The sequence below is a fragment of the Stenella coeruleoalba genome (genome assembly GCF_951394435.1).
Source record: "Stenella coeruleoalba genome assembly, chromosome: 20".
Classification (NCBI taxonomy): Eukaryota; Metazoa; Chordata; class Mammalia; order Artiodactyla; family Delphinidae; genus Stenella; species Stenella coeruleoalba.
Window position 1 is genome coordinate 7,146,319 of NC_137166.1, and position 144,179 is coordinate 7,290,497.

Genomic DNA, 144,179 nt, shown 5'->3' on the forward strand with positions numbered 1-144,179 from the left:
AATGAACTTCCAGTACATAAAACAAAATTACTTTACCATAGACAAATTTCAGATCAAAATACAACACTCTGTTTCTGTTTTCTTACAGTTATAAAATCCAGTCAATACAAACTACATAAAAAAGATAAAACACTTTCACTGATCCTTGGTACAAGAGAACAGCACGAATGCAGTTATGTTCCCAAAGCACAAATCCTGTGCTCGTGAAACGGGGTGACCCCGTAGTTACCCCACAATAAACCAAGCTTGTAAACAAAGTGCGTGCTACTTAATTTTAAGAAAGTTAACATAGCCTGTTTGCATCAGTATTACTTGTAAACCATAAAGCAACTTTGTAAGAAAGGTCACTAATTCAAAATTACTTCAACTTCACTAAAATTTCGTACCAGCAACGGAATAGACAACTACTCCACAGAAGAAACGAATACGCTTGTACCACAGGATGTTTGAGACGTGATGTTTCAATGAAATCACATTAGCACAATTTCTCTGCTATCCTACTGAATTCGGGGAGGATAACTCTACAAGTTGCAACTTCCCAGTACTTGAAATATTTTGAACTTTCCATAGCATGTCTTTTGTCTAGCTTATGTCTATTTCATTGCAAATCTCTGTTTTTTTCAGTAGTAGGTCTTTCTTTAAAGATCGAGATACCTCATCTGAACACAAGTAACCTCATCGGAATACACGTCTAAGTAGACTGCTCAACTTGGAATCTTACCAGATAATAAAAGCTGCAGGATTTAAATTAAAAACTCTTCTGTATGTACCATGTCAGAAAATATAGATATGTTAATTAAACAAAGACTTGCGTTTAAGAGGATGAGTTTTGATACGGTATTTTGGGAATCTGGTATTCATGGACTTTGCTTTATGGTATTAAAAGCATTGAAAATGACAAAACAAGAGTGTGCTGAAAACTGGTTCTTGACAAGGGCAACTGTCACATATGGCGGCTGGTGCCGCACAGGCAACCAGGCAACAGGAGTGTCGCTGTTTGTTCTGCCGGACCAGGGCCCACTGTGAAGATCAGCCCTGAGTCTGGGAAAGTCAAACTGAATTTATGGCCCTGTTTCAAGGAGTTCCCTTGGTAGTCTTCTCTCACAGCGGAAGACTGGGATCGGTGAGAGAAAACCAATGAATGAATCTACACGTTTTAGAATGAGTGATGGATGGACCCCATTCACAGACAGGTACGAGCGTCTCTGTCACCAGGAACATACGGTGTGAAAATGAAGTCTGCCAGAGCCTGCTTGCGTACTTCTACAATAGTTTCTGATGAGGATGGGAGGGAAGGGGTGGAGGAGGGAGGTGCTTTTGTTAAATCCACTGATCACTCCAAGCTCTGCTGATGCAATTGCAGAACGGGCCGCGACAGGTGTTCAAAATGTTCTGCCGAAAACACGATTATTTTTTCATGGTCCTCACAGTTCACAAGTGGTATGATCGAACACAAAACAAGTACCGCTATATCACTGGCGACTTGAAGGGGTACAGGAATGAGGAACCAAACAGAGGCTGTGTCACAGATGCGTCAAAATGAAAGGAATCCCATCAGCAGAAAAAGCCACTGATATTTAATGAAGCAAGTGTTGCTAAAGCGCCTGTGCTTTTCTCAATAAAGGCCACTTGAGACATTTCCCATCATAACATCATCTACCCCATGCAACCCGGCTGATTTGCTTGCACGGAGCACTTCAATTTTGAGGTCCCCTATAGGAAAACAATGCTGTAAACCCACCGACACTGAAGGTTTGTTTTTAAGCTGATGATACATACCCTTTTGCCCCACGTACCAGATCCTACGTAATTTTATACAAAGCATAGAGTCCAATTCAGTGAGCATATGCTTAGATTAACAAGAATACATTTACTTTCTAGAGTTTTTTCTGAAGCAAAAATTCCTTTTGAAAAAAATACATAAAGATGGTCTCTCTCTTACTGTAAATGAGGAATTCTAATTTCCGATCCTAGTCACAATTTGGAGTGCAGTGTGTTTTTAATCAGAGCTAAATAAGAGGAAAGGACGAGGTGGAGCCCACGCGGCGCCTGGCAGCTGGGTGCTGATGTGGTATGTCTGGCATCTGGGGCCCCTGCTTCTGGCTCAGAGAGGAGCCCTAAGAACCTCCGGGGCAGGTGTCTAAGGTGAGGCCGCCTGGGGCCCTGGGGAGGCTGTTCCAGTCTAGCTGCTTAAGGAGCCGCAGAGATGCACCTGGCCATGCCTGGGGTGGGAGGCTCTGGGCCCCGGGTTCTCACGTGGGAGGAGCAGAGCAGTGCAGACTCTGGGAGCTGCCCGGCCTGGGCCACCGCTCTGGCTCTCTGGCGGCGGAAAGTGCTGGTCACAGAGGCCAGGTGAGGGATCCTGGAAGAATGCTTTTTCAACACGTGTTTTAGGCTAAATGTCTGGGGAACTAGAAGAGCGCCCCCCACTCTTTTGGTTACATAATTCAAGCAGTTAAAAAACCAGACTGGGAGAGGCCACGGGATAAGAACAGAGGGCAGGCGAGGATGCGATTGCCAAGAAAAGTAGGTAAATAAGCGTACACTTCAGAACGCAACCGAAATACCTCCCCCATCTTGACTAAAGTTCCTCAACCGTCCAGAAAGAAGTGTCAACTGCAGGAAGGGCCCATGTCCTCGGAGATCCCACCCACAGTCTGTGCAGGCACAACGGGACATGGGGAGGAAAGTGAGCACTGGTTCAAACAGAGGGTTAGCAGTGAGTGAAGACAGCCGAGGGGATGGGCAGAAGGCACACGCCCGGAAAACAACGCGGACAGCTCCCTCCCTTGGACCTGGACCTGGACCTGGACTTGAGTGCCTGTCCCAGCCTCTGCTCAGTCCCTGGGCTTTGGGGCAGGTGGGGTCGGGAGGAGACACAGAGGGGGAGTGGCGCCCCTGCAGCCCCGTCAACTGGGAGGAAGACTGCAGGGGCTTTCACAGAAGCGGGAGGGACAGAACCTGAGAAGAAGCAGGTCCTCTGGAAACGCTTCTCCAGGGATGACAAAGTAACCCATCAGCGAGGTGCCCATTCCTGGAGCTGGGAGGGGCTGGAAGAGGTCAGCCGACCCAACTCCCGCCAGTGCACGGTCCCCTCGACGGCATCCCAGGCCCTGCTTAAAAGAGTCCGATTTTTACTTACCAGCTTTCTTACGCCTGCAGAGGCACTAAGGGATTTAGAACAAAGAGTATATAAACAGCAAGAATCACTGTCTAGTTAACATGGCTTTAGGGAAATCGCTAGAAGTACGTCTATTTCTGAAGGTTCTGCTGAAGCTGGCTGTAGCCGTGGGCCAGTGGCTGCAATCAGGAGGCGGTGAGCGAGCAGAGAGGACGGAGCGGAGGGAGGCGGGGAGAGAGCACACGTCCGGAGGAACAGAGGCCCTTCTCCTCAAAAACAATGTGAAAGCTAAAGTACAAACGTTATCCCCCCACACACACTTTTTTACTAAACTGTTCACAGAACCTCATCTGCAAGAAGCTTTGGAGCCTGTGACAACATCCTGTCACCGTGCAAGACCCCCATGGTTGACACTGTCACACCCACTAGTCACAGCTGCACGGGGCATCCTTGGGGTTATTCTCAGAGCTGAGCGCTCAGAACCACAGGAGGCACCCATTTCATCACGAGGCAATTCTAGAAAGTTCTAAGAGCGACAGAAACATTCTGCCTCTACCGTTTCTGCCTCTCGGCTTGAGCAAGGCGCTCTGGGGCACGCCCATCTGCTCCTTCTAAAGCCCCCCCAGCAGGCCAGAGCCTGGGGCCTCCAGAGAGCCCACCACCCCGGCTGTCATCCTCCAGGTGGCCTCCCAGGTGCTGGTGCCCAGAGTCGGCAGCTCAGTGCAGTTCCCAGGGCCCATCAATGCAGCATGTGGATGGAACAGACTTCCTCTTCGGGCTACCAGCCCCCAACACAGACAAGGGCACTATTTTTTTAAACAGTTGGCTTATATTCAAATTATCAATGATTTCCCCGCCCCCAACCCGCCACACACAATTTTTTCTTTCCCTTTCAATTGGGAACTATCTTCTCTGAACCTAGACATAAGACTATATTTAGCCATGTTATTAGACTGTAAAAAAAGCACTGCAGACCCTAACACCCAACACTTTCCTCTGCCGTCTATAGTTTTATACAAGTTAGTAGTGAAAACGTCAAAAACGCATACTGCTAGATTACTCCATCCGTGCTGACACAAGAGCCCGTTCCTATCAACACTGCCTGGGTATTTCTCAGCCCTTTTAAACCTATTTCTACTCCCTTTCCTCAATCACAAAAATATCAAGAATGACTTTATCAAATGCCTTATTGAAGTCAAGATAAGCTGGGTATGTCACCTACCACTAAATTCACCAGTCTGTAATCTGAACTGGAAAGGAAGTGATTTTATAAAAGGATTAAGTAGCTCACTTTTGGTATCACTTTGTTAAATAACCCTTCTTTACCTGAAGGTACAGAAGTTCTACACACACACACACACACACACACACACACACACACACACACACGTAACACCAAGTTTCTTTGTTTGTTTTTAGGTTCCACATAACATCCAAGTTCAGAAAGCATAGTTCAGGTATACTGATCTCAAACAGAGATCTAGAAATCATCCAGTTTATTGGACTAATATAGACTACTACCTTTAATATTTTAGGGAAAAAAGAAAAATTCAACTTCAGAAAAGAGTTTTAAATATTACTAGAGTACTTCATTAGGCAAACCCTGAAATAAGGGATATTTATAACCACTCTAAGTATTCTAAACACATATTTTGGGGTGTTTCCGCTGTCTAGAGTTACCTTGAATTGAGGTCTTAGAGAAGTAGGAGGAGAACGGTGTCATGGATCCAGAAAATAATTTTGGAAGTGCAAATATGCATTTACTTGTGTATTGTGGTGGCAGACGTGAGAATGAAGAAAGCACTAAGGGTGGGGACACTCAGCGAAGGGCGAGAGCTAAGACCATGAGTGACTAGAGGCTGAGTCGGGCGGCAACGGCAGCTGAGATCCCAACCACCCCATCTGTGTGCAAGACACCAAGTTCTCACCGTCCTTACTCCACTGATTCCTCACAGCAACCCCAGCAGGTAAACACCCATCATCTCTTTCTACGGGGTAAAGAGCTTTGAAGCTCACAAAGCAGCCAGCGGCCAGCATCTCCAAACCCATGTGCACCCGGCCCTGAAGCCCACGCGTGCTCACAACCATTGGGTTCACGTGGGACAGTACAGAGAATGTTTACAGATATTTTCCTCAAAACAATTACAATACAAAAGCTTGGGGCTTTAGAGGGGTGAACCTTGGTTCTCTTGGCAACCACCTAAGGGAACGCCTCATGGCCGACGGCTAGAAGCCCCCGAGGACTTTGTCAGCAGCAAGCCCTTTAGTCTACAAAGCACAAGCACATCCATTAAATCTTAATGCACAAGGACAGTTAAGGTTTTAGATCTCACCTGGTATGTAAGTTATTCCTAGTATGCTAGGTTTTTAGGAATGGGCATAACTCTTTTTGGCCATGAAGGGTACTGGGTAATTCCTATAAGAAGTCACCCCCGGAAGGGAAGGTCTGTCTACGAGAAGTGATGGGCCCCGCAGCTCCCCCTCACTCACCAGCCAGGTAGGCGGACAGATGCTGGCGAGGACAGCACCCACACGTGCCCTGTGCAGATGGTGCGTACGGGAGGAAGCTGGGGAAGTTCCACTGACACACAAAACAAACCCGATCACTCGTGATTTTAAGCGTAATGCAGTTCTATGTTGTTTGGTCAACTCAGCCCTGCCCTTTCAGAGTTTCATTTTAAAACCCCAGGTTATCAGAACTAAAAGAGAAGAGGAACTTCTTGATGAGCCCTCCACTTTCACCAAAATTAAGATTCTTGGGAAACAAATTCATGAAACTACACCTAACAGACCCTTAAACTGCTCCCAATAGCACCTTATAGAATAGGAAAAACAGTAGCCCCAAGCATCTAAATCCCAAACACTGGGTCAAATTACAGATAGACAAGATTTCCTGTCTGATCTGAATGACGATGGCAATGAAGCCCTCTATTTTACACAGCAGTGGTGTTTAAATATACTACTTTTCTACGTTATGAAAACATAGCCTTGTAAAGACTCTTTAAAGTTCAAGTTGAGTTTCAAGTAATCACTTTGCAGCAGCTCTAGGAGAATTATTGTTCCTCCTGATTAAAAGTGCCTATTTTTTTTAAAAAAAGTAGTAAAATGGAAACTACGCCTTAGAGAATTGTATTCCTCAAGGCCACTTACTGCTTGTTTCCAGGCTTTTGTTAAAGGACAGAATGTGTTGAATTCTTCTAAACTGGCAGGGGATCAAGCACAACACTACATAATGAGGTAGCCGAGAACAGCGTCTTTCCTATAAACACGAAGAACAAGGGAATACGCGCATGTGTAATTCTCATCCGATTAAACAGGAAACATGATAAAGCAAACTGTGAACCAAATTCCTCGGTTTAACTTGAAAAAATTTAACCCAAGGTTCTAAGGTACACCTTGTGTGTGATTGATGAGTGAGAGGAATAAAAATAAGGTACTTAAAAAGCTGTACTGATATGCTAAAAATAAAGTTCTAACAAATGTAATTCACCAACCAGAAAGAAAGATGAACCCACAGCCACTCGGGATTTGAAGTGGCCATTCATTTACTAGGGTCACAGGAAGTGGCTAAGCTTTCTCCGCGTCATCTTACGCAATGTGTACCCAGACTTCGTGGGCTGTCACCCCCTCCTACCTGCACCTTCTCTAATTCAGATCACAGTGATTTAAGAGTCTACAACAACTTTGTTGGGCCATGAAGACGTCAATATCAAAAAATTATAATTAGCCTAAATTTCAGGTGAGTAGCAATTTTAAAAGATGAGTTTTTATCTCAACATGAAAAAGAGAAGGCAACAGACATTTCTCACTAGATCATTATGCAACGTTATTAGATATTTGATTTCATAAGAAAGGGAAGGAGTTTAAAAATCCATTCGTTTAGAGAACTTCAATGATAGAATTGAAAAGAACTAACTTTCCTAAGCAGTATGCATCAGTCCAAAGAATATAGAGCTACATCTGAGCTTCTCACACGTCGCATACTGCAGAGACCAAGTCGAGATATGTTTAAAATTAAAATAATAGAATTACCTCTGAAACAAAATTACAAAAAATTTAGAATTTTTACTAGCTGGTTTGCCAAAAAATAGAGGAAGTCTCCAGTTCAAGACCAGGAGGACTCCGCTGCCAGCAGGCAGGATTAACTCACCTAAGTTCACACTCCCCTCAAATGTGGGCAAGTGGGGCATTCCTCACCCTTGTACCATAAACTTCTATCAACCAGCTCTAGGGAATACTTCAGGGATTACTAGAAAGCTAGCAAAATGCTTCCCTCAACATTCTAAGACACAGTATCTTTTCCCTTACTGGTTAGATGTGGTAAGAAAGGGAAGGATAAATGAAGCTTCAGCTTTTAAAAGTAGAAACAGCTTCTCTCTCAAACACAAACGCTTATGATTTCTGTTCTTACAACTTTAGTAAATTCTTAAATTTCCCACAGCTAAATGACAAAGAAAACCAAAGATCTTTTAGTTTATATTTGTGCAACTTGCAAAGGATACGTTTGGGGGTTTAAGTTATACCATAAATGATTATCATATGATTAAAAATACTTGTATGCCTAAAAAATTAAGTGATATTCTAATACACTGAACAGTGAAACTGATAATCCAAAGACCAGATTCCACTTTTTGGCTTCTACTCACATCTGAAGCGGGGAATGAAGCTGTATCTACTGGGCCTCAAAGGCTGCTTTCTGTCCAATGGAGAGCACTGCACCCATCACAGAGATGTGAGGATCAAAGCAGTACGTTCTGGAAAAGATTTTGAGCCCCATAGAAAAAGCAGTGAACAAAACCCAACATTAGATGCCGTAAACATTATTGGGTGTGCTGAGTTCAGAGTCTCAAAAATCCTCCAGAACATATGGAGACCACAGAGCTGTGCGTCACATATAAGTCAGGCACTTTGCGTTTTTTATTCTGTACTGGTTTCCCACTCTGTATTATGAGGCCGGCCTATCTGTGTGCAAAGTTTCTCACTTAAAAGTAAGTCCCTTTCAATCCTGTGTAGAACGTCACCGGGATCACAAGGACACTGTATTTGTTGGTCATTTATTGACTACCTACTGTGTGCCAAGCACTAGGATTAGCAGAAGACTAAAGTAGGGTTCCTGCCCACAAGGAGTTTACAGTCTGGAGGGAGGGCAGGATTTCATCTGCCTCACTGTGAAGCTCCCCAGAAACCCAAGCAGAATTCTGAGTAGGTGCTCAATCAACACTGTTGATTAAACCCAGGGCGGGCTTTTCTGTGCCGGTTGGAGTCTCTTCTCTCACGGCTCCAGGGGCAGCTACTGAACCAGAGCAGCCTCACCTTTCCCTTCCCTTCCACTGGGTGCTCTGTACGGGGGTTCCAGCACCTTCAAAACTGATGTGGTGAAAGTGCTGCCTCATTCTTTCCCCGGATAATCACATGTCTTCACCTGATCACAGGCAGCCTCCTCTTGAATCAAGAAAAACAACATTCCGGAAGGTAATACCGCAGTGTTTTTAATGCTCCTTGGAAAACTTCTGGAGATCCCTGGTTTGGCGTAATGAAGCAGGAACACACCAAACGGAACCCCAAAGGACCTAAGCAGCTAACACATTTCTCTAAAAACCTAACTTGCTACCCTGAGTAACTGCAGCGCCACAGCAAAGGAGCCCTGTCTTTACCACATCGATATAAAGGATGTATCTCCCAGGCATTGCCTAGGGGACTCCTCACTCATAAATGACAAAATGGCACTTCCACAGCATCACCGAAGAAAGCGCCGTCATTAAAGTGGTCGTGCAGGATAACAGAACACTTCAAGGCAAGCAACACGCCGTCCAGCATCCCCCAGATACTCTCTTCTGCTGGTTGCACAGTTTGAAAAAAGCCTACTGTCAGCTATCAACTCCTCATAGCAGTAAAAGACACGAGGAATTTAGAAATTTCTTAGGCCAATTCTTTATAACATACCAACTATGAGTTGGTAAACACTAACACTGTTTTTAATATGCTAAAGAAAAGAAATGCAAACGCCAAGTAAAACTTACTACAAACTACAAATACATCAATATATACACTCAACATGAGTTAACACAGTAGTATAAACTGAAGGACCACAGGCTCAAGAATTTATCTGAAGCACCAGGAGACAATAATATATGTAGTTTGGAACGACAATTCCAAAGCTAAACATATACAAACAGACTTAGCTAGTCACATCACACACATACACACACTCACACACACACTCTCTCTCACACTTTTACTCTCACAGGATATAAGCACGATCACAAAAAAATTTAAAACTTCATTTTAAATTAAACACTTAAATCTTTGAAAAAAAATCTGTATTTGGATGTGTTAAACAAAGAAACAAACAAACCTACTTTAGACCGTAGCCTAGAAGAAATACTTTAAATTACTCTGAGCTGAGACAACTTTCCTTCTGTTGGTGGATAATGAAAATAAATTGCACTTCCCCCAAAGATACTGTATTTAAAATTTTAAGATCTATCTTCTGCTGCCAATTCCAATATACACCTGATAAAAGTGCCTAATGGAAAAAGAAGTATCAAAAATTTACCAAGAAAGGGTATTTCAAGGCATAAGTGGATGGTTAAAACACAAACCTGTGTGAAATTAGTTAAAAATTTTTTCACGATACTAAAGTAACTGTAATTTACAAAAAAGTCATGATTAATTTTGGAATATAATAAAACTAAATACATGCCTACATTTCAATGTAATATTTTTATATTATTATATAGTAAAATAACAGTTTGGCACTTAGCAGCTTTTCTTGTTTATTGCATCCCATATTATGCAGCAAATTTAATTTTTAAAAAGTTACCTAATTTCTGCAGCTACAGTGTCAATGAACTAAATTAAAAAAAAAAAACAAAAAACTACTTTTATAAAATGAATTGACCAAGTCATGCAGGCACTGGTAATACTGCAACAGGGACCCATTCACTCCTAAACAATGAACTGTCTCCTTGGAGAGGCCTGGCGTAGCCTGGGAAGGACTTTAAATTTCAGAAATTAAAGAAAAGAGAATTGCTGACTGTCATGGCTTTAATAGGACATCAGTTACCACTTTAACATACCTCAGCTGTGGCTTCTGAAGGCCAAGGTTCTGTTCTGTATGGGACATTTTATCAAAGAAAATCCACTTTTTCAGAAATTTATTTCCTCTAAAACTAACATCTAGTTGTACAAAGAAAGTTTTCTTTCTTTGCAGTGGCCATGCAGTTTGCTTTGATTAGAAGACACCCAAGGTATCCTGGGGAAAGCATGCAGACAACTGCTGACTGGTACACGGCACAAAGCAAAGAGGCTGGCTTTGACTTACGCGTCAAATCTGACTGTTACGTGAATGGCCGGCAAATCTGGCCCAGTGCCTCTGACAGAGAAGAGGAAAACCCTGTACCTCCTCTTACCCATGTCTCTGCCAGGATGGAGAGTTAATGCGCACACACAACATTCTTTAGAATTCCCACAGACAAGGCTGCTCAGTGACTTTTCTAGCGCTGGATTGACTTCTACTGTTCCTGGGTGGGAAAAGACAAGTGATGTTTCACATGCATGGGTAAAGCATACAGACATTCCAGGTAGGAAGTTTCTAGGAGAAATTCCTATTCTCAAATTTATAACCAAAGGATACACTTATACATCTATTAATCATTAAGACTAAATGCTGCTTCTTATAGCCATATACTGGGGGGGGGGGGAAGCTGTAGAAAACAATTAGAAATGAAGAGCTCTATATTAAATTGATTAGAAATCTGATATTGCATACAATTCAAATGATGAAGTCATCAAGCACTTTGAACTCCTTGGTTTCACACTAAGGTGGTATAATTCGAATGGAAAACAAAATATCTTACAAGGTAAGTACCACTAATGACAGACTTTTTCCCCTTTGAGGAGTGGGGTTGAGTGGGTCGACATGGGAGTGAGAGGGAGGGAAGGAGGAAAGGATTAATTTGCTCTACAGGAACAGAATGAAATTAAGTTGAGGTAGTTTATTCTACCAGCCAACCTTTACTTGTAATGTAGTTTGTCTGAAACTCGTACTAGTGAACGGCATTGAGAAAATTCTGCTACAAAGACTAGATTCTTAACGTGGATTTGCATTCCAAGACACGTTTTCAAATCCTAGACAGTAGTAAACAAGACTCTGTGTGCTTTCAGACAGATTACTTTTAGAAGTTTTTGATCCCTATATATTTCCTCTGGACTTTTTTTTTTTTTGGTCATAGCAGACCTTTATTATTTGTCCGGCTCAGGTCCTTCTTTTACAAGATCTCCTACTCACTAATATCCTCATATTTATAAAACAGTTCTGGTTAGTTGGAAAGGAAGACTGGCACTGCATGAGATCCTTCGCAACCCCAGAAATGACGGCATGACACATCTTCATCTGAATTAACACAGAAGTCAGCAACTTCCTTTAAATTCATGGGAGGGCTGCCACCTGACTCCTTAATTTATTGACTCCTTTGGATTACTAAGATAGAATGTCATAAAAGAGAAATTTTATCTTAGTTTCAATTCATCATAATTTAGTTTAAAAAAGTTTCTTAGGACGGACAACTAGTAGTAAGTGGAGACTAACTGGCATTGAGTCCAATCTAACATTTTAGGCACAAACCTTAAATTGCTGGGCAGAGTTAGGCATAATATCTCCTTCCAAGTGCAGTGGAAAAGCAACCCCGGTATGTTTGGATATGTTGATATATGCATGTTTGCTCGTTTGTTAACCAAAGCCAGGTACTCGAACAGAGCGGTCAGGCAGACGTGAGTTCCCCGCGGGGAACATGCACCTTGGTGCTATAACTTCCTGATTTTACATGACACGGATTCCCACTTCCCTTTTCCTCTGACGCTGACTAGCCCGGTTGGTCTAGGGACACATCTCCTGGAGGAACTGACTCCTCCTCGTTTTTTTTCAGCAGTTACGTGTTCTCCCGAACAAGAGCTGGAAGCCCAGGCTTCTAAGCGTTAGAAAACCACTCGTGTTACCGCACAGAGGCCGGCGCAGAGCAAGGGTCGCCTGCCATCTCTGTCCCCTCGCAGAGCGCCGCGTCCCGGCGCGCTTGGTCAGGAGCTCCGCTTCCGCGCCGCGGCCCCGTCAAGGTGAGTGAACGCGGATGCGGAACAAGCCCTGCTGAAGCTGCAGGCGGAAAAGCTTGCAATTCGCAATACGTAAGGCTGCACACCCGGTGCGGCGGAGGTCGGAGGGGAGGAGGGGCTTGGTGTGGTGCCAGGTTCCCGTGCTCCTTTTGAACTCGCGCACGTAGTCGTAATTGGTACCTGCGCCGTGAGAATAAGCAGAGGTGACACACCGTGCCTCGGAATCACCGGGAAACGGTTCCGACAAGATCACTGTAACATTCTGACCTGTATCAAGATCTCCGATGACATAGATACTGGCTCCTATGGGGACAGCTCCGTACACAAAAGAGGAACTGGCGGGGATGCATAAATTCTGGTCATTAAGATAGATCCACCTGAGAACAAACAGAGGGACAGAATGAAGGAGGTCAAAGGGTGTCCACGACATCTCAGCAGACTGAGATGACAAAACTCTGAGCCACCTACAGTACAAGGCACGACACCGACACCCCTCTTCCGCGGACACACTCATTTCCTTCCTGTCACTGAAGACTTAGTTGTGTCTGTTCCAGAACGTCGCATATAATGCATCATAGAGTGCACTATCCAGTCCGCTTCCTTCACTCAGCACAGTGTGAAGGAGGTTCACCCATGCTGTGGCTTCATCGTTACCTCATTTCTTGTAATCTTAAGCAGGATTCCATTACATGGTACAGCAGAATTTGTTACCCATTCACCTGTTCAGGTTCATCTGGGCAGCCTCCAGTGTCTGGCTATTGTGAGTGAAGCTATTTTGGACTTGAGAGGGCAAAGCTCTTTTGTGGGAATTGCTTGGTTATACGGTTATACGGTTATGGAATTGCTTGGTTATACGGTTATACGGTTATACGGTTATGGAATTGCTTGGTTATACAGTTAAAGGTGTATTTTCTTTGATAGGAAAACACCACACTGTTTTCCAAGGTGTTGTGCCATTTTGCATTCCAATGAGCAACATGTGAAAACTCCAACTGCCCGCCATTACTGCCAGCTCGGGTACCGTCGGTCTTTGTCATTTTAGCCATATGAGTGGTGTGCTTTTCCCTGAAGACCAAGGGTGCTAAGCATCTCTGCATGTGCTTACTGGACACTTTACGTATCTACTTTTGTGAAATTTCTGCTCAAAGATCTGCTCATTTTTCAAATTGGCTTTTCTGTCTTCTTATTAACTTTTAAGATTCTTTTTATTTCATGGATACAAGTTCTTTGTTGGATACGTGTATCACAAATCTTTTTCCCAGCATGTAGACTGTCTTTTCATTATCTTAATGGGGACTTTGAGAACAGAGATTTTTAATTTTGATGAATTCCAGTTTATCATTTTTTTCTTTTTATAGTTCATGCTTTCTTTCCTCCTAGGAAATCTTTGCCTACTCCAAGGTTGCAAAGGTTTTTTAAATTAAAATTTCTGGAAATTTTATTGTTTCAGTTTTTACACTTAGGTCTTATGATACATTTCAAGTTTACTTTTGTGTATGATATGAGGTATAAGAGTCAAGTCCTTTTTCTCCCCCATACGGATACCTAGGTGTTCCAGCATCACTTGCTGAAAAGACATTTCTGTCCCCACTAAATTGCTTGGTACTTCTGTTGAAAATCAATTTAATAGCCACTAAAAGGAGCCAGGGCTCCGTGAAGAAGTGGCTGACTCCACAGAAGAGGCCGAAAATTCAAGATGAGCCTGGATCATCTTGCGCTGCCACATAGGAAGAGCTTAAAACGGGATGAGCTGTGTCAGAAGGACACCGGAGCTGATATGCAGTAGCTCCCAATGGCCATGGTGGGAACAACTGGAGCAACACAATGAATAATGATAGTCCTGGACAGATAACTCACAGAATAAATATCCATAAGTCCATACTGATAAAAACAAATGACTGAATACATTAAAAAAAAATTAGGGAGAAGGGGCAGGTCTTCTTTACAGAATTCCAGCTGACAAAGGTAGGAGGAATGAGGGAAGCAGAAAAATCACCAACAGGCAAGCAGCACAGTGATAACTACTGCAAGGCCAGTCCACCAAGGATGCTAAATTAGTGGTGAAAGTTTAAGGAGAAACAGTATATTCCCATATTCTCAAATTCTCTCTTCCAAGATACTCATTAATTACAAAGGGAGAAGTAGTGACTTTACAATGGGGAAACCCAAAAGATGCCACCTTAACCAAGTCATCAAGATTAGCATCACCAGTAACGAGACATTATCGACATTCATGCTCCCCCTGATGCCGGGCAGAGAAGGGCCCAGCAGCACTTCTGTGGGATTCCCGGCCCAAACGCGCAACCTCAGCCTCATCGCGAGACGTCATGAGACAAACCCACATGAAGAGACATCCTAGTAAAAAACTGACCAATAACCTTCAAGGGTGTCAAGGTCATGAAGGACGAGGAAAGACTGAGGAACCGTCACAGATTAAAGGAGACCGAAGAAACTCAACAACTGAAAGCCATGTCAGGTCCTGGATCGGATCCCGGAGCAGCGAGAAAAAGATATTGGTGGGCAAGCTGGTGAAATTTGAATAAAGTCTGTAGTTTACTTAATAATACTGTACCTATGTGAGTATCCTGGTTTTGATATCTGTACTACGGTACGTAAGATGTTAACATTAGGAGAAGCTGGGTGAAGCTGGGAGAAGCTTTTGGGAACTCTTACTATTTTTGCCACTTTTCTACAAGTCTAAAATTATTCCAAAATAAAAGGGTTTTTTTGCTTTAAAACGAAAACAAATGACTCTGCTATGTAATAATATTTACTTAAGGTAGTCTGACCAAACAATTTCCCTGTAATAGCTAAAGGCATAGCCAGGTCAGAGCAGACCTCAGTCAGATCTTAGAAATGTATCTAAACCCTTCAGAACTACCAGTGTCTGGGCCTCCACTCACCATCAGAGCACGAAGATGCCCTGGCACTGTTCCCGTGTGTCTAACTCTGCCATCAAGTGTCCAAGAAGCCACTGGCTAAGGTCTACAGCATCTTGATGTTAAATACAAATGTAAAATTATTTCACTAAGAACAGCACTCTTATTTCAATGAGCACTCTTCCCAGACTGTTATATAAAGTAGTAGCTTCCATATTTTTAATCCCAAGAAACCCAGAAGCAGAATGATTTGCCCAAGATCGTGGAACCACTCAGAAGCAAAGCTGCTGTAAAGCTGTCATACCCCTGAGTACCTTTACCTAACATCCGATTCCTCGAACATCTAAAAGTTGATTGGAATCAAGCAGTTTGCTGGGACTGGGAGTTCAGTTGGGCCCCTGCCTCCGAGATGCCTCTAATAAATAGGGAAAGGGAAACGTCTAAGAGCTCTCAATGCAAAGCGAAAACGGGGACCTGAACAGGCCTTTGAAAGAAAAAGTTGGGAAAATGTCAAATACAACAACTGGTTTGTTCATATTTTATGTCTTCAAGGCTAAATAAACATAAATAACTAAACCTCGACATTTCAATTCTTCCCAGGTCCTGAATCAAACAAAGCCAATGAGTACCCCCCTGCCCTGCCTGCAGCTGAGCCACTCCCAGGATGACCCTGTTGGGGAGGCATACAACCCTTCCAGCAAGTTCAGCGACAGGGCCGCAGGCACGCCCACGAGGCAGCTGGTACTTCTTCTGAACTAAGACATACGCGACGAGATCATCTACCGAAAGAACGCGTCAGAATACAAGGGCATTCCTCAGTAATTCTGTAGAGGTGAGAATTCAACATAATTCCTCCCTGGAATAAATCCACAAAGCTGAAGACATTGGTCTATGTGGACTGTCTACCAAATTTGGTCCAAAGCAGATCAGTGATTCAGAGTTCCTGGGTTTCAGAAAAATAATCCTGTGTGATCTATTTTATATAATGCTGAGGCTTCAAAGTACATAAAATATGAGAATTTAATTGGATCATATATTTAGCTGCTGCTTTTAAAAATGGTATAAATGGCATGTACTTCTGCATTTCTTTCTCTACCATTTTTCACCTCGTTGACCTTGGATGACTGAGCTAACCCAGTCTCTCTTTCGTCATTTGTAAGGTGGGGACGCCATCACCAAGCTCAGGTGTCTGCTGTGAGGATGACATGGAACAGCCAACGTAAAGTACTTTGCACAGTGTCTAGTACATAGCAGGCATCGTGAAGTAGCAGTAATTTTTGTAATGGACAAGGCAATATTATGCCTTTATTACACTGTTCTCAAACGTGGGCTCCTCGGGACTTGCAGGCTACAATGATGTGTCCTCTGGTAACTCAGAATTAAGAATCCCCCCTCCCTCAAAGGAAACTTTAAAATGGGGCAAGCTTCAGAGAGAGCAGAGAGGGAGGGGTAAGACAGGCAAGGAGAGAAGGTGGGAAGGAGAGAAGGTGGGAAGGGGAGAGGGAGGGGAGAGGGAGGGGAGGGGAGGGGAGGGGAGGGGGAGGAGAGGGGGAGGAGAGGGGGAGGGGAGGGGAGGGGGAGGGGAGGGGAGGGGAGGGGGAGGGGAGGGGAGGGGAGGGGAGGGGGAGGGGAGGGGGAGGGGAGAGGGAGCTTCAGGGAGGGCTAGGCTGAGCCTCCCACAGAGAAGCAACTACAAACTCCAGACAAAATACAAAAGACAGACTGCCTGAGGGCTCTGGAGACCGGGCAGAAGCAGGCAGATTTGGGAAAGAAGTTGAAAGCTGAACAAGCACCCACATGGAATGAGTTTCCAGTTCCTTGGTAGCTCCGTCTGAAGGCAGCCTGGGGCTGGCAGCTCTGGGGAACAAAAGCCCTAGAGAAAACCCTGCCGTCTTTCTGGCCACCGGAATCAGGGGAGAGCATCTTGGGGCAACAAGGATCACTGACGCGTGCGGGGGGTCTCAGAAAGATGGAAGGTGCAGAACTAAACTGACGGACATCCACCCGAGTCACGTCTGACAGACACTGGAGCCACGAATGCTTGCACCTGAGGCTCCATGAGTCTAACCAAGTCCACTGTCTGCTAAATGCCCGGAGCAAGTCTCTGAAGCAGCAGCAAGAGACCTCGGGGCCTCAACAATGTCATGTTCGCAACGCCCCGGACACAACCCAGAATTACTCAACAAAAGAGCCAGAAAAATGAAAACCCCTTTGCAAGGAAATAAACAATCAACAGACGCCAACTCTGAGATGACTCAGATGCTGGGATTATCTGCCAGACAGGGACCTGCACGCAGCTACCATAACGATGCTCAGTGAGGGAAAGGAAAACACGCTTATGATAAAAAGATAGGAGAAATTTAAAAAATCTAATATGCTACCTGAAGAAGCTAGAAAAGGAAGAACAAAATAAACCCAAAGTAAGTAAAAGGAAGGAAATAATATAGACGAGGGGAGAAACCAATGAAACAGAAAACACAGTGGAGAAAATGAACATGGATGCGTGGCTGGTTCTTTGAGAAGATAAGCGCAGCACAGAGAGCGCTGGCGGGACTGCAAGGCTGGGGAGAGGAAAGGGCTTCTTCCCTGGTGTCGGTGGCCTTTTCCTTCCTCCATCTGCTCTGCCGCCTCCTGTGTGCCAGGGGACCAGACTGGCTCTCCCTCAGGGTGGTCCTTTGCCAGCCAGCAGGCAGCTTCCATGCACCAGCTCTGGCCCTGGCACCCCAGGGCTCTGCCACGTCTGGGGCCACTGCACACCCTCCTCCACGGAGGTAAATCCAGCCTTGCGGGGCAGGGAGGGCTCTTCCCAGTTTGCTCCTTCCTGGGGCACTTTCCCTCAGCCCTACAGGCTGTAGTCGCGCTTCCTTCATCGGCTGTTTCTGCATTCTCTCACCTGTTAGCAGCTAACTACTCTTCCTAGTTAATAATTACGTACATTAAATCTCCCCTGCAGATGACGAGGTGGTTTCTGTCTCCGGGCTGGACCATGACCGAAGCGGATTTGGTTAGGAGCAGCGTTCATCTCCCATCCTCTTGCTCACGTGTCTTACGAAGGCATCTGTAGTATGTGCTACTTCCCAAGCCTCAGACCCAAACAGCATAACATGGTCAACGGGGCAGACCAATACAGTACGGCACACCAAGGTGATCAAAATCTCTGGGGGCTAATAATATACTGCACACGGCAAAACTGACACAGTCCTGAGGCAACACTGTACAGGGGTACCGCTGGTCCTGCCAGGTACAAGAAACAGCTGCTGGTGGTCACTGCAGACTGGTGTGAAGAGAAGGCATCAGCTAAGGCAACAGCGGCACCAAGGCCAGGGACTGTGCTGCATAAAGACCCCACCCGCGGGACTGAGTCTGTGATCAGCTTAATCACCTGCTTAAGTTTATGAAAGCTCACGGTTATTTTCCAAAATCCACTTGACTTTTCTACGTTTTCTAAGTGAATTAAGTGGGCATATGATACGTAGCACGACTCTTGCATTTTCAAGTCTTTGACGGTGGCACAAATGTCTGCACATTCCTCAGGATGCAGTACTGCTTCTGGTTTTCTATCTCGGCAGGGAAGGAAAGTTCCAGTGACTTCCACTTAACCCTTGCTACCATAATGGTCCCTTACCCACAAGTCAGAGAACCACAGGGGATTCAGCCAGTGGTCAAAGATGTCTGTCCAAGTATACATTCAGGCATCAAAAGATGAAACTGACAGATGTAGGCTTCAAAGAATAGTTAACATGATTTACCTACAATATAAAAATGAGAGGGGGAGGGCATCTCGGCTGAGCAAATGCACAGAGACAATAAAACACAGGATGGCTATAAGAAGTGAGCTGGAGTACGGAACATGTGAAAAGGAGAAAGCGAAAAAGGCTCAACATTTTTCTCAACCTCAGATCGTGGAGGGCCCCGAGTAGGAGGCTAAATACTATTACCTTTACTTGGTAAGCAATGGGGAAACAGGAAGAATTTCCATCACAATGAAATGACCAACGTCAGATTAATCTTTCAAAAGCACAAGTAGGTGAAATGTATTAGAGAGACTGGTTAGAAGACTTTGCACATATAAAAGAGTGAGCTCACTGGAGTCAGGGCAGAAAAATAAAGGGGTGGGGGGGATGTGTGAAAAATACTACAGAGTTTAAAAAAAAAAAGAAAAAAGAAAAAACTTGGCAACTCATGAGATGTGAAGCATAAGAGAGAATCAAAGATGACCTTATTTTGAATATGGACCACTGGGAGGATGGTAGTACGAGTAAAAGAACAGGGATTCAAGGAACAGAAATAGAGGTACTGTCTTTCTGGATATATGAAGTTGTTGCCATGACTTGGTAGAAATAATGGCAATTTTTTTTTGCTTTCCTTCACATAGTTTTGTTTTTAGTCAGAAACACAGAAAATAGTAAGATATGGCATTTTTCCAGGAAAGTTTTAACCTAAAAATAGGGAACAAAGACAGGAAAGACAAGAGATTACTTAAAAACAGTAAATGGTCTCCAATCTAATGCAGGTTGTTCATCTGGCAACAGTCTCCAGAGTATGCAAATATCACACACTTGGAAACATCTGATCTTTAAAGAAATAAACTACTTATAGATTTTTTTTCCTTCTATAGATATTTATGGGAAAGCCTATATTTTTAAGGCAATATTGTGTGGTGGCTGAAAATGTGGACTCTGGGGCCTGAGTTCAAATTCCAGCTCTGCCACCTGCTACCTGTGTGTTTTGGGGCACATTACTTAACCTCTCTGTGTTTTGGTTTCCTCGTATGCAAGATAGGAATAAAAAGAGTAACTATATCTCAGAGGGTTGTTTTGAAGATTAAATGAGTTAATACACGGCACTTAGTGTTATATGCATGTTTAGTGTTATCTAAACAAGAATCCTATACATCAACAGAAGTTAAGCTTTCTTCGTTCTGTTTGTGAATCAACACTGGAAAGCTTGAATATAAGCAAACTAAAGATAATACAAACTTTATCTGGAAGTGCTTTTAAACAGCAAGGAAGAAGCAATACTCACGTTTAACAATTATGAACTGAAAGCAAGTAATATACTCATATCTGAAGCTTCTCAACTATATTAATATGAGACAACCTGACAGAAATCTAAAGGTTCTAATAATTGCTAGCATATCAAGGGCAGATAAAAAACTTTACAGCCAGATTTAAGTCCTACACAATCAAAATAGGGACAGAAAATGGTAAAACCATAAGCAACCCTGATTACTTCAGCAAGAGAGTTTATAGCTCTCTAGCTCACACTGTCCAAACAGTAATTCAGTCATTATGACAAAGGCTTATAACAATATTTTATCAGAAACCAAACGTACTGACCACTGCTTGTTAATGAGGTTGGGCACACTGTTTTGGGATTCATTTGGGCAAGAAATTAATAAACTACTTCATACCTTGAACAGTCAGCCCTTGCAGTAACATATTATGGAAGAGAAGTGTAGCAAAGTCCTTGAAATTCTGCCCCCCACCGCTACCAGAGCAAGCATTCTCAAACTGCTCTCACACGTTGTCTAGTAAATTTTCCTAAGACTGTTTGCTCCCTGTAATTGAAGGAAAGAGGGGGGAAAAAGGCTATGCAAATATCCTAACTTTAAAATACACTAATAGTTAGGTAACATTTATACATATTTCTAAAATCTTGGCAACCGCTCATTGTTTGCCCTTATCTAAAATAGTATGAACTTGAACATTATATTCTGGCGCCCCCTTCTGGTAACACAGTTGAAATGCTACCACAAGATTAACTTCAGCAGGGCAGTTTCCCTGTAGGATTTGAACATATTACTGCAATAACAATACTGTTTGGTGGCTACAACAATATAACGTGTCAGAGGAGGGAAGTGAGGGGGTTGGAAGGATGCTGCCTACTTTACAAGACATATGGCGGCCTGTCAGATGTTTTAAGAATCTCTGACATCACGTTTACTGAGTGTCTGACACTGGCCAGGTATGATGCCAGAAGCTAGGACCCAAAGCTGAGCTGGAACTTGTCCTGAAGGAGCTTCCGTTACCTCTATCACATCCAAGAGAGAGATGTATAGGATCCCAGACTGAGGAGCCTGACTCAGACTGCGAGGTGTGAGAAGGCTTTCTCTGGGCAGTGATGATTAAGCAGAGTTTTGGAAGAGGCCAAATTAACTGGATAAACATGGGAAGGGAAATATTAGGCAAAGAGAATAGTACAAAAGCACAGAGCTTTCTCACAGCTTACCCTTCCCCCTCCCCATATCCTCAAGTCCATTCTCTAGTAGGTCTGTGTCTTTATTCCTGTCTTGTCCCTAGGTTCTTCACGACCTTTTTTTTTTTTTCCTTAGATTCCATATATATGCATTAGCATACGGTATTTGTTTTTCTCTTTCTGACTTACTTCACTCTGTATGACAGACTCTAGGCAAAGTTAGAGAGTGGCATGGACATATATACACTACCAAACGTAAAACAGATAGCTAGTGGGAAGCAGCCGCATAGCACAGGGAGATCAGCTCGGTGCTTTGTGACCGCCTGGAGGGGTGGGATAGTGGGGGTGGGATGGGGAGGGTGGGAGGGAGACGCAAGAGTGAGGGGATATGGGGATATATGTATACATACAGCTGATTCACTGTTATACAGCAGAAAGTAACACACCATTGTAAAGCAATTATACTCCAATAAAGATGTTAAAAAAAAAAAGCACAGAGCTGAGACAATCATACCATGTTTTGGAGGAAAAAAGTCACTCAGTGGGACTCAAGTGACGCATCTGGGTTGAACAGTAGCAGAAACAGTAGACATAGGCCAAATCACAAAAGGCCATATCTGCTAAGTTAAGGAGTTTAAACTTTCTCCTAAAAGCTATCAGAAGTGTCAAGGTCTGATCTACATTTCAGAAACATTCTTCTATGGCTTTCCTATGAGTTACCAAGATTTCCGAAGTCACTGAATAAATATCTACTATGCATTAGACATAAATAGATAAATTCAATGAAATAATTTGAAAACAAAACTAAACAAAGCAAAACATGCCTTTGAAAGCATAAAGAAAAAGTTGCAGAAGCCGCATGAAACCATTCATAAATACCTTTTAAACTCATCGTGGTAGAATTCCGACTTGCAGGTTACCATCTCGCCCCCCTGGATGTCCTCACGACTTCTGACTCCCCCAAATACATACAGTTCCATGGCGACTCCACAGGCTACAGCTCCAAACCTGAAAGGCCACATAGGGCAGACTAGGTATTAGATTTACAACCCATGACCCGATTCCATAATTCCTCTTACGCTTGTTTCAGCTCTGCGCCATTCAACGTTTCACAAATACATGGGTCTTCCTTTTTCAGGAAATGGCTTATTAATTTAATGTTATATCAACCAAATGCCAAGTCAAATAAAAGATTAGCCGGAAAGAAGGGAAAAACAAAAGCCAGGTGAAGGGGGCTCTGCACAGTCCTTATCCAAGTTCTCTCACCTTCTCTCTTTCAGTGGACAGATAGCGGTCCACTGCTGGGTCCGTGTGTCATAACATTCCACAGACTCGAAGAGTTTTCCATACGATCCTCCACCCATGGCATAGATTTTCTTTTTCATAGCTGCATAGCAGCCAATCTGAAAGGAGAAAGCAACAGTGGAGGAGGCAACATTTATTATTAAAGTTGGGCGAGTAAATACCAGCTTGGCTAGAGAGCACTGGCAAATATCTGGAAAAGGATCTGACTTCTAATAGTAAGACTATGTATGGTGCCTTCCAATATTACAACAGAGGCTTTTAAAAATGAGAAGAGCAAGGTAATACACACACTGTTAATCCTCAGAAAAGGATTAACTCCATCTAATACTATTCCGCTAAGTGAGTAAATAATCCTAACTTTTAAAGAGGCTTCCCAGGCTCTCTGTTCTCACCACGATTTCAAGAGTCCCAGATGTGGACTCCTTGGAGCAAGACATCATTCAGTTCCTGCCCCAAGTAAGTCAGTCGAAAGGGCACAGACGGTGAGAGATCATATTATGAGTAAATCCCGGTACCCACGGTGTAAAATACCTAGGGCGCTGGACAAGGCTTTGGCCTGATGATGAAACTCCAGCCTCCACCAGGGAAAAGAAATACAGACGGAGCTGTAAACAGCTAACACGAGCCACTTGTTTTCATCCTACTCAGCAATGGCAGTTCTCTACCTATGGATTAATGTTTCTCCCCAGTCCTGCACAATGATTAAGAAAACAGGTTTGGGAGACCTGGTTCCTTCCTAGGTTAGTGCAGCCACAAAGCATTTATCAGGTGTGGGCCTCGGACACAGCAGCGCTGCCCAGAGCCCACTGCCAAGGTAAACGCTCTCACACACCGTTTCCTAGCTTGGTGTGTGGCTGGTAATAGTGAAGGCAAGCTACCCACAAAGACAGAATTCTATCATGTTAATTCTTTTAACACTATCAATTGTGTTAAAAGGCATACGTAGGAAATGAAGAAACATAACTTTAAAATCCAATTTGTGAATTAGTTATCACAAGATATCGTTCTCACCTTTCTAACCATGGTTAAAGCGGGTTGCTTTGTCCAGGTTTTAGAATAAATATCATAACATTCCATGGAAATCAGCTCTTTTTCACCATCTTCTCCTCCTAAAACGTACAGCATCCCATCTATCTCCACAATTCCAAAGTTATGTCTTGCCTGAAAAGACATCAAAGATCTTTGTAGACAAAAGGCCAACTATCAGATTGAAAGCTGATATTCATACATTTAATAAATATTACAGACATTATTATATTCCAGCGTTCCAGCAAAGAAATACCAGGCTCAAAACCATCTCTCTCAAATATTTCTGATTTCCCTAGCAGCTCATTCTTCTATCACAATAGACAGAGAACCCAAGTCCAGGAATTTCCCGGAACAAGGGAACTACACACGTGGTGAATTCACTGGCAGAATCCTTACTTTTTACTCACAACAGCTCACGACAAGAAAGAGAACTATTACCGTGTGGCTCTGTAAAATGATCTTTGTACAGCAGTGGGCAGCAAGTGGTTCCCAGCTGACGTGTGAAGTCAAGTAAGATCCACGTCAACAGCACTGCCTGCGGCTGGAGAGGTGGGGGTGGGAGGGCGAGAGGCCCGGGCTAAGGCTGCCTGGAGCAACAGAACCTGATGTGTTTCACACTCATCCACTCACAGCACTTCCTGGGCGCCCAGCCCCACTCCAGCGCTGAAGGGAGAGCGCTGACCACACAAACGAAATGCGCTGCCATCATCAAAAAGCTTGTGCGAACCGTTGAGAAAGATCTAGTGTGTGAGGAGGTTCTACGTGGTATGAAGAGAAGGAAAGCAGGGGAGGGGGCAGGAGCGCTGAGAGGCCGGGGGAGGCCTCGCTGAGAAGGAGCCATAAGGACAAACACTGAAGGAAGCCAGCGGCGAGCCACGTGGGTACCTGGCAAAGGTCCCAAAGCAAGTGCACTCCTAGGAGGCTTCAGAAGGGGGAGCGAGGGAAGGCACAGGGAGCAGAGCCGGGAGGGGGGCACGAGCGTACCAGGCAGGGGGGCTTGGCGAGGCTGCTACCTCTTTCCTTATACTCAAACGCAAAGCAAACAGAAGTGCTAAAGGGAAAAAAGAAACATCAGACAAATTACAAAAGCAGTATTTTACCTCGTTCATTGGTGGCAGTGCGGTCCATGTGTTTGCATCTGGGTCATACTTTTCTCCTGAGCTCAGGGTCTGCTTATTTTCGTCTTGGCCCCCAAATACAAACAAAAATCCTTCTGCAAAAAATCGAAGAAGACATGCAAGGAAGTTGAAATGTAAGTTTTCAACACCTATCTCTAGTCAAATACAAATGCCGTAAGGGCAGAGATAGGATGTGGAGATACCTTCTCTGACAACAACGGGTTCGAGATCTTACCAAGCCTGGGTGACAGAGCCAAATCTGTGAGTCACTCTGACCATTTCGCTTGCCTCGGGATCTCTGAGTGGATTCCCACTACCCTGCACCTTAAGAGGAAAACTGACACCACCCACCCGGTCAGCAAGTGACTTCGAGTTATCTCAGTTCATCTGTTCTGTTCCCCAGACTCTATTTAAAATAGTCTTCTTAAAGGAGAAGAAGCCAACAAGACACTATGGTAAAACTGAAGGGAACTGTGGGCCCTAGAGAGGTTACCATGCATGGAAACCATTTTGCTGTGAGGGCGTTTAGCAATCTGGGAAAAATGCAACCTTTCTCTTAATGGCTTTGAGGGGATGAAGAAGATAGAAATCTAAATCCCAGGCCCACAGACGGCGTGGCTTCTGGCAGGAAAGCCTCGCTGAAGTTCTAACCATCAGGATGAAGGCCAACCAGAATTAGAAGCCAGATTTAAATCTCCTTGCTTATCTAGGAAATCTCAAAATTGGAATTCGATTTACAGTAATTACAAATTAGTAGTGTTTTCAGGCAACTGGCAGAAAAAAACACAAAAGTTCTATGGAAGAAAGTATGTTTATCTAAGTTTTAGATTCTAACGTTCTAAGATTTTAAAACATCACATTATCCCTACAAATAATTATTATTATTATTTTTTTTTGCGGTACGTGGGCCTCTCACTGTTGTGGCCTCTCCCGTTGCGGAGCACAGGCTCCAGACGCGCAGGCTCAGCGGCCATGGCTCACGGGCCCAGGCTCACGCTCCACGGCATATGGGTTCCTCACGGACCGGGGCACAAACCCATGTCCCCTGCATCGGCAGGCGGACTCTCAACCACTGCGCCACCAGGGAAGCCCCCTACAAATAATTTTTAATAAAACAATCTTTGGCACTCAGCCAAAGATACTCAGGTATACAAAGAAACCAGACTCTATTAAGAAGAAACAGCAGAAGCAGACAATAGGGAGTAGTCTTGCAAAGATTCCAAATATTGGAGTAATCAGAAAGACAATAAAACAACAATGCTCACTATGTTTTAAAAAAGACAAATGTGAAGGTAACTCTAGAAGAAGGGACAAGAGAAGTGACATAGTAGATTTGAAAAAAAATTACAGAGAATTTCTAGGGAAAAAAAGATAAAAACAGATTAAATAAAAAATTCAATGGATGGATTTAAAGGCAGATCCATCACAGTTAAAGAGAGAATTCATTAAGTGCAAGATAAATCAAAAGAAATCACAGAGCAACATGGAGAAGCAAAAAGATGAAAAAGAAAACAAAAAGAAGGTAGAAGGCAGGGGCTGGAGCAGAAAGGTCTAGCCATGTTTGATCTGACTTCCAAAAGCAGAGAGACAGAGGAGAAGGAGCAAGGATGACATATGAAGACAAAACAAACAAGAAGTTTCCAGATTTGATGAAAGGCCAAGCGACAGAGTCAAGATGCCCAACAGTCTCCAAATATGGTAAAATTTCAAATAAAATGTTGCCTAAGCACACTACAGTGAAATGGCAGAAAAATCAAGACAAAAAGAAAATCTTAAATACAGCCCAGAGAAAAGGCAGAACTTTAGATCTGACAACTGACTTAACAACAGGAATGACAGAAGTCAGTGGAAAAACATCTTCAATAATAGATGCCAACCTAAAATTCTATACCCAGCAAAAATATCCTTTAAGGATGAAGGCAAAATAATGACATCTTTAGACAAACAAATCTAAGAGTTTGCTACCACTAGACCCACATTAAAGGAAATTCAAAAGGATGAACTTCAGAGAGAAGGAAAATGGTCCTAGATGGAAAGTTTGACGAGTAAGAGGGAAAAACAAAGAAAGCGGTAAATATGTGGATACATCTAAATGAACACTATCTACAGATATGTGTATAAAACAGATAAACATATATATGTAGATAGTTACTTATAAATAACTATGTGTTTTAATACTGTAAGACTATGGAATATGAAAAATAAGAGTATAAATGTACTATTTATACTACTAGACTTTGTTAACAGTACAGGCTGTGGATTCAAAAGTGACCTTCAGGGGACTTCCCTGGTGGAGCAGTGGTTAAGACTCCGCACTCCCAATGCAGGGGGCCCGGGTTCGATCCCTGGTCAGGGAACTAGATCTCACATGTGTGCCACGACTAAGGAGCTGGCGAGCGGCAACTAAGGAGCCTGTGAGCAGCAACCAAGAAACCTACCTGCCACAACTAAGACCCAACGCAACCAAATAAATAAATAAGTAAATATTAAAAAAACAAAACAAAACAAACATAAAGTGACCTTCAAAGGAATGTAGACATAGAATATAACTTCTAACCTGGTAGAGAGGGAAAAAAACCGAATGACAAAAAAGTCAATCAATTTTTTGAAAAAAGGCAAGAAAAGAAGAAACACAGAATGAGCTGGACAAATAGGAACTACTCAGTCATTTCACAACTTCAATGAATACAACTGGGCACAATTCCTCTCCTCATTGTTTCAAGTTTCTGAAACAACAACCTCTCTAGGAAATCTGAAAATCAGTGATATAGGAACCTTTGTGGTAGGTGTGCATGTGTGAAAATTATGCACATGTATACACATTATGGTAGGACAACTTAAGGAAGCTAATTTTAAGAAGGAACAGAGAAATCAGACCCACATCCTGTTACCTACACCACTCCATCCAGCTGATTATCACTGACAAAAACTTCAATAATTGTGGAACCTACGATTCCATTTCTATTCCATAGCTTTAGGTATATCTAAAATATGGTACACTGTGGCATAGCTTAAAACTTTTAAGGTAATGTTTGTGGGCAAGCAGAGACTATAAACGAAGAGCTGCTAACAATAGTTAGAATGAAGTGAAATGGCACTTGCAGGATGAAGCCAGCAAGGCAAATCCAAGGTGAAGAGAAAGGCAGCAAGGACAGCCTTCCCCATCACCTCCTGGAGAGAAAGCTTTGAGTAACGTTCCAAATTTGTAAACGTCAACCGAAACATACTTCCTGTCATAAAACAACTTGAAGCCAGAGCTAAGTTAAGCAGTATTTTCTCGAGTTGCATCTGAAATGCCTGCTTTTATGTGACGCTCTTATTTTGAATATAGTTACATGTTGCGATTCTACACTGCACAACTTTCCAAGATGAGAGGCTCTCACGGCTCAAGGAAGTGCCGCGCCTCAGGTGTGATCATCCAGCTAACGGGTGGTAAGAGTCACTGAGTTTTGCTCTTCTATCAGCTAAGTCATCCAATAAAATGCTCCTCAAGTGACGTCTTAAAAACAGCTACGTATTTAAGATTTGGGAACGATAAGGACTGACGGAAGACACTCTTCTTACCATAGTCTTGGAAGCTAGAGCCACCCTAAGAGGGATAATAAAATTATTTCTTTAAAAGGTTTTGAGTCATTCTGCACAACTCTGAAATGACATTGCTTGATCCTGTGTTTAGGTAAACTTGGTGACAGCACGGTACCTGCTGAGAGGACTCCGTGGTTGATTCTCGGCATGCTTAAAGGGGCCAGTTCAATCCACAGCTGCCGATTAGGGTCATAAAGGGGGCACATACATCGCATCGCTGCTGTTGGCTTCCGCGAACTAAGGAGAGAGATAACTGATTAGTAGTTAGTATGTTTTATGTACTTCTGCTTATAATAACTAGGACTAGTTTTACTACGCTAAAGAATGTTTCAGACATTTAAAAAAATCTATTGCTATTAGGCTTTAGATACTGAAAAGTGTTATACATTTCTGTTTCCGTGGAAATCTCTCTTCCCTTACACCACCACCCATCAAACGGCTCACAGCCATGCTTACACTCTTTCCTCTCCGCCGACGGTCACGATGCACTCCGAGTAGCCCCGGGGCTTGAAGCTGGCGAGCATGGCCTCACCCTGCTGCGGCTGGCTGAGAGGGATGTTGCTGCACTCTTTGACAATCTCTCGGACTAACGGCTCATTCAGCATCTGCTCCCGTAAATAGCTCGAGTCCAACCCTGAAACCCACAGCGCTGACATGACATCCTTCATGTGGACCTGGAGGGCGGAAAGCACGGGGAGGAAAAATGGAGAATACGTTGTACATTTAGAATATACGTTTTCCCACTCCTGGAAGACTAAAATTGTTGACAGTCAGATTATCAACAGGCAAGTGGTAAGGGTCAGTACTGCTTGAATGTGTTTACGGCCCCTTTTCTTTCTACTTCCCTTGGCCTTGATAAATAAAAGTTTAACTTAAAAAAAACCATCACTTCAGATTTGTATTTGATGTATCCCTGCGAAGTTTTAAGCAACTTTCTTTAATGCCCTACAGGGTTCCCACAGCAGCAGGAAAACTTAGAAGAACCCTGCTATGATTTGCCTTATTTCACATGCTTGGATGTGCTGTGAGTTACATCACATTTATAGAAACGTCATGTACAGGAATAGCTTGATACAATATGGTCAGCTAGATAAGGAACATGTATCAACATTAACATTACAAGAAAAATCTGAAAAAGCCAAATTTCAAAAAAAAAATCCTGAGTACTATATAATCATTTCTTCAGTAATTACTGTTAAAAATTATCTAACATGTATAATGTGAATGATATACTTTAAAAAAAATATTCATGCATTTTACTTGTTTATTTTCCTTATTTATTTATTTATTTTTTGGCTGCGTCGGGTCATATTTGCAGCACGTGGGCTCTTTGTTGAGGCATGAGGGATCTTTTCATTATGGTATACAGTCTGCTAGGGTTTCTCTCTAGTTGCGGCATGTGGGCTTCTCTCCAGTTGTGGCGTGAGGGTTTTCTCTCTGTAGTTTGTGGCACGCGGGCTCTCTCATTGAGGTACGCGAGCTCACTACTTGTGGTGTGCGGACTTAGTTGCCCCGCGGCATGTGGGATCGTAGTTCTCCGACCAGGGATCGAACCCACGTCCCCTGCAGTGGAAGGCAGATTCTTTACCACTGGACCACCAGGGAAGTCCCTGAATGATATACTTTTCATACTCAATCATCAGATTTGAACCAACTGACTATAGCACTCTACGTACATAAGGTGACTAGTTTTTCTGGGCTTTGAAATTGCCATTGTAAGGTACACTCTTTTATACCCTGAGTAATAAAAGCCAACAGTCCTTACAGCACCAAGTTCAGGTTAACCACAGGATGAGGAACTGCCTCTTGTTTCCCAGCAGCCGTTCCATCTTATATGCCCTCATCACTTTAAGGCAAGAAGAGGGTCAGAGAGAAGATACTTCAGTGGTGGCAGCAAGGTGGAAACTCTTCTATCCCCTTTCCCAATCTACCCCACCAATGGGGAAAACAGAACACTAATTGTACTAAGGAGCTGAAGCTACGAATGTGGTTTCTAAGTGGACATGCTCATGGGCCTGCAGAATTTAAAAATTACAAGATAATCATTAAAATGTAAGCCAAGAGTTACTAAGAACAATTAACAATGCAATTATGCATTCTGAAAGCCACTCTGAAACCTAATATATTTCTTTATTTTGATATAGTAACTGGAGCCTCTAGTATATAAACATTAGACTTAAAGCCTTGTGATTTAAATGTGAGAGCTCCCTCCCCCAATGTATTAACAATGTGGATCTCAAGCCTGATATTCTCTAAGACCCTTCCTTCCTAGGCTGTCACTCCTAGAACCTTCCTATTTGGAACCTCATTGCCATGACAGCTCCGGAATGCTCTCCCACTTTCTCCTCCAGTGGTGCCAGTCACTCCAGGGAAAGCTCAGTGCCAGAATTCAGCCCTCTCCCAGAATTCCATTCTTTTCTCACCCCACTTCCTGCATCAGAGTCCCTGTAGGGGTTAGCCCACCATTGCAGAGGGAAGGATGCTGAAAGCTAGGATGAGGAGTATAGGGTGCATTTCTATACTCTTCAGCTTAACCTGAAATCCCTTTCCCCTGAATAACAACATTCAAAGGATATCATGTGACTTGTAAGTATTACTATTTTCATTGCTATATGATGAGTTACATGGACTTTGGTAGACTGGTCTGAACAACAAACTGCTTTAGTGAGGCTATAGGAAGATGTTTTCCAGGTTATGGTTTAGATCACAATCTTGTCAGTTTTTCAAGTTGGAGGAGAAAAATAAAACATCTAGAATTTGGATTAAAAATAAACAAACGAATAAATAAGTGAAAAGGCAAAGTCAGAGCACGCTATAAAGTACGAGTACCTTTCTTATTTCTGTATCATGTGCTATCCATCGGATGACTGCTTCAAATACATATCGTTCATTGCCAACGTTTAACTTCTCAAGAGAAATCACTTCTTTAAGCTTTTGAGGACTCAGTTCTAGGAATTCCTCTGTGCTGCTGACATCTCGGAAGTGAGTCTCCAGGTATTCTGTGGCCAGGTAATGGACGTGGTGCAGGCAGTAGTGGAGTGCAAAGTCTCGGATTCCGATGCAGTTCTCGGCGGCAATGCAGCCTTCTAAGAACTCACAGCAGAGAGTTTTAAGATCCGTCAGCAGGAGCAGGTCTGCTGCCTGCACAACATCTTGGATGGTCTCTTCGCTCAGCCGGATCTGTAAGAATGATCATAGATAGTCTATGTTTGAATGTATATATTTAGAACGCAACCACTAATCTATCAGGCTGGACCATATGAAAGCTCCATTTGTAGAGGTCAAAGATGATTGAAAACTAGCAATTTCATACGGTGCAGCTTTGTTTTCAAGAATAGTCCGAGGGCACCAAGGCACCTGCGGACAACATAGGCAGCGCGTGGCTGATTAACTTTTCCCAGCTCTTCCCTTCCTTTACCGAGATGAACCACCAATATCCCTGCCAAGGTGAACTGTCCATGGGGCTCGCTTCTATACTTAGAGAAAAACCTCAAATGACTGAAATGCTTAGGAAATGGCAAGTTCCGCATGCTATGGCAAACTGAAGGCGATTTCTTTAAATGCTAGCACCTGAACTAATGAAAATCCTGCCTCCAAATACATTAAGTTCACTTCTTTGCCAAATGGTACGTGGAAGATACCACACGGACCCTTGAAGAGAGGGAGAGCCACACTGCCCAAGGGGCCTCATTCTGAACACCAAACATTGCACTTGGTGCAAAAGATACAATTTGGTCTCAAAGCTACTTTCTGGAATAAATCCCTAAGAAGATTTTTTTTTTTTTTTTTTTTTTGTGGTACGCGGGCCTCTCACTGTTGTGGCCTCTCCCGTTGTGGAGCACAGGCTTCGGACGCACAGGCTCAGCGGCCATGGCTCACGGGCCCAGCCGCTCCGCGGCATGTGGGATCTTCCCGGACCGGGGCATGAACCCGTGTCCCCTGCATCGGCAGGCGGACTCTCAACCACTGCACCACCAGGGAAGCCCGATTTTTTTTTTTTTTTTTTTAATCATTGTGAACATTTACTTCCCCTTAATTTTCTTCAATTTCTTGACTGATGCTTCTTCCTCCAACCACTTCACAGTTTTTCTACGCAACAGTAAGGCAACATCAAGAAACAGGCCCCTAAAATACTGTCGCAATCACGAACGGTCCAGACTCTCCAAAAGAATGGGTATTTATCCTCCATCAGGAAGTGTTAAGGAGAGATTTCACAGTGAAGTGCAGCAAGAAACATTTTACCACAATTTGCACATTCTGTACCATAGTTTCCAATGCAAGCCTGAACATGAATACACTCCTCTAACTTGTTATAACTGCCACTGAACTGATTTTACAAGTTAGATAAGAGTTTGGACCTAAGCCTGGTTTTGAGCATTGCCAGTATTTTAAGGGCTGTCCCCAAATTGGTTTAAATTCATTTATTTTTAATAATCATACACATAACCTTATTTCCACACACCCACCACCCAGTGTTCAGAGAAAAGAGAAAGTGATAACATCATGAAATGAAATAAAAAAACTTCAAAGAGGATGACGATCACCGAGTTTGACTCTGGACAGAATGAACATATTTAGAGAAAGTAAGCAGTACACTCAGAATACTTATGTAGGAGACAGAGCCTTTACAAAAGGAAAATTAGAAGAAGAATGAGGAAGAAGGAATAAAGGAGAGAGCAGGACGTGAGCCCTCAAAAGGAGTAAAGATAAAACGTACTCTTGCGTAATGAGATGTGAGGCACATGAACTTCTTCCTAATTCACACCCAAGGTTATCCTTAAGAGTCCTCATGCTATACACTTTAAATCACATCAACAGGGGAGTAGTGGGGTGGAGGAGGGCAAAGAAAGGGAAAGGACCCCTAGCCACTGATCACTTTCTTCCTTGGCTTTCATGAAATCCCCAGAAATATAAATGGGTACAGAGACTAAAGGGAAATCAGAAAGAAAGAATGTGGGGGAACAGGGATGTTGGTCCTCCTGAGGCAACAGGACGGAGGCGTCATGAGTATGATGCACGTGCCTGTCCCTGGTGTGAATCTCGAAGTCTTTATTTCTACAAAATAATCCCCACCGCCCAAGGAGGCTCCCAAGTCCATGCTGTGGAGACAGAACGAGTTCCCCGATAGTGTGGGTACAAAGCAAGGCTGGAATGAAGATTTAAAAAACAAAAAGACAGCAGTGAAGGGAGCATCCCATGTTCCTCATGTCTCAGACTGGAAGGTGGAGCTCAGGACGGTAGAAACAAAACTTGGGATTTGGGTAAGATCTTACTTAGTCTGCTTTTCCTTCAAGGGCAGAGCCCCGAAAGAACACCCTTGGGTGCCATGTCCAGGAGGAGACCCAAGTCAAGCACACAGTGACAGAAGATGGAGATGGCGGTGTTGCTCAGTCACAGAGTGGATGAAGGAGACCCTCACCCTGAGCTTGAGGAGCCTCTACTCAGTCCTCCTTCCTCTGTGTCTCATCATACCTGCCCACTGAAGATGTAATCCAGGATCTCTCTCATAACCATTACCGATATCCCTTCAAGTTCAATCTTATAGGTTGATCCATCATCTTTTGGAGGATTATAGTTTAACTTTGTCCTAAGAAAGGGAAAAAACATGTAAAATTTCTATGAAAGAACAGAAATAGCTGGAAATATTTATGCACTAAATACTCTATAAAGTATATGATACGTATCCATATATGAATCACACCTAAAACATTTCGTTTGTTAACTTTAGAGCAACATATTTTTTATGACTTTTAACTACAAAGCATTTGTTCCAGGATTCAGAGTGCTACCTCTTAAAAAAAACAAACGAAACAGACAACCAAACCACTAAGGTCCATGTGAGCAAGGATCTCTACTTCACCTTGGGAACCCTAGGCCCTTTAGGCTTATTTTTTTCCCTGTATTTAATTATCCAATTATTTTCAGTAATGTAACAAGGACCCCACAAACCTACCACCCAAAACAAAAGCTAGGACCCTGACGATAACCTGCTTCTAACCAAATGGTCCTCGCCACCAATTCATTCCTCTGCTTCCCCATCTGAAGTAACTATTATCCTAAATCCCACCTATATTCAATTTTCTCTTGCTTTCTTTTTTATTTTTGTATCCATGAAATATATGTAACCTATAACATATATAGATTTATTGATAATCAATGTATACATATAATTTTAAGTTTTTAATTTTATAAAAGTGTTTCATGCTGTCTGTAATCTTCTGGGGCTAACTTTTTTCATTTGATATTATATTGCTGAGTCATTCCTCTTGCTGCATATCACACGCGTTCTTTTGCTCTTTCTGCTGTATAGTATGCCACGTTCCTGTTGATGAGCCCCTGGGCTGGGGCTCCAGGTTTTTGGTATTGTGAACAGTACTGCTATGACTATCCTTGTATATGTCTCCTTTTGTGATACGCAAAAGAATTTCTCTTGGGTGTATCCCTGGGAGTAGAATTAAGCTACTTTCTTCTCCAAAGTATGAGCTAATACTCAATTATTCTCCAAAGTAGCTGGAGCAGTTTTTAGCCTCATCTGGTATATGTAAGGGGATGTGTGGACCCACAAAGTCTATGACATTTATCTCTGTCCCACTTCCTAATCCTCCAATGCACGATCCAGTGAGAGAAGTATGGTCTCCGGTGGTGGTTGTGACCTGCCTTCCCCTCATTACCCAGGTGCTAAACAGCTCTTCAAAGGTCTGTAGCCCCGTGTTTCCTCTTCTGTGAAACACATGTCCAGTTCAAGTCTCTCTCTTTTTTATTCATTCATTCATTCATTTATTTATGGCTGCGTTGGGTCTTGCTGCACGCGGGCTTTCTCTAGTTGCAGCGAGCAGGGGCTATTCTTTGTTGCAGTGTGCAGGCTTCTCATCGTGGTGGCTTCTCTTGTTGCAGAGCAGGGGCTCTAGGTGCGCGGGCTTCAGTAGTTGTGGCACAAGGGCTCAGCAGTTGTGGCTCGCGGACTCTAGGGTGCAGGCTCAGTAGTTGTGGTGCACAGGCTTAGTAGCTCCGCCGCATGTGGGATCTTCCCGGACCAGAGCTCGAACCCGTGTCCTCTGCATTGGCAGGCAGATTCTTAACCACTGTGCCACCAGGGAAGTCCCTCAAGTCTCATTTTTAATTGAGCTAATCACTCTCCTCATATTGAGGTGTAGGCGTTTTTTGTTATCTTCTTGATATCAAACCTTTGGCAGACTTGACACTTTTTTTTTAAGGTGATGAACAATGTGAAGAATAATTTTTCACAGTCAACACTTTTTGTGCCTTGTTTAAGAACAGGTACTTTACCCAAGTTCTAAAAGATATTCCTAATTTAGCAGCGAGGGAAGCTCAGACACAACCTAAGTTGCATTTAATTACCCCAAGGCTCGGAATTGGTAGGATGAGGAAGCTGTGGAAGGAGGGGTGAAGGATGAGCTAGTTACAGAAGAAGAGACTGACAAAGTCTTAGGAAATAGGTGAGTTCCCAGATCCTTGCTCCACATAGATACACGACTCCTCTGCCCTGTTTAGTAAGGCTCCCCAGCTCCAGTGGAAGATAAGTGACGTGCTCTGGAGAGTGTGAGATGGAGCGGGGGTCTCTGGACAGGCGGGTAGCAGGCACATCTGAGGGTAGGTGCACTGCACCAAAAACTGAGAGAGTCAAGAGAGTGTCTACATATTGAATGCTGAGATCAGCAGTCTTTTTTCTCAATTTTGCTCCTAAAATTACTGAAAGCCAGGCCTACATCCTCCAGGTGAGAACCTGATGACTCTTCTGGAGGATTTGATCAGCCCCAAAGGAAAGGTCTAAAGACATGGGCACAGATCTGCCTCAAGAAAATGACCCAGGTGGACCATGCAACAATGAAATCCACTGTCACTAAGCCAACCTATGGGCTCTGAGCTTCCCACGCACTGTGGGGAGCACTTCTGAAACTTCTTCACTTCGCACCACACGCAGAAAATGTAATATGACCCTGGGGTAAACAGATGAGGCTGTGTGCAGGGCCAGGGGGATTCAGCCTCCCCAGATGCTGCCCTGCCACTTGGAGGGCTGACACCATCATTATCTTCACACATTATAACATCTTTTTTGGGGGGGGCACATGGGTTAAGAAACTCTGCTTTAGAGCCCCACTCTTAAAACTGAGCAACTCAACAGATGCCTAACAAAGAAGAAAGACAGAAACCAAAACCAGCAGAAAAAAAGTCAACTTGTAGGAAGTACAGATCTCACGCAAGATGAAAAGTCAAGGAAAAAAGAAAACCTCTCATTAACATTCCCAGAGAGAAAAAAGAGGATGTTGTGCTTGTGAAACAAGAATAGGATGCTCTAAAAGGGAACATTCAGAGAACAACAACAACATTTTAAAGACTACAAAAAAAAATTTTTTTTAATGTAATGTCAAAATTAAAATTTGTAGAAGTCATAGACTTGTAGGCTTCAAGTCGTAGAACTTGTAGACCTCAAGTCTGCCAAGAAAGCAAAAAAGACAAAGGTAGAAAATAGGAGACACAAGGTAAGAAGACTGGAAGATCAGTCCGGAAGGTTGAACATCTGAAAAACAGGAATGCCCGTGCCCAAAAAAAAAAAAAAACAAAAAGAGAATATTATCAAGTAAATGCTCAAAACAAGGGATAAAAATATGTCTTTCCAAGGCATGTCATCATAATACTTCAGAATACTGGAAACAGAAAAATTTGTAAAAGCTTCCAGAAAGAAAAACAGGTTACACAGAAAGGAATGGGTATCAGAACGGCTTCGTACTTCCAAATGGAACTTTAATAGCAGTGTGGAAATGACTTCAAAATTCTGAAGGAAAATTATTTTCAACCTAGATTTTTATAGCCAGCCAAACTACTCATCAAATATCAGGACAGAATAGACATTTTCAGCTATACAAACTCTCAAAATAATTGATCTTCCATGCAGCCCTTCTCAGAATGCTGTTGGAAAAAACTGACCCAACAAAGAGGAAGATTCTGGACTAAAAAAAGACATGATCCAACACAGAAAAGCAGGGAAAGGAATGGTGAAGAATGACCCTAAGGTAACAGCTCTGCACCAGCAGAAGGAAAGCTGGTTCATTCTGGTACAGCAGGATGCCTCAGCAGGCCTTAGGAGAGCAAAACTGATGGAATATATAACATATGTTTCAGACAACTTTGTTTCCCCCCTATATTCTGTATCTGCTATTCCTACCTCTACAGTTTCTATAGAACTAATAATTTTACTCAAAAGGCATTTCTTTTCTGCTTGCTGCACCCTAGGTGTACCTATATGACTGACACTTTGACTAAAAGTGAAGGAAAAAACTTCAGTCAGTTCTCAGTCAAGAGAGAAAAATAACGTAAGTAGTAAGAATAACACCTAAATCATTAATATTTGGCTCTGAAATCTATCGTATGCAGACACATCCTCCAGGAATGTTTCACTCAGGATGTCATGACTATTTGTATTTCTTAGTCACCGCGCTGGTTATCAACATATTGCCTCTGAGCTCCAAGTCCACCCTTTTTGCATGCTCTGTGAAAATGGCTCTGAGCCTTTCCAACAGTTTTTCTGCGTTAACTGGTATGATGTTAAGCTTCTCAGTGGAGGGTGCTGGAAAGGCACTGAAGGAGGAGAGAGTTTTGCTGCCAGGCTCTGGTTCTGCAGCTGGATAGGCTCCCGCAGTGCACAGCTGCCAGCAGCACCCTGCAGCTTTCCCTGGAACTCCCAGAGGCAGTTTTGCAGTCGACTGTTTCTGGGGAGACACCTCCCTGTGAACAGCTTTCCCAGACACCTTAAAGGACAGATTTCTGGCAAGTTCCAGAGGGCTGATTTCAAGCAAATTCTACCAGTGTGGCTTCTCTGCCATGAGGTGAGCTGTGGCTGTGTGCTGTCCAATAAAGTCTGGATCTCAGCCCTGGGTACACCAGCTATTCCTTTAATTTTTAGAGTTTACTTCTTAGTAGCCAATCCCTTATTACTCTAATCTCTTGCTGCAGTTAAAAATTCTTTATATTAAACTCTCCTTGTTCAAATTACTATGTGGTTTCTTTCTCCTGACTAGATACAGACGAGTCTTGCACCTATTTAAAGGCAGTAGCTCTAAAACGTGTTCAGAGAGAGGGGCACCACCTAGAATTCAAGTTGTTCAAACGAGAGCTGGCTGTGCCTGCCCATGGGCTGTGGACAGTGCAGGAGGAGGGGGACCAGGCTGACGGGGAAAGGGGTTACAAAGAGACCGTGCAGTGTGTCCCCTTTTTATTTTTCAACCATGCGACTGGATTTTTTTTTAAAAGATGACTATACAGTCATCTCTTGGTATCCTCGAGGGACTGATTCCAGGACCCACACGGATACCAAAGTCTGCAGATGCGCAAGTCCAGTAGTCCACCCCCCGTATCCTCACCCACAGACTCAACCAACCATAGATCGTGTACAGCTGACCCTTGAAAAACATGGATTTGAACTGTATGGGTCCACTTATACGTGGATTTTTTCCCCAATTAATCTGTGTATAAGTAAACCCGTGCAATATTGAAAAACACCTGTGCATATGTGGATCTGTGCAGTTCAAACCCATGCTGTTCATGGATCAACTGTACTATCTCATGTTTTCACCATGAAAAATGTTTCCTTTTAAAGAGTATGGTTTTCTTTCAGCAGATGGCAGGGTACAGACAATGGCTAAGAGGACAGAAAAAAAGACTCCTTTAAATATGAGCATTCACCATTTCAGATCCATAAAGTCTGACCCTTTTTAAAGCCCATGAAAAATGAATCATTGTACTCTTGAAGTCTCTAAATGTCTTGAGGGTTAAATTATAAAACCTTATTTTCATTACGGTTTAAATTCAGATCCCAAGCTTCCCATCTTTCGGTCCCACTTCTGATCTCTCCCTCATGCCGTCTGCACATGTCCAATTCCTGCCATCTTCTTAGGAGCTGTTCGAATGCCGGCCTGGCAGTGGCTCCCCTTCACCTGCCCTACCCCAGGCTCCATCTCCGCCCTCACTGCCCTGCGGGTGAAAAGAATTCCTCATGTTATCAATTTCCCCAGCACTTGATATTGTGGGATCATCAGGTCCTGTCTTGTATGATGGTATTTATGTACAAAGCCCCTTTCCTCTCTCCTTTATTAACCTCAAGTTCCTTGGGGTCAGAGTCCTCTTTATCACTATAACCCTACAATGTAGCCTGTCAGTTTACGAAGAATAGATGTTCAATAATGATTTGTAAAATAAGTTTTTGAATTAACAGCAGTCTTTAAATATCTGAAGAGCTGTCACAGGAGATGTTTTTCCTGCAGGATCTCAGGTACAGTGAAGCAGAGCTAGAATCAATACAAGGAAGAACTTCCTAATAGTTTCATGCATTCAATGTTGAAAGGTCTGAAGCACAGAGCTTCTCAAGCTTTCAGAAGGTCCGTGGTGGGAGCTGAGTTTCTGCATTGGTAACACTCTCAGTGACGCAGACCCCTCCAGACCTCTCTGAGTAGCAAGGGGTTAAGTGATGCTTCTCAAAGTATCCATGTGTGTTTTTGTATTTCTAACCCATCTCAGATGAATCTTTTGTAAAATACGATAAAAATGTAATGGGGATGAAGTGTACAGCACGGTGCCTAGTTAATAATACTGTACTGAATACCTGAAAGTTGCTAAGAGAGCAGATCTTCAAAGTTCTCACCATAAGAAAAAAAATTTTGTAACTACGTGTGGTGACAGATGTTAACTAGACTTACTGTGGTGACTCTTCTGTAATATACACAAATATTAAATCATTATGTTGTACACCCTGAAACTAATATAATGTTCTATGTCAATTATACCTTAATAAAAAAGGAATGAGTTATTAAAAAACAAAATTTAAAAGACATAAAATACAGGCCCCAATTCTTTTTTTTTTTTGCGGTACGCGGGCCCCTCACTGTTGTGGCCTCTCCCGTTGCGGAGCACAGGCTCTGGATGCGCAGGCTCAGCGGCCATGGCTCACGGGCCCAGCCGCTCCGCGGCATGTTGGATCTTCCCAGACCGGGGCACGAACCCACATCCCCCTGCATCGGCAGGCGGACTCCCAATCACTGCGCCACCAGGGAAGCCCCCCAATTCTTTTTTAAATTTTTTTTTTTTTTTTTGGTTGCGCTGACCAGGGATTGAACCTGGGCCACGGCAATGAAAGCACAGAGTCCCAACCACTGGACCGCCAGGGAATTCCTGTGGCCCCAACTCTTTTATTATTAGATTCAACGGACATAAAATTATTCTGTCAAACTGCTACAAGAGTTTCTAACTTTTACTCTCCGTGTGTACTTATATTATCATGGCCAAGTGACAATTCACAGACCATCACCAGCCTGCAGGTGACGTCTCAGGAGGCTGATATCCATCCGTCTGTCAGGAACATAGTGAAAGTTGGCCGTTAGCCCTTATCTGTCTTAGACAGGAAGAGTCACTCAGACCTGCTGTGAAACTGTCTTGCTTCACAGCCTGCTGTCATTTGCAGTTACTTCCTTCTTTCACTTCTTTCTATTTTTTAAAATTTTTTATTCGAAGTATAGTCGATTTATAGTGATCCAATATTTTTATAAGACTTTTTTTTTTTTTTGGCCTTGCCGTGGGGCATGCAGGATCTTAGTTCCCTGACCAGGGATCTTACCCCCACTCCCTGCATTGGAAGCACGGAGTCGTAACCACTGGACCACCAGGGAAGTTCCTCCTGCTTTCACTGCCTGGATACTTGCCATCCCTTTCTCATTTACAAACCTGGACTTGTTTTCCCTCTTCTTGTCTTCACTTCCCCCTCCCCCATTCCCCAATTAAATCTCTATATCCCTTCAGTTTTTGTTGCATTCTGTTTCACATTTCTTTCCTCCAGTAAATACCCTGATTTTCCCAATATCTACCAACACATTTTCTCTGTATTTTCCCTTTTTTAATCTAGAATTTTCTCACCTTGAACATCATTTCTATCTTCTCTGCCACATATAACTGAGAATTCAATGAACTGGACTGAATGAGTTAATGAATTAAAAAAAAAAACTAAGCCAAAGGGTTAATAACCAATAGTTTTGTTTCTAAAGTTAGTCCATATATATCAGGAAGTAAATCAACTCTTCTGTTTCCTTTCTTATTTTAATTGAAGTATAGTTGATGTACAATGCTATATAAGTTCCAGGTATACGATATAGTGACTCACAATTTTTAAAGGTTATACTCCATTTATAATTACTATAGAATACTGGCTATATTCCCCGTGTTGTACAATATATCCTTGCAGCTTATTTTATGCATAACAGTTTGTACCTCTTAATCTCCTACCCTAATATTGCCCCTCTCCCTCTTCTTTTCTGTTTTGTATCTCCACCCCAGGAAGATATAGAGTCATATATAAATTTATTGGAAGTCACAAAATCCTTGTTTTTATTATTATTATGTGATGTCAATTTACAAACTCTCTCCTAGAAACTGCCGTAGACTTAAAACATCACTTTGAGAATTTCATAACGCTCTTTGAAAAAACTAGAAATAATGGGGAATATTGTAAGATTGGGCCTCCAGCGTTCAGATATAAATATCCATGCCTATCACATTCTTCCCCAGTTTTCTGTTTCTAGGGCAAAACATTCCCCCCGCCTCTGCCCCTGTTCTCTCATTTGTAAAAAGAAGAGGTTAAATAAGGTGATCTGAGGGCTTCCCTACCCCTGAGCACTTCTGGGCTAAACTGCTGAAACACACCAAAAAGTTAGGCAGAGACTCAGCTCTGGAGACACACATTCTGTTGAGTCCTAGAGGATAAAGTCCAGCCAACTCAATCAGTTTCATAGGATTTACAATATGCCTTCTGTGGGTGATGCAGTGCAAGTTCATTTTCCCTCCTATCACCTACCCTCTGGGCAAGCATTTATTTTCTGTTCTATTAAACTTAAACACAAGTGAAACAAAATCACTTTTTCTTTCTCTTGACAACACTGGAAAGACGTTTTATAAGAAAAAAGCTGTTGGCTAATAAAGAAGCTGGCATGATTCAAAGTTTTACATCCATGAAAGAGGTCTACGACTTTTAAAAAAGTGTAACAGAGCAAAGTCCTCTGCTGGTTGTATACTATCCTCTTCTAACTGGCTTCCCATTGCTGGAAAAGTCCGGTGTGTCTAAACGTCATAACAAACACCCCAGGTAATCAGTCCTGGTCCTCCTCCTCACGGGAGACGTTACTGAACGGGATCTGATATAACAGTGACACAGAAGACATCTAAGTGACTTTTCCTCCCCCGGGACGCAAAAGCTTGTCTCCAATAAAAGCAAGGAAACCTCCTCAAATAGGATGCAAGAGAATGTAATGCTCAAGGAGTCAAGCTTTACAGAAGCTCCAGGGAAATTCAGGGGCATTACTCACATGGTTTCAAATGATTCATGTCACCTCAACCTGGGTAGCTCTCAAGAGCAGAGGGGCGTGGGCTCAGCACTGCATTTGCCCACTGAGGCCCAACTAATGATGTCTGCTCCTGTGGGGAGCCTGTTTTACAAATGCCCCCTCCTCCGTTTTTTGTCTTCGTGAGCTCCTAAAAACCACACCAAAAAAGGATCTTTAGGGCACAGGAATTTCAGGGCAGTGACACTAGTCAGTATGTTACTACGACGGTGGATACATGTCATTATGCATCTGTCCAAACCCACAAAATATACACCAAGAGTGAACCCCAACGTAAACTATGGACCCTGGGGGATGGTGTTATCAATGGAGCATCATCAGCTGTAACAAAGGCTCCCCTCTGGTGGGCGATGCTGAGCATGGAGGAGGCTACACGTGTTCTGTTTGGCGTTTTGTTGACTATTTAAAAATATATATTTATTAAAATATATTTCTTTTTAAGTTCTCAAAGCTTCAGACCATCTTTCATCTAGCCCACGAGGTACTTGAGTGTAGACATTACAGCGTACAGCAGTGACTTTTCTCTCCGCGGGTCTATTCTTCCCTTTTCTTGAAAGTGACAAGGTTCACGTATCTGAAGAGCCCCGCCTAACTCTACCCGTGTAATGCGTTGGTTTGGCTGCTTATTGCATCTTCAGTCATTACCCCCTGTGGCTTACTCAGTATTTTAAATGGATGAGTCGTGTTTCCCTACCAGATCATTATGGGTGAGCAGTAAGTAATAAATAAAGAACATCTGTATTGAATAGTACTCAATGCAGTTCTTGGTTTTGCACAGAAGGAGGATCAGAATAAGAGGGGGGCATTAAGGCCATGAAGAGCTCCCTGACACCTAAAGCCATTAAAGTATCATCTTCCTGCAGGCAGCGCTGTCTGATGGGAGAAGCTCACTCTATTTGGAGGATAGGTCAAAGCCTTGCTAACAGTCCTGCTTCTCTGCCTTTAGTCGCTATCACTCTTCCCCCAAGAAAGGGAAACAGGTCCCAGCATATGCTGCCATCATCATGAAACCTGCCCCCCGGGTTCTGGTCTCTCCATCCACCCTCTGGTCACAGCAGCCTTCTTAAGGCACAGAAAGACTATGCCTGGGCCCTCTGCAGCCTGGCTGAGGAGCTGCAGTGGCCTCTGAACTCCAGGGAGCAAATGCTGGCTTCAGCTCAAAGTTTCCAGGAGCTGGGAATGCCATGAGAACAGCCAACAGAAGAAAAAGCTGGAAGTTCAATGTCTGGAAAGAGGGGCCCCAGCTCTCTCCAGCTCCCAGAGCCTGCACAGCTGTCACCAGCTAAGTCATGCTGAGATGTGGATAGGCTAGGTAGTAGCCCGCACCTGAGCCCAGGACCACGCCAAAGAAAATCCAGGTGTTGTAGGACATAATAGCCAGCATCATGAAGTAGCCGATGACCACCTGAGCAACATGAAGTAGAGACTGGCCGAAGGGACACAAGAACCACCTGAGGTGGGTTCTGCTGACTGCAGGGGACTCTGAGCTTGAAGAACTCTGGTCTGTCTCTTCGATGAGCTGCTGGCTGGTGGAGATGGACAGGCTCATCAGGGCCTGGTGGAGCAGCCTGGCTTTGCCAACCTTGATGCCTTCATACAACACAGCCAGGAGCAAGACGACCAACACCGAAAGGGCCATGCCTGCAGGACTGTGGACACTCCAGAAATCAAAGAGAAGCGGAAGTAGGCAGGAGGTATATGGGGAACCTCTATCTTCCTCTCAATTTTGCTGTGAACCTTAAACTGCTCTAAAAAAGACAATCTCTTTTTAAAATGTAACTTTTTAGTCCCAGTCAACTTTATGAAATATAAATGTGCAGGTAATATTTCCATCAACAGATGGATCCTCTCACGACAAGGCCTGCTTTTTGGTGGATGGGAATGCAGGAACCCATCTATCTCCCAGTTCCTGCCACCTAAGAATTCCACCTACACAGGAGAAAAGCATTTACACAGATGTCTGACACGTGACCAGGTGTCCCAGAGGGAGGTCCAAGGAGATCCCGAGGCACACGGCGGGATATGAGCTAGGTGCCACCGGCCAACCTCTAGGTAAGCTCCCCTTGCACAGCACCTCAGCCTACATAGGCTAACTAATCCTTGCAATGCTCCTCCCACAAGACCGAGCAAAGTCAGGAAGCAGTGAGCAGAGGAAACCACGAGAAAACACAGGCATGGTGCTGTGTGGCCCGTCTGGGAACTGCCACCAGCAGGACATTGGTTCACTCAGAGCAGGAGGTGCCAAAGAAAAAGTAGAAATGCGGACCAGAGCCGCAGTCCTCTATTATTCTAAGAGTCAAACTTTAGTATAAGAATAGCATTCTCATTAAGGTTCAAGACTGTTTCTTTCCCTTCATTATTTCCTTTAATTTCCTCTATTCATTTCTCTTTGCCTCCAATTCTTTTTTTTTTTTTGCGGTACGCAGGCCTCTCACTGTTGCGGTCTCTCCCGTTGCGGAGCACAGGTTCTGGACGCGCAGGCTCAGCAGCCATGGCTCACGGGCCCAGCCACTCCGCGGCATGTGGGATCTTCCCGGACCGGGGCACGAACCCGCACCCCCTGCATCGGCAGGCGGACTCTCAACCACTGCGCCACCAGGGAAGCCCTGCCTCCAATTCTTTTTACCCAGAGGGATTATGGTTTTTACTTATTTACCATCAACACTGTTTTCCTCATATAGATCCTGGAATGACTCATACTTTTACTGGATTTTAAGAGTAGCTCTGCTTCCCAGAAGCTTCTGAAGAGCTTTTATAGAAAAGCAGGTCCTAGACCAATTATGTCAGGTCCAAGACAACGTATATTTTAAACGTTTCCCAGCTTATTCTGATGTATTCCCTCCTGCCTGGAATATTCTCTCCACCTCCCACTTCCTTGATTAGTGGAAGGAAGACTTAATCCTTCACTGACTTCAGGTCTGGAATATTCTCTCCTGCCTGGAATATTCTCTCCACCTCCCACTTCCTTGATTAGTGGAAGGAAGACTTAATCCTTCACTGACTTCAGGTCTCTACTCCAGGAACACCTCCAAAGAGCGGCCCGGTACCTTGTTATCTAAAATAACAGCCCCTGGGCTTCCCTGGTGGCGCAGTGGTTAAGAATCTGCCTGCCAACACAGGGGACACGGGTTCGAGTCCTGGTCTGGGAAGATTCCACATGCAGTGGAACAACTAAGCCCGTGCACCACAACTACTGAGCCTGCGCTCTAGAGCCCACGAGCCCCAACTACTGAGCCCACATGCCACAACTACTGAAGTCCGCACGCCTAGAGCCCGTGCTCCGCAACAAGAGAAGCCACCGCAATGAGAAGCCCCTGCACCACAACGAAGAGTAGCCCCCGCTCGCCGCAACTAAAGCCTGTGCGTAGCAACTAAGACCCAAAGCAGCCAAAAACAAATTTTAAAAATAAATAAATTAATTAATTAAATAAAATAACATCCCCACTCCCCTCCCTGCTTTATTTTATTCCTAGAATTTACCACCATCTAATAGAAGGCATTTGTTTAATGTTTACATCCATGAAAACAGGGACTTTGTTTTGTTCACTGCTCTACCTCCATACCCCATAAAGTGTCCAATACTGAATGGGCACTTGAAAAATATCATGCACTTGATAACAGCACACAGCCAGGCGGGGGAACCAATGGATTTTAACGCTGCAATGATCAGTTACTGTTTCCATTTGGCTCCGAAACAAAATGAGCACAAGTGTTCAGAAGGGGCATCGTTCACCAGCTAAGCATCTGTACGCTCCCCTGTACAGCATCCGCTGGTTGGTCTGCACTGCTTTCCCCCAGCATCCGAGCCAGGGTGTGCTGTAGTCAGCATTCAAGAATTGAATGTTCAAATGTTCCACTATCCAGAGGCCCCTGACGCAATCATCTGCCTTTGTGCTGAGGCCCGAATGTAAACTGGCTGTAGGGGAGGCCTGTCGTCTGTGAATGTGTCTAACTGCCTGGCGCTCCATCCTGCCCTGCTTAGCTGCCTTCCCCTCACCATAACTGGGGCACTGCATGGGAAACTAGGAGCTACAGAGTGATGGAGAAGTGCAAAGGTTAGGAAAGGTTTCCAGAAAAGGAAAGGCTTGCTGTCCAGCTGTCAGCCCACCAAACCAGCCCCTGGTAATGAAGCCGAAGCAGAGCCACTTCACCATAGAGGATGCAGAGGCCACCGTCCTATCTGTCCCTGACCACCTCCCCGCTCCCTGATCACACAACACGTGAGGATTCACAAAAATGTTTTCCATCTTCCTCCTCTTATCACATCATCCACTCTGAAGATGAAGTACAGCGTTTCATATTTAGATCTGCTCTGAGTAACCACATCCTATGACATCACTATCTGGAAGAGATACGAAAACACAAAGTATATGCCTTCCAGTCATGTGATTTGAACAAAATAGAAATTTACCTCAGGGAAGGTGATGTTTTCTGAAAAGAGAACGTGGAAAGTGTGAATTACACCTCAAACAGGGACAGCTCAAGGAAACTGTGTAGACTGTGAGCCAGTGTTGGGGCGGGGTGGGGAGCGGACAGGGAGGGAGGGAGGGAGGTGGTATCCACGAAATATCACAGGGACAGTGGGTGTACACGACCACGGGTGACCTTAATTACTCCTGGCAGAAACGCAGCGATTGCCAGAGGGAAAGCTGTAAAGTGAGACCAAACCCATAAAAATGGTGACTCTGTTTTGCACAGCGAGTCCCTTCACTGCCGGGCACAGCATCCGGCACTGGGCACGGATTTAGAAACTGGATCTCAACCAGCCGGTGGTCCCCACCCTTGAGGAACTGACCAACTGTCACTTCTAACCATGGTCTTAATGTTAGTAAAATGAAATGTTACCAGTCATTTCTAGGAATTGGGGTTTTAACCCCCTCATCTGAAGCCTCTAGATAAAGTACCCTGTATGTTCCACAATAAGTCTTTGTCCCGACCTGCTGAAAGCCTGTTCCTCCCTCTACTGTCCCCATCGTGGTAAACGGTGCGATTTCCTACCCAGCTGCTTAAGCCTAAAATTTAGGAGCCCGACTAATACATACAGAAGGAATGATAGTTACAGAGCATAAGCGGATGCTAAAACTAGAAGGTTGATGGGGAATGCAATATTTACATAATCTCAAAGTCTCGCCCCATTAATTACATGTTAAGTACAAAGAGAAAAGGAGTGGATTAACCTGGCGGACATCATCTCTAACCATGTGATCAAATCAACACTACTGATGTTGGGACAAGCTGCCAACACGGACCCCTGATCAATGCACCAAGGAGGGTGCAGCATCGCTCATGTGCTGTTCTTGCCAAAAACGAGTAACCTCAATCGAATTGTAAAAAATCAAACAAACCCAAGTCGAGGGACCATGCAAAAGAATGTGGACTTCACCTTGAGGGAAATGGAGACACTCAGGAGGAGTTTCTTAAAAGTCTTTTCATTTTGAAATAATTTTAAACTCACAAAAAAGTTTTTAAGAATTGTAGGGTTCCTGTATACCCTTCATGAAGCATATCTACTGTTAATAAATCACATAGTCCTTAAAAAAATTTTTTTATTTTTAAAATAAAAAAATTTTTAATTAAAAAATTTTTATTAAAGTATAGTTGATTTACAATGCTGTGTTAGCTTCAGGTATACAGCAAAGTGTTTCAGTTATATATACATCTATTTTTTTTCAGATTCTTTTCCCTTACATGTCATTGCAAAATATTGAGTAGAGTTCCCTGTGTACTACATTAGGTCCTTGCTGGTTATCTATTTTATATATAGTAGTGTGGATATGTTAATCCCAAACTCCTAATATATCCCCCCTCCTTTCCCCTTTGGTAACCATAAGTTTGTTTTCTATGCCTGTGGGTCTATTTCTGTTTTGTAAATAAGTTCACTTGTATCTTTTTTTTTTTTTAAGATTCCACATATAAGCAACATCATTTGATCTTTGTCTTTCTCTGGTTACTTCACTTGGTATGTAATCTATATAATCTTAGTACAATGATCAAAACTAAGAAATAAAGACTGGTCAGTACTATTCAATAAACTATAGACTTTATTCAAATTTAACCAGTTTTCCCCCTAATGTCCTTTCTCCATTCTGGGACCCAATCCAGGGTTCCAAACTGCATTTAGTTGTTATGTCCCTAACCTGTGACAGTTCCTCAGTCTTTCTTCATCTTTAAAGACCTGACACTTTGGTGAGCACTGGTCAATTATTTTGTACAATGTCCCTGAACTTGGGTTTAATTTCTTATGATTAGACTGAGGCTGAGCATTTCTGGCAGGGATACTACCAAAGTGATGCTGTGCCCATCACATTGGGGAAAACATGATGTCAATATGCTATTAACCTTGGGCATGTTATTAACCATGTGTCAATGTGCTGACCTTAACCTTGGCCACTTGGTTAGGTGCTGTTAGGTTTCTCCACTCTAAGATACTATTTTTCCCTTTGTAATTAATAAATATATCAGAAGAGGTAATGTGAGAATATGCAAATATTCCTTTTCTCTTCAAACTCTTGTCCACTAATTTTAGTCTCCATTATTACTGTGGTGTTCAATGGATGATTTCCTATTCTCTTATTCCTTCTTCTACATTTATTAATTGAAATTCTTCTGTAAGAAAGAACTGTTTCTTCTCCACCATTAATTTATTTATCCATCCAACCATTTATTCATCCATAGACACATAGGTATTTCTTTATTCTACGGATTATAATCCAATGTTGTTGGTATTCATTTTCTTGCTCAAATCATTCCAGCTTTGGCCGTTGGGACTTCTTTCAGGCCAAGTCTGTGCTCTTTCTAAAAGCCTCTATCTTCTTTTGAGCACCTCTTTACCTTACTTTCTGGCACAAATGCTCCAGGCACATAGTATATTCTTCCTGCCCCAGCGCCTGAATCAGCCACATCCCCAAAGACACTGAAGTTTCGAACATTAACTAATTACATTCTAGAAACATCACTCTGGTGGCAGCTCTGGGAGACTGATGAACCAGCAGAGATCCTGCCACAACTCAGGAATTATGGAAGCTAGAGCACGAGTGCCGGCGATGGTAACGAAGAGACAGCTTCCAGGAGGGTAACAGAGAGGGTGGCGCCCTGAGGACTCCCCCGTTTCTCCTGGAGAGTCTGGTAATGAAGGACAACCTGCCTGGGGGCAGAGGGAGCTGGACCTGACTGGGTGAGGGGTGGCCGTGTAGCTGGCCATCGGATGTCCAGGCCTGGGGCTCAGAAGAGAGGGGGCAGCAGCACCTTTGGTGCTGATTTGATGAGATTGTTGTGGGGAGAGTACAGAGAGAAGACAGAACCTTGTGCCACATCACGTTTAGGGACAGATGAGGAAAGAACCAGAAAAGGAGACTGTGGGGGAAATGGGACAAAGGTGTCACAGAGGCCTGGAGAGCCTGAGCATCAAGAAAATGCCCTAGAGTGATAAACACAGCAGACAGGTCAAGTGCGAGAAGCACTTAAAAGTTTGAACTTGAGTCAGAAAGAGAAAGACAAATACTATATGATATGACTTATATGTGGAATCTAAAATATGACACAAATGAACTTCTCTATGAAACAGAAACAGACTCACAGACATAGAGAACAGACTTGTGGTTGCCAAGGGGGAGGGGACTGGGGGAGAGATGGATTGGGAATTTGGGGTTAGCAGATGTTAGCTTTTATATATAGAATGAATAACAACAACGTCCTACTGTACAGCACAGGGACTATACTTAATATCCTATGATAAACCATAACGGAAAAGAATATTTAAAAAAAGAATGTATATATATATATGTATAACTGAATCACTTTGCTGTATAGCAGAAATTAACACAAAATTGTAAATCCACTCTACTTCAATAAAAAAAAAGTTTTCACTTGATTTGGCCATTATATTTAGCAATTTTCGAAAGAACAGTTTTAATGGAGTGAGAAGTCACGAGCCTATGGGCAGAGTGAAGCAGGAGGTGAGACCAAGGACGAGATACACAGACTCTTCCTTCAAGAATCACTGGAGAAAAGTCAAGGAAATCGTGCACTTGTTAGAAGAGGAGGCAGAGTATGTTTGCTTTTAACAGACGTATTCATTCAACATTTGCACATCTCCTAAGTGCCGGTTGCTGGAAAGGACTTAACCATACTTTCATGCTCGGGAAAAGGAGCCAGAAAGGAAGGAAAAAAAAAAATTCTTTTTTAAGGAGAAGGAAGAGGATACACAACAGACCACCCAAGAAGAAAGAGATGAATACGGGGGGCGGAGGGGAGAGCAGGTGAGGGAGCCAGGGAGAATCAGCCTTGATGGCCAGCCTCTGCTCTCTGGAAGACCAGCATGCAAATCATGACCTGACATTTAAACTGCATTAAAGATGATCACCAGCGTTAGAGGTTTTATGTCCAAATTTTAAATACTCTAGATCACGGTTGACACACTACAACCGACAGCCTGTTTTTGTATGGCCCTTGAGCTAAAAATGGTTTTTATGTTTTAAAAGGTTGTTGTTAAAAATAAGAACAAAGAAGAGTATGTGACAGAGACCACATCTGGACTGGAAAGCCTAAAATATTTCTGACCCTTTAGAGAAAAAGTTTGCCAAACCCTCTGCTCTACATATTTTTACCATGGCAAACACACGACATTTCGAAATCCAGCCTAACGAAAGAGTAATAATATGCAAAATAGTAACAACTTTGAGAAACCACTTGCAAAAGGGACCAGGCAATGGTAATAAACCTGAGGGGAAAAAAAATAATCAGATACACACTGCCAGGGTCTTGATATGATAATCCAGTCTTCCTGGATAGTAATCTGGTTTCATATAATAAGAACAAATTTGTTTCTATCTTCAGAAACAGATATGCCTGGGACATAGTCCCCACAGTGGGTTTACCCACAAAAAATACAAAGAAAAAACAACCAAGAGTCTTTTTTTCCCCCCAATTTGTTTATAGTGGCTATTCAGAAGAAAAAAATAACTGCAAATTAAAATGTCAAAGAGGAATGATGAAGCAAATTATATGGTGCAGCAATATGACGTCATAACAAATAGCTATTAAAAGTGATTATGGGCATTACACTGAGATATAAGAGGGACACAACTTGACTTCAAATGAAAAGATGAACCAGAAATAATATGTACATATAGAATACAACTGTAACAATATATTATGTACCCTGGTCAGAACCAGAACTTAGGGTGACATAAATAATTGAACCCTCATGGGGTTTTCCATAAAACTTTTTGTATAAAAAATTCTTAAAATTTAAATCCAGTTCTTGTACATCTCAAAGTAAAGCAGTCAATAAAATTTACCTTTTAAAAGACAAGGTTTGAAAATGCATATTAAAATTTTAGGGTGAGTTCAAAGACGGGATCATGAGGCAGCAACTTGCGAAGCCAAAAATTCTTCTAGGATGAAACAAGCCTGATTCCTTGTTCTGGTCACACCCTGACTTTTTGGAAATAAAAGAAAGACATTCATGCCTCAACGTGTCAAATAGTTCCAGATGTTCTCCTCAGGTATGATTTTTCAGATGCTGTTTAAAAGAGGCTCCTCCTCTAACCTTAAGAGCCCATGGAGGGCTTCCCTGGTGGTGCAGTGGTTAAGAATCTGCCTGCCAATGCAGGGGACACGGGTTTGAGCCCTGGCCTGGGAAGATCCCACATGCCGCGGAGCAACTAAGCCTGTGCGTCACAACTACTGAGCCTGCGCTCTAGAGCCCACGAGCCACAACTACTGAGCTCGCGTGCTACAACTACGGAAGCCTGCGCACCTAGAAACCGTGCTCCGCAACGAGAAGCACCGCAATGAGAAGCCCAGGCACCGCAACGAAGAGTAGCCCCTGCTCGCCACAACCAGAGAAAGCCCATGTGCAGCAACGAAGACCCAACACAGCCAAAAATAAATAAGTAAGTAAATTTATATATATATTAAAAAAAGAGTCCATGGAAATATATAACCATCTCAAGAGTAAGCCCCTTTGATCTGGGGGGCATTCTTACAAGTCTTCTCTAATTAAAAACTGGTGGACCTGGGTCTTCTTTGCTGCAGTACACCCATGGCACTGAACACTACAGAAATTTCATACTGCAGAAGTAGGTCCATATTTCTACTCACTTTCTGTTCCCTCTTCCCAATGTAAAGAGTCAGAAGGAAGGTTTATGTCTTTTCAAAGGCAAAGTGGAACTCCTGAATAAATTCAAAAGAGAAGTAAGAATTTATTCTTGTCTTTGTATTCATCCTTTCTTTTCCTTTTCTTTTTTTTTTTTTTTGCGGTACGCAGGCCTCACGCTGTTGTGGCCTCTCCCGTTGCGGAGCACAGGCTCCGGACGCGCAGGCTCAGCGGCCATGGCTCACGGGCCCAGCCGCTCCGCGGCATGCGGGATCCTCCCGGACCGGGGCACAAACCCGCGTCCCCTGCATCGGCAGGCGGACCCTCAACCACTGCGCCACCAGGGAAGCCCTGTATTCATCCTTTCAAAGGAGTTCAAACCAAAGTGTTAAGTGATGGTTAAGAAGCTCTTTTTTTCTTTTTAAAAAAGGATAGTGGGACTAGGAAAACAAAACCAAAAATCAACTACAGCCTGAAACACACCCCCTTTCAGTTTTCTTTAATAAATGAGAGGCAGCTCAGGATGAGTTGCACTTCAGCATCTCACAATGATCTTTCTGCTTCTGGCGCCTTTTTAGTTTATAATCTACTGTTATAAACTTCTCTAAACAACCTGAAGCTGAAAATGCCTTCCAAAATGTTGTCAAGGGAATGAAAGCTTCTCTATTAATTCTTTAGTCATGTTGTGACAAAAGCTCTCTCACTGGAGCTACTACTTTTGAATAAAGAATTTGGACCCTTCTCCCAGGTCTCTTGGCACCAGAAGTGGACTTTGTTGAGCTTGACTGTGCCATGTGAAACAGGACAAAACTAAAGACTCTCTTCTGGTTAAAATCTGCTCTAAGATGGTTTCTTCTGCCCCTCTCCCCCAGTCCCCAGTACATATTCAGCTATACAGTAAAACGCCACAGCCAAAAGTTTCATCTTATTTGGAAGCAGTGTATACAGCATCCTGAACTCTGATCTTCTACTTCTTCATCAGTACTTAGACTGCAGCCAACTCAAGTCTCTTACCTACAGACTTTCCACTAATGGATTTAGTGCCTCTGACCCTAGAGATAAAGGACGCTTTGAAAGCACCCAGTCCATCTGTCTGTTCTATTTCTCCCCACTGAATAAAAGTCAGCGGGGCACTGACACGTGGTACACTGAAGGTACACGCCACACACTACAGAGAAGCCTGTAGGACAGAGGGATTATTTGGTAGAATTGGGAAAATGTTACAAAGGAAGGGATACCGGGTCCTGAAGGATGAACAGGAATTCCTCTGCCAGTAAAAAGCAGGAAGTCAAGAGAGGCAGAGGTGAGAAACACACACATTCGCAGGTAAGTGTCACACTCCATAGAACGTAATTAAGGGGTTTATAGGGCGATGCTACCTTGAATAGGACACATTGAAGACAGATGTTACCTTCACCACTTTTCTTAAGCAGCTGGCCTCAAAACCTCTTAGCTCTTCCCTCTCCCTCAGCCTAATTCCCACATCCATTAGCAGTCAATTGCTACTTCCTCTAATCCCGACCTCGGTCATTACTACTGACACGGTGCGGGACAGCACCACGGGGTGCTGACCTGAATCCGTAAGCAACTCTGGTCCCCGTCTCGGTCCTGTGAACAAACCACCTCCAAGTCACCTTCTTAAAGCAGAGCTCTGTTTCTATCACTAGTACTACTGGTGAAAGACTGAATAAAAATCTAAGAGATATGGGAACATATGTATATGTATAACTGATTCACTTTGTTATAAAGCAGAAACTAGCACACCACTGTAAAGCAATTATACTCTAGTAAAGACGTTAAAAAAAAAAAAAAGAAAAATCTAAGCGAACTAGCCTGGCACTCGGGAATGCCGTCCTGACCTGCCCGTCCACCAGCACTTGCCCCCATCCTTAGCCAAGGCTCCAGTCCAGCCCGGGGAAGTATACTTACTACCCTGGGTGCATACAAGCCCCCGCACTCAAACCTTTGTTCACCTGAACCCTTCTCCTTGCCCCCCTCTTCCCCTACCCGCCCACCCACCCACCTCCAACTCCTCCCCGAGGCCGTGTTCAATTCTGTTTACAAAACCTTACGGGATCACGCAAGGGGTCCTTCCTCCTCGGAACTCCTATGGCTAGAAGTGTCTGTGCAATTAAAAGAGCCTTGGTTCTGCATTTTGTGCCTCCACAACTAAGCTGTAAACTCTGAGGACAGATCCTGTACTCCAGAGTCTTTTACAGCTGTCCTTATACCCACAGTAAGTGATGATAAGCACTGGTCACTGGGGATACTGAGGAAGTGACCCTGGGCTCTCCTGGGTCTTTCCCTTTTCTCACCAACAAGTCTTATTGCTAATCTCCCTACTACAGCCACTTCACTCCAAGTCCACGGACCCACCCTAGCCCAGGGCACCCTCATTTCCTGTCAGAACCATTGCAGTGCCCTCCTAAATGACTCCCATCAATGCCTAACCTAAAGCCTTATAATAAAACCTAAACTCTCTTGCATGGAATAACCCATGTCAGAAAAAATTCTGAGGTCCCTTTCCCACACCCGCCACCTCCCCAGCTGGCTCCCCACACACAGCCCCTCTGGGAGACGTTCCCGCGAAAGTTTAATCTTGCTGGGGAGCAAGCAGTGCACGTGCCAACCTGAACTCAGGACTACGAGGCCCTGCTACCCCTCTAGTCTGGCTTCCTGCCACACTACCTGCCGCTCATCATCTCCTCACGCTGCTGTTCTCCGCCCCCCTGGCTGTGCCAGTCTGATTCTGTCTCCAGAGCGCAGCACTTCTGCTCCCGGTGCCCTGCCCCTCCGCCCCCAGCTCTGCTCACACTGAAGCTCTCCTCCAGATCTCAGGTGAAGCGGCACTTCCTCAGAGCAGTGTTCCTCTCACCCATCCACGGCGGCAACCACGTCCATCCCTCACGTCTCTCTGTAATGAGGCCTCTTCATTGTCTGCCTCCCCAGCTGGAGTCCGCAGATGCCGGAGCCTTGAAAGCCCAGAGCACGGCAGCACCACACATAAACGCTCAAGAAAAGTTTAATGAATGAACGAGCATTTAGGAAACCTTGGCCAAGGATCTATGCTCGCTACTTAAAAACAGCTGTTTCTGGAATCCGCCTGCCAATGCAGGGGACATGTGTTCGAGCCCTGGTCTGGGAAGATACCACATGTTGCGGAGCAGCTTAGCCCGTGCGCCACAACTACTGAGCCTGCACTCTAGAGCCCGTGCGCCACAACTACTGAGCCTGCACTCTAGAGCCCGTGAGCCACAACTACTGAAGCCTGCGCGCCTAGAGCCTGTGCTCCACAAGAGAAGCCAGCGCAATGAGAAGCCCTCACACTGCAACGAAGAGTAGCCTCCGCTCACCGCAACTAGAGAAAGCCCACGCATAGCAACGAAGACCCAAGCAGCCAAAAATAAATAAATAATTCTATTTTAAAAAGTTGTTTCTGTACATGTGATTAATTGTAGTTACTAACATAGTAGCGAATGATCAGATGAGTCATTTAAGTATACTCTTTTTTTTTTTTTTTTTTTTGCGGTACGCGGGCCTCTCACTGTTGTGGCCTCTCCCGTTGCGGAGCACAGGCTCTGGACGCGCCGGCTCAGCGGCCATGGCTCACGGGCGCAGCCGCTCCACGGCATGTGGGATCTTCCCAGACCTGGGCACAAACCCGTGTCCCCTACATCGGCAGGCAGACTCTCAACCACTGCACCGCCAGGGAAGCCCTAAGTATACTCTTTATTTTATTTTAACATGTTTACTGGAGTATAATTGCTTTACAATGTTGTGTTAGTTTCTGCTGTATAACAAAGTGAATCAGCTATACATATATCCCCATATCCCCTCCCTCTTGAGCCTCCCTCCCACCCATCTAGGTGGTCACAAAGCACCGAGCTGACCTCCCTGTGCTATGCGGCTGCTTCCCACTAGCTCTCTATTTTACGTTTGGTAGTGTATATATGTCCATGACACTCTCTCTTTGTCCCAGCTTACCCTTCCCCCTCCCCGTGTCCTCAAGTCCATTCTCTACGTCTGCAACTTTATGCCTGTCCTGCCACTAGGTTCATCAGAACCATTTTTTTTAGATTCCATATATATGTGGTAGCATACTGTATTTGTTTTTCTCTTTCTGACTTACTTCACTCTGTATGACAGACTCTAGGTCCACCTCACTGCAAATAACTCAATTTCGTTTCTTCTTAAGGCTGAGTAATATTCCGTTGTATGTATGTGCCACATCTTAATTATACTTTTTAGAGCAGACTTTCAGAAGTGACTACTCCAAAAATGAAGTCAATCTCTTCTTTTCCCATTCTTTTTTTTTTTTTTTTTTTGTGGTTCGCAGGCCTCTCACTGTTGTGGCCTCTCCCGTTGCGGGACACAGGCTCCAGACGTGCAGGCTCAGTGGCCATGGCTCACGGGCCCAGCTGCTCTGCGGCATGTGGGTTCTTCCTGGACCGGGGCACGAACCCATGTCCCCTGCATCGGCAGGCGGACTCTCAACCACTGCGCCACCAGGGAAGCCCTCTTTTCCCATTCTTAAAATTCTGGTACTACCACACTACACAGTACAGTAGTGAAAAATTAAGTGAACGTCAAAGATAATTTAAAAACTGTTAGCTTTATGTTTCTTTCCTTTACTGGCCACACAGGTGGAAAAAATAAGTTGAGTGATTTTGATCTCCACGTGCTCAGTCTTAGTTTTGACAGTGTTTGTGCGAGATCATTGAATATACACTCAAATGGCAGCCAGCACACAAGAAAGACAATGGAGCCTGGGAAGGTGTAACACTCCGCAAACCATGAAATACAAACTCCTGCCCGTCTCCCCCCAGCACCCAGCTGTTGCTGATACCCAGTGTCTCCTGTGTATTTGTTGAAGGAATGATTAATCCTAATTAGTCAACACTAGTTATGTAAGGTCCCTTGACAGGGAACTCCGTCATGAATTAATACATGACACATTTCAACATTATGACAATGCTAATTCTTGAACTGTACTTTATTATTGGTGAGCACAATCCCACAAGCATATGGGTTAAGGTGGTGATGACATTTCTAAAGAATGTACCAGCAGCGTGACAATAGTGCACATTTTTCATAGTTCCCTTTCCTATCAATAGGAAAACAGACAGTAAGGAAAGGGAACAGAGCACCTATTCTTCTCCTGTTCCATTGCAGGAGGTGAGAGAAATGAGAATTTTGCTCCCTCTCGGCCAGCAACAGGGATTCTCCCTTTTGGGCAAGGAACAAAGTTGGTAGCTCTGCTCATACAAGCAGCAGTGTTAAGAAGTCAGGCAGGAAAATAAACAAACCAACCAACCAACAACACCTGAAAGAAGTCTCTAATCTGCGAGGTAAATCTGAACTTCCCATACCAGCTTTAGCACAGGAGGAAAAGCTGGACGGAGGTGGGAAACTCTTCCCTTGACTAACCAAATGGAATATTCAAGAAAACCCTGGGTTCTGCTGGCCTCCAATTCTATCCCTGAAGCAGAAGTGGGCTCCAGCGAGGAAAGAATAGAAATCAGTGATCAATGACCTTTCTTTCTAAGGATTCCCATGGCTTTTCTCAATTCCACCTTTCTCACACTGCCGGCCACTCCCAGTGAATGTGATCTAAGTGTCAGAAGAGACTCATCCCAACCTCAAACCCTAAATATGCAGTTTCCTCCAATTCAGGGACGGACTCACATAAACAATTTCAGTGACAAAAGTCTGAAAATATTTTGAACTCAACAGTACTAGACAATTTACAATTATTCAGAGGCATAGGCAACTGGTTAATGATGAATGCGAATATGACTATCAAACTATGTTTTACAATATTTCTACTCATCTTACCGTGTTAACATAAAAATCACAAGTGTCAAATGGTCTTTAAAAATGCTCCTAAAAAGATAACAAAATACTTCGTAGTTGAGAGAATCACAAAATACCTATGAACAAAGATGTACATTTAAGGTTCTGTATCCATTAGCACATTAACTCTAAACAGAAAAATGAAGGACACTGTATTGGTCTATATCCCATTATAACAGTCTGTTTTTAAAAACCAGTCTTCCCCCCTTCCACCTGATATGTGCTGCCTCCCAAAGCTTTACTGCCTGAAGGCTAACTGTTTTATCTAACAAAATACTTCACCAAGATCTCATTTTTCCCTAAGCATTCTATTTTTCTAAAACTCTCTGAAAAGAAGAAAATAATTATAATTTACTCCCACAGAGAAATGGAAGCAGCAAACACGAGACATTAGATCATTGTGTGGTGAAGATATTCTTTGGCAACACTTAGGAAAACGACTTCAGTCTCTGCTCTTCTGAGCATGGGGGTCAAGAACTCCACCTGAGTGACAGAGGACGTTTAGATGGACACACGACCTTTACCCTCCATAGAGCTACAGCTGCCATCTTTGATCTCCTTCCTTCTTTGGACTCATCGGGTCTTAGGAGGCAGAGGACCCATGGGAAGCACTCAAATTCAAGGCTGCAGCCCTAACCTGCCAACTGTCACACCCACACCCCCGCACCTCCACCCTTAACCTAGGATTCCCACTTTAAAATTATGCATTTATATTATAGCTCTAGTGCACAAAATGATAGATTTGTATCCTTCTGAAGGATGAATCCAAACAACTCCTTATTTGTCCTAATTATGTTTTCTTTATGGATTATAGATTTTAAGCCTCACTTTGATATCATGAGACAGACCGACTAACAGTGTAAACAACGGATAAGGCGGTTTTGTAATCTGGATGCTCAGTCTCTATTACCCAAATGTAAATCCAAGGAACCAACCTTTCTATGTGGAAAAGCACTTTGCTTGACTCTCTAAATTATATAATGAAAATTACTTTAAGAACACTGAAGAGGACTTGCAGAGGAAAATACACACTGCAAGAAGAGGTAAAAGTCAGAGGGCACAGGTAAAAGGGGAGAACTGACCAGCTGGTGCTCAGTGGAGCTAGGATTTACTTCTATCACATTACTATCACTCAAAATGACAACCCTCAGGAAAGTTCTACAATAAATCTAAACATTCAACACTTCACTTTATGTTAGATTCACTAGTCTAACAAGAATTTTATTGATTTGTTTCATTGTTTGAAACCTTCCGAGAACCTGTCCAGAATTAGAGCATTCACTGCTACTAAGAGTGGCAACCGCCGCCTTGTACAAATAAACACATATATTTCACCTGAAATAAGTAATCTATGTTAAACTTAGAGCTCCAATTCACAAGCTCTTAGTTTCCTTAAGAAGCCCAGAGAAAATACTTCTTTGATCTTCTGAAAGAGAACATACTTTAATATTGGTTTTGAAAAACTCACGTTAAGAAAAGGGTTTAATCAAATATGACTGCAAGTACTAAAGAGAAGGAGGGGGAGGGGGAGGGGGAAAGGGAAGGGAAGCAGGGGGAGGGGAGGGAAAGGGGGAAAGGGAAGGGGAGGAGGGGGAGGGGAGGGAAAGGGGAAAGGGAAGGGGAGGAGGGGGAGGGGAGGGAAAGGGGGAAAGGGAAGGGGAGGAGGCGGGCAGGAAGAGGAGGAGAAAGATGGAGTCGATCATTTTGAACCATGGGACTGTAAGCCCTTCAGGACAGATTTCATCTTTTTAAGCAGTTGTAAGGGATGCCTTATAGTAGGTGGATAAAAACAAACAAGCCTAGATCCATCAAAAGATATTCAGGCCTAATGTATTTCCCATCACCATCAGAGGATAGCAAGCGGTAGGTACGGCTGATTTGATTTAAAGACTGCTCAGGATTCAGCAACAGTCTCAGACCGGGAGCTTCTAGCTGAACCCTTGAGAACTAAGAAACTTAACAGGTTACAATCGCTATACAAAACCCTTATGACAATCACTCATGAGCTGCTATATACACAGGTGACTATGAACTCAGAGCATAAGTGAAAGAAAAGGGGCTTGGGGGCTGACAGCTTGCTCTGCACATAGCAGACAACACTAGTGGACTTTACTGCTCATAAATACAGGGCAGATTTCAAGTACCTAAAGAAAGGATGATAATTTCTGCATCACCATGAAACTTGGACTCCTACAGAGATCACAACCATCTCCTTAAGAAGTTTCATCAGCATCATCTATGAGTCAAATTTTAGATTTAAATGGCAAAACAGGCTCATCAATAACTAGGCCTTGGAAAGCATCCAGATTAACAGCATAAAATAAATGCTTGTTACAAAACAACTCTACAGGGTTGGATTTATACCCAACCACGTCCTGTGTGACAGGGCAAAGGAAAGGCTTCAACATCAATGGGCAACAAAACTTTACATGATACAGTAAAGCCGTAAGAACAGAGACAGACCCCCTCCCCACAACACAGACACGACAAGAGGACCGAAAACAGCACGGAGCCCAATCAACCTCACTTCACAGATGAGCAGACTAAGGCCCAGAAAAGTTGTCCAAGATGATCCAGGCTGGATTCTAGGCCCAATGCCTCCACTCCACCCCCACTAGACCAGCTTTCTCTCAAAAAACAAGGGCAAAAACTGCCATTCTTATTGTTGGCTAACTCATCAAAGGATCCCAAAATCCTGGGAATCTCTCTTTCCTTTACTCTCCAGGACTAAAAGCTAAACGAACTCACGTTCCAACAGATTCCCTAGAAAAAACAAAATTCCCAAAAGTGGATACGGGACTGGAACCTGTACAGAGCCACTATAATGCCACTGCAGAATCACACAGCAATTCATTGCCAAATCCTTTCACATACATTACCCCCGAAGAACCACAGCTCACGAAAGAGAGGAGTCTGAACTCCACATCAGATCAAGGGAATTGTGCCAGAATGAGAAGAGCCTCAGACATGAAGCAAAGCAAACTTTGCAATATTCAAGAGAAAAGGAAATTTCCTATAAGCCTCAGGGAACCTTTCCCAGAAGGTCTCAGGGTTGCTGAGAAAGGAAAGGGTTGCTGTGGGTCGTTGTTATAAGCTATGAATTCAATGTCATCATTCTTAAAGGTCGTCAGCTACATTTAGATTTTGTTTTCCCAACAAACCAAAGGAAAAATGTCATTCAGGATCATGAGAAAATGCTGGGCAGACGGCATGCTGGGAAAGTAGCTTCCCACTTACTGGGGTGAGTGATGAACTATGGAAGCTCCTGCCTGTCCTCCCTGCAGCATTTGAATCTTAGGCTGCGTGACACATACCCTACATAATCTTCTTTCAGGTTATCACTGGGGTTTTGTGGCCGAACTTGGGTTTTTTCTGGCTTTTTCCTTTTATACTGAAAGTGTTTCTAAGGCAGTATGATTGCTAAGACGACCCGGAGGAAAAACAAATGTTAAACCAAAGATAAAGCACAGGAAAAGAGTAAACCAGTAAGGCTAAAAGACTTCTATATTTAGTAGAAAGTATGCCAAATGAGTTGTTTTAATTCCTAGTGCAACAGTGCTGGATTGGTTCCCTTGGTTGATGATACAGAAGCAATATATAACATTGTTTCTAAACTGCACAACTTCAGACCCCTATGACAGTTACTAAAACCAGGCTGACTGAAGACATTAAACAAAACTCAGAGTTTTATAAAACTTCAGAGACTACCAAACTTTTGAACTCCCAATCCCTATATTAATGATATCACAGACCTAAATGCTTCAGCTTCCCAAGGGAAAATGAGAAACATCAAGTTCTAGAACATACAGACTCATTTTGTTTCAACAGAATTCTTTAAGTTCCATTCAAACAAAACAAAGATGTTATAAAAGCCCAACATCATTGGTGTCAAAAATTAAAGTTTGTTTCTAAGCAGTAACACAAATTAGTCACATTACTTTGAAGTAGCCTTGAGATTGATAATTTTAAAAGAAACCCAAGAACAAATATACCACTTCAACAGTCAAATAAAGTTACAGCAATTAGTCACTGAAAAAACACATATTGACTAATTCATATTTATCTGTAAAATGTCAAAAATATCTGCCCTGCCTACTGGACAAGATGGTTGAAAATGAAAATCAAAGTGAGACAGCATGTGAAAGTACTTAATAAGCACGTAAATCATAACATATTCTGTAAACTCTACCGCTTACTGACTTGTAAAGAATAGTTACATGTGAGTAATGCTGTAGCTTGGTATGGTAAACGAGTAGGAGACTAGGTGTCATTAACCTACGGTCTAATCCTAGTTCAACCATTAAGTGCTAATAACCTCACTGTAATACAGATCGCTAATGCCCACCGAGCACCACTTCTTCATCTGGAAAGTAACAGAATTGGATTAGAGGGGTCTGAAGTCCCTTTAGGCTCTGCTACTACGATTAGTAATATTTCACATCTAAATTACTGCTAGCGGGACTTCCCTGGTGGTCCAGAGGTAAAGAATCCGCCTTACAATGCAGGGGACACGGGTTCGAGCCCTGGTCGGGGGAACTAAGATCCCACATGCCGCAGGGCAACCAAGCCCGCGCGCCAGCCAAGCCCACACGCCACAACTACTGAGCTCGCGCGTCTCAACTAGAGAGCCCACATGCCCTGGAGGCTGCACGCCACTAGGGAGAGAAAAACCCGCAGGCCACAACTAGAGAGAAGCCCGTGCACCGCAACGAAGAGCCCACACCGCAACAAAGAGCCCACGCCGCAACGAAAGATCCCACGTGCCAAAATGAAAGATCCCGTGTACCCCAACAAAGATCCCGCGTGCCGCAATTAAGACCCACGCAGCCAAGAATAAAATAAATAAATAAATAATAAATCTTAAAAAAAAACTAAAAATAGATAAAAAAAATACTGCTAGTCTAAATAACATTTCACATTACTAAATATTCTCGTACGTGCCACCACGTCACAAGCGGATGCCCCACCTTTCCTAATTCAGCAGATATAGCAGTGATACCACTACCTTTGGAAACCTGTGTGCAGACCTGTGAGCGGCTCAAAGCACTATTACCTGCTTCTTCACAGTGTGGGTCAAAGATTAAATGAGATGAAGACGCATTTTATCCCTCATTTATCAGACTAGTGAGCTGAAGCCAAGATGAAGTCATCTATGGACAACTCGCAGAAGAGTGAAAGCTGGGAGCAGAAAGCAGGTGCAGGGCTCTTCTCAATCAGGGACAACTGAGCATCTGAAATGGAAACGCACCAGGGCCGGTCGTCTCATGTCCAGTCTTCTGTGGCATAAAGGAAGGCAGTCCCTGCTTCAGCCCATCTGCTAACCACTAGGCACTGGTCTTTCTGTGTGCCAGGGATACGGTAATGAACGAAAGGAAAGTCCCTGGCCTCTTGGAGCTTACACTGTGGGTGGGGAAGATCCACAAAGTAAATGAATAAAATATAGGGTATATTATAGTGGCAAGTGCTATGGAGAAAAATGAACCACGGAAAGGGAATAGAGAGCATGTATTTGGTGATTTGCAATTTTCTTTTAAGCCAGCTGGATGTCACTTACAAAACTACACTAATACATCTAAAGTAGTTTTCCTAACCATTTCCCCAAACAGGGAATACTTTGGATACAGGGAAGACGCTGGCTTGCTGATGCCAATTTTATATTGACTGCTCAAAGCTCTGAACTGCCAGCTATGAGATATCTGTCATGTTGGCAATCTAAATCCACACTAATGACAACTCACCCCAACCGCACCTTTAAATCCACAAAGAAAGAGTGCAAGTGGATTTAAGAGAGCCAGGAGGAGCCAGAAGTTACCAGAGCGCTTGAACTGCTTCTGACTTAGCACAAATGTCTGCCAATGCAAAGGTTAAAATGCAGTTTGTGTGCCGAGTTCTGCTAGGACAATGCACTAAGAATGCAGCGCACATCATTTTGCCTTTTCTGACCTGTCAATTATAGTGACATTCTCTACTATTAGTCTATATTTAACCAGCTTACTAGGCAGTTTCTCCAGCTTCTAGCATTTTTTTTTTTTTTATTGAAAGAGTAACCCAGTTTGCAAGAAAGTTGCTGTAACATAACAGCCCTCTCAAGATGTGACACACTTGTATGAGCACTGTCCTATCAACCTTTAATTCACCTCGTTAGCTGAGCTGGCAAACCAGGTTAAGCTTTGTTTTAAATGCTTTCTGTAAGTCGCTAAAATCTCATGGTCCTCGGGCTGTAACAGCATCCTGAGAATTACAGTAAGTCTTTTAAAATGTGCTACAGCTTACTTTAACGTCTATAACGCACTACCCTCTCTTTAAAAGGAGTTCCCACAAAGGGTGGAAAGTCACTTTTGCGAAGAACTTGGGGCTGGGGGGGAGGGGGTGTCGGATCGTCCATCCTAAGAAAAAGATCCGACAGGGTTTTCCCTCTGCCAACACCCGGAGAGGAGGTATTTGTTTGGCTTCTCCGCGGGAGGGACGCTCCCTGGCCGCTTTCGCGGCGCTGGGCCCGGCCCACTATGTGTCGATTTGGAGGCGAACGGCCGGCAAACTTCACCAGGGATCCGCGGGCTGGGCCGGGGCGAGGAGGCAGCTCTTCCCGGGCGCCGCCCAAGCCCTGCTCGCGGTCGCGGGGCCGGGTCCGGCCCAGGACGGCGTCTGGGGGCCTCCGGGGTTCTGAGGCCCCGGCCAGGGCCGGGCGGTGGGAACTCGAGGAGGGAGGGCGGGGGGACTGAGGTCCGGGGTCAACTCCAGGGGGAGTGGGGTCCTGTGGGGGGCACGGGCCCGGCCCGGCCGAAGCCATAGGAGCTGTCCTGCGGGGAGGCAACGAGTGGGGCCCGGCCGGGGTGTCTGCCGGGAGGGACACCGCGCTAAGCGGTGACCAGAGGGACCCCGGCAGCTGGGGGGTGGGGACCAGGGGCTCCGGGGACACGCCCGCCTCGCCCCGCCCCCGGGCTCCGGGCAGCGCGGCCCCGCCCGGCCCCCTCTTCACCTGATGTACGGGCTGGCAGCCGCCAGGATGTTCTTCTGTACCGGTATCTCCTCCCCGTCGAGGACCAGGTGCGCGTCGCAGAAGCGGGACTCCTCGCGGAAAGAGCTGAGCGCTCGCAGTAGGCGCGTGGCGTGCTGAGGGTCTGACACTGCGCTGCCCTCGGCCATCGCGGCGCCCGCTCCTCAGCCCGCCGGTCGGGCTCCGGACGCCGCCCAAACGGACCCCTCGAGCCGCCCGCGTCCAACGCACGCCCCGTCTGCACAGCCCGCTCGCGCCCGTCTGCCCGGGCCGGCTCCCAGCGATGCGAGCAAAATCGGGAGCCTCCGGAACGCGCCTGCGCCGTGCGCCGCTCGAGAGTCCGGCGCCTTTAAGGAGCCGCGGTGTTGCGTCATTTCTGCGCGACGCCCCTGCGCCTTTGTGCCCTCCCTCTTCCCCGGCGTCGCCGGAGGCTGCCAATCCGAAGCCTCGTTCCTCCTACTGAGCTGCTGGTCGCCGAACGGGCGCTGCCGGGCGCGGTCCGCCGCTGAGAGCGATCGCTGCAGCGATGGAGGGGTGTGCGGGTAGGCTGGCACTCGGTGGTTAAGCCCGTGGTTTCTGGCGCCGTGAGTCTGAATCCGAGTCTCGGCTCTTCCACTCACTAGCTGTGTTACCATGGGTAAGGTGCCCATCCGTAATTTGTCCGTCTGCAAAATGAAGATGATATCTTAGTGTTGTTGCGGATTCATGGGAGATAACGCATGTAAGCGAGGGCGCGGTAGTTGTAGCGTTCACTATTTACGAGAGAAAAGGCGCTTCCCAGGTAAGAGCATAGAGACCCGAGAAACCAGGTCTTGAAAAGAGCGTTTGGGTTGCCGGCCAGGGAGGAGATGGAGCAGAAGCAGGGCCTCCTTAGCAGTGATAAGGAAGTTGGTCTTGATCCCGTAGGTGTTAGGAACCATGAGAGGGTTTTTAGCAGGTCGTTTCACGATCACTTAGCCGCTGCGTGGAGAATTGGTGTGTGTGGGGGGGGGGGGGTTGCCAAAGGCAGAAAAGTGCTTAAATATTGCCGTACTTGAGGGAAGAGAATGGTGGCCTGGATGGAAGGGTGATGATGGAGGTGGACAGTAGTGGATGGATGTAAACAAATAGGCAGAATTAGAAGGGAGAGGGAGTCCAGGATAATGTTCTGGGTTGAGTAACTAATCGCATGATGTTGGTACATTTCAGAGAGAGAGAGAAACGCTGAAGGGGTGGAAGGTAGAGAGGCCAGATGTTCAGATGTGACCAGGCTCCCCACCCAATGAAGATCAAGGTGGTGACAGGAAGCAAATCTGGGGCAGCTTGGCCTGCAGAGCAAGCCCCATGCTGTCTGAGGTTTCTGGGAAGGTTGCTAAGGGCACATGGGAATGTGGAATGTAGCACCCGTTTTGTCCACACATTAGGGGCTCAACAAGCTTATAAGAAATTAGCAGTTTTACAAAGGCCAAGGACCAGAAGAATATGTTCAGTATTCCAGATAAGGCAGGATGGGGTTTTCACTGGATCGGCTCAGGCTTTTCCTTCTGTCAACTCAGAGGCTCCAATAAAGTCTTGGATCTTTACCCTGAACCAGTCAAGGATTTGGGGTTACTGGTGGGAATCAGGGTATATAACTCTGGTGGAGTAATCACTGGCAAAAGAAGAGATTGGGAGAAGGATGTTACTAGCGGAAAGTCCAGACATTTCCAGCTCAGTATTATGGATGAAATGATTAAAACGTCTAGGATTGGCTTCCAAACAAAACAAAGGGATGGAGTGAAGTGGGTGGAGGTATAAATGAATCAAAAGTGGCTATGACAAAGTGAGAGAGTGGCATGGACATATATACCCTACCAAACGTAAAATAGATAGCTAGTGGGAAGCAGCCGTATAGCACAGGGAGATCAGCTCGGTGCTTTGTGACCACCTACAGGGGTGGGATAGGGAGGGTGGGAGGGAGGGAGATGCAAGAGGGAAGAGATATGGGAACATATGTATATTTATAACTGATTCACTTTGTTATAAAGCAGAAACTAACATACCATTGTAAAGCAATTATACTCCAATAAAGCTGTTAAAAAAATAATAATAATAGAAAAAAAAGTGGCTATGAGTTACTACTTTTAAAGCCGGGTCATTGGGTACATGGAGATTCGTTGTACTCGTCTCTATATTTTTGTGTATGTTGTAAAATGTCATGATACAAAGTCAATAAGATAGGCAGCTGGAGCTTATCTTCTCCGTGATACCTGCCCAGTATTCATGGGAGCAGTCAACACTTCTTTTTAAAGTTATTGCTGTACTTTGAACGTTGCTCTGGCAGGAAAATTACTGTAAGGGGTTTATTTATCCATGTCTCCTGCTAGCTTGTATATTTCAGTGCATCTCCATTTCTAGGTGCCAAGCTCACTGCCTGGCCCTATTAGTGCTCAGTAAATGTTGGATGGATGGAGGTATTTTAAAAATTGTGAATATCAGGCATTTAATAAATGTTTTCTGAATTGCAGTCTGTTTTCAGTTTGTGTTTGTCTTCTTTCTCAACTGGGTCGTTGTTGGAGCCAAAAATGATATATATGACAGAAAGAGTTCCAATCAAATACATAGGTGTTTGATAAACACTGATCAATTACTTGGAATGCTGGTCTATTCTTCAAATGTCAGAGGTTCCAAAACAAAACAAAGAGCTCAAATAACAGAATCACCCTCAGGTAGCCAGTTTTTCCAGAATGGGAGTGTTGCCTTAGTTGAAGTAACTGGAGGTGAATGGGGATTAGTCAGGCAGGCTCTTCCTGGTAGAGGTAACCTTCTCTGGTGTTTTGACAGAAGGAAGGTATGGGAGAACTTGGGCAGAGGGTTGTAGACAGACCAGGATCAATCAGGGGAAAGGTAGTTGCTGGCTTGAGAGTTTCCCCTGTGCAACAGGCAGCAATTCGGCAGAAGATCTTATAAATGCTCTCCATTCCACCCCCACTGTTTGCAATATTCCCCACCAACCACCTGCCTGAATCATTCATATTCATCCTTCAAAATCCAGCTCAGTGACCTTCAGAGAACCTCCAACCAGTTTCTCAGGGCAGAGACCCCATGCTGTGCCATGGTCATGCCTTCTGTGCTGCATTTAGCTCACTGCACTGTAATTAACTGGTTTATACGCGAGCTCCTCCAGGGTAGTAGCTGTGTTGCGTTTATGTATTCCAAGAGACTTGCACAGTGCCTGGTGCTCAGTGGGTTATCCTTGAATGCGTCCCGTAATCTGTTAGAGGTGGCAAGTTGGGTGAATGAGCCCAGGAGGCAGGATATAGCACAGTAGGGGCAGGTGGGACCACAGGGAGCTGAAGAACACAGCCCCTGTGTCAGGTGGGAGGCTTGCCCTCACTTCCAGCTGATTGCTCCAGGTGATGAGGGCCCATGGGTGCCAAATCCAGCGATTTTTCAAGAGATCTGAAAACTCAGATCCACATGTCCAGTGTCCCAGTTTTTCAACATTAGCCACGAATTCCATCTGAGAAAAAAAGATACAGCATGTGTCTGCAGACAGGATCTGGCTTCCATTCATTTCCAGAGGCAATCAGAAGACCATCTTGGTTTACTGAGAAGGGAGTTAACAATCGAAAGAATGCTAGATTCTCAATAAAAATTGTTGAGTTGAACTCAAGTGCCCCAAAAAACCTCACCTTGGTTCGGTAGGGAAGGAAGAGGGCCCAAGTGTGGGAGGAAGGACTTGTGGGGCAGCTGCTACCAGAGCCACTCCTGGTTAGACCATGGACTGTTTCGCAGCCTTTCTTGATATTGCTCAAACCGAGCCACCCTTGATATTGTTTATGGCCATCAGAGTGGTGTATTTAGTGTTATTGTTTCCCTACATTCCATAGATAACAGACATCAGCTGTTGTGAAATGTGTAATCTCAGAGATTCGATACAGTCCCAGCAAGTTTCAGTCTCTGGTGGCTATAACTATAGCCTCTTCAGAGGCTAAATAACCCCAGAGAAAGGATTCTTTTTTTCCTCTGAAGACTAAAAAGGATGTTTTCACAAGATACTAACAGTAGTCATTCATTCAATAAGTATTTATTAAGCACCTGCTAATATGATACCTGTTGCAGAGGCACTGATGGTGAAAACAGACATAGTTACCTCCATGGTATCATTGTAGGGACTTTTTATTCTCTGTGCTTTTCTGAACATGTATCATTTTACAGTCAGGAAAAAAACACGTTTCATTTGCAAAAAGAAAATACTTTGCTTCAAAAAATGAACCCTCAGAAGAAAGAAGAATCACCTTGGAGTTTGGGGTTTTATTTTTAAATAAATGTTAGAAAGAGGAATAAGAGTCCAGGAGAAGATAATGCAAAGAAAAAAATTAGTAGTTTGGAAGCGCTTTGGAAAATACTGCCTTCAGTGGATTCATTTTATTGAAGTGAAAACTGAAGCAAGATGATGAAGGACTCAGTCAAGGTCATACCTGTGATCTAGTTGGGCAGGACAGACAGGCCCAGAGCTTCTGCCTTCCAGCCCTGTAAGCTTTTCCATTACACCAAGTTGACTCTTCATAAACATTAATTTGGTTGAGGCAGTCTCTTCTGATTCATTTTAAGGCAGTCTTCAAATATTTTATTAGGTAAATCTGTCATTTGTCCAAAGCTATATATAGCTCCTTTCTTTCCGAGAATCTGAGCTCTTCCAAATTGCTGAGTCAGAGAACATCTCAGTATTTATAACCCTTGAGAGTTGATTCTATATATTTACACAATATTCAGAGAAGTGTCTCAGAAACCAGTGAACTAATTAAGCTGTAATGAAGATAGTGTATGTTTCTGGGCAAATCCATGCTGTATTCCCAGCACCTGGCACAGGGCCTGACACACAGTAGGTACTCAATAAATATTTGCTGAATGAATAAATGTTAATAAGTAGGGAGAACTGGGATTTTTCTATCCACAAGGGACTACTTCGCTTGTTTTCCACAGTACCCCCATGAACTCCAAGCTGGTCTATGCAACAGCAGGCTAACATCTCTGGTTGAAAATAAACTCCTGATTTCACCCCTTAAACCTAATCATTCCCCAAATAAAGTGGTAGCATCATTCGTTTAACCAAGGACAGAGATTTTGGGACATTCTTGCTCTTTTTTCTCATGCCCTTCATCCAATTCACTAGCAAACCCTGCAGCTTCTCCTGCAGACTGTGTCCTGAGTCCAGCCTCATCTCCTGACCCCCACCAGTACCACCTGAGTCCAGCCACCAGTCAGCTCCCCCTGGACTCCTGCAATAGCCTCCTAGGCTGTGCTCCCTGTTCCTCTAGCCCGCTTATGAGTTCTTTCTCACTGTAAGTTAATCAGATCCAGTTGCTTCCCAAAACAAAACCCTCCAATAGCTTCCAATCAAACTTAGGGGAAAAAAGTCCAAAGTAGAAAGCCCTGAGAGATGTGGGCCTCGTACTTCCTCTGTGATGTCATTTCCTACCACTCTCCTCTCCCTCGATGTGCACTAACCAAACTGGCCTTCTTGCTGTTCCTTGGACAGGCCTCACAGATGCCCACCCCAGGGCCTTTGCACTGGCTGATTTCTAAGCTTGGAAATGTCTTTCCTCATATTCTCAGACTTTGATCTTTCCTTCTTCTTCTTTTTTTTTTTTTTTTCGGTACACGGGCCTCTCACTGTTGTGGCCTCTCCCGTTGTGGAGCACAGGCTCCGGATGCACAGGCTCAGCGGCCATGGCTCACGGGCCTAGCCGCTCCGCGGCATGTGGGATCTTCCCGGACGGGGGCACAAACCCACGTCCCCTGCATCGGCAGGCGGACTTTCAACCACTGCGCCACCAGGGAAGCCCTGATCTTTCCTTCTACATACATCAGAGCTCAAATGTCAGCTCCTCAGAGAGGCCTTCACTTATCTTCCTGTATAATGAATGCTTCCCTCAACCTCCTTCATTTTTCCTCACTGCATTCAATGAGTACCTAAAATAATATACGTTTATTTGTGTATCGTGTGTCTCCTCTGATTATAAGTTTCATGAGGCCTGGCAGGAACTTCCTAGTTTATTTATCACTGTATCGCCAGCCTCTAAAACAATGCATGGAATATAATTGATACACAATAAATATAGACTTACTGAAAGAAAGAAACAGACTGAAGGAAGGGAGGAAGGGAGAAAATCTTCCTGGATCTTTTCGTCCCTTGCTGCCTAACCTGACCTTGCCAATGTGGAGAAAGATGAATTATCAAGAGTGATTCAAGGGACGTGAAACTTCCAAGCCTCAGAAGGTCACGATATAACAGCTATGGTCAGAGGTCGCCCCAGTTACTTCTTTCAAACCAAGTCCTGTGCAAGAACCTTTATTTCCTCCTTCGAGCCACACCATTTTCCACTTTGTACTCTTTAAATTTAGTATGTTGTTGATATGCCCAAAAGCATGCAAAAGATACTCAATTTCTGTCCTCCCTCTAGAATTCTAGCCAATACGCTGCTGATTTATTCTGCAGCATTTATATCATGTAAGTCATTTGCCTGCTCCTTAGACCTGTTTTAACGTAAAGTCATTTGAATTCCTTTAAGTCATTGGATTTCCTCACTACCTCCCCACGGGGTCTCTTTCTCCTATTCTTGGAGGCTCTGGGTTAATTACTCCGCTTCTTCAGTTTCTCCCTCTGTAAAACTAGCATAATCGTAGTAACTTCCCAGAGCGGTTGTGAGGATTAAATGAGATGATACTAGTGAAGCACTGACAAGAAGGTCTGGCACATAACAGTGCTCAGCAAGTGCTAAGTGTTCTTATGTTTATGATCGCTGTCATCACCACAGTCGTCCTCCTGGTTTTTAATGGCATTTTTCCCAGCTCACGAATTATTAGCTTCTGGTTGACTTTCAAGTCAAAAATCTAGTCTCTTCACCTCTACAGTCCGGGCTCCACCAGCTACCTCCTCTCGGGTCTGGCTTGACAACTTCACGTCTCACTTCTCCCTGATGTAAATGCTGGACTGTAGTGAACTTTAATCTATTTTCTGACTCCATCTGCCATTTTCCCTTCCTATTCCAGCTCTTTAAACATCGCTATTCTACTGCTTTTTATTTCATGCTCCATGTATTGTATTTGATTTTTTAACATTTAAATTCATTCTTATATTTTCAGAAATATGTTAGACATCTTTGCCTAGCAAGGTTTGAAACTAATTAACACTTTAATATATTTATTATCTTGGAAAAACATCTTGATTGAGGTATAACATAAAGTGTACGGCTCAGTGAATTGTTCCATGTGGATACACCTGTGAACTCACCATCTGGGTCAAGATAAAGAACATTCCCAGTAACCCAGAAGGTTCCCTCAGTGTTTCCAGTTAGTACCTCCCACAGGAAACCACTGTTCTGACTTCTATCACTATTGATTGTTTTTTCCTGTTCTTGAACCTTTGCATTTGGCATATTTCACTCCATACAGTGTCTTTGAAATTCTTCCATTTGTTACTTTGAAATTCTTCCATTTGTTACTTGTAGCAATAGTTGGTTCTTTATTACTGTGACTCTACCACTGCGTGACTATACCACCATTTATGTATCTGTTTCCCTGTTGGCAGATACTTGGACTGTTTCCAGTTTGGGGCTATTACAATAAAGCTGTTATGAACATTCTCAAACACGTCTTTGTTTGGGTGGACACATGCGCTTTTTTCCCTTGTGGATGTGCCCGAGTTCCGTTGCCGGGTCACAGAAAAGGCATATGTTCAGCTTCAGCAGACGCTACCAGTTTTCCAAAGTGGCTGTACCAAACTACACTCCCACCAGTCATTTATGAGAGTTCCAGTTGCTCCACATCCCTCAATAATCGGTGGTGTCTTTGTTTTAATTACACCCATTCTGGTGAGTGTGTAGTGGTATCTTGTTGTTTTAATTTGTATTTCCATAACGAATAACAATGTTGGCACCTTTTTATATGCTTTTTGATCACTTGTATCTTTTTTTAAGTGCTTGTTTAACCTTTGTTTCATTTTTAAAAATTGGGTTTTCAAATCGATTTTTTTAGGAGTTCTTTTATTATGTATATGGAACACAAATTTCTTCTCCCAACCTGTGGCTTCTGGAGGATCTTACAGAAAACCCCAAACGCACTTTTTGGCCAACCCAATACTTTCCCCGTAGAACATCGGCGTAGATTACATTCCCTGCGTGCCATGATCCTGTCTTTCTCATCCTTCACTGGTCCCCCAAGTCCCTGTGCCTGTCTCATGAGGTGTCCCACCATCTGGCCCACTCCTCCCTCCCCACCCTCACCTTCTAGACCCACACCGCCCTCCATCCCAGACCCTGTGCACAGACCCAGCTCTTCATCCTGCCACCTCTTCCCTCCTGCCTGGGCTCCTTCTCCCATGACTTTGGTGCCTGAAAAACTGCTCGCCGCTCCAGCGCCTCCTCTGTGAAGCCTCTCTTTGTGACTTGAAATCTGCTTCTGGAACCAGACTGCTGGGTTCAAACCCTCCTTCTGTCCCTTTCCAGCTCTGTGGCCCTGAGGTTTAAATGGCCTAAACCTCAGATTCCTCACTGGGAAAAATTGTGGTTCCTGCTATATATGGTTTTGTGCAAATAAATGAGATGATCCAGGTACAACTGTTTAGCACAGTGTCTGGCACATAGTAAGTGCTCTGTAAATGATTTAAAAAAAAATGTCAAGGGGTTTCCCTGGTGGCGCAGTGGTTGAGAGTCCGCCTGCTGATGCAGGGGACGCGGGTTCGTGCCCCGGTCTGGGAAGATCCCACATGCCGCGGAGTGGCTGGGCCCGTGAGCCATGGCCACTGAGCCTGCGCGTCCAGAGCCTGTGCTCCACAGCGGGAGAGGCCACAGCAGTGAGAGGCCCGCGTACCGCAAAAAAAAAAAAAAAAAAGTCAAAAATAGTCATACCCATCACACTAATGACATTTATCTGTTAACATATTGGTCTTTTCACTAGACTGGGTGTTTCTTGAAATCAGAAGTCATTACCTTAACTTTTGGAGTTTGTGGAGTTCTTAGTGCAGTTTGCTGTGCAGGGAGCTTTACGTCCATTACTCCAACAGATGTTTACAACAACCTGCAAGGTAAGTATTAGGATCTCCATGCCATGGGTTACAGAACTGAGGCTCCAGCCCACATCCCTCAGCTGATTCATAGAGGAGCCAGGATTTTGACTCCCTGATTCACTGCAAAGTTTTTAAGCCATTCATTGGACATTCTTGCCTCTCCATGTGTCCCCAGCACCTACACAATGAGCTTGGTAAATATCTGATGAGTAGAACTGAGTCTAATAAACCCCAACGTACCCAAGCTTGTCAGAAAAGAACATGGGTTTATCTGTGCTGCTGAAGTTTTGAAGCTGACCCACAAAGGCCAAGCAATTAGAGACTGAGATCCTTCTGGCATAACAGACAGTACCTAGAGCAGGTACCTGCTTTCAACTTTTCCCTCTCAGGAAACAGTGGTTTTAACATCAGTAAGTTGAAGGTGTGCTCTTTAATTGACACAATGCTACTTTTCCAGAGGAACAGGTTGTCGCTTTTCACAAAATTTGTCCTATTTAATGAAACGTTGTTTGCTATCTTAGTTACCTACCATCTCACCAATTGCTATATTACAGTCCCAAGCTTTTAAAATGCTGTACCAAGAGTCTTGGGAAGATCCTTTTCAGGCAGATTCTGGAAGCTTGGCCTCTCCAGCTCAATTGTAAATACCTTGAGAGCAGGAATCACCTCATATCTGTCTTTATCTCCCATGGCACCTGACTCAGTTAGGCAGGAATTCAATAAGTATTTGCCAAATCCATTACTGCCTGCTTATTTCATGCTGGGGACTGGGCTAAGCCTTGGGAAGGAGAAAGGAGGAATCACATTCAGATCTTACCCTCCAGGAGCTTCTAGGCCAACCCAGGAGTTAAGAGTCAAATATAAACAAAAAGCATCTGATATGGAAAACTGTGTTTGTAATGGGGATTATAGCAGACAGCTACACTGGGGTACCGCCCTCCCCCCACCCCAACACACACCCAAAGCACCATTTGTACCTAAAGATTGCTGGGAAGTTCTTTGCTATTAAAATAAGCATGGACATACTGTGGAGTACACTCTAACATGTATATGCACTTTAAGGTAAAACGCAGATTGCAAGGTGCTATATTTGGTAGACCTGTGCCCCCACCTTTCTTTAGCTCCCCTCTCCTCTGCCTCCAGGAATGTTTTGGTGGGTGTGATGCTGAACACTGCTATTGGCATCAGACAAAACCGGGTTTTCATTCAGGCTCTGCTCCATCACTTTCTAGCTGTGTGATTTTGAGCAAATGGTCTGAGCTCTCTGAACCTCAGAGTATTCATGATTTTTATGAGGGTTAGTGTTTCATGTAAAGCTTTTGTCACATACACAGTAGCTTTTATGCCTGTTGTGAGAAAACAAGTGTGGGACGGATGGATGGATGGACGGAGCAGGGAACAGGCCAGACTTGCCACAGCAAAAAAGGCACATTCCCTCTGACATGAACACTTTGCAATTCTATAGCATTTTATACACTTGAAGCATTTTCATAATCACACAAAAATCAAAGAAAGTAGAGCCATCCCAATTCTACCTATGAGAAAAACTGAAGCCTCAAGAAATGCCCAGAGGGACTTCCCTGGTGGCGCAGTGGTTAAGAATCTGCCTGCCAATGTAGGGGACACGGGTTCAATCCCTGGTCTGGGAAGATCCCACCTGCCACGGAGCAACTAAACCTGTGCGCCACAACTACTGAGCCTGTGCTCTAGAACCCATGCACCACAACTACTGAGCCCTCGTGCCACAACTACCGAAGCCTGCGTGCCTAGAGCCTGTGCTCCCCAACAAGAGAAGCCACTGCAATGAGAAGCCCACGCACTGCAAAGAAAAGTAGCCCCTGCTCACTGCAACTAGAGAAAGCCCATGCGCAGCAACGAAGACCCAGTGCAGCCAAAAATAAAGAGTCTTGCAAAGACTGAGATCGGTCATCTTGAGATTTGAGCCACTGCCTGGTTCAGCATCTTTAACACAACAGCTTGGGGACTTGTTAGGCGATAGAGGATGGGGAGAAGGGGGCCTGCCTTTCAAACTGCTGCCTTTCCTTTCTGAGCTGTGTACGGCCTGTTAATTTGACCTACATGTTGTGAGACACAGAGTCACAGAATCCTCACGGCTGGGGTAGTGCAAAAGTCCTTCACTTTCCCTGTTGAGAAGCTGATACAAGCGATGGACTCTACTCTCCTTAAGAACATACAGACACACAAAAACTCACATACAGTTTCAGGAAGCCCCGGGTGCCCTGAAGCCCCTCCACCATGCCCCCTAAGGCACTCAAGCCCCCTCTACAGAGACCATCCTGAGCCTGACCAACTGCAGAAACCACAAGCTCATTTCCTCCAGCAGACCGGTAGAAACAGTAAAACCCAACATAACAAAGCCCTGCAACTTCAGCCAGGGACAACTCCCCCACCCAGCTCTGCAATCATCCGAATTCTAAGTCTATCCTTCAATAAATGTCCAAAGCCAAACCATCCATTTCCCTCCCAGACTTTTGCAAGTCTTCGTGGAGATAATTGAGGTTATCTGTGTTTTAGAAATAAAAATTGCCAGTGTGTTAATAGAACAGGGAGACCCGTGAACAGGATTAATACAGAGGTTACCTAGAGTCGATTGGCTTCACCACAGGCAACGCCTTCATTGTCATGAAAGCCAAGATTGAGCACAAAAGATAAAGAACCGGGTCAGCGGCGAGGGAAATTTGGTGAGGCATTCAGTTCATGTGTTCGTTCAGCACTCATGTATCGAGCACTTACTACATGCCAGGCACTGTTCTAGACCCCCAGGATACATCTGAGACTAAAACAGAAAAATCCTCACCCTGAATGTAATCTTTGAGCTTACATTCTAGTGGGGGAGATGGACAAATGCCAATAAACATAATAAATAAGTCAATTTTATAGTATGCTAGAAGGCAAAAAGTTCTAGGGGGGAAAAGGAATTAAGCTGGATAAAGGGATCAGGAGTGTGTGTTCAATGGAGGAAGCAAGTTGCAGGGTTCAACTAGGGTCAGGAAACCTGCATTGAAATAACATTTGAGCAAGACTTGAAGGTGAGGAGACCACATACACATCTTGAAGCCAAGATGATGCCAACGACAATACTCAATGGCTAACATTCACCTATTCACTCAACCAATATATACTGAGTACATTAAGAGCTAGGTGCTTGTGGTTGGCTGAATAACGGTCCCCAAAGATATCCAGGTCCTAACCCCTGGCACCTGTGTATGTCACCTATATGGCAAAAGGGACTTTGCAGATGTCACAAAGTTAAGGATTTTGAAATAGGGAGATTATCCTGGATGATCCAGTGGACCCTAAATGTAATCATGAGGGTCCTTATTGCAAGAGGGAGATTTGACTTCATAGAAGGAAAAGAAGTGATGTAACAAACGTATGGATACCAAGGTGGGGAAGTGGCGGGGAGGGGGGCGTGTGTGATGAATTGGGAGATCGGGATTGACATATATACACTAATATGTATAAAATGGATAACTAATAAGAACGTGCTGTATAAAAAAATAAATAAAATTCTAAAATTCAAAAAAAAAAAGTGATGTGACGATGAAAGCAGGGAAGAAAAGGTGAAGTGAGGCGGGACCATAAGCAAAGGAATGAGGGAGCTGGAAAAGGCAAGGAAACCGACTCTCGCCTGGAGACTCCAGAAGGAAGCTGCCCTTCTGACACCTTGATCTTATTCCCATAAGACTCACTGTAGACTTCTGACCCCAGAACTGTAAGAATAAGTCTCTGTTGTTTTATGCTAACAGTTTGTGGTAATTTGTTACGGCAGCCATAGGAACCCAATACAGCGCTATTTTAGACAGGGATATTGTAAGAAACAAAACTGATGGAAATCCCTGCCATGTGGGTGTCCCGCCCCTGACCACTCATTCTGCGCCTGGCACTGGCCTGTGCCTTTGATACACAGCATCCTTTTAACGATCACATCCGTCCTAGGGGACGGCTGCTATTTGAACTGAGACCGTGTAACTCGGAGACCCTGTTCTCTGACCATTGGAGGGTCTTCTGGTCACGCCCCATCAGACTATGGCTATTTTGGGTGTGCCAGTGATCTGCTTATGTCATCTCTGATGCCACTGGTCACTCTGGGTGCCTGGGACACTGTCCCCATCCTCTCTCACCACACCAGGAGGAAGGCCCTTCCGAAAGAGAGAAGGAACAGCCTTCGCTTGGGGCTTTACGAGTAGCATCCTCTGCATGAACTGCCCCCATAATTTTCTCTAACTCAGATGGTTAGAGGCAACTAAGAGGCAGACACTTCTTCTAAGGGCTACAAGAACATCATTTAATCCTCACTGTAGCCCTGCGAGGTGGGTTCTAATGTTATCCCCATTTCACAGGTCAGGAACCAGAGGCACAGAGAGTTTAAATAACTTATCAAAGGTCTTATGACTAGTGAGGGTTGGGAGCCAAGATTCAACCTCTTAACTGTTTTTAAGGCCCATAAATAAAATAGCTAAAATTTATTGAAAACTGCTATGCGTCAGGCAATCTTCATTTAAATTTCATGACTCTCTGAATGAGGGACATGTACTATCTCTATTTTATGGATGATGAAACTGAGGCATCACCAGGTTTCGAGAGGATCAAAACCCAGGCAGTGAGCCTGGAGTCCCTGTTCCTTTAATTAACTACCCACTTTTTCCCAGGCACTCAACAAAGCCCTGAGGGTGAAGAAGTGAATGAGATTAAGACAGTAAAAGTAGTGGTTAAGAGGTTAGACTTGTGGTCTCAGGAACCACCTGTGTGACCTCGGGAAAGTTACTTAACTGTTCTGAGACTCAGTTTTCTCATCCCTAAAATGAGAATGGTACCAGGACCGACCTCAGGGCTGTTGCAAGGATTACATGAGAACCGGCACTTACAGTGAGGTGTCAACACACATCAGCTGATGTTATCCTGTTGTTACTATTATAATAAGCTCTGTTCCTGCCCTTAACCACAGAAGATGCACAAACAATGTAGACATCACTGTTCTTTCCACATTGATTCTGATGATAATTTAAGGAACCCTGAACTAGGCTAAGACCTCCTGCCTGCCCAACCCAAAGGGCAGACTGAAGACAAAATCAGGGAACCCATGCCTCTCACTGGTCCCAACCTCCTGGAATGGATTAGCATCTCTAGGAACACCCGTCACCCTCGGCCCTCCTGGGACACAGTAGATGTACTTAAGGAAAGAAAAAACCTGGAAAATCCTACCAGGGGATGTGACTCTGAATTGAACATGCATACACTGGACTTACCTGGAACTTCGCCAGGACCCAGCGATGAAGATGGAGGAAGATACTAAATCTCCACTGACTGAGGCTCCGTCTTGGTTTCCTTGTCTCTGAACCAAGGCCTTGCTGGAACCAGCAGAGAGCTGCCCTACAGTTTCTTTTCACTGGTTGAAGGAACAATCTTCAAAGGAATGGTGGAGGAAAAGGAGATACATTTTGTTTCCTGTGTGGAAGGAATATTTATCAACCCTACATGGTGACTTTTATGTTAGGACAATTGGATATCCATATGCAAAAAAATGAAGCAGGACCCCTACCTCACACTGTACACAAAAATTAACTCAAAATGGATCATAGACCTAAATGTAAGAGCTAAAACTATAACATTCATAGGAGTACATCTTTGGGACCATAGATTAAGTTATGGTTTCTTAGATATGACACCAAAAGCAGAAGAGATAAAAGAAAAATTAGATTAAATTGGACTTCATCAAAATTTTAAACCATTTGTATTTCAAAAGCACCATCAAGGCTTCCCTGGTGGCGCAGTGGTTGAGAGTCTGCCTGCCGATGCAGGGGACACGGGTTCGTGCCCTGGTCCGGGCATGCCGCAGAGTGGCTGGGCCCGTGAGCCATGGCCGATAAGCCTGCGCATCCGGAGCCTGTGCTCCGCAGCGGGAGAGGCCACAACAGCGAGAGGCCTGCGTACCACAAAAAAAAAAACAAAAGCACCATCAAGAAAGTGAAAAGACTACCCACAGAATGGGAGAAAATATTGCAGAGCATACATGAGTAGATACTTCCCCAAAGAAAATATACAAATAGCCAATAAGCACACGAAAATATGTTCAGCATCATTAGTTATTAGGAAAATACCAGTGAAAACTATAATGAGACACCACTTCATTTTACCTAGGATGACTGAAATAAAAACAGCCGACAATAACAAATTAGGGAGGATGTGGACATATTGAAACTCTTAAATGCTGCTGGTGAAACTGTAAAATGGTGCAGCCACTTTGGAAAACAGTTTGGCAGCTCCTCAAAATGTTAAACATATTGATACCATGACCCAGCAATTTCACTCATGGGAATATATTCAAGAGAAATGAAGACATACGTCCACATTAAACACTTGAACATGCGTGTTACTCATGACAGCTCAAAAGAAGAAACAACCCAGATGTCTCTCAACTGATGAGTGGATAAACAAAATGTGGTATGTTCATACAATGGAATATTATTTAGCCACAAAAGGAAAGAAGTACTGATTCATACAACAACATAGATGAACCTTGAAAATATTAGGCGAAGTGAAAGAAGCCAATCACAAAAAACCCTACATATTGCATGATTCAATTTATATGAAATGTCCAGACTAGGCAAAGTCATAGAGATAGAAAGTAGATTTATGTTTGCCTAGAACTGGGGGGAGGGGATGCACAATGAGGGGGGACTGTTCATGGGTACAGGGTTTCTTTTGGGGATGATGAAGATGTTCTAAAAATAGACAGTGGTGATAGTTACACAATAGTCGATATACTAAAAATCACTGAATTGAATACTCTAAAAGAGTGAATTTTATGGTATAGGAATTAGATCTCAAAAAAGCTATTATTTAAAAAAATTACTGGGAATTCCCTGGCGGCCCAGTGGTTAGGACTCCATGCTCTCATTGCCGAGGGCCTGGGTTTGATCCCTGGTTGGGGAACTAAGACCCCACAAGCCACGTGACGTGGCCAAAACAAAAAAATACTGTCGGTCCTTGAAGAAACTATTGGAGACTTCTCTTTAGTTAATGCCAATTCCACTTCTTACCTGAGTACAGATAAACTGGGGTTCTGGCTGAAACTTGTCTTTTCTGCCATCTTCTATGCCACAATTCTACGCCCACAGAAGTTCTTGGTAAACTTCTACCTTTAGTTTACCAAGCTCTCTCCTGATTCCATGCCCCTTTCTTTATCTGCATTGCCCATTTCACCTGGTTACCTGCTACCATGCTTCACATATCAGCCATCCCTGGCTCCTGAGACAGTATTGGGGGTCCCCAGGGGTTCCCTTTTTACTGCCAGTCCATTGAATTGTGTTGGTTTGTTCCTTGGTGCTGTGTCCTTCACTATGCTATACGCTCCCTGAGGACAGTGGAGGTACTCGTTCTGTTGACCCTTACATGCCAACATAATCTTGGTCATCAGTGAATGAATGAGTGAGTGAGTGAATATATGCTTGAAAAGAACAAGTATCTGAATGGAGTGGAAAGATACAGAGGATAAGAAGGAATAGAGGAAAGGAAGAAGGGAGAATTTGGATTAAACTTACATTCTCATGTACCTACTTTTTTTCCCTATTGCCTGAGAAATGTGGATTTCTCAGCCCTATAGCCACATTGACCATCTGAGCCTCTCAGATTCTAGAATGGCTTCTCAGTTTCCTATTAATCAAACCAAAACCTTTGGCCTTTCAAAGAACACCCGAACCTTGTTTTTCCACTCTTTGGCTCAGAAATCCAAAGTTGGGAATCTAGCTAAAGAAAATAACAAGCACCTGAATACAGAGAGGGATGTGGCGTGGACCCTAAAAATAGACACACATTGTATATAATACAATCTGGCATTGTTTATAATAGTCAAAACCTAAATGTCCACCAGCAGGCGGGTGTACATCCTGCCATGTCCCAAAGACGGAATAATATGCACCCATTAGAAGAATTTCATGATCTGGGAACATCATTGTATTGTATAGTAAGTGAAAAAAGCAGGTTATAAACTGGTGGGTTACAAACCTATCACCAATATGTAAACTGTGCATAGAAAAAATCTTTAAATTTGGGAAAAAACACACCAGAATGATTTCAGGGGTTTTCTTTCGGTAGTGGGACCCTGGGTGCCTTTCTCGTTTCTTTTTTTAACATAACGAGGTGCTCTACTGTGAACATATATGACTTTTATAATCAGAGAAAACAACACCCCCTAATTCTCTCACTCTTTCATGGGAAATTCACTCAACACCTGCTTTGTTCAGTCAACCCACATCCGCCTTCAGATCCTCATCCTGACCTTCACCCTCAGAATCTGGGCAGGCGCTCCCTCCAGGAGGCCTTTCCTGGTTGCCAGGAGGAAGGAAGGCTGGCTCATCCCCACCTGTCCCAACACAGGGCTCCCACATCTCTCCCTGCTCACCTTGTCCAAGAAAACTCCAGCCTCTCTGCTGGTGCTTGACCTCGAGAGACTGCTTCCTGCTGCAGCCCGGCAGCCAGGGCAGTGGCCCTGCGTCTGCACCTGGTCGCTGAGTCCAGACTCCTGGAAGGAAGCTGAAGAGCAGAGGCCATTGGTCTCACTGTCATTGGATGATGAGGAAGGCGGTGATGACTCTTCTGTCTGAATGTCCTGATTTGCCATGGGAAAGACTTCCCCCCGCCATTTAAAAACCATCCAAACTGTCTTTAAACAGCTGAAGAAGTGATCAAAGGTGTTTTCACTTAATCTGGACAAGCAACCTTCTCAATAGAGTCAGCCCACTGCTCGGTAGCTTTGGGAGGAAACGAGTACAAATCAGTAATGCGGATGGAGCTCGAATGCACTTGGATTTTTTGTGAGTTGATTTGTCCACGTATACATCCAGCTTATTCCTGAGATGGAATCAAATTAGAGAAACCCTTGAAGGAAAAATTAGTGGGTCAAACATCTGAGGGCTTACCACATACCTGACACATCTTAGAGCGCTTGTGAAAAGCTGTGGCTTTATCAAAGGAATAAACAAATCCAGGGTGATTTTTCCTGCAGAACTTCCTGGACATGCACTACACCCACATGAAGCATAACAAGGAAGGCTCTGAGGATAAGACGGATGGTCTCGGCTTCAAGAAAGGTGCATGCGTCTTAGCTCCTGTGGCCTTTTGAGCTAATTACCCTGGCCTGTGTCTGAAATATGACAGAATTCAGGATCAAGGCAAATTGGACGTCCCGGCATTGATCTTTGGTGTGTCTGAAACCAAGAAGAAAAGATGTGGTGTGCCAGGCTTCCTCATTGGTCTGGTATTTTACCTGTCTTCCTAAACAAGGAAAACGAACCACGGACATACTTTTCTTCCCCGCAGAACTGCGTCCTATTTCATGACTAGGTCTGGGTATTGTTTGGCAATGGGAATTCAGTAGAATAGCGGTGGGGAAGCATTTTTTAAATACCACCCTCTTCTCAAAAGTTTAAAGTAAAATAATGAATAGGTGAGTGACTGTCCCATTTGTCAACTCTTTTCCATTCCTGCCACCCAAATGCAGGCCTCCATCACATGTTTCTTAGGCCACCATGGTTGACATTTCTTTCCAATCCATCTTATCAAGGCTGGAAGTACTGAGGTCTCCAGAGGAGAAGAGTAGATGTTCTTCATTCTGCCATCCACGGAGTTTGGGTTTTTGTTTAATGGGATCTATGAGCTGAGCATGAAATGGAAATGCTGGGATGGTAGAGGAGTTTTTGAGGAACCAACAGGGGAAGAAAGAGAGGAGAGATGAGGGACAGCTGGGAGAGGAACCCTTGTTGGGAATTTGGGGGTGGTGTTCCATGTGAACTGTCTTCCTTGTCTTCCCAGGAGATCCTCAGTAAAATATCCTGTTATTTTTTTCTTTTTTTAAATATCCATCCCTTTTTGGTACATTATGGAGTTGGATTTCTTTGTTGGCGGAATTCATTCGTTCAACAAACAGTTAATTTGTTGGTAGAGCCTGCATCTACCAGGCAGTGTTCTAGAGGATAAAGTAGTGAATAAAACCTACCCAACACAGGACAACTTGGATGAAAACAAACAACAACTTGGATAGCACTTCCCTGGTGGTCCAGTGGTTAAGAATCCGCCTTCCAATGCAGGGGATGGGGGTTCGATCCCTGGTCGGGGAGCTAAGACCCCACATGCCACGGGGCAACTAAGATCACGTGCTCTGGAGCCTGCGCACCACAACTAGAGAGAAGCCCGGGAGCCGCAACTAAGACCCGACGCAGCCAAATAAATAAAAAGGAGACCAAAACAACAACGACAACTTGGATGAATCTCCAAGGAATTCTGCTGACGGGACCCCCTTTCCTGTAGGGCTCTGGCACGCCCTGCCACCCTGGTTCTCAGCATCAGGCAAGACAGGACTCAATCCTGGATTCCAGCCCCTCCATGCCCTCCTGCAGTGGGGGACGCCCACACCAGTCTGCTGTCCCACTGGGTGTACAATGAGGCACCTGGTGGACTATGAACCGTCTAGCTCTGCCCCTCTGTTTTACTGCCTTAGAAGATCTTCAGAGGAAAGAAGCCATGTAAAATTAAAATAAGGTCTGAAAAGGCTTTAAAGTTTTATTATTTTATACTATGCCCTGCCTTGCATGGAATGACCACAAAGTACACGCCTTTTGGGCCACGTAGTCTACTAACAACACAGGGTTGAGAAAGCTAGAACTCACGATGTGGTCCACGGGGAAGAAAGGAGGGAGGGAAGGGAAAGAAAGCTGGGGAGGGAGGAGCAAAGATAAATATTTCTGTGTCTCTTCTCCGGTGGGTCAGTGGCTGCCCATTCTAGGAGCAATGATTATGTGCCTTAATACAATTGCTGATTCATGGTCACGGTCTTTATACTAAAGGAAAGGGGCTTTTAGAAGTACTAGAGCTAATCAGTAAATATTTGATCAACTTTCCAACAAGGTTCTAATGGCCAAAATGAAATGAAAGAAAAGATACTGATAAAAGCTCTATTTCCGTAACTTTGTCTCAAAGCAACCATGGAAAGAATAAGTGCAAAATAAAATGAAGGGCCCCCCCACCCAGGGAGGGACCACCCTTGAGTCTGGTGGAGCCATTCTCCAGGGCCCAGGCCCCCACCCTGTCAGGTCCTTGGGGCCACACGGCGCTCAGCAGCCCTGTCCCACTCCTCCCGGGAAGGGGCCTGCTTCCCTGCATCCCAGTCGGCACCTGGGATGAACAGCCCGTGGAGATCCAGGTGCATCTCTACATCAACGGAGGCACGAGCCAATTCTGTAAACGTCTTGGCATCCAGAACCAGCAGAAAAGGCAGCTTCTGGGGATCGGTAGAGACAATGGCTGATAAGATAATCCCTTTGGGGAAACAAAAAGAGACACTTTGTAAAAGCGCAGCCTTGAACCTGGTCCAGCTGGGGGGATAGTTTCTCAGCTCTATCTCCCTGTCCTTTGAATGTAAGTTATCTAATCAAAACAGAAGGGAAGTGAATTTGGTATTCTGTGGGAGCAGAAGGGAAAGGCCAGGGAAATTGGAAGGCTTGGCTGAACCAGTCCCCTCACCTTTCTGAGCCTCAGTCTCTGCATCTGTAGAGTGGGGATAATCCTCCCCACCCTCAGAGGGTTGCTGAGAGGCTCTTGCACGGTCAGTTGTGAAAGCACTTTGTAAATCATTACACGCACTGAAGAATGGCTATTTTCCTACTATTTAGAAACTCCAGTTACAGAGAATCAGCTTTGACGCTGCACTTAGGCTAATATCCGTCACTCGGCTAAACCCGGACCAGTTGCACTCAAATGGCATTTGAATGAGTCCAGTTCATCTCATGCATGTGCAGCCTTCCCCTCTGTAAAATGGGAATATTCTAAACACCCACTCTCAAGGGACAGAGGGCTAAATGAAATAGTGCACATAAACTTCCAGCAAAACTTCGTGATTCTTCCCAAGGCCTCCCGGCTTTCAGAGTGGCTGAGGGCAGCTGACGTCAGATCAGCTTGAATTTGACTCTCCTCTGTATGCACTGGGCGTGTGACAGACCATGGGTAAGACCTCACTCTCTGAGCCTCTCCTTTGGTGGAATGAAGACCAGGTTGCTCCCTGCCCACAAGAGATTGTGCAGGACGCACTTGCCCAGCCCAGGGGGAGGCCAGCCTCAGCAGGAGGTGGCACCAACCATCCCCCACCTTGGAGGTGACAGTGACACGGGGTCCCTTACCTGGCGTGCCGTGCAGTGCAGGTCGATAGGAAGACCCAGGTAGAAAACCACTCCCTTCTCACCTGAGGGAAGCAGCTGGCAGGCTCAGCAGGGGGCAGCCTGCCCTTCCCCATAGGCGTGGGCAGCCCCACCCAGGCTTGTAGTACCCTCCTTAGCATCCCTAGGGGGTGGGCAGGGCATTTCTGGGGCAAAGGCAGAATCAAAGAGGGAAAGGACCATTTGGTCAGGTGGAAACCTGGACAAGAGAGGAGGGCCACAAGCATTTCTAGGTGCTCCACGGAAAACTTACATGCTTAGAGGAGTCACAAATTCAGACCCAGCCATTGCAATGGATTTTAAAACCAAGATTCTATACTCTGGGCAAAGGTAGGGCAGCTCCGTGGAAAGGAAGTGGGCTTTTGTGTCGCAAACAATTTAATCACCCCGGAAGGGAGGTCTGACCTTCTGCTCCTGGGAGATGACCTCTAAGCCTTTGGACTGACGGTCTGATGAGAGTGCCTTTGTTTACCTGGGGCCACTGCATATAACCCATCCTAGCAAAGTGATTTAGGGGGAGGCCTGGGCCACAGGTGTCAGCTCAACCTCCAGAGGGGCCGAAGCCTGGAGGTCACCATGTCCGCATGACCACGCCCCACACGGGTTCCGACACAGGGCTTGGAGAGCTTCCCTGGTTGGCCATGTTCCGTGGACGTCGCTGGGGAAGTTGGTGTGGTCCTACCCCCCACAGGAAAGGACCAGCGGAAACCCCAAGCACAGGACTCTCCTGGATCCCGCCCCACTCGCCTTTTCTCTTTCAATCTGCACCCTTTCGCCGAGATAAACCATAACCATGAGTACAACAGATTTCGGTGTGTTCTGTGAGCTCTTCTCTTGAAACTGAGGGTGGTCTTGGGGATCCCCAAACTTGCAGCTGGTGTCAGAAGTGGGGGTGGGCTGGGGGACTCCCTCATCCCACAGCTTTGGACTCAGACACACCTGGGCTTCAAAGCATGACTCCACCAGCTGTGTGATGGGGGGTGGTCACTGCCCCCAAACGATGTCTCTGTTTGAGGGGTGATCACAGGTACAGTGCAGCAAGCGGGCTGCCCTTTCTGGAGCCTTACCGTGATCCTCGTCCTCGGCACCTGGTGTGGGCACGAACACTGGCTCCGCCGGCCAGCAGTGCACCTCTCCCCACTTCAAGGATGACTTCGTGAGAATGTCGTATTTTATTATCTGCTCATCCAAAGGGGAGAAACATGGGGATGAGTGGTTGGAGAGCATGCTTATTCCCTGTGAACAGGAAGGCATCAAGGCCCCAGAGAGAGGGGAGTGGACTCTGGTGAACGTAGACCCCAAACGGCATCTGCCTCTGGTCAGTGTAACAGCAGAAAGAAAAGCCGCTTGCTTCCTCCTCTGACTTGAAGCAAAGGTCCTCCTGCCACTGCAGAGCTGACAGTACACACTGAATTCTTTCAGAAATAAAACCCCTGGATTTATCTGGTACTTGGCACTATATTGCTTTTTTTTTTTTTTTTTTTTTTTTTTGTGGTACGCAGGTCTGTCACTGCTGTGGCCCCTCTCGCCGCGGAGCACAGGCTCCGGACGCGCAGGCTCAGCGGCCATGGCTCACGGGCCCAGCCGCTCCGCGGCATGTGGGATCTTCCCGGAGCGGGACACGAACCTGTGTCCCCTGCATCAGCAAGCAGACTGCCAACCACTGCGCCATCAGGGACGCCCATATATTGCAATTTTTATACACATTAGATAAACTATTCAATGCAAACCTTTAAAGTATAATATGATTCCTTTGTTGTTTTAAAAGTGCGAGTCCCTGGCCTTCTCTCAATCTCTAATAGGCCTCTTTCCCCTGAGGGCGTGGGATTAGAGGGGAGTGACTCGGGGTGTGCGTATGTGTGTGGGGGAACCTTAATTTTTTGCTTTGTACATTTCTGCACTGCTTGCATTAAAAAAATTTTTTTTCCATTTTATTACTAAAAACTGAAGCTACTAAGGAAAACTGATGTCTGTACAGCACTCAGCATGGTCCCTGGGAAACAGCAAGTGTTCAAACAAATAGCAGTTTAAAAAACAAAATATGAATCGCTATGCTGTACACCTGAATCTAACACGATATTGTAAATCAACTATACTTCAATTTAAAAATAAGTTAAAAGGGACTTTCCAGGTGGCGCAGTGGATAGGACTCTGCACCCCCAAGGCAGAGGGCCTGGGTTCGATCCCTGGTCAGGGAACTAGATCCCACATGCATGCTGCAACTAAGAGTTCGCATGCCACAACTAAGAAGCCTGTGAGATGCAACTAAGGAGCCCACCTGCCGCAACTAAGACCCAGTGCAACCAAATAAATAAATAATTAATTTAAAAAAATAAGTTAATAAAAAAAAACGTAAATCGTCCTAGTTTCAGCTCTACCCTCTCTGCTTGAGACAGTGAGTTCCTTGAGGGCAGGAACTGGGATCTTCCTGTTCACTTCCTTTTCCTCGGTGCCTACCACATTGTAGCACATAGCTGGTGCTCAATAAACATGCATCCAAAAAAGAAATCAATGGATAAACTCCAGACACCACATCCTTCTTGAGCGACAGCCCATAAGGTGCAATTCCCTCCCCTGGATGGTCCATCGTTGCTTCCAGTGTATTTTGTCCCAAGCTGACGTCACTTTCTGACTTACCCCCACCCCAAGGGGACCTCGGTTCTGACCTCCCTGAGAACCTGGGAACTCAGCTTTGCAGACAGACACGATGGTTATAGGCTGCCATCTCCCAAGGACTAGTACCTTGGTTGGGATGGGGCTCCACTGGACTTCAGCAGCAAAGACATAACGGTATCGCTTCCCGTTGTGAGCGTAATTGATCCGAGGCAGCTCTAAGCCTAGAGAGAAATGGCACAGTTGACAAAGCCCCCTTCACCGAGAGCTGGGACCACGGGTCTTTTGTGGTATCCAGGCTGGGCACTGCTGGGGTGATAACTTCCTCATGGTGGTTTATAGTTTGTACTGTCCATTCTAAGTTTTTCATTGTGTGAAATTTTCATTATACCTATTACTTTTGTAATCCAAAAAGCCTTAAAAATGTGTCCATGTCCATGCATATATATTTATATATGCTTGTGTCAAATTGAATTTCTAAGTCTGAATATTGAAATGAAAGTCCATCTTATGAAATATTGCAGCGAGTTGGAGCCAACTGCTGGTGAAAATATAATGTCCAAGAAAAGAAGAAGCAGATATGGAAACATCTGCCACATAAAAGCCTCCTGAAGAGGACCCAGGGCCTAACTGGTTATCGGGCTCAGTGGGGAGGGAAGTGGGGTGCAGCAGTAAGAAGGGAAGATGTCTGATCCCACAGTCGGGTAATCACGAAATTCCCAAGGTCAAGATGAACGTGAGGACGAGGGACCACCCACACACTCAACTCAGAAAAAAGATGCCCACTGTCGGTCCCAGAGTCGGTCTGAAACTCCCTGTGATGCTCTTGGGTCCCTCGAACCTGGTCTGGAGCCCCCCTGTCCTCCACTCTGTAAATGACCAGCTATACGCCCATGGTTAAGTAAAATGTGATTCATGCCTGTGAATTCTGTCCGGCTATTAAAGCCACGCTCTTGAAGAATCTTGGGGATGTGGGGAAATTCCCAGGCTATGTTCATTAAGTGGAAGAAGCCATTTCAGAACATTCTGGATGGTATGGTATGCATTTTGTATAACCGTAAATGCAGAGGTTAAGGGTTTTTTGAGTCAGTGAAGCCTGGGTTCAGATGCTGGCTCTGCTGCCCAACTTCAGGCAAGTTATCGAATTATTCTCAGCTCTGCTGTCCTTGGTTCTAAAGCATGAACAGTACATGGCAGCCCCTGACTCTTAGAGGTGTTCTAATCACGGCTGCTTTTAGCTGGACCCTCACTGCGGGCCAGGCCCTCAGCTAAGCCCCTTACATGCATGGACTCACCTAACGTGATAAGAACAGGATGAGACTGGGGAGGAAAGGACGGGAAGTTGGGGAGCCCCTAGAAGAGGGCCTGGCATGCGCCAAGCAACGCCTACGTGATGGAAAGACTGCGTGGATGTTTCCAAATGGCCGTCACAGGTGGAGGGATTATGAAGGATTTGTCTACGGTCATGCTTTTCAGCGCTGCCCAAGGTTGCTACGATAAACAAGAATTCCCTTCCCAGAAATAAAACGACCGTAGTGTTTTACTTCTCCATCTGCCCATGTGAGTGACAGGTGAGCAGAGATGGAAGTTGATGCCTTAAGAATAGGGACGAACATGTCTATATTCACTTCCAAAGACTCTGAGGGGCTGGGGCACCACACAGAACCCATTATGGGATCCATGGGATGCCATGTGTAGACGGGGTTCTTAGTGGGCAAATCTGAGGTCGTCCTAGCAGAGTCCCCAGGACTGTCCTTCCAGACGCCTGGCCCTGGCGTGGGGCAGCGACATGGGGAGCCGGGCTCCCAGCCTAGAGCCCCGCCCGCCGCTCCCCAGCCCTGTCCTGGGCAGGCCTGTTCATTCCACACTGCAGTACTGAGCACACCCTGCTCTAAGCCAGACTTCTGTCACGTGCCGGTGACAGCACTGAGCACACAAACACGGTCCCCACCCCATGGGCTTCTATGCTAGGGCAGTGGTTCTCAATCAGGTTGGAGGCCAGGGACGCTTATCTACATCCTCCAATGCCCAGGGCAGCCCTCTCCGCAAAGAACGACCCGGCCCCGGTATCGGCAGTGCCCACATTGGGACGCCCTGCTCTGGTGGGTGCTTCTCTCTGGGGGGGTTTATGCTCTGGGTGTAGCTCAGGCTTTCTGAGCCCCAATTTTCTCCTCTGGCAAATGGGGCTGATAGCACCGATTCTGCAGGGTGTTCTGAGTGTGCACAGGTAGAAATCTGCATGTGCCATGCCTTTCAGTAAGTCGGCGTTCAATACACAGTAGCATTTGAAACAGAGAACAAACTAGTGGCTACCAGTTGAGGGGGGCGATACAGGGGTGGGGAAGAGGGAAGTACGAACTATTGGGTGTAAGACAGGCTCAAGGACGTATTGTACAACACAGGGAATACAACCAATACTTTGTAATAACTGTAAATGGAAAGTAACCTTAAAAAACTGCATTAAAAATTTAAATTCAAAAAAATAAAATAAACTTTTAAAAAGAAAGCAAAAAAAAAAAAAAAAAAAAGCACGGAAGCATTTGAAAGGCTAGCTGTGAAAGTCCCTGGGTCCAACGACCACCCGAGTACCTCCCTGGGAGGGGTATGAAGATACATGAAAGAGAAGTGTCCCCAGATGCCTTCCCCTGGGCGTCCCAACAGCCTTCCTCTCAGTCCCTCGTCCTCGCACATCTCCTCTGCATCAGAAAGAGGTATCATATAAAGAGGACATTCAGCCCCTCCCTAAACACAGGAGAGAGGATGCACTTTACCTTCATAAAGCAACTCCGGCTGGCAGTAGACTTGGTCCTCTTTTTCCTTCAGGGCTCTTGCTGTTGTAGATGACAGTTTGATTAAATTGGAGCCCGCCTCTGCGTTCTGAAAGAATCGGTTTTCCAGAAAAATAAAAATTTGGTATCCAGAACAAATATCTGTTTTACTGTGCACATGTTAAAAAATGTTTTAGTGACTGTCACCTTGTTCCGGCCTCACATTAACCACCGGAAGCAGCTATTATACGATTGGTATTTTCAGTTAAAAATGAGAACTGGGGGCTGGAAGTAACTCCCTAAAGAGGGCAAAGCTGGTGGGTGGTAGAAGGGGGGCCCTAAAAACCCTGGATCTTATCTTCTACTCTGGGATGCCTGATCCCTCACAGGTGAATTAATGTACTTATAAGTTCTCGCTTTTTAAATACTGGATGATTCACCTGTAAAAGGCTGCATCAGTCATTCAAAAGGTGTTTATAAAGAGTTCATAATAACGTGTGAAATGCTCATGATAGAATACTGAGTGAAAAAAGCAGCAGAGTAAACTGCATACACAGTCTGAGCTCAACCATGTTAAACAAAGAAAAAGAAAAAGAAATTACATTGAAAACAGCCTGGGAGAAATACCAAATAGTAACAATATAGCATGTGGTGGGATTATGGAGACTTTCATTTCTTTTTCTAGGCTTTTCTAGATTTTCAGTATTTTCTCCTATGAAAATGTACCCCTGTTGAAAAGAAAACAAACATGCAATAAAAATTACTTGGGAGAAAAATATCTATCAAGGACATCTCTTGGTCTCAAGTGACAATCAGACTTTGTTCAGTACTTTACCATCATCGTTGTAACCCAGGAGAGAGACTGAACACAATTAATTAAATATCTATTGAGCATCTACTACTCCCTGTGTCCCCACATACGCTCTACGGGACCTTGAACAACTTATCTGGTATCTCTGAAGTTCAGTTTCCCCATCTGTATAATGAGGTATAGCACAAGCGTCGTATAAATAGTATGTGCGTCTCCGAGTTATTATGCAGGTTAAATAAAATAATCCATGCAGTTGGTTTATAAGAGGGCCTGGTTAGCGGTAAATGCTAGATAAATGTTAACTGCTATTGATAACATAATTGTATTATTATTAGCATTATTTTTACTACTACTACTACTGCCACTACCCCTGGGGGTGGGTTCAGGTTAGCTGCTGGGGGAGAAGGGGTGACAAGACTGCAAATCCCTGCATTCATGGAGTTACGGGAGGAGAAGTATGGTCATGTCTGACTTCTCATTTAAACTTTTCTCTACTTTCCAAACTTTCCAAAATAAGCTTTTATAATGAAAACAAACCTATTTGAACAACAGCAGCTTTTTGCTGAGAAGGTGGGAAATTTACTGCATCCTAGAAGCTGAACTGTAAGGCCCCTCTGAGATTTGTTCAGGGCGATCCCAATTAACAGAAGAGGAAACTGAGGCCCAGGGAAGGAAAGTGACTTGCCCAAGGTCACACAGAGGGGAGCAGAGGCTGGGCCCAGAGCTTCGCACTGAGATTCTTCTGCTCAGAAGCCAAAGCACTACAGGCAGCAGGCAAAGCAAAGCCCCTGAGGCTGGCCTGTTCCCATCCCATAGTTCTCGGCTCAAACATCCCTTTCCCTGACAAGTTAGTCTGCAGTGTCTCCAAGGCATGTGTCCCAAGCTGTAAATATCTCCTTTATGGACCTGCTTCCTTCTTTCATGCTGTCTTCCCTGTGCAGACAGTGATCAGATTTTATTCAGTGCATGGCACATAGTCAGCTCACAGGAAGTAACTGCTGAAGGAATGAGCAAATGCATGACTCAATGAGCTTTTCCTTCAACTCTTAAGGGGCAGAACATGTGCTTTGCAGGTGGTTGTAAAAATCAAACGAAGGGCGTGAAAAGGTCGTCTAGCGCCTAGCACATCGGGTGACTTGGAAGCAGAGGCTCTGTTTGCCTTCATCTGTATGTGCAGCCCCACACGTGAGAGGCCCTGCCCTGTGCCTTGCTAGTCAAGAGGCAGCCACAGGCTTCTTGTGCATGTCCCGGGCTTGATTCTCAGGGAGTCAGTCCGCAGAGACATTTTCTAGCTGCAGCATGAAACTGGTCAGACTGGTTGAGGCATAAACTGTGAATTTTTCCACACACAGCAGTAACGAACATGACTTGGCAGCCTTCTATGGCCAATGTGCTCAACTTTGGGAAGAAATCACTTTCCAGCCAGAATTCAACGAAATCCTGCAGTCTGGCTTTGAAATTCCTCAACTCGAGGGAACTCCCGTGAGAAGCAGTAATCTCAATAATCCCGCAAAGCACTGGCTTTGGAGTTTGGCAGCCTTGGGTGTGCAGTATGACTGTAGAGCTTTCTACGTGAACTTGAGCCTGCTTCCTCGTTTGTATAAAGGGGGGCAATCCGTAACTTTTGGACGGGTGGTGAGTACAAGCGAAGGTCCCTTTGACCTGCGTCTGGGGATTGTGGTTAGGATTAAATTAAATAATGGTTATGAAAGCACCTGATCCAGGGCCAGACCATCGTAGTCAGTGATTTGGAGCCAGACAGACATGCATTCCAATCCCAACTCAGACCCTCTGGATGATTCTGCCATGTTGGGCAAGTTACTGTCTCTCTCACCTACAGTCATGGGGATGATAAATAACCCCAAGAACTGTCATACAGATTCGGTGAGAAGCATGTGGAGCATTTCACAGGGCCAAAAACGTTCAGGACCCAGGATGAGAGCAGAGGCCCACCAAACCTATGTCCACATATAGCAAATTGTTAAGTAAAATACCGTTCTCTCCCGCCTTCCTTTATGCACAGAGCTTCAGAATGTTGTGGAACTGTGCTGTCTGATACGGCAACCACCACCAGCCATGCGTAGCTATTTAAATTTAAATTTAATGAAATTTAAAATTCCCTTTCTCGGCTGCACTGGCCATATTTCAGTAGCCTAGATATCTGGCTGCTACTGCTTGGACAGAGAATATTCCTTCATTGCAGCAGGTTCTAGTGCCCAGTGCTGGTCTGGAAGGATGCATGTGAATTCAGAATCCCAGGACTCCTTGGCATTCTGAGCTAGAAGCAGGTGGCAGAGTGAAGGCTGGCCTCTGGGCCCAGGCTTCCTGCCTCCTTTTCTTGCCACTGCGTGGAAGCCCCAGCCAGCCCTGGCCTCCCTGGTGGGTCTGAGGGCTGCATCCAGCAGCACAGCCTGCCCTTAGGAGGACAGAGGCAGCTGCTGCAGGCTGGCTTGGGTCATTTGTGCAGGGAATTCAGGGATCCCAGGCCACAGTTGGGGTCGGAAGGGTGCCCCTCTGGGTGGGCACCCTGTGGCCCTGTGAATTCCTCACCCAGTGAAGAAGGGACACTGATGGAGAAAGGCCAGAGCAGGGGGCCCCTCTGGCCTGGGTCTAAGAGCAGAAAAGGCATCTGACACAGGGCCACGCACAGAGTGAGCTCTTGAGAAATGGTGCCTTCTCTTATTATTGGGTCTTCATTTTTGCATTTGAAAACAAGACAAAAACCGAATCTACTGAGCCAGGAGTTGGAACCATCCCTTCTAGCTCCAAGATGCCAGCCCCGCCCCTCCCTGGAGCCCTGCAGGATGAGGGCAGGGTGGCTGGCAGGGACTGTTGGCACCGCCCATGCCCCTTGGGGTCCAGCCCCGCCTTAAACAACCCCCGCACAACCCCTACACAAACAGGCAGAGGGTGTCAGTGGGCCCCTCCTTCCTTTGACCCCAGCTGGCCCAAACGCCGGAGAAGGTGGGGCAGCTGGGAGGCCCCAGACTTTTGAACACACTTCAGTATAGCCCATTCTATGTGGAAGGTACTTTCCACTTGGGAAATGTTCCAAGCGCTAAAGGAAGACCTTGTGCCCTTTTAGAGACCTTGCTTCACCTTTTTCATTCATTCATCGTTCATTCATTTATTTAAAATATCTAAGGGCTTAATGAGAACCCTCTGAGTACCAGACCCTGTGATGGGCTCAGAGGATAAACTGCTGACAAGACCAAGAGTCCCAGCCCTCTGGGAGCTTTAACAGGAAGCTCATTACACCTGCCATCAATGTGAGCGAAGAGCTGCAGGTGCCCTTAGAATATACAAACCCACTGAGGGAGTCAGGATGCCAGACCTGAAGGATGAGAAGGGAGTAGAATCCCCTGGAGGTTGTGCCTTCACTGGGCTGGTCTCAGAACCCCCAGGTAAGTTCAACCTGCAGCCGGGACAGGAGCAGAGGTCTCACGGGAAGAGGACAGGGTTGCAGGCAGAGGGACAGCGACGTGCAAAGGCCCCAGACTGAAGGGCATTTGAGAAAGGACAGCATCCCCTAAGGCCCTTCCCTAATATGCTTTTGGACGGGATGGAATCAGAGCCGCCGGATCTGGACACATAGGCCATGTCTGTAGCTCAAATTTCCCCTTTCAACACGCAGGTGGGGTGACTTGAAAGTGAAGCAAGGAGACATTTTTAAGGGACAATAAACAGCAAATTAAAAAGCGTGGCCGGAGCTACCCTTCCCAGCACTCGCTCTTCTTTGCAGACGGCTCACGCAGTGCCTTTTTAAAATACACGTGCTAAACTTCTTAGCTTGGTTCCAAGGAAGCAAATCATTTCTAGAGCTTGATAAAAGGTTATAAAATCCTGCAGTGTGTGGGCAGCGGAAGGGAGTGTTTCCTCTCTGTGTATCAGCCGCAGGCTGAGGCCTCCACAAGGTGGGGGTGGGGTGGGAGGTGTGGTGGAGGTGCGCAGGCCTCAGGATTTGCCACCTGTGTGCTTTGTGACACCCCCATTGCATCCTGGAGCCAGGAGACACCCCAAGCGCTGCACTATGGAACTTCCCAGAGTGACGGGCACAGAGGCCAGCGGCTCAGATGATGATTTTGTGGGACACGGCCGTTCATTCAATAGCCCTGAATCACATGGGGAGAAAGTTAATCCCTTTTTCTCTTCCAATCTTTCCGTTGGGTCAAGGCGAGAGTCTCAGTTAAGTGCCACTATGTCTTTGACACCTAATACTTTTCCAACGTTCTCTTTAAGGAAGAGATCAGGTCTTGGCAAGAGCATCAGCATCAGGCTAGAGCTCAGGACCTCTGCTTTATTACCAGCCCTTCACGCTCATCTGCTCTTCCATCTGCAGCGCGCAATGGCAGCGCGCAATGCTGCCTTTCCACTGGGTCGTCATGGGTTTCCTTCCAAATGAGTTAAGGGAAGAGTGAGTTGATTTAAATGAAAACATGATTTTGTAAATGTTAATAGAGGTGATAGGAAATACAGTGAAAATCATGACAGAGATACACAAATGACTGCAGCTGGGGAAATGCTGGAGAGAGGAGAAAGGACCCAACTCTGGAGTTGGACAAAGCTGGGTTCAGATGCGGGTCTTCCGCCCACTGGTTGGGAGGTGCCTGAACTCCTGCATGGAGGAGCCTGGAGGGTGAGAGAAGCCTCCCTGGGCATGGAGGAGTGTCTTCTGTTCCCTAGGCCTGCAGGGCCCTGAGAGAGGTCAGGGTGACCCTCTGGGACTCTTTCCAGGAGTTAGGCCTGCTCGGGAGATCCGCAGAGTTATACCCCTTACCAGCTGCAAGGAAGGGTTTAGAGCCAACCTTGGCTCTGCCACCGGGCTGTGTGACCTTGGGCACATTCCTTAACCTCTCCGTAAAATGAGGCTAACCTGAGGATCTCTCCCATAGATTGTTTTGATCATTAAGTTAGGTAAGGAAAATACAATGCTTAGCAAAGTACCTGGCACATAGAGTGCATTGAGTAAGGATGAGCCATCAAAACTGAATTGAATTGAATTTGGATTCATTTAAATTAATTAAGTCATGAAGTCAGGAAGTTCTGGAGCCAGAAGCCTCTGTAGCCTTTAAAACCAAACCCAGAGCCCTGGCAGCATCAGTCTAATTAAGGATAGCGTCTGGCCCAGGGGTCATTTTTAATGTAAGAACAGGACTGTTCAACATCAGGGAGACGGGTAAGCAACGGGTGATGAATCCCCACCACGGACTGTCAGGCCAATATTTAAAATGATGTCATAGAAGAATATTTAACATCATGGAGAGATGTCTACATACACAAGTAGGTGGAAATAGTATGTATAGCAGTAGACTAAATAGTAGGTACATATTCAGCCATGAAAAAAAATGAGGCCCTGATACGTGCTACAACACTGATGAACTGTGAAAACATGCTTCGTGAAAGAGGCCAGCCACGAAAGACTACATATTGTATGATTCCATTTATATGAGATATCTAGAAGAGGCAAATACACAGAGATAGAAAGTAGATTAGTGGTTACCTGGGGCTGGGGGGGGATGGAGGGGTTGGGGGGTGGGGAGCTGATGGTTAAAGGGTACAAGGTGTCTTTTGGGGAAATGAAAATGTTTTAAAATTGCTTGTGCTGATGGTTGTACATTCAACTCTGTGAATATGCTAAAAACCATTGAATTGAACACTTTGTTTTGTTTTTTTTAAGATTTTTTTTTAATGTTGACCATTTTTAAAGTCTTTATTTAGCTTGTTACAATGTTGCTTCTGTTTTATGTTTTGGTTCTTTGGCCGGCAGGGCATGTGGGACCTTAGCTCCCTGACCGGGGATTGAACTCTCACCCCCTGCATTGGAAGGCGAAGTCTTAACCACTGGACGGCCACAACTAACTGAAGCCCGCTCGCCCAGAGCCCATGCTCTGCAACAAGAGAAGCCACCGAAATGAGAAGCCCGCGCACCGCAATGAAGAGTAGCCCCGCTCGCCGCAACTAGAGAAAGCCCGCGCGCAGCAACGAAGACCCAACATAGCCAAAAAAAAAAAAAAAGAAAAGAACAGCTCATTTTGAATTTCAATATTAACGAAATTAGAGCCAAAGTCACTTCCTGAGTGGGCTCACATCTCCCAGGACTCAAGCCATTACCTTGTCCATGTGGAGGGGCACTGCAAACCTCTTGAGGGCTGGGACGGAGGTGAGCCTGGAGTTCTCCTCGAAGTTCTTGTTCAGGTTGGCCAAGTAGAAGAGCTGGTAAAGGCTGCTGTCCTCGTAGGCAATGACGTCGAACAGAAGGCAACCGTCCTCTTCGTAGGCATTGACGTGATGAAACACCACCATGGGGTCCGTGTAAAATTTGGTCAGCACGGGCTTCCTCGTCCTTTGGTCAATGATGTGAATGTAAGTCTGAAAGGAGATGCACATCAGTGGTCAGCTCTTCCTCTGCAGGCCCAACACAGCGGCATCAGGCAGGGGACAAGACCCAGCCCTGCCATCCACTTGCTTGTGACCCTGAAGCATTCCCTCCCCTTTATGAGCCTCTCTGTACCACCTCCAGACACACGCAGAAGTGCTGAGGGAGGAGGGAAGCTTTGCTGCCAGGGCCCCTTCCTCACCAGGAGGACAGTACCCAGGGAGATACAGGATCTGAGAGTGTACCGTCTCCCCAGCCTTCACTTGACTGTGATCCAGGTGGGCAGCGACAGGCCAGCTCCCAGGCCAGGCCAGGTTGGGGAGAAACAGTCAGGTCCAGCCCTCTAGGGCTCCTCAGGCCCCATTGGTGGCCAGCGCCCCTAAAGCCCCTCCTGGGTCCCCTCTCCTGACCTTTGCCCGCTGCAGGTGTGGTTTTCCCAGTAACCCGGCAGCCCTGGAGGGCTGCGGTGCTGAGTGACCGGTCTAGTCAGGGAGCCCACGTGAGTATCGGCTCATTAGGCATCCTCAGGCACCTCTGGGTGTCACAGGCAGTATCACTCTGGGTGTCAAGTAGCCATATCTGCAGCCCCAGTTGCCTAATCCAAGGAAGAAGGGGTATTTTCTTTCGTTTGGCAGCTCTGGCCTAACCATCCTCCTTCTGAAAGGAGGGAGGGGCTGCTCCAGGCTGCCATTTCCCCACCTCCTCTGGCTCATTGCTTCTTTCTCTCCTTTCCCAGAATCAGGCTTTGAAGTTAAGTGGGGGAGGGGCGAGGAGTAGTGTACAGAGGAGGAGGGCATTGGGAGGGAGGGTGGGTTTGGGGAGGTGAACACAGGCGTGGTTATTGTAGGCTTTCTTCCCCATAAACCCAATCCCAGGGCCAGCCGCAGGGACTTCTTGGAAAGTTCTCCAAATGCATTCCAAAGCCCTTCCCAGGGCTCTGTGCCCAGTCCTCGGGGGCTCTGTCTTCTCACTGTGGGACTCCCCAGGGCCAGAGGTCCCCAGGGGCTGCAGACTGGAGGCCTAGGGGGCCCCGACACTCCTGCTGGCGGGACGCTCGTGGTCCTGCGGAGCAAACCCACTTCTGCAGGCTCCCTGCTGGCCCCCTTGCCCAGCTCATTCAGTCCACAAACATTCATATGAGGGCCGAAGACACATCAGACACTTTCGGGGGAACTGGAGAGATAAAATAAAACCACCCGCCCACCTTCATGGAGCGTATAATTCAGTGGGGGTGAGGCCAAGGTCAGTGATCAATATATACAACACGTCAAGGATGACGGATGAGCACGACTGAGAAAATGGAGTGGGGGGTGGAGAAAGCCTGTCGGGGGCTGGGGGTTCTGTGATAGACAGGCGGACCTCAGGGACGGGGGAGCGTAGAGCGAGACCGGGATTGATCAAGGGAGGAAGCCATCTGGGTAAAACCATTCCAGGTGGAGGGGACACAAAATCAAAGGCCCTGAGGCAGGAACGTGTTTGGCAGTTTTGAGGTGTAGGAGGCGACCACGTGAGCAGGAAGCCAGCGGTTGGGATGAGGGCATGTGGGCCTTTATGGGCTGGTGAGTGAAGCCTTTGGATCCTATTCTGAGGAAGACGGGAAATCACCAGAAGGTTCTGAGCAGAGGAGGGATCTTGCCTAACCCCTTTGTTCCCTCGAGGACCTCACTCTCCTCCTTGAGAATACAGGCATCATAGAGGCGGCAGTCACACACGGGACACATATTTGCATGGGAACATGAAGATGCACGTGCTGCACAGAAAGAGGAGTAGAAGGGTGTCGGATGGATGGTGGTGACTCCCTCTGGAGGGGGCTGGACGGGGAGGTGGGAGGAAGGGGACTTGATCTGTTGCTTTCTACGCTTGCGTGCTATTTGAATAGATGACACGGAGAATTACTTGATTATTTTTCACAAGTAACAAGAGCAAATACTTACATACACCTATACACGAATAATGTATTCATACCCACATGTATACACACATGCAGACATCACATATACAGGACACGTACATGACAGGCACACAGATATTCTGAGCACTCCACTCAGGTGTACCTAAACTGAAGACGTTTCTGTTACACCATCCGGTGGGACGCCCTATCATCATGATGTCTAAATAATCTGTGACATCCCCTCCCCGCCCCCCAGCAGGGATGCTGAAAGGGCCCTGTCAATGGGTGGCGGAGGCTGGAGGAGGCCAGGCGCCGCTCAGGGCTGACGAGCAGTCCCTTTGCTGCTGGGCGAGTAGGGGCTGCCTTGGATGCTGAGGCTGCCTCGCCCAAGGTCCCACGCTCTTCTGCGGATGGTCTGCTCTACTGACTTATGGACGTCGGGGCATAAAGGCCCAGCCCCTTGCCCTAACTGGGGACCACTGTGAAGGACCATCCCAGCTGCAGAACTCGCTGGAAGGTCGGCTCATGCCTCTGGGGAGACTGCGTGGCAGCTGAGGGCCTCCCTCCTGAAGCCACCGCTGCCTGCTGACCTCCATCTTGCTCTCGCCATCCTCGTGCTGCGGGGTCGCCGGCCCTGCCTTACCTTGTCCTCCCTGTGGAAAGCCAGGCAGGAAGCCCAGCTCGCGCCCCGGAGGTAGGCAGTTGCCATCTTGAGGATATCCATCTTGAAAGGCTGCTCGAGGAAAACGATGTAGCTTTCGGTGACTCCGAAGCTGTGGTAATAGCTCGGGGAGAGGAGCGAGAGCGAGGCGATGGAGCAGAACACCTCCATGTGTTTCAGGGGGCTCAGCCCCTTCTTCCTGCCCCCTAGAGAGAAGCCAGCCTCAGGGGCAGCACAGGGCCTGGCGGACCCCGACGGGGCCACCGTCTCCTGCAGCGCGGCCTCTCAAACCCACCCGGCCACTGAGAAGAACCTTTGAATGAGAGCCGACAGCAAACGGGGTGAAGGGGCTGCTGCCTGGCTGATGTAGGGACAGGGCCCTTCCCCCGTGAGATCTGGTCTGGCATCCAAAACCACTGCATCCCCAGGCTCTGGGCCTCTGGACCACGGGGCCTCTGGGCCAGGCATGTGCAACTCCAACACAGGGCTAACCCAGCCTCCACCTGTTTTCTACGTAGAGGTTTATCTGGACCGTGGCCCCTGCAGGGTCCACGGCTGCTTTGCTTTCGAGATTCAGAGTTGAGCACACGCAACGGAGACCATACAGGCAGCAAAGCCTCAAATACTTATTTTGTGGACGTTTACGGAAAACATTTGCCAACCCCTGCTCTGGAGCAATGTTCCTCACTTTCACGTGCACGCGGATCATCTGGGCGTCATGACAAAATGTGGAGTGTGACTCAGCCTGTGGGGTGGGGCCCGAGGCCCTGCATTTCCGTCAAGCTCCCAGGCAGTGGGCTAGCTTCCCAAGGTTAGGCTTTGATATGTTACTGAGAACCATCATTTGACGTGTACTTCACGGGGTTTCTATGAATTTCTTTTGGCATTGCCCGTTCTGAAACACCTGGGAATGAGACTAAGTGTCTATGGTAATGTGACAGATTGTGACAGTCAAGGTAGGCTGTACGATTCCCATTTTACAGGTGGGAAACTAGGGCTTGGTGGGACGCTCCATCATTACAGCCAGAGGCACAGGGTTAAGCCGGAAAGACACAGGCTCCTTAGCCTGGCTGCCTACTCTGTTATTAGAGGGAAGGGAGAGACCAAGGGAAATCCTGCAGGAGTCCAAGTACCTTGCTCAGCATCCACCACGAAGGTGCTCAGAACTATTCTGTTTTCTTTTTCCTCTGCAAGGATGAGTCACCCGCTGGCCAAAAGGCCTCCCAACCCAGGCCTGGGGCTGGGTTATAATGAGTTACATGCAAGCGTCGCCACCTTTCTTGTGGCCACCTGTGCACACTGTAAACAGCTGGCTGGTGGGAGGGATGCTCTGGGTTGTGGGGCAGTTCTTTTCTTCACCAAACCAATGGAACACAAAGCAAACTGAAAGGAAAGGCACCCGGGCCTGGGAGGCAGGACACAGGTGTGAATCCCAGCAAAGCTGCCAGCCTGGACCAGGTGTGCAGAGGGTACCTCCTGTGAGCCGTGCGCATGTCACCTGATGCCCCTGGGACTCGCAGTGCTCTGTAATATGAGGTGGCAAACTCAAATGGCTAGACCACCCCCAGGTCTGCATTCTAGGATCCCAAGCCAGACCCTATATCCCTTTATTGGCTTAATTAATGGCAGTTCCATTTAACAAGAGCATTGTACCTTCTGACCTCCGGGGCTCCCATCTGCCAGCAGAGCCTGGAATCTGCTGGGGGGGGGCGGGGGGGGCTCTACGGGACTGTGAGGGAGGGGAGCCAGCAGGGATCACAGATGGAAACCAGCCTTCCTAAACCAGAAGGTCTAGCCAAGCACCCTCATAGTTCTGTCTCCTGAGCCTGCGCAGCCACTCTTGGAGCCACACTCCTGGGTGTGGCTCCCAAGAGAGTCCTGGACAAATAAGGGCTAGGAGCCCCGCCCTCCTCCCCCTCAGGAACATAATCGGTCTGGGCTCCACGCCGGGTTCCCGCCCCTAAATGGAGAAGGTCCAGGAGGCCAGCAGAACAGGGTGGGGATCTGGAGTGAGTGCCAGCAGGGCTGAGCTCCCTGAACAACCCTGGGAGCCTGGCTTAAGGCGCTGGGATGAAAGAGGACAGCACAGCCCTGACATACAGAGGTTTGTCAGAAAACTAAAAAAAATGAATGAAAGAAAGGAAGGATGGCTGATGGCTGCATGATGGCTGGATGATGAATAGATTAATGGATGGATTGATAGGTAGATGATTAATGAATAATGGATAAATTAATGAATTAATGAACAGGAACCTAAAGAAAAGGAGGTTGGAATAGCAAAGGGATTCACTTCTTCCAAAAGGAAGCCTAGCATCATTTCTTTTCTCCTAAAGGAGAAAAGTGAGTTCACGGTCCTCTGAATCATCTGTGCAGGTAAGTGTCAGATTGAGTGCTGTGTTATCAACCAAAATCAGAACTCTTCCGAAAGAGCCACCCTTGGTGTCTGTACTCCATTACAGCCTCAGAATGACCCACCTGATACTGTGGCAGGGATCTTAAAGATCACATATTTTGTCTTCCCCTTGTCCACGATGGACGTACCAATGTTGAGAACATTTCCAGCATCATCATAATGAGGATGTGATGTTGCCAGATTTACAGCCACATGTTTACGATAGTCAACCTGCAAAACATGACAGCCACCTGGTTTTTGAAAGGGGAAAGGGTGAAATCCTATGAAAAGCTGGCTGACTCCAGGTTCAGAGAGATGATGGTTATTTTTGCACATCTCCTGATCTGAAAATAAGGCAGACATCACCTTTAAAGGAGATGTTTCCTCTTGCAACCTGATGTAACCTCGAGGGGGCCTCCCACAGCTAATAGGCTGCAGGGGACTTGGTGAGCTACATGTGTTTTCTCTGACAGCTGTTCCTACCCTGCCACCTGGCCTTGCCGGCAGAGAGGCAGCCTTAGGGCTAATCTTGGCCACTTCTTTGGTGAAGCTATTTAAATTCTCCCCTTTTGCATCCCACAGAGGCATAAATCTCCAGGCCTCTCTCATAGGGTTATTCTGGGAACAGAAAGGTTACAAAAACATTTGGTCAAAGGGAAAAGAGACTAAGGAGCTCAATAATGATCCCGACTCCTAACAGGCCACAACCATACAGCAATGGGGTGGCCCGGGAGCCAACGCCTGCCCTTCTTCCCCCAGAATAGCACAACCTCCTCCAGCCAAAAGTCAGGCGATACCTCGTTCTCTCCTAGTAATTCCTCTCTGCAGCTCTGTGGAAAGTGTACATCAGTTGGACCTACGCCGCCTAACCTAAAAGGAGCTGGACGTAATTTCACAGCTAAGGAAAGCACTCCTTCCAAGGGATCATTAAATTGTATTGCAAAGACATCCAGGCTTTGAACTGCCAGCTGGAGAAAACTGAAAGTGGGTCTATTGATCTTCACGAAAATGTAGACTTGATTCTACCCAGGAAAGGTATCTGCTTGGGCACTGATTTTTGCACCCTTGCTCTGTGCCTAATGCCTCCCTCTTCAGGTCAATACAAGGCAGGGCTGCTGGGAGTCCTGGGTGGCCCAGTATAGTCATTCATTCAAATTTCCATTGAGGTGCCACTCAGTGTCAAGGAGTATGGATGCTGTTAGGGGTTGAATTGTATCTTCCAAAAAGATATGTTGAAGTCCTAACCCCTGGTGCCTAAATTTGGAAATAGGGTCTTTGTAGATGTAATCAAGTTAAAAAGAGGTCATTCTGGATTAGGGTGGGCCTTCACACAATAATTTGTAGCTTTGCAAGAGATTGGATTACAACAATTATTCGTTGTTCCTATAAACCAAGGAACAACCACCAGAAGCTGGAAGAGGCAGAGAAGGATCCTCCCCTAGAAACTTCAGAGAGAGAATGGCTCTGCCGATACCTTGATTTCAGACTTCCAGCCTCCAGAACTGTGATAGGATACATTTCTGTTGTCTTAAGCCACCTAAGATACATTTCTGTTGTATTCCTTTGTTATGGGAGTCCTAGGAATGAATACAGACACAAAGATGACAGGACACAGTCCTGCTGTAAGGAAGCTTAGAATCTAGTGCTAAGTGCTGAGCTGGGAGAGCCCAAGACCCAAGGGCATCAGAGGAGGGCTCCTCTGTGAGTTCCTGCAGGCTCCTGGCCTCCTGCAGGGGGTCCCTTTCTTGAGTCAAGAACTGAGGCTGGCTGTAGATTTACTGATACCTTCTCCAGGGTTTCCAGGGTCTGGGGATTGATTTTCCTGATGTAATTGGTCTCTGTGGTTGCATAAAAGTCTTCTCCACACTTCATGATGTTGATCAGACAGTTGTCTGTGAAATCAGGGATGGTGTGGGACAGGTAGGAGAAAGCTCTGGGGAGGAAGCAAGTCAACGGGGTCAATGGCTGTGTCCACCCAGCTGGAAAGTTCTACTCGAGATGGTTTTAATTTTCCCACCACTTAAAACACTCTACTTCAACTAAGGGAGAAAAAGTACTGGGTCCTAATGGGTTCCTTGAGGAATCCTGAGGACTCAGAGATCAAGTTACCCAAAAATACCACCACATTCAATCAGCTAAGGAGGGAGTCAGCTGAGACAACAAGGCTGCCCACTGAGCCCTCCTGGGCTCCCCAAATCCAAAAGTCTCCTGCACCAGAGCCATCAAGACCTGGTGGATTGTTCTGAAGTATTTTAAGAAGCTCTACAGAAATCATATTCATACCCATAACAGCCCCCCAAAGACTAGCAAACCAGCTAAGCTGCTTTGCGCAGGAATGTGAGCCCACCCTGGTTACCCAACTTTGTCCAGGATATTAGATTTTTGAAAAAGAAGAGTAAACTAATCATGAGTTAAGAACTGATCACTTGATTAGAAGGCAAACTCAAAGCAGGAAGTCCTGACCCCGTGTACTGGTTAGTGCTCCCCCTACTGGCAAACAGTGTAACAGCAAGGAGGCCCCACAGGCTGCAGTTTTAAATTCATTCCCTCCCCCTCCCCCAGGCTCCTCCCCCAGCAGGGAATGGGAGTTCCCCGCTTGCTGTGTGCCGGACTCAGCACTGGACGCTAAGACTGGAGAGATGATGTCAGTTCTGGGAAAGTAGAAGCCAGCCTCCCTCTCTGGGCCAGTCTACCCCTAAGACATTTCACAATCCTTCTATGTCTAAAGAGTATCAGAAAGGAGGTACTGATGGCTGGCCTGATTCCCTGGCCAACAATTTAAGTGTTGAACATGTATGTAATACATTCATATACATCACAACCCAGATGATTTTAACTGTATACAACTGAAAATTTCCCCCATCCTTCCTCTCATCAGTTCCCCACTTCCCTCATGCATCCTTCCAGAGTTTCTGCACATACGAAAATAAATCTAGATTTCCCCGTGCCTTCTTACACAAATTATAGCATACTATATGCTCTTTCTACACTTTGCTTTTTTTTTTTCCACTTAACAGTATATCTTGGAAATCTTTCATTTGGAACATAGAGAGCAACCTCATTCCTTTATTTATACCTGCCTGGCATTTTCCTGTAGTGTTACTGTGATTTATTTAACCACTCCTCTGTTGATGATCATTTGAGTTATTTTCAGTTCCTCCTCATAACAAATAATTCAGCCATGAATAACCTTGTACATTTGTCATTTCAGACACAAGCAAGTACCCCTCTGGACTGAAGGGAATGTGCATTCGTAATTTTGGTAGATAATTCCAAAGTGCTCTCCCACCAGCTATGTGGGAGAACACCTAACAAATCTGTCAGATGCTCTTTGCCTCTCCTGCTGTCAGTGATCAAAAACTGCGTAGCGTATGTGGTCAAAGGCCATCACGGGAAATTTTCCACCCAACCTACAGACAGCTATCCAGAGCAAACGCTGTTTGTTTTGACTGCAAAGGACATTGGAAAGCAGGACTAGATTCAAAATGGACAGTTACTTGGAAAATATGTTTTTGCAGGGGTCCGGATAGGCCATTGTTCCAAATTCTGACACCACAATCCTGTTCGCTTCAATATTGGCATTGTAGGTATCACTTCTCAGGTATTTGCTCCTGTAATAGACTTCACCTGAAAGAGAAGCAGCAGAATCATCCCAGACTGACACCTTTACAGGGCTTTGAAGTTGATTTCAGCCATTCCAGGGATTTGATGGGCAGCGGGGGGGTTGGGGGGGAGGGGGGAGGGAGTCCACTGGGACAGTCCCTTTAATGTGTGTGCTAGATAAAACAAGCATTTGGAGGGAACTCTCACACACATTTCGGCAAGGTTGAGACTCACAACAATATGTCCAGGTAAGTATTCCTGTTCCCAGCCCCATCTTCATATGAGGGAACTGAGGCTCAGAAATGTTCCATCCCGTTGCCCAGCATCACCCAGAGAGGTGCTGACCCAGGCCATCAACCACCCCTTCCACCATATTTGTATCTTTCCAGGTAAGGTCCAGATTTGGAGGATTAGTCCAGAAGGCCCCATACTTAGGCTAGGTTTCTCCAGGGCCCAGTTCAGTTCTGGGGGCCCTACACTGGCAATTTAGCCCCTGGAGTAACATTTCATATCTCTTTGCAACCAGGGAGCACCCTTATACCCAATTCTGGACACAATAGAGGGTCAGTACATGTGTTGATGACACTGCAGAGAATCTGACTCACTCCAGAAAAGCATGGACTCTTGACTAGTCCACCAAGACCAACCTGAAAATATATCAGATGGTTCTAGACCTATATTAATTTCCTATGGCTGCTGTTACAAATGATCATAAATGTAGTGGCTTAAAACAACACAAATTTGTTATCTTACTGTGTTGGAAGACATCGTCTGAAATGGGTTTTACAAGGCAAAAATCGAAGTGTCAGCAAGGCTAGTTCCTCCTGGAGGCTCTAGGGGAGAACGTAGAAGCTGCCTTTATTCCTTGGCTTGTGGCTGCATCACTCTGAGCTCTGATTTGCTGTCACATCTTTTCTGACTCTGACTCTCCTGCCTTCCTCTTTCCTTTATGACTACACTGAGCCCACCCTGATAATCCAGGACAATCTCCCCATCTCAAGGTCCTTAACTTAATCACATCTGCAAGACCCTTTTACCAGGTAGAATAGCACATAATATATTCACAGGTTCCTTCTGGGGAGAGAAGGGGGAGGGAAGGGGAGAGAGGGGAGAGGAGAGAGGGGAGAGGGAAGAAGGGAGAGAGATATGGAGGGAGAGAGATACATATACTTTTCACGGGTGTGGGTGAGTCAGGAGAGGCTTCACAGAGGAGGTAGCACTTGACAAAGCCCTTGAAGGATAGGTAGAATTGAACTGCAACAGATCCGGGAGGTGGGGCTAGGAAGAGGGTCAGGTGTTCCCATGGACTCTCCCCAGAAAGTCTGTAAGCAAAGACCTAGGGGTGGGGAGTACAGCCCACTTCCTGGAAGGGCTAAGTCAGTGTGGGCTGGAACACCAGGCACTTGGGAGCAGCAGGCATGAGATGAGGCTGGGAGTCAGGTGGGGACCTTACTAAGTCTTCAGGGCTGTGAATACTGAGGCCTTTGACCTTTGTAGTGGCCTATCCGGGCCCCTGCAAAAACATATTTTCCAAGTAACTGTCCATTTTGAATCTAGTCCTGCTTTCCAATGTCCTTTACAGTCAAAACAACCAGCGTTTGCTCCGGATGGCTGTCTGTAGGTTGGGTGGCTCATTTGAAACCTCTAGGGTTTTTTTTTTTTTTTTTTTTTTTGCGGTACGCGGGCCTCTCACTGCTGCGGCCTCTCCCGCTGCGGAGCACAGGCTCCGGACGCGCAGGCTCAGCGGCCTTGGCTCACGGGCCCAGCTGCTCCGCGGCATGTGGGATCCTCCCGGACTGGGGCACGAACCCGCGTCCCCTGCAATCGGCAGGCGGACTCGCAACGTCTGCGTCACCAGGGAAGCCCCTCCTCTAGGGTTTTCGTTTCATTTTATTTTGCCATTAGTTAGCAAATGACATTATGTTGACTTTTCCCCTCTAGAGAACACATTCCTTGCTGTAGTATAACCTATGCTTCCAGGGTTGGTACAATGATAACATGCAAAAAAGTAGGACCCAGGATATACTGACAGTTTGTTCCCATAAAAAAGAGGTTCATCAGAGAAGCGCCCATCATGTATCCACTGTCACAATGATGGGCTTCAAGGAGAGACTGAATCCCAAGAAATTCCTGCCCAGGGCCTTTTTATATTTTCAGGAGAGAAAATGAAACTAAGAGCTAACATTTATTGAGCATGTGTGTGCTAATCACTGTAAGGGCACTTTATGTGTATTATCTGGTTTAATCCTCTGAACATAAGAAGTGTGTAGAAGACTCTAACTAGAAAAGTATTCTTTAGGGAAAAAAAAATCAACTTAATGTCATTTGCTAATTAACAGCCAAATAAAACAAAATTTAAACAACACTTGAAGGTTTCAGATTTCTTACAAAATGAAGGGCAAAGGGCTTGGGCACTCACGACCGACCCTGCAGGCCCATTTCCCAGCTAATAAACTGAGGCACAGAGAGGTTAAGTACCTTGCCTTAAGCCACACAGCTAGCGAGTGGTAAACTGGACTCAAAAGCTGGCAACGGGAAGATCCTGACACAGCGACCACGTCAATTGACCATTCTATCTGTTCCTTGTTATTAAAAATATACCTATAGAAATATGCTACCATAACTGTATGGTTTGGTGAAGTTTCACAAACTAAACCTACCCATATAAACTACTTCCTGATCAAGAAACAGAATGTGAGCAGCCTTTGGGAAGGCTGCTCATATCTGATCCTGTACCAGCCTCCCCGATCCCAACCCTGCAGGGGAACCACTATCTTGACTTCCAACAGTCTTGGTTAGTTTTGCCCTCAGGGTTGCGTTTTCACCTCTGTTTCCAAAGGATGTGAGTGTACGTTTCAGCAGTGATGACTCCAACATGTGCATTTAAGTGGCAACAGCAACAATAATAGTAACACTCATCATGATAAAATTAGAAGAGACCATGAAAGACCTTCTGGTGCTCTCTCCAGTCTTCAGGAGGTAAACTGTGTGTCAGATAGTCATCTGTCCTCTTTGCAAGCATCTTTTCAGGGGTGGCTACTGTACATCAGGATCTCTGAGATATTTGGCGGGGGGAGCTTTGTCCCTGGGGCAGCAGAAAGGAACATGGAGGAATGGTTAGGAGCAAGGGCTCTGAGACTAATTGGGCCCGGGGTTCATGCATTTGATCACTATTTGTTAAACACCTGGATGGGCCAGGATGTGAGTATGTAATGGTGAGTGGGACAGGCAAGATCTCCACCCCAAGTAGGTTTGAGTCTCCACGTGGATATGAATCCTTGCTCCATCATCTACCGGCCATGCACTTGACCTTGTGTCAAAGGCAAGCCTCAGTCTCCTCTGCTCTGACATGAGAACCCTGATACCTTCCTCACAGAGCTGCTATAACAGTTAAGGCCTGTAAAGCACTTAGCACATAGTAGGTGCTCAATAAAAAGCTACATATGCTAGTCAGATACAGTAGGTAGCTGGGGCAAGGCTTTGGCTCCGGGCAAGTCCCCATCCAAGCCATGCGACCTTGGGTGAGTCCCTTTGTCACTAAACCTCAGTTTCTTCAACTGGAAGCTGGGGATCATACAGTCCTCCCCAACTAGGGCTGGCAGTTTTAAATGAGATGGGACGATAGAAGGAGTTTGGCTCCCTGGCGCTTAGCATGCACGTGATAAGTGATGGCTGCAGTTCTGAATTCTACAAAATCCTGGAGGCAGGAAGACTCACCTGGGGGCTGGTGAGGCCACACCTACTGGTCTTCATGCTACACAGGACCAGCTTTAAGGCCACTCTGGTCTCCCCTTGAGCCAGCCTGCCCTTCACGGTCACTCTCTCTGAGGGCTGCCACCCATAGGTACTGGCTAATGTGCTTTGCCTAAAATGCTGAACTCTGTTCATATGAAACATAAACACCCAGCCCAGGCTGGTTGTCAACAGGCAGCCCATATCCCAGCACCAGAGCAGGGAGCGCTCAGAGGGCCATGGGGAAATGTGTCTCTGGAATTACTCAAGGCTGACACTTACTTTGAGATTGAGATTAAAGAAGGAGGCAAGGAGCGTTCTCTAGCACCCTGCTGTCGGGAGCCCAATTAACCACATTCCTTCTAAAGGGACACAAGTAAACAGATGCGTTCCCGCCTGGGATCTTCCAGAACTGGGTCAAGTGTTATTATTTGGTGGGGCGGGAGATATACATATATATTTTTTTTAATTAGAAAAAATTTAAAGCAAACTTTCCAAAAGACTACACTGGAGGTACAACATTGAAAAAGTCAGTTTGGGAGAGGCTTTGTGCCCCTAAATCTCTGTGACTCTGCTGTTGGTGGGAATGTAAATTGGTATAACCATTATGGAGAACAGTATGGAGGTTCCTTAAAAAACTAAAAATAGAGCTACCATATGATCCAGCAATCCCACTCCTGGGCATATATCTGGAGAAAACCATCATTCAAAAAGATGCATGCACCCCAATGTTCATTGCAGCACTGTTCACATAGCCAAGACATGGAAGAAACCTAAATGTCCACTGACAGAGGAATGGATAAAGATGTGGGATATATACACACACACACACACACACACACACACACACACACACACACACACACACACAATGGAATATTACTCAGCCATAAAAAAGAACGAAATAATGCCATGTGCAGCCACATGGATGGACCTGGAGATTGTCATACTGAGTGAAGTAAGTCAGACAGAGAAAGAGAAATATTGTATGATATCACTTATATGTGGAATCTAAAAAGATGATACAAATGAACTTATTTACAAAACAGAAATAGAGTCACAGATATAAAAAAAACAAACTTATGGTTACCAGGGGGAAAGTGGGGGAGGGATGAATTGGAAGATTAGGATTGACATATACACACTACTATATATAAAGCAGATAACTAATAAGGACCTACTGTACAGCACAGGGAACTCTACTCAATACTCTGTAATGACCTATATGGGAAAAGAATCTAAAAAAAGAGTGGACATATGAATATGTATAACTGATTCACTATGCTGTACAGCAGAAACTAACACAACACTGTAAATCAACTATACTCCAGTTTAAAAAAAACATCTCTGTGACTCTGACTCTTGGAATTCACACGTTCAAATCCTCACGGGACACCGACTTTGCCTCTTATTGGAAAAGTATCAAATGTGCTGCTAAGAGGGACCTGGGTTGACTCATCTCCATGCCTGCTTTATAAAAATTTTCCATTTTGAAAGAATTTTAGACTTACAGAAAAGAGCGCTCCTGTACACCCTTCACCCGGCTTCCCCATCTCCACTCTGCCTTTTTTATTCAAATCTTTTTTAGTTTTTTAAAGCATTATCTTCTAGTGACTTCTCCTGAAGGCTATGAGTCATTTTCCTGTCTTTTGCTTTCTTACTTTCTTCCTCCAGTCCTTTCTTCCTGGTTTGGCACTAATTTCCATTCTCCATGCTAGCTGTGCACTAGAACCACCTGGTACTTTTAAAAAATCATGGAGGCCCAAGCCCCAAACCACCAGTGTGCTCGGGGTCATCTGGGAAGCGTGTTGGAAACATAGATGCTCTATCCCTACCCTTCAAGCCCTGGGTGGGGTCTCAGGATTCACAACCTAAATGAGCATCCTGGGGGATTCTGGTGCAGGAAGCCCACAAACCACCTTTTGAGAAATACTGGCTTTGTGTTACCTGCAAATCAGAGAACCCTGATTGCATTGTCCTCTTAAATTGGGTATGGTAGTACTTAACATTTTTGGTTTATATTTCCACTGTTAGACACTGGGGAGCCATTGAGAGTTCAAGAGGAGAGGAGAGATGACGCCAGGCTGTGCTACACCAACACTGGCAATCTGGCAGCCTCAGGAGGATTAGGCTGGAGAGTTGGGGAGAGATGGTAGCTGGCAGGAGTGGGGAATGGGGGCAGAATTGCATAATGCTTAGGACTTAGGATTCTGGATTTAAAGAGCATTGAGTTTATAACTGACTACCACTGCTTCTTAGCTGTGTGCATTTGGGTAAGTTCTTTGGCTACTCTGGGCCTTAGACGCCCGTCTGTAAAATCAAGATAGTAACAGTGGTCCCTTCCCCAGGAGCTGCAGTGAGGGCTGAGTCGTGGATGGCCATGAACCACTTAGGCCAATGGCCAGCAAGCACTCCCTGTAGCAAGTATTGAAGAGATGGACTGGGGAAGTATTGCCTCCTTCTACCAAAACATCTTCACCTTGCTTGTGTCATTTCAGCTCCACAGAGTTCCTAAGTGCCCCTGTGGGCCAGACCCTGTGCTAAGTGATGAAGATACAACAACCTGAACAGGGACCCTGCACTCTGGGGCCTCCGCCCTAGGCTGGAGAATGGCACACTGATCATTGCAAAGCAGAGTGGGGCCACACACCCTTGACACACGCCCAGGTTCAAGAGCAGGACAGGCAGGGGAGGGCGAGTAATTGGCTATAGTCTCCATTCCTCCCACTTTCTAGCCAATTCCAGATTATGAATAGAACTGTCTTTCATGCTGCTTTATTGTATATATTTAAAATTTTCTGCATATTATGATGTTTTCACACCTTAAAAAAACTTTCTGGCTGGAACAAGACTGTGTCTCCCTGGACCAGACAATTCTTAGAGGCAGGAAAGAGCCCAGTATGTCTTTGATATGCAAACTAACCAATCCTCCATCTGGTCCATACACCCCCGGAGACAATGTCCCTCCGCCTTAATCAGCCCAGGACTGAGTACCAGGCAACTAGGAACCATCCCTCTAGCCCAAAGTTCACTGAATTGTTCACCTAGCCAGTCCTAGGCTGTTCACTCTGCCCTTTCCTGCCTTGCCCTCAGAAACCCCAATAAAGGCCTCAGTCTCAGAGTTCACCCCGCTCCTGTCTTCTGTCTCCTGTCCACCCTGGTGTCTTTTCCATGTGCCCTGAGCCACTCGCCTCCTGTCTCCAGCACCTGTGGATAGAATAACCTTTGTTTTCCTGAGTCTCTCTGTGTCTCCTCTTGTGGTTGCACCTGACCGACCATCTCAGAAAAGAACAGAAAACAGCTACTTGCCTCTGACAGTAAACTTTTAGTTTGAAAACCTACTAGAAGCTTTTAGAAAGTCTAAATAGTATGGGATAACTTTGGTCACTGGCCCGTTTAGCCCACTCAAGGGTTTTGGTGGACAGCAGCCATACTTCTGTAAGACGGCTAGGGCTCGGTCATCCCCTGCTGGTTCCCTTGTCCCTGGATTCTCTACTGAAGGATACCATTTAAGCATCTGCCATTTCTCAGAGGTATGTGTGTATGTGTGTGTGTGTGTGTGTGTGTGTGTGTGTGCGCACGCGCACGTGTGTGCTGGGCTGAGGACAGGAGAGAAAGCTGCAAACGAACTCCAGACAAGTTCAGATCCCACCCCTACGTCAGTGACTTTGGATCAGTCACCTAACCTCCCTAAAGTTTCAGTGTCACATGTGCAAGGAGACAAGAGTACCCCCCCCCGCCACATGAATGTGAGCTCGGAAATGGACCATGAAGAACCTGGCAGCAGGTGAGGCAGGGCCTCAGAGAAGGGACGCCTCTCAGACACCTCATCCAGAACAGCACTTCTGTCCCCAGGAATCACTGGGAACTTCTGTTTAGGAAAAGAGGGGACTGTTAAGGCTCAAGGCTGTCGGGAAATATGGAACTACCCACCCTGTAGCTGAGTCGCAGTAAAAACTGTGAGTTTTTGCAAACTCGGAGCTCATGGCATTCACACACGGTGTCTCTTCATGAAATGCTAGAGCAAGTTGCTGGCGGAGTCCGCACTCAAAAAATAATTGCCGACTAGCTTGAAAGAGATGACAGTCATGTGAAAATTATAGCTAAGGCTTATGGAGCACATATGATGAGCCGGGCATTATACAAAGCCCCTCACACGTATTAATTTATTTAAATTCCACATCAATTCTACGGGACATGCTACTAATAGCCCCATTTTACAGATGGGGAGACTGAGACACAGATAGGGTCAGTAACTTTGGCCAAGTCACACAGCTTAGGTATGTGTTAGTTAGCATGGTGGAGCTGGGATTCAAACCCAGCAACAGTGATGGTGGTTTTTATTTTATTTTACTTTTCAGTAAATTTATTTACTTATTTTTTGGCCGTGTTGGGTCTTCGTTGCTGCGCGCGGGCTTTCTCTAGTTGCGGCTAGTGGGGGCTACTCTTCGTCTCAGTGCACGGGCATCTCACTGCGGTGGCTTCTCTTGTTGCGGAGCATGGGCTTTAGGCGTGCTCCACGGCATGTGGGATCTTCCATGACCAGGGCTCAAACCCATGTCCCCTGCATTGGCAGGCAGATTCTTAACCATTGTGCCACCAGGGAGGTCCTATGATGGTGGTTTTTAATCAACTGAACATCTACCAGGCATCAAATCCTTGCTGGACACCTAGTACTTCTGATCATCACAAAAGCTTTCCAGGGAGAACGATCAAGCTCCTTTTACTGATGAGGAAACTGAGGCCCAGGGAGGTGGAGTGGCTGCAGCTTGCCCAAGCTGGAACACAGGGGTCAGAGTAAACTCTCACCACGCTGAACCCTACCACATGGCCCTGAGCCTGCTGAAGCCTCCCAGAACCCACTCCAGACCTTTTAAGAACCCGGCTTGTACTTTGTGACATAAATCAGCTCAATGACCAATAGCACCTCCTGAGTCAGTCATCTGAACTCGGAATTTCACTTTAGTTGTGGCACCTCCTACCTTCTGCTCTGTGTTCAGTGTCTTCTCAGGGACATGACTGACCTGGCTCTCCCTGCCTGGTGAGCAATAGGCTCACTTTGTTCTTTTCAGCTCTACACTCCTATTTTAATTTGATGTGTGTCTGATTCCAAAGCCTGTAAACTTCCACGTGTCCCTGCCCACCTTACTGAGAATGCATATTATTTTTCCAGTTGAACTCGCTGAAAAACAACCCTGGCCACCTTTCCAGGGAGGTTTGTGCTTGTGGTGGGCTGAATGATGGCTTCCCGAGATGTCCACATCCCAATCCCTGGAAACTCTGAATACTTTACAGGGCAGTAGAGACTTTATAGACGTGATTGGGTTAAGGATCTTGAAGTGGGTGATTATCCTGGATTATCTGAGTGAGCCTAGAGTAATTACAAAAACTTTTATAAGAGGGAGACAGGGGACTTCCCTGGTGGTCCAGTGGGTAAGACTCCACGTATGCGTGCCACAACTAAGAGTTTGCATGCTGCAACTAAGAGTCCACATGCTGCAACTAAGAAGTCTGCATGCTGCAACGAAGATCCTGTGTGCCACAACTAAGACCCTGAGCAGCCTAAATAAATAAATATTTTCAAAAAAAAGAGAGAGAGAGAGAGAGACAGGAGAGTCAGACTCAGAGAAAGGGATGTAATGATAGAAGCAGAGAGACAGAGAGAGAAAGAGAGAGACCACAAGATGCTATGCTGCTGGCTTTGAAGATGAAGATGGGGCCACAAGCCAAGGGATGCAAGTGAATTCTAGAAGCTAGGAAAAGCGAGGAAACGGATTCTCTCCCTGGAGCCTCCAGAAGGAATACACCCCTGCCGACACCTTGATTTTAGCCCAGGGAAATACATTTTAGACATCCGACTTCCAGAACTGTAAGAGAATTAAATGTGTGTTGCTTTAAGCTACTCCATTGGTGGTCATTTGTTATGGCAGCTATGGCAAATCACACGGTGCTCTTACTGTCTCTGATTGTGAAGCTGTGGAGCAAGGCCAGGCCATCGAACCAGTGGTTGTATCTGGTCTCGCCCACTGTGTGCATCCCAGGCCCATTGCGGAGCAGGGTCCCCTGCAGCCATGCTGGAATCCTGCCTGGTGAGAGAAAGAACATTTAGTTTCCAGTTCTGCACCTAAACCAAAAAGCTAAAAGAAGTGGCCATACAGCCCCTGTACCACTTGCTGCATCTGTTCATTTCCAGAAAGAATATGTCTGGCATTGTGCTAGCGCTGAGGATACCAAGATGAACAGGCATCATCCCTGTCTCCAAGTTGCTCCCCATTCATTAAAAGACAAAAACAAAGGAAAACACTCAAAATACACTGTGCTAAAGGCAAGGCAACAGACTCAGCAAGGGTGCTGCGTGGAACAGGACTCCACCCTGAAATTGGGTGATAGCAGGAGGGTGAGGAATGTTTCCTGAGGAGGCGACCTGGTTGAGTTTTGAGGGGGAGTAGGTGTTTGCCTTGCAAAGGCCTGAGGAGAGAACATTCTAGAGCTGTGCTGTCCAATGTGGTAGCCACCACCCCCGAGTGGCAACTGGGCACTGGAAACGTGAGATGTGCAGTAAATGTGAAACGCACACCACATTGCAAAGACTTAGTATGAAAAAGAAATGTAAAACATCTCATTAGCAGTTTAAAAATATTAATTACATGTTGGTCTGATAACATTCTGGATATGTGGTATTAAATAAAATATACTATTAAAATTAATTTCATCTGTTTCTTTGTATTTCTTTGAATGCGGCTATTAGAAGATTTTAAATTACACATGAGCAGGCGTTATATTGCCATTGGACAGCATTGCAGGTGCTGTTGGGGTCCCGCCCCTGTCCCCTTGGCGTTCACCTCTCCCTGAAGGCTGCTTTCTGCAAATACCTACAGCTCTCCACCTGAGGGCTTTGTTCTCACTGTGGAGCAGCTCTGCCCACACGTGGATGAGCTGGAAGCTCACTGGAGAGTTAATGCCCATGAAAGCTGCTCTCACCCAAAGATGGATGGGATGCTATGGGTCAAAGGCCACCACTTCCTTGCCCTCGGTTGACACAATGCAAGGCATACTTTATGCTTTGTCCAGAGGATTCGGCTCCAATGATTCCTGGTGGTCAATGGCTTGACAATGTCTTCTTCATTGGCTTCCCTCCCAGTGTTCCTTAGGAAGCACATCCCAAATAAACGACTTACACCTGAATTCTTATCTCTGGAGAAACCCGAACTCAGAGATCAAAGACCAATTCAAAGATCAGGAGATGTGCAAGTTGCTTAGTAAGAGCTGGCCTGTAACTTTCAAGTGAGGACATCATAAATATTGCGGCTGGAGAGTTAAGTAGGGCCAAGCGACCAAGGTCAACAAGACCACACCAAGCTTTGATTTGGTGCTCAGAAGAATGGGACACCTTTGATGGTTATAACAGGGAAAATAGGATCAGATTTTTTTTGCGATTTTAAAAATTGAGATAAAATTCACATAACATACAATCCACCATTTCAAAGTGTACAGTTCAGGATTATTATTCTTTAATGAACATTTACAGTGTTGTGCAACTATCACCACTAACTCCAGAACATTTCCATCACCCCGAAAAGAAGCCCTGTTCCCATTAGCAGTCAATCCCCATCCCCCGCTCAGCCCCTAGCAACCACTAATCCACGGTCTGTCTCTAAGGATCTGCTTCTTCTCATGTGATCACATTTGGGGGTTTCAAAAGTTATTTCTGGCTATGGTGTGGAGTGTGGACGGGAGGAGCCAGAGGGAGGTGGGAAGGCCAGAGAGAGGAACAGGGTAGCAGCAGTGGGGATGGAGAGAAACCAATGGAACAAAGGGACTTAGAGTTTGACTAAGTGTATGGGGAATGGGAGGGGAACACTCAAAAAATGCATCCAAGTCTCTTGCCTTGGGTGGGATTATTCACAGAGACTCAGGACACAGAAGGAGCAGGTTGAGGCAGAGCAGGGAGAGATGAATCAGCATATATTAAAGCCCTAGACATAATAAGAAGACCATTTATTGAGCACTATGTGTTTTAATAGATTAAATCATTTAGTCATTGCGGCAATCTCATGTGGTAGGTACATGTTGACTTTATTAGACGTGAGAGGAAACTGAGTCAGAAAATGCTTAAGTAACTCGCCAAAGAAGCCTCAGAGCCAAGAATGCACAGCTGGACGTGAAGCCAGAGCCTTGGCCTGGCCCCCCGGGGCAGACGTGTCCACACAGGCACAGTGTTTAGTGAGCTGTCTGCCAGCGGACGCTGACCAGCTGATTAGACGTGACCCAGGGCTGGAGGCCTGCCCTAAGCTGGAGCCTATCCTCTGCTGGCCGCCGGGACTCAGACAAGTTGCTGCTTCTCCCTGGCCCTCGGCTTCACACCTGCGCAGTAGGGAGGCCTGATTTACAGCAGTGGTCCCCCACTTGGAATCACCCAGAGGGCTGTAAAAACACAGGTTTCTGGGCGTCACCCCCGGAGTATCTGATTCAGAGGGTCTGAAGTGAGGCCAGGAATCTGTGATTCTAACAAGAGCCCAGGGGATGCTGATGCTGCAGGTCTGGGGTCCATCCTCTGAGAACAGCTGATCTAGATCTAGAGGTTCATTCAGCTTCTCAGGTCCTAGGATTCTTGTTTTCTAAAATTCCCAAGCATTTCCACGCAGTCACTAAACATGAGCTGTAAAGGGGTATAATGGCAAAATGTCCGTGGTACCCCAGATAATAAAAGGATAGGCATCAAGGATCTCTTTTTTAAAAATAGAAAGTTAACAGTAAGTGTATATTTGTTTTTTGAAAAAGTATTTATATGTAAAATCTATTAATAGATCTTTGTACTCTCTATATTTATGTATCTTTTAAAAACTTAAATAGGCTCAGATATTAATAGTGCCTAAGAGATGGAAATACAGCTGAGTTTTATTTCCCTCTGTGTTCTCATTTGCACTTCCAAGTTTTATGCGTAATATAGACACGCATATAGATTTCACATTACCTCTGTAATCAGAAAAAATATACGTAAAACCTTTTTTTTTTCTTTCAAAAGCCACCCAAGGCAATTCCTCAGCTGAGAAGCTCCAATCTGACTTGCCTCACAAAGGGCACTGTTGTCCTGTCCTTGTGAAAACTGTGCATCTATCCAAAACGGTGGTGTGGCTGAGCCAACCCCCTCCCTGTTTCAGCACCACGCACTCCTGGGACGGGCGAGTTCAGATCCACTTACTGCCCTGCAGAGTCTAAACAAAATGGTCCCACGAAAGTGGCCACTAAGAAGAGGTGGAGAAAACCCATGAAACGTAGATTCCTGAGGTGGCTCCCACCCTGGGCTCTGCAGGTACTCTCATCCTGAAATCGCACCTTCTAGGAAATCACATCGGGCTCCGCGATGCCCCCCAGCGCGCATGTGCAGCAGTGGGCGCTCCCACGCGATTCTCTTATTACTTTGAAATTAACTTAGGACGCGCACATTTTTACAAATATATCACGCACTGGGGATGGAGCACAATTTGCAGAAGAATCCCATTGTCTGTATGCCAATTGCAGCAGTCCCAGGACTTTTCTCCTGGAAATAGTGAGAACGACTCTCTCTCCTTGAAAACTGTTATAATGCATAAAAGCACAACTAGTTTTTCACAGAGAATATATCTAGATTATGGATCATCTTCCCTCTATATACCGCTTTCCAGATTTTCCAAAAATAATTTATAATAAACATTACTTTTATAAGCAGAAAAAAAGTGTACATCTAAACATATAAGCACCCATCGCTTATAGAAAACGCTCACCTGTCACTCTGGCCCTCAGAGGCTCCAGTTGTTCCTTCTTATTTCTGCCAAATATTATATCCATCGTGCAGGGCAATGAGCAACAGTGGTATTAACAGTGAACAGACGCTCCTCTGTGTTCAAGGCGACCGCTCCTGGCCCCTCCTTGCCTTCCCGTCCTGCTCTCCTGCAGCTTCCTTTACATCTCCTTCCCTTCTGATGCCACTCTTTTCTCCGTTTGCTTTTCGCTCTCCACTCTCCGCTCTCCGCTCTCCGAGGGCCTGGGATCTCTTCGTGCACACGGTGGCGGGAAGCTGCGCTGGTGTTATTTATGTTTGGTCAACGGTCAATTCCCCAGCCATGTGTCCCAGTTAATCTTTAATTCTCTGATTGTGTCCTCAACTCTCCCTTTCCACTTCCACTTTTGGTTGAATCAAGAAAAGCGAGTTTCTTGCTGTGTTTAAGCTGACAGGTTCCGGGGGGTGGGGTGGTGGGGGAGGGATAAATTGGAAGACTGGGATTGACGCATACACACTACTATATATAAAATAGATAACTAATAAGGACCTGCTGTATAGCACATGGAACTCTACTCAATACTCTGTAATGGCCTATATGGGAAAAGAATCTAAAAAAGAGTGGGTATAAGTATATGTGTAACTGATTCACTTTGCTGTACACCTGAAACTAACACAACATGGTAAATCAACTCTGCTCCAATAAAAATTTTAGAAAAGCAGCAGGTGGGATCATTTAGCGGTGCATTCTGCTTAGGACACCTGGATTAGGGCAGCCCAGAGTGCATCAGTCACGTGAATCCCTACTGTGCAGCATGGGAACTCAGTTTGCCAGAGAGGGAAAGTATTGTTTTGTTTTGTTTTGTTGTGAATAAATGTCCTTGAGCTTCCTCACCACCCTCCCCACTGCTCAGAAAGAAAAAAATCATATGTAAAGAGCAACTTAATTATACTTCATTTTTTGGAGAAGTAAACATAAAATGTTTCATGTACCCATTTAAACAATAAATTCAGGGAACCAAAAACTCTACTCAGGAACTACAAGGAATAGTAAAAAACAAACTTCAGCTCCAACTTTCTGGCCCATCAAGAGGGAGATAGTATGCCTGTATTTGATTTTAAGGTTCCCCTACATTCATGAATCTCGAGGTGATGCCATTGCCTAAAATCCATATTCAACTTGCTATGAATGTTGGGTGATGAGTTACTGGCCTCACCTTCGCTCATGCTGCTTTAAGAAAGAACCAGCTGTTCCCTCTCTGGGTGGAGTGAGAAAAGCTGGCCTTTATGCAGCCAGCTGGGTCTAGTAGTATCAGGGCTGGGCCCAGACTGTTCCAGAATCGCAGAGCTCAGTCCTGAGAGCAGCGTGGCCTGGCTTTGCTCCACCCTGGCTGCACATTCCAATCACCTGGCGGGAGATTTAGCAATGCCCGTGCCGGGCCCCACTCCAGACCCACCCATTCAGAGTCTCTGAAGGTGCAGCCCAGCCCTCAGTAGTCTTAAAACTTCTCCAGAGCATTCTACTTTACACAGCAGGCCCTGGTTAAGAAGCCCTGGTCCAGGGGAAGATGCTACGTGTTTGCGTTAATACCAGATTCACGTTCCTCCCTTTTCTGTGTCTGGGGTATGTTACTTACCCTCTTTGAGCCTCCATTTCCTTATCTGTAAAACAGAGGTATAACAATATTAAAATCTCAAGGTTATTCAAAGTCAAGGGTCTAGCAAAAGCCCTCGTCCCCGCACAGTTAATGTCGGCCTTTCTTCCCTGCTGTCTCTGGAGGCACTTCCCTTTGATCCACATTGTCCATTCAGTCCCACAACAGCTTGCCAGTTTATTCTGCTGTCTGGTGTAAACACGTGTAACCATGTCAGGGTTATTTATTCCTAGGTTGTGAACGCTGAGTCCTTGTGAGGATTAAAGGAGAATGTCTGGCATACCTTGAGTGCTTGGGAAAAAATTACTCTACCAAGGGCGGCATCTCTGGTGCAGAAGAAAAGAGCTCAGGGCTTATGGGCATCAGAAGGCCTGGGCTGGAATCTCAGCCCCTAGGACCTAAAACTGTGATTTGTCACATGACTCCTCTGAACCTCACTTTATTCTGCAAAACAGGTTGGCGATGCCCTGTCACAGGGTTTGTTGAGAGGATTAGACTGAAGTTGTATAAGTGAAAACATGACCGTATTCTCCTTTCTTGTCCATTTTGTGTATTCAGAAGAGAAATGGTCCCCATCCATCAAGAATATTCTCTGAGTCAAGTACTTGGTGAAGCCCTCTGCATGTACTGGCTTGCTCTGGCCTTATATAATTCTATGAGATGGGTGTTTTTAGCAGTGTTTGGGGGATGAGAAAACTCAGGGAAGATAACCAGGTTGCCTTAGATCACACAGCTGCTAAGAGATCGAATTAGGAAGCAAAGCCAGGAAGCCTGACTTGGAAATATATACTCTGACAATTCCACACAGCTCCAGCGCATGAGGGATGTTTGCTAGGTTTCTACTGAGAGAAGTGAAGGGTGGAGGACGAGGAGGGCTAGTCTTGGGTTGATATGATTGCCTTGTTATGGAATACTTGAGCAAGCTCTCTTCATTCAGGTCCCAGCTGCTCCTCAGGGACAATGTTATGGTGAAACAAAGGACTTTTTCACGATGGTGATAACTTGATCATAACAATAGAGATCTATATATTTTCTAGGGCTGCCATAACAAAGTAGCACAGAAAGTAACTTTCCCAGTTCCAGAGGCTGGTAAGTCCATAATACAGGTGTCGGCAGGGTTGGTTTCTTGTGAGACGTCTCCTTAACTTGTAGACAGTCTTCTCACTGTGTCCTTACATGGTCCTCCCTTTGGATATGTACATCCCTGGTGTCTCTGTGTGTCCACTTTTCCTCTTATAAGGATACCAGTCAGTTTGGATGAGGGCCCACCCTAATGGCCTCATTTTAACTTAATCACCTCTTTAAAGGCCCCACCTCCAATACTGTCACATTCTCAGGTACGGCAGTTAGGACTTCAACATATGAATTTGGGGGTTCAGCCCATAACAATATCATGACAGCACGATGAGTTTATGCAAGATACTTTGGCTGAAAGTAACAGAATATCTGCCAACACACCAAAGATGTGCATTTATCTCAGACATCAAGTCACCTAGGGCTCCTGGCGGGCTCAGAAGCTCATTTGGGTCATCTCACGAGGCTCCCACCTCCCACACTGTCATCCTCAGAGGGTTGGTTTCTCATTCTTGGGCTTGTTCACTTTTGCTTATGAATGATTGCCTTCCCTCCAGGAATCATGTCCTTGCACAATAACTACAAAAGTAAAGAGATAAGATGGGGACGAAGCAGGCATTTTCTTTTTCCAGCTTTCTCTCTTTTTGTGCTAGAGACAACTCTTTCCCATGATCCCCTGAGCAGATTTTTCTCTTAGTCTCATTGGCTGAACTGTGTCATGTGACCCCGCCCCCCAGGCCAATCCCTGGCAAGGAGGAACAGGAGTGCCCTGATTTCCTTAAACCTGTCATGAGTCACCCCTACGGAACACGTTGCTACGTGAGTCATGTCAAGATATCATTAGCAAGGAAAAACGAGGGAATGGCTGGGGATAGGCAACTTACAGTGTCGTCTGCAGGCAGTACAACGTTCATGCATCCTCACATTCATTCATGCAACATATATTTCCTCAGCACCTACTATGTGCTGGAAATACAGCTGTGAGCAAAACAGGAAAGCAATCCTGTGCCTTCTCAGAAATTATACCAACTACATGCCAAATTCTGAGGATATCGTAGTGATTAATGAGAGTCAGTCCCTGCCTTCTCGGGCTCTCATGATGTTCTTTCTGTTTGGGGGGTGAGTCTGCATATCCCCCAAAATATGCATTTCCCAAGGCAGTTAGAGGCAGTGCAGGGGTTCACAGGACTGCCTTCATGTCAAAACTCCATCCTCCCTCTTTATAAACAAAAATAACAAGCAGCAGCTGTTCTTTCCCAGGAAGCTCTGGCATCGCTCTGGAACCATGAAAGCCTGACCCCTGCTTTCCATGTCTTTGCTAATATGGGAAGAGTGGGACAAGGGACTTGTCGCCAGTAGGAGCTGTCTCCTGGCCTGTCCTCCGCCCTCTGATAAACACCATTCACTGGATGCTTGACACATGCCAAGTAGCATGCTAAGTGTCTTATTAGCTGTCTTTTAGTTCATCTCTGTGAGGGAGTCATTAGCAATCTTATTTTTACAGCCTCAGATACGTGGAGGAATTTGATCAAAGTCAACAGCTAGTCAGCGCATGTTCTCCCCCACTAGCCAGTAATGCTGCCCACATTTTGAAGCTGATAGTTGAGAACAGAGGAGATATGGGAGCAAAAGTAGGTGTTCCACAATTTCTAAAATGCATGTGCTGCCTTAAAATGGGACGAGAACTGGCCAGTGCATAAGAAAACAGGGCAATGATAGTGTGAAGGGAAGTAGCTCTTCATACACAAGAGTTTGGGTCATTTTTTGCTGTGTAACACACCACTCTAGGACTTAGTGTCTTCAACATACAGATGGCCAAAAAGCACATGAAAAGATGTTTAACATCACTAATTATTAGAGAAATGCAAATCAAAACTACAATGAGGTATCACCTCACACCAGTCAGAATGGCCATCATCGAAAAGTCTACAATCAATAAATGCTGGAGGGGGTGTGGAGAAAGAGGAACCCTCCTACACTGCTGGTGGGAATGTAAATTGGTGCAGCCACTATGGAGAACAGTATGGAGGTTCCTTAAAAAACTAAAAATAGAGCTACCATATGATCCAGCAATCCCACTCCTGGGCATATATCTGGAGAAAACCATCATTCAAAAAGATGCATGCACCCCAATGTTCATTGCAGCAGTGTTCACATAGCCAAGACATGGAAGAAACCTAAATGTCCACTGACAGAGGAGTGGATAAAGATGTGGGATACATATATACAATGGAATATTACTCAGCCATAAAAAAGAATGAAATAATGCCATTTGCAGCAACATGGATGGACCCAGAGATTATCACACTAAGTGAAGTAAGTCAGACAAGACAAATATCATACAATATCACTTATATGTGGAATCTAAAAAAATGATACAAATGAACTTATTTACAGAACAGAAATAGACTCACAGACTTAGAAAACAAAGTTATGGTTACCAAAGGGGAAAGCAGGGGGAGGGATAAATTAGGGATTTGGGATTAACATATATACACTACTATATATAAAATAGATAATCAACAAGGACCTACTGTATAGCACAGGAAACTCTATTCAATATTCTGTAACAACCTATATGGGAAAAGAATCTGAAAAAGAATGGATATATGTATATGTGTAATTGAACCAGTTTGCTGTATGCCTGTAGCTAGCACAACATTGTGAAACAACTATACCCCAATATAAAATAAAAATTAAATTAAAAAAAAACACTATTAAACGAAAAAAAAAAGACTTAGTGGCTTCAAACAACAAGCATTTGATCACGTCTGTGGGCTCTGTGGGCTCAGCTCTGTGGGTTGACAGTGTTCTGTGGGCCAGTTCTTCTGCTTTCACAGTGTGGGTTCCTGGTGTGGCTGTGAGTCAGCTGGCAGTTGACCGGGACACTAGGAGGGCTGGGCTTGGGCCTCTCTGCCTCCCCATGTGGTTTCAGGGCCTTCCTTGACCCTATTCCTGAGATCTCTCTAACAGGATAGCCAGACTTCTTCCGTGGCAGCAAAAGCCCCCAAAAGTGAATATTTCAAGAGAGAGGAAGCAGAAGCTGCCAGTCTCCTTTAAGGCTGAACCTAGGACTGGCATAGTTTCATTTCCCCTGACTGGTTAGCATGAATCACGGGGCAAGGAGGGGCCACACCAGGGTGTGAATATGGGCCTGGGCTGTGTGGTCCCTTGGGGCCACCTCTGGAGACTCGCAACCTCAACAGACCCGTTTCCATTAGAGCCTCAGCTCTTCCACCTGCTAAGCTGAGTGCTGAGCTATTGGCTTAAATCTCAGAACCTCAGTCTCCTGATCTCTAAAATAGGAATTATAATATCTGCCTCACAGGTGGCTGCAAAGTTTAAATTAAACATTGTAAGCTCTAATCGTGTATGTCATGGTGCTTAGAATATAGTAGGAGCTCATAGCGTGCTCCTTTCCTATCGTTTCTTGGAAAAGAGAGAAAACTTGGAAAGGTCAGCCAGTATGAGAAGCAGAAACATTAATTTTTTGGAGCAGCTACAATGTATACAACTCTGGTCTGTCCCTGGAGGGAAAGTAGACCCTCATGACCCAGTACAGGATTTTAAGTTTCTTCTAGTTTGGCTGTGAAGACACGTACACAGTAAGTAATAGCTAGTTCCCTATTATACCTGCTCTAGAAGAGGCACAGATAAGTATCGTGGGAGTTCTGAGGAGGGAAATCTTGCTCAGGCTGGGGAGGGTTAAGAAAGAAGGCTTCCTGGAGGACGAGGTGCACAGCCGAGCCCTTGAGGGTGGGAAGCAGTTGGATGGGCAAAGAGGAGGCAGGTGGGAGGGCCAGAGTGGGCAATGGCGTGGAGCTGGACAATTCTAGCAGGCGGACAGGGAGGAAGCAGAGCTGGCGCTGCCAGGGACTTAGTGAGAGATGATGACAATTATAGGTGCCATTTATTGAGAGCTTCCTAGGTGCTGGGCTTTCCTTCTAAGCCTTCTGTACACATGATCATGTACTCCTCACAATCACCCTAAGTACAGGTGTTTAGCCCCATTTTACAGACAAGGAGAGTGAGGCACAGAGGAGCTAAGTAACTTGCCCGACACCACAGAGCTAGGCTTCGAGCCCAGGCAGACTAGCTCCAGAGCTGTACTCGCAACCACTGTTCATTTCCACTACCTCCGGGATGGAGGTAGTGGAAGTGAACAGTGCACAGTCCGATCCCCGTTTAGGGATTGGATTGTGCCAGATTGTAAGAATCTGGGCTGTACGCGGTAGGCAATGGTGTCCTAAGTCAAGAGGCCAGGTCCAGGAAGGCATTTCTGCGGGAATTTTGCTGTGCTGTCCAACACAGTAGCTGCTAGTAGCATGTGGCTATTTAAACTTAAATGTAAATTAATTGCAATGAAATTAAATTCCTTATCCACACTAGTCACATTTCAAGGGCTCTGTAGACACATGTGGCTGGTGGCTGCCATCTTGGCCAGTGCAAATCATCGTGGGAAGTTCTATTGACAGTGCTGAGTTAGCAGGAGAGCTGCCAAGACGGCATTTGTATGTGACTCAGGTGGACAGAAGCAGTTATGACTGCACAACAAGCCAGTTTAGAGAGTACAATTGTCAGAGAAGCCCATGGTTGTCAATGGTAAAAATGTGAATAGCTCACACATTCATTCATTCAGCTGTTCCACAAATACGGAGGGCCACACATCCGGGGTGGGGTTGCAGTGGCACAGAAGAGGTGACAAAGAGGCATGAGTGAGAAATCCTCCAGGGTAGGGAGAGGGGTTTTCCAGAAGGCTTCCTGAAAGGGGCAATGCCAACCCAAGAGCTGAAGGATGGCGGGGAGTTGGCCACGAGGAGAAGCTGGGAGGAGTGATCCAAAAGGGCCACAGCTTGTGTGAAGACTCAGAGGCATCCCACAGCGTGGCCACACCACCTCATTCCAGATTTTTGAAGGGGTGGGTGTGCACGAGAGGGGAGCAGGGGCCAGGGGAAATGGCAGGCAGGAGAGAGAGGGGTGGGGGAAGAGGAAAATCGTTCAGACTTGAGGCACTGGAGGCTGGGTTGCTGAGAGGGAAGCAGGAAGAAGGCTGGGGTTCCAGGAGGCGTTAACTGGCAGGGCCCTTCTCTGAGTTGGGTTGAGTAACCCCTGGGCTTCCTCCCAAGTCACACACGTTTGCACAAGTTGGCTATGTTGCTTCCAGCAGTGATCCAGAGACTGTGGAAGAGGACTCCCTTCCAGAGGGTGGAAGGCATGGTACAGAACCACACACAGTCTGCCCTCTGGAGGATGAGACGCTCTCAGCGTGAGCAGGAAGGCTTGGCCTCCTCCCCTGGGGAGGGAGAAGGATGGGGGTTCCCAGATGTGTGCCCCTGCTCTGTAGTTTGTGTTTCTTCTTATCGTGACACAGACCCGGCAGACACTATTACTATCCCCTCTTTATGGAGGAAGCAACTGAAGCTTTGGAGGTGGTACCCCGGACCAGAAATCACAAAACACGTGGCAGGGGTGGGAGATTGAACATGGAATCCTCTTACCTTGTAATTTGGGGAAGGATGCAGGAAGAGGAGGCTACCTTCCCCAAGGCCACTTTTTCCATGGAATGTGCTGCGTCCATAAAGCAGCCTCGAGATGAAGATGTAAAGCTGAATTCAAAAGGAAAAGTTTTTTGTGTGCTATAAAAACAACAGGCTTATTTTGCAATTCTGTATCTTCTACTAACAGAGTTGTAGCCTAAAGTGAGTTAATATTTCCCTTTTAGAGATAATGTTATCATATCTAAATTACTTTGCAGTTTTCCCATTAAGTTAGCTTTTAAATGGTGCCTCTAATCAGCCGGTGTGATAAGTTGAGCAGGATAATGTGGAAATCTCAGATGGCAGCGTTCAAGGTAACGGGAATAGCGCCAGCAAAGGTGGCAGCTGCCTCCCCAAGGGACAAGCGTTGGTGGCGAGCTCCAGAACACAGGATGTAGGGAGTGGTGGGAGAGCCTCCCCAAGACTCCCGGAGTGAACACTTCACCACTAAACAAAGACCATAAATTATGCCATTAACATTTAAGAGGATTCGTAATTTCCTCCAAGTTCTACTAAACAGCAGAGACTGGTGTCGTATAGGGTATTTCAGACAGAAAAATGGGAAATCATAGCTCCTGACCTCAATGAGCTCAGAGTGTAACAAGGGAGAAAGGAATGCAAATAATAATAATCATCATGCAGAGGTGCTGTGTATTATCATTTATCTAATACGAATTTGCCACACTTGGGAGAATTGACAGGACTGAAATACAGTGGATGCCACTGGTAGGAAAAGAAGCACCTTCTAACGCCTGAGCTGGAACCGTTCAATTTGCCACCATGTACTTCAGGGCCCAGTCAGTGAAGCTGGACAAAAATTCAATTTAAATAATAACCACTGAGTTATAGTCTGGACGATGTCCTGACATTTCTACCTCCTAAATAATCTTTCACACTGCACCTCTCACCTCCAGTCCCCCAGCTGCTATCCTCACTATTTTTGACCTCTTAGGAGCAGCCTCCTCGTGGGCCCCAGTCCCACCCCTTCCAATCTACCTTCCCTGCTGCCGCCAGGTGATCTGGCTGAAATTCAAAGCTGACCACATCATTCTCCTATTTAAAATCCGGAGATTAGCACAGTGCCCGGCACATAGTAGGTCTCAAGAGATACTGAATGAATGAATGGCACATGGCCTCATTGGGCTACATCGTCATTGTATTAGTTTGCTAGGGCTGCCATGACAAAGTGCCACAAAGTTGGCGGCTTAAACGACAGAAATTTATTCTCTCATGGTTTTAGAGGCCAGGCGTCTGAAGCCAAGGTGACAGCAGAGCCATGATCCTTCTGAAGTCTTGAGGGCAGACTCCCCCAGCTTCCGGTACTGCTAACAATCTGTGATGTCCCTTAACTTGCAGCTACATCACTTCAACCTCTGCCTTGGTTGTCATATGGCCTTCTTGCCTCTGTTTCTGTGTGTCGCTCTGTTCAGATCTCCCTCTTCTTATGAGGACACCAGTCATTGTCGTAGGGCTCCCCTTAGCCAGCATGACCTCTTCTTAACTTGACCACATCTTCAAAGGCCTTGTTTCCAAATAAGGTCACATTCACAGGTACCAAGGGTTAGAATTTCAATTTCAATCCTTTTGGAAGTTACAACTGAACCCACAATAGTCATTAAGCAAAACAACTCAAAAGTGGAAACTACAAATGCTGTAAGTGGATTTATTTTTACATCTAAGTTCTTGTAGTTTCTCTCTTGTTCTCTTTTATATATACATATATATATATATATTTTTTTTTCTTCTTCTGTTTTTCAAGGCTGAAAACTTAAGCAATGCTAAAGTGGAAGTAGATTAAACTGTTACAAGGGCATGGATTAAGCGGCAATTAACTCGTGCAGAGGCTGAGAAGGCTTCAGAGAAACGGTTTATAGTTGAGTTATTCTTGAAAAAGGGTGTAAGTGTGCAAGCGTATGAGAGAAGACATTCTCAGTGGAGAAACAGCATGTGCAAACGTGTGGAGGTGTGGCCTGCCGTGGCAGACCACCCAGGGGGGATAATGTAGGGTTTTGTGGTTTATGTTGGTCCTGGGGTACTGACACGCAATAGGGACTTAACATTCTGGGGCCTCTCCCTGAGAACCCCTTTCTACCAGCTCTTCCCCCACCCCTACCTCCACCTCACCCCTCTCTTCCTGACTAGTCCTTTAAGATCCAGGTTACCAGGCACCCTACAGAAGCAAACAACAAGGCATACATGAGCAAACTTGGAAGCCTCACCTACATACATGTTTAAAAAACCAAGAGAACACAACCCACCATTCCAATGACTCAGGTCATTATCAGTTGCTCAGAGCTGGTCCCCAAGTATAGAACTGAAACCACGAGAAGAGTGTGCAGGTCACGACTCAGCTGTGTGAGCGTGTTTCCCAGAATTTGATCTGGCAGCCTGAGCCTTCAAGTGGGATCAGCAAAATGAACAACAGAGAGATTGTTAATTTGGTTTAAACAGCGTTGAGTCCATAGCAAGAATCACAAAGATGTTCATGCCCTGTGGGCAGGCATCCCAGTCCCAAGGATAGACTTGTCTGAGCTTGGCTCTCCCAGAAGCAGACCCAAAGACAAGCATTCCCGTGCAAATGGTTTATTTGGGTGGTGAACCCAGGAGTGGAGCAGTGAAACAGGGAGGGTAGACATTAACAGTACATTATCAAGGTCATTACCATCTCAGGAAACTGAGGCTCAGTCTGGTGGGAGACTCTGCAGATGGTGTGAACATGCCTTAGAGTAATCTTTAGAGAGCTGGGGGATTGACTGACCCAGCAACTTTGGTCAATAGGGTGAGAGTTTCTTCCGAGAGGCTCAAACTTCCAGGCATTTCCATTCTGTTCCTTGTGTGCAGAGGGAGGCAAAGAGCCATGGGTGCATTTAGAAGACTTACATGGTAAGTGTAGGGTAAGGCGGGGCATTGACAGTGTCTGCTATAACCCTCAAGAGATAACTCAGCCCAGCCTAAAGGGTAAGTGCAAGAAGATGTTCATAGAAGTGTTGACTAGGATAGCAAAAGTGAACAGATCACAGACAGGTGATGAAAACCACATAGAACATCTAGCAAAATGGGAGTGGTGTAATCACTGTCCATTCATTGAAAGGAGACCCAGCCACCACCAAGCGGATTTCAACGCCCTTTAGCAACATGGAAAAGGCTTACTATCTAATGCTAAGTGGGAAATGCAGGATGTAATATGAGCTAGTTTTACGTACACTACGATTGTGCCTGGGCAAACATCTGTCTTCAAGAAAAGAAGCATTTGAAGAAACCACAAAGAAACGAGAATGTATTAGGGTGATGGGACCACGCAAATTCTTTTGTCATATTGTCTTTTTGATTGAATGGAAGGCAAATTTCAATATGACTAACGAAAACACCAGTTCATATAGAATTGCACCCCCTCCCAAATAAGCTGCTTGCACTTAAATTCTTGTCTAGGCTTCTGAGGGGACCGAAACTAAAATGGGTCTATTCCCAGGACTGGGATGTCTGGGCCACAGGGCGTGAATAGCTTTATGGCTCTTTTTATGAACTCAGTGCCCTATTTAAACCAAACTTGCTCTCTTTCTGCTTTCTTTGGCTGATCCTGCAATGCAGGATTTGGAGGCTCAGGCAGCTGGATCGGATCCTTGGAATCAGGCTCACATGGGTCCAGCCATGTCCTGCTTCCTTTCTTCACATACACAGAGGTTAAGGCACATTGGGAGCTGACATCACCAAGATGAATTCTGTGCCCAGGAGTCTGCAATTTATCAGAATATAAAGAATGTGGAAATGGAATTCAGCCTGCACATTTGCGTTCCTTATCGAATGTCTCCAAGCATGTTCCACGAGGGACATAAATTAAGCCTTTATTCAGGAGACACATTATCTCTGCTTGTGGCCTTCCACATAGTTCTCTAATGAAAGTCATTAGATGCTTGGCCCCTGGAGATAAGAGACCAGTTCTGCCCAGCCTGTGTTCCAGCCTGTGAGTCAGCGATGACATCAAATTCTACCCAGGACTCTGCCTGGAAACCCTGGTACCCAGGGTTCTTGGAAGGGCTTCTGGGAAAGGGAGGGGGGGTCAAGTGTCAGCCCCAGGGACCTGGGAAATGGGGCCAGGCTGGCAAATGCTCATTGAGTCCTACTGTGTGCCAGCCAAGGGATAGACAGAGGTTAAGAGACATTATTACTTCCCCCCAAGAAATTCACAGAATAAAATAATCCAGATGTCCATCAACAGAAAAAAGAATAAGCAAAATGTGGTCTATCTGTACAATGGGATATTATTCCTCAATAAAAGGAATGAAGTACGGATACATGCTCCAATATGGATGAAACCTGAAAAAATATGCTAGGCACAAAGGTACACATATTGCATGATTCCGTTTGTATGAAATGTTCAGAACAGTTAAGTCCATAGCGATAGAAAGTCGCAGTTGCCAGGGGCTGGGGGAGAGAGGGGTGGAAGCAAAAAACAAAATAATGGTAACTCAGGTCAGAGCAAGCTAAAAGCTTAAAAAGAGACATTAGACAGCTGTGTTCTCTAAAGCCTTTGGCCACCCTGACACAAGAAACGGTTTATCTGACACCTTTTTTGAATGTTCCACAGTCCCACCACATTGTATGGCTCCCTTCTCCAATCTCAAATTATTGATTTCTTAGGAAGACCATCTCTTGTTATAATGGTACAAACCAGGCCCTTGGTGTCATCCCTATCACAACCCAAATGGCCTAATAGGTATTTTTCTAAAGAAAAATTTCCCAAGAGGAACTCTGGCATTAGTAGTGAAAACAATTTTTCCCACCACTAAAGTATCATAGTAATTTTGGCAAATTTAATTAATCTTGAAAGTTATTATGAACAACAAACATTACTCAGGAAGGCAAACAAAGAGCTAAGGTGGGGCTATATTACTTCTGAAAAACCCTGAATTGGTACAGCCACTATGGAGAACAGTACGGAGGTTCCTTAAAAAACTACAAATAGAACTACCATATGACCCAGCAATCCTACTACTGGGCATATACCCAGAGAAAACCATAATTCAAAAAGAGTCATGTACCAAAATGTTCATTGCAGCTCTATTTACAATAGCCAGGAGATGGAAGCAACCTAAGTGTCCATCATCGGATGAATGGATAAAGAAGATGTGGCACATATATACAATGGAATATTACTCAGCCATAAAAAGAAACGAAATAGAGTTATTTGTAGTGAGGTGGATGGACCTAGAGTCTGTCATACAGAGTGAAGTAAGTCAGAAAGAGAAAGACAGGGGCTTCCCTGGTGGCGCAGTGGTTGAGAGTCCGCCTGCCGATGCAGGGGACCCGGGTTCGTGCCCTGGTCTGGGAAGATCCCACATGCCGCGAAGCGGCTGGGCCCGTGGGCCATGGCCGCTGAGCCTGCGCGTCCGGAGCCTGTGCTCCGCAATGGGAGAGGCCACAGCAGTGAGAGGCCCGCATACCGCAAAAAAAAAAAAAAAAAAAAAAAAAAGAAAGAGAAAGACAAATACCGTATACTAACACATATATATGGAATCTAAGAAAAAAAATGTCATGAAGAACCTAGGGGTAAGATGGGAATAAAGACACAAACCTACTAGAGAATGGACTTGAGGATATGGGGAGGGGGAAGGGTAAGCTGTGACAAAGTGAGAGAGTGGCATGGACATATATACACTACCAAACATAAAATAGATAGCTAGTGGGAAGCAGAGGCATAGCACAGGGAGATCAGCTCGGTGCTTTGTGACCACCTAGAGGAGTAGGATAGGGAGGGTGGGAGGGAGACGCAAGAGGGAGGAGATATGGGAAAATATGTATATGTATAACTGATTCACTTTGTTATAAAGCAGAAACTAACACACCATTGTAAAGCAATTATACTCCAATAAAGATGTTAAAAAAAAAACCTTCATTGAACATTTATTCTATAAACTTTTATGGAGTGCCAAAAAAAAAAAGGAATGAAGCATTAATACCTGCTGCAAGATGGATGAACTTTGAAGACACTATGCTAAAGTGAAAAAAGCCAGTCACAAAAGGCCACAGAGGATTATATGAAATTTCCAGAATAAGCAAATCCCTAGAGACAGAAAGTAGATTGGTGGCTGTCAGAGCTGGGGGAGGGAGGAACGGGGTGTGAAGGCTATCAGAATATGGTTTCTTCGGGAGTGATGAAAATGTTCTAAAATTGATTGTGCTGATGGTTGCATAACCTTGTGTATATACTAAAAACTGTTGATATATATTTTAAATGGATGAATTGTATGGAAAGTGAATTATATCTTAATAAAGCTTTTGTTATAAAAAAAGAAAAAAGAAACTCAGAGGAGAGAGGCATATTATTACACGCAAGTTCTACAAGGTTCATTGAGGAAGTGCTGTTTGAGCTAACCGGGGATCAGCTTGAGGGTGATCACAGATGGACTAGGGAGAAAGGGGTTCCTGCAAAAGGAAGAGCACAGACAAATGCACAGAGACATGAAGGAAGGTCACCAGCAATGAATTATGATAGGATGAGCTGTGACTTTGAGCTTCTGGGGGAATGATGGGCTCACGAGAATTTATAATTTTTGAACAGGTAATGCATTCACATAGTACAAAATGGAAAAGTCTCAAAAAGGCGGCCAATGAAACAAAAATCTCGCTCCTGTGTCTGTCTCCCACTCACCTAGTCCCCGCTCCCCACGCTGGGCAATCACTGTTGCTAGTCTCTTGTATGTCCCTTAAGAGATATATTACACACATATACAAAGAAGTATTCATATGGGTTGTGTGTAAATGGGATTGGAACCTCATCAATGTCTCATACTTCACTTTTAATATTAGCCAAAATCTTAGAGATCCTCCCGAATTTGTATACAAAGAATATGTTCATGTTTTAGTGGCTATTTAGGACGTACCACCTTTTATTAACCAGTTTTCTTTAAATGGACGTTTAGGTTGTTTCCCATCTTTCCTTCTTACAAAATTCTGTAATAAATAACCATATATATATATATATATGACATATCACATATGTATGAATTCATCTGTAGGTAAAGTTTCTAGAAGTGGAATTGCTCCATTACAGAGCTTGTACTTTTTAAAATTTTGATAGATATTTGATAGGTATTGTCACACTACCCACAATAGAGGTTGTACCAATTTATACTTGCATCAGCAATTGGTGAGACAGCATGTTTCCCCACATTCTGGGGGTGTGTTTGGAAACATTGTCAGAGATCATTTCATATAGGGCCTTGAATACAAAGCCAGGAGGTTTGAACTTGATCCATTGACCATGGACACCTGTTGGAGGGTTTAGGCAGTAGGTGAGGATGGGCAGTTTGAAGTTTTAAAAGCTTATTTTCATGATGACATCAAATAAATTTTGTAGGAAATTTTTATTCTCAAACAGGCATGAGTGGTAATGTGATGAGTCAGAGAGCAGAAAAAAATCTCCATTAGGATTGAAGCCATGTTGGGGAGAAGGTGATTATCATCTGGGCACAGCGGCCACAGACAATGGGGTTGGATATGAGCTCAACTTGGTTTCTTTACTATCCATAACTCTAGCTTTCCTGTCAGTTTTCTTTTTATCGCATACTTCCCACAAGCTGATGGCTCCTCGTGAAACATTTAGCCCTGAAGGGTAATGACATAAAAACCAATAACAAGGAATTTTTATCAGAAGCTAACGGTTCACCCAATGACAAGCAGACAAGTGATACAGCAACTTTATCTTTCTCTACAAGACCTTTTTGCAAATTAATTGGATTTGGAACTGCATGGAACAAAGAGCTGGGGGAAGCAAAAATGCAGACACATTAACAAGATGTGCATTAACAAAAATGCAGACACTTAAACAAGAAGTCAGTCACTATTATGTGATACAACAAGAGAAGGAAAGATGGACAGCAGCCAGTTGTGAAGGCACGAGCATATGAAGGACCTGAGAGCCAGGCCCATCCAGATGCTCCAGCCGTGGTTCAAGGATGAGCACCTTGGCCTTGGTACTCTTGGGGCTTGCCCTGGGGTTTAGGGCCATTACGGCTAAGCCAGAGGATGGCAGCTTTTGCTCTAAGAGCCAAGTGGCTTTCAGAGATGCTTGCTATGAATTTGTGCCTCTCGGCCTCACCTTCTATGGTGCCCAGAGCTGGTGTGAGGAGCAAGTAGGCCATTTGGTTTTTATTCATGGTGAAGCCACCCAGCTATTCCTGCAGAAGCACCTCACCCAGGACAGGGAACGGTGGACTGGACTCACATGGAACTTGGCTTGGAATGATACTACAGAAGGTAGGTGCCACGATAATTTTGTTTTATGAGGAGCTTGTGGTTGTGATTCTCACCATAGTTTCTTACCCAGAACTCCATGGAACAAATTAGTGTGTCCCAATTCTCATGGTAAGGAGACCCTCCTTTTTGGTCGTTTTGTGGATCAAATAAAAGAATTCTTGTGCAGTACCTAGCACAGAATCCAGCTTGTAGCTGACATGCTAGAAATGTCCCTTTCTTTGCTTGTGCCTAAGACTAGCTATGGCTTCTTCAGTTCTTGCTAGAACAGTGCCTGGCACTGTCCTGAGTTCTTCACGTCCATTTTCACAGTGAATCCTTATCATAACCGATGAGACAGTTATGATTGTTGTCCCTATTTTACAGATGGGAAAACAGAGTCTCAGGAAATAATGACGAAGCTATTTTCAAAGCACTTCCACATGTCCTTCCCCCACTTGTTATGAGGCTGAAGTGGGTTAAGGGCTTAGCACAGCTCAATTCACATTAGACAGTCTCATGGTAACAGTCGTCCTGGAAACCCTATCTTATCCTTCGCTCGGCGAGGACCCCTTCATCCAACCCCCGCACGTTCAGGTGAGTCCTCCTCTTTGCACCTGTAGGATCTTGTCCACATATTTAGGAGAGCACTTGTGGCATGACTTCAGTTTTTAGGTGTCTTCCCCCCGGACTATGAGTTCTTCAAGGGAAGGAACCATTATTCTGGCCGGTTTTGTTTTCCCAGTGTCCATACACAACAAAAAATGGATGTCCGTATTTAAGCCTTACCCCTGCCCCATGAGGCAAGCACTGCTACTCTTGTTTTATGAATGAGGAAAATAAGTCCAGAGGCATGAAATGACTTGTTCAAGATGACAGCGTCCTGCTACCTCCCATTGCCCAGTAGAAGCTGCTGGGTTTTATAAATGAGTAGCTTGGTCTGGGCTGAACACCTGTAGAAATGTACCAGCGTGGATGGAAATATTTTAATAAAGGAGCAGCCGGAGAAGCTCATTTTAGGAAACTCACAGCCAAGAGATTTGAATTCTAAAATGCATCTTCAGGCAACATCTACTGAATGGTTTCTTGCTTTGTAGATGCAGAAATTGTGGATCTCTGTATATCGGACACGCATTCACATGCAGTTAAAGGAGCGTGTCTATTTAAAATCTCCAAGGGATACTGCATGGCTGCTACAGGAAATGGGGTAGATCTGAGTAGGCTGGTACGTCCCAACCTCCATCGCTCAGTGTTATTTAAGAAGCAAGGGACTGTCCTGGCTGTGTGCGATATGATGGCATTTATGTAACTAGATTTCAGGCATTCATAAATGTTGATGTATGGATACAATTCATCCTGGAACAATTTTCAAGAAACATAACAATAATGGGAGTAGTCCATAGGTTGAAAGAGGGAAGATGTTTTCACTTTATACCCTTTTGTGTTCTTTGAATATTTTTAACCATATGTATGGATTTCTTTTCCTTAAAAAAATGGTAAATGTATTTTTGAGTCTTCACAGTAAATAGTTTACAGCCAGTGTTTTCTAGACCTCTGGTGTACCTCTGTATTACACACACACACACACACACACACACACACACACACACTTCTTCAACAATCATGTTGGTGTATTCAAGGCTCTGAAGAGTACCAAAATCATGAAAATTGCTTCCACTTTAATTCAGTGCTGCCCAAGTATATTTGACAAGGGTCCCTGCTACTCTCTGGAGTATGTTTTGCCATCCCAAGGCACAGTTCTGTGCTCTTTTTTATTTTATTTTTTAAATTAAAAAAATTTTTTTTAAACCTTAAATTTTTTTTAAAATTTATTATTATTTTTTTGGCTGCATTGGGTCTTCGCTGCTGCACATGGGCTTCCTCTAGTTGCGGTGAGCGGGGGCTACTCTTTGTTGCGGTGTGCGGGCTTCTCATTGAGGTGGCTTCTCTTGTTATGGAGCACGGGCTCTAGGCGCGTGGGCTTCAGTAGTTGCAGCATGCGGGCTCAGTAGTTGAGGCACATGGGTCCTAGAGCTCGTGGGCTTCAGCAGTTGTGGCTCATGGGCTTCAGCAGTAGAGGCTTGCAGGCTCTAGAGCACAGGCTCAGTAGTTGTGGTACACAGGCTTAGTTGCTCCGTGGCATGTGGGATCTTCCCGGACCAGGGATTGAACCTGTGTCCCCTGCATTGGCAGGCGGATTCTTAACCACTGTGCCAGCAGGGAAGTCCTGTGCTCTATTTTAAATTGTGGTTACACATTACTAGAAGCATCATCTATTTAATCAAACCTCTTTGTATGGGCTCTTGGGCTCGGCACCCCGGTTTGTAGGCTGAGACCTTATCTTGGAAGATAGTGGCTAGGTGATGCCCCTTCACTGGCATGGGACAGAGAGGCCTTCAGCCTGTCAGCACTGCCTGAGCACCCACTACATACAAGGAGTAGAGCTGGGGCAAGCTCTCTGCACACCAGGATCAGAAGGACCCTTCCAAGTCCTGGTGGTCATATTCCCATCCCAGGGCCCCGGATCTGGCTGGACACCTCAAATGTGAGCTACAGGATCTGGTGCCGAGGGCAGGATGCTTCTGTAACCAACCCCTGGGGCTACAATGGGAGAGACCCTTCCTTTGGGTGGTTGCCCTCGGACAACTGCATGCAGGAGTTCGGCTTCATCTGCGAGTTTGGTGAGGTGGCCTGTGCTGTGGGGTCTCCCTCCTTCTTTCTTTCTCTGACTCTCTCTCTGTCTCTCTCTGCATCTCCTTCTGTCTTGTTCTCTCTTTTTCTGTATCTCTCTGTCTCTGTCTCTCTGTCTCTATCTCTCTAAATGCCCACAATCTCCGGCTGTGTGATGCTCTGTGTCTCACTACATCTCTCCAGCTCATGTCCCGCTCTCTCCCTGTCCACTTACCTGCCTACCTGCCCTCTAGTCTCACTTGTCTCTCTGTCTTCCCCTCTCATAGTCCACATTAGAGGGAAGTGCTCAGCCCTATCTCCGCTCCCTTTCCAGTCTTCCCATGAAGAGACATGTGGTCCCAGGAGGCGGTTCTCACTCACCCTTGACTCCCACTCCCTGGTCAGCCTGGCTTTGAGCCCCTCACCCCAGCATCCCACTCCCAACTCCCAAATCCTCTCACGCTCTGCTCTTGTGCCGTTTCCAGCTGATGCCTGTGGTAGGCCCCTTTTGTGGGCCCTGGGAACCCCTTCCTGGGGACTTTGTGTGCGAGTCCCCGCAGGAGTGGCCCGAGACCCACACTGGGTCCTGCCTGCCATGGGGGGCTGGTCTTGGAGCTGAGCTGCCTTGTGGTCCCCTGACCCTCAAGCCAGCCTTGACAGAAGGTTCTGGGCTTCCAGACCCAGTCCCCTCCCTGGTTCTAAGCCCCTCATTGGAGACTCTGGTGCCCAGGCCCCAGCCTGGGTTCAGACACTTACGGGACCCCTGCTCTATTTCCCCCACACTCAGCTTTATAGATGCCATGCAAGCTTAACTTTCCTGCCTGGCCGATTCGGAAAAGTCGAAAGCTTTGTGGACCTGTGGGTTGTGCAACTTCCTCACTTCTTACTAAAGCTCCCCCCCAAACCCCATCCCCTTCCCCACCGCCACTGCAAGCCTGTCTCAGCACCGTCAGCCCCCAGGGTCTTGCAGTCCCTGGCACGAGGTCACACTAGGAAGAGCTAACATACATCCAGCAGGAGTTCCAGGCACTGAGCTGTACATGCCTCTGTGCACTTATTCCTCACACAGCAGAAATACCTCCATCATTCTGTCGCAGGCCCATGACAAAGCTAAGAAAAGTGATGCTCAGAAAGGGTAAGTTCCACACAGCTGGGAGGTGACGGAGATGAGACGTGAAGATCAGAGAGAGAGACTGGGAGACACTGTGCTGCTGGCTTTGAAGATGAAGCAAGGGGCAGCCTCTAGAAGCTGGAAAAGGCAAGGGAATAGCTTCTCCCCTAGAGGGTCCAGAAGCAACCAGCCCTGCCCACACCTTGATATTAGCCCAGTAAAGCCCATTTTGAACTTCTGACCATAACTGCAAGAAGATAAATCTGTGCTGTTTAAGCCACCTAGTTTGTGGTCATTTGTTACAGCAGCCATTAGGAAACGAACACAGATTTTGATCTCAACCCCTGCCCTGTGGCGGTCCCACCAGGCAGACGGGCCTGAGTCTGAAGCCAGTGTTTCCTACTTTCTGCTGTGCACATCTGAGCCAGGTCATTCTTTATCAACAAATGTTTACTGAGCATAGACCACATGCCAGGAGCTGGGCTGGAGTGGGGTTTCAGCACAGTGACCCCACAGAGCCCGATGTTACCACAGGGGAGGATAATAGTGCAGCTCATAGGACTGGTATGAAGACTCAATGAAATCACTCATGCATTCAACAAATGCTAGTTTAGCATCTATGATGTGCCAGGCATTGTTTTCAGATAAGTCTCAAGGAAGGCACTCGAAACAGGTGGAATGATAATTGCCACTTTTACAGCCCTGACCCTACACGTACAGACTCATTTGATCCTCCTAACGACTCTATGGGGTGTGATATTGACTCCCCCCATAAAGAGGAGGCACGGAGAAGCTGAATAACTTGCAGAAGACCACACAGCCCGAGTGTGGCTGGGCTGGCCCTGACCCTGGGCAGTCTGGCCCCAGAGCCATGCTCATGCCCTCCACATTGTTTCTCACCCCTGCTGAGTCAGCTCCCACTGTGTCCTTGCATCTCACAGTCCTGACCCCTGAGACCCCTCTGCTTCCCATTACCTGGGCACTTGCCCATCTGTGACCACGAGCCCTCCTTAGGTGTCACCTTACCTTTGCCACAGGTGTCAGCCAGAGTCTGGCCTGCGAGAACCTCAATGCCACCATGCACTGTGGCTCAGGGGAGGTGATCCAGATCCAGGGTGCTTTCTATGGGCGCCAGACTCCCCATTATTGCATGCCGGGGACCCCTCAGACCTGGAGGAGGAATGCAACTGGGTCAGCGTCAAGGATGAAGTGGCAGGTAGGGCCCAAGGGCTCTGTAGCTCTGGCTGCAAGTGCAGGGCACTTCCTGGTGTCCTGTGCCCAGCAAAGGGGTCTGGAAGGATTGAACAATCTTCATATCTGACCTTGGGCTTCCATCATATGGGAAAATTAGCCAGTCTGCCCACAGCACCAAGCAGGGGAGTAAGGGGGCCGTGGCTCACCCTTCACCTGACATCAAACCCACCCGACGGGTCAGGTGGACATTTTGCTCTCCACCCCAACTGGGTGCAAAAACATTTCTTTCTTTTTTTTTAATTTAAATTTTTTTAATTTCGAAATACTTCAAACGCACGTACAAGAATGAAAAAAATTTCAGTGAAATCCTCTGGACCCACTACCCAACTTTGTCAAATCTTAGCATTATGCCATATTTTCTTAAGATTCCCTCATTACAGAAGTGAATAAAACATTAGATTCGTATCATCTGTCCTGATACATGTTGTACTAGTTTGTTTCACTTATTATGTAACTATATCATAGTTTGTCTTTTCCTCTATTGAGAGATGTGCGGATTGTTGCTTAATCCTTGCTATTGCGAACAGTCCTGAAACAAACAAACGTTCCAGGTGGTATCTCTCCTGTTCTGGATGGTATCTCTCCTTCACGTGGGAGAGTTTCTCTAGGGTCTTATTTTTCTAAATCAGATTAAATCTGCCTCTGAGCCAGGTTTGTCTGGTGACAAGGATTTTTCCTTGGAAAGAAACTTGCACCTCTCCCCGCCATGTCTGACCCACATCACCCCTCCTCCCCTTAGAGCAGGCGTGGGGGAAAGAAATGCCGAAATCAGCCAGTTGGTTCTCTTCATCTCGCCTCGTTGCCCCAGCATTCCTGAGGCTGTGGCCCACCAAGGAGGAAAGGCCCGGAGGACGGGCCGATGGGTGTGCCTCCTTCACAGATGGAGCTCAGTGGGCTATTTCCTTAAAGGCCTAGATGCAAGCTTCCAAACCTTGTAGCCACACCCAGAGGGCACATTGGATGGGAGCCCTGCATCCTTTTGGGGAGGGCTGGAGGAGATCTGGGCAGAGCTCCAGGGGGGCTGTTTGTACCTAAGTGTCACCATCACTCATTCATTCAGTCAGTTTGCTGACAGACGTTTATTGAG

General features: G+C 45.5%; 4 protein-coding genes across 4 annotated transcripts in view; 1 reads left to right on the top strand and 3 right to left on the bottom strand.

Moving 5' to 3' along the window:
* Positions 1-4,032: 4,032 nt before the first annotated feature.
* GAN (gigaxonin) lies at positions 4,033-66,000 on the bottom strand. The gene is made up of 11 exons (XM_079907884.1): positions 65,674-66,000; positions 33,816-33,930; positions 31,173-31,523; positions 28,800-29,017; positions 28,459-28,580; positions 24,741-24,853; positions 23,623-23,772; positions 22,573-22,709; positions 22,186-22,314; positions 12,497-12,606; positions 4,033-12,409 (listed from the first exon to the last, which is right to left on the bottom strand). Exons 1-11 carry the CDS (start codon positions 65,838-65,840, stop codon positions 12,228-12,230), a joined length of 1,794 nt encoding a protein of 597 aa, XP_079764010.1. The 5' UTR covers positions 65,841-66,000; the 3' UTR covers positions 4,033-12,227.
* On the bottom strand, positions 43,199-65,484 carry LOC307179076 (protein SLC31A2-like; the record flags this gene model as incomplete). Its single annotated transcript, XM_079907849.1, has 2 exons — positions 43,199-44,459; positions 65,200-65,484. The coding sequence occupies 2 exons, from the start codon at positions 65,482-65,484 to the stop codon at positions 44,025-44,027; spliced, it is 720 nt and encodes a 239-aa protein (XP_079763975.1). The 3' UTR covers positions 43,199-44,024.
* A 19,307-nt stretch (positions 66,001-85,307) lies between the features above and the next one.
* The window catches only part of BCO1 (beta-carotene oxygenase 1), an 81,218-nt gene continuing 22,346 nt past the window's right edge, over positions 85,308-144,179 (bottom strand). The window contains exons 5-18 of the mRNA XM_079906849.1: positions 142,865-143,008; positions 129,787-129,894; positions 123,197-123,221; positions 121,564-121,861; positions 117,757-117,885; positions 107,962-108,091; positions 106,250-106,397; positions 104,548-104,695; positions 102,055-102,278; positions 99,256-99,513; positions 92,337-92,442; positions 89,695-89,789; positions 88,020-88,131; positions 85,308-86,059 (exon numbers count right to left, since the gene is read on the bottom strand). Of these exons, the coding sequence (XP_079762975.1) occupies positions 85,830-86,059; positions 88,020-88,131; positions 89,695-89,789; positions 92,337-92,442; positions 99,256-99,513; positions 102,055-102,278; positions 104,548-104,695; positions 106,250-106,397; positions 107,962-108,091; positions 117,757-117,885; positions 121,564-121,627 (1,644 nt within the window). The 5' untranslated portion in view covers positions 121,628-121,861; positions 123,197-123,221; positions 129,787-129,894; positions 142,865-143,008 and the 3' untranslated portion in view covers positions 85,308-85,829. The remainder of the gene's footprint in view (positions 86,060-88,019; positions 88,132-89,694; positions 89,790-92,336; positions 92,443-99,255; positions 99,514-102,054; positions 102,279-104,547; positions 104,696-106,249; positions 106,398-107,961; positions 108,092-117,756; positions 117,886-121,563; positions 121,862-123,196; positions 123,222-129,786; positions 129,895-142,864; positions 143,009-144,179) is intronic.
* The window catches only part of LOC307179111 (polycystin-1-like protein 2), a gene marked incomplete at both ends in the record, with an annotated part of 82,625 nt that continues 76,226 nt past the window's right edge, over positions 137,781-144,179 (top strand). The window contains 6 exon segments of the mRNA XM_079907885.1: positions 137,781-138,081; positions 140,574-140,738; positions 141,213-141,224; positions 142,876-142,986; positions 142,989-143,054; positions 143,837-143,955. Of these exon segments, the coding sequence (XP_079764011.1) occupies positions 137,781-138,081; positions 140,574-140,738; positions 141,213-141,224; positions 142,876-142,986; positions 142,989-143,054; positions 143,837-143,955 (774 nt within the window).

Bases quoted from the DNA above. Each gene is read 5' to 3' on its own strand.
- GAN (XM_079907884.1), bottom strand. From the start codon at position 65,840: ATGGCCGAGGGCAGCGCAGTGTCAGACCCTCAGCACGCCACGCGCCTA. The intron at 31,524-33,815 runs GTATGATGAGAC...TCATTCTTACAG, and splicing joins ATTACATCTTCAGTGGGCAG to ATCCGGCTGAGCGAAGAGAC. The intron at 12,410-12,496 runs GTCAGAATGTTA...CTCACGGCGCAG, and splicing joins CATCGGAGATCTTGATACAG to GTACCAATTACGACTACGTG.